General features: G+C 41.3%; 3 protein-coding genes across 4 annotated transcripts; 2 read left to right on the top strand and 1 right to left on the bottom strand.

Annotated features, from left to right (window-relative positions):
• Positions 1-20,004: 20,004 nt before the first annotated feature.
• Positions 20,005-48,439, top strand: PFKM (phosphofructokinase, muscle). Of its 2 annotated transcripts, none has more exons than XM_036760432.1 (23): positions 20,005-20,385; positions 24,103-24,195; positions 33,391-33,464; positions 34,818-34,895; positions 37,278-37,467; positions 37,943-38,108; positions 38,806-38,850; positions 39,328-39,436; positions 39,547-39,642; positions 40,112-40,204; positions 41,120-41,245; positions 41,762-41,826; positions 42,406-42,472; positions 43,114-43,260; positions 43,570-43,640; positions 43,956-44,043; positions 44,161-44,313; positions 44,805-44,969; positions 45,838-45,899; positions 46,140-46,251; positions 47,407-47,506; positions 47,589-47,694; positions 47,903-48,439. In XM_036760432.1, exons 2-23 carry the CDS (start codon positions 24,111-24,113, stop codon positions 48,045-48,047), a joined length of 2,343 nt encoding a protein of 780 aa, XP_036616327.1. In that variant the 5' UTR covers positions 20,005-20,385; positions 24,103-24,110; the 3' UTR covers positions 48,048-48,439. The 2 variants fall into 2 exon arrangements, with proteins under 2 accessions (XP_036616327.1, XP_036616326.1); XM_036760431.1 differs by lacking the exon at positions 20,005-20,385 and adding an exon at positions 23,844-24,005.
• A 2,011-nt stretch (positions 48,440-50,450) lies between these two features.
• ASB8 (ankyrin repeat and SOCS box containing 8) lies at positions 50,451-59,755 on the bottom strand. The gene is made up of 4 exons (XM_036760433.1): positions 59,601-59,755; positions 56,461-56,614; positions 54,143-54,247; positions 50,451-52,589 (listed from the first exon to the last, which is right to left on the bottom strand). Exons 2-4 carry the CDS (start codon positions 56,587-56,589, stop codon positions 51,957-51,959), a joined length of 867 nt encoding a protein of 288 aa, XP_036616328.1. The 5' UTR covers positions 56,590-56,614; positions 59,601-59,755; the 3' UTR covers positions 50,451-51,956.
• A 40,180-nt stretch (positions 59,756-99,935) lies between these two features.
• Positions 99,936-102,155, top strand: CCDC184 (coiled-coil domain containing 184). Its single transcript, XM_036761144.1, has one exon. The coding sequence runs from the start codon at positions 100,349-100,351 to the stop codon at positions 100,907-100,909; it is 561 nt and encodes a 186-aa protein (XP_036617039.1). The 5' UTR covers positions 99,936-100,348; the 3' UTR covers positions 100,910-102,155.
• The last annotated feature ends 19,741 nt before the right edge of the window (positions 102,156-121,896 follow it).

Here is a 121,896-nt window from a genome sequence, read left to right as displayed (position 1 = left end):
TGCTACTTCTTATGTTTATCCCCAGTTACGTACCCTCTGGTCTTGTACATGTACTTCTAAAATATGAATTTCATTGTAACCACATGGGTCTCTTTAGATCCTATCCCTTTTCCTTCTTCACTTAAATAAATTCAGAATATGTCACTAGAATTTTTTTTTTCATCAGCTTCTCATCCCTCTAGAGCAGATTTCCTTTTAGGGTCTCAGGCCATGGGATCCTACCTATATTATTACTGAAGTCTTTGAAATTATAGTCTAGGGTACAAATCAAGCCATGTAGGACATTCCCCTCCCTTGGAGGGGGAGGTAATCTGCAATAAGCCTTCAAAGCTAGAAATACCAAACTAAAAATTCTACCCCAGAGGCAAAAGGGAGCTTCTATAGAGCCTGAGCAGGAGAATGGCATAGTCAGACCAATGCTTTCGGAACATACCATTTTCATATTCCAACCTTGAAATACATACTATTAAGTTCCAGTGATACCTATGAGGTCATATTTACTTCAAGTTAAGAATTCTATTTCATTTATTCCTGCACATTGGTAATACGCATAGAGAAATGAATGTTGTTTCTGGTGGGTCCCAATGCTCTTTTCTGACTTTTTCCTCTAAACCTGTTCTTTGGGTAAACTCATTAGCTGCCATGGGTTTGTAGTAGGGATGGACTAGAGCACTTCCAACAGAAAGGGGCCAGTTCCATGGGAAATGCTCCAATCTACCCCCTGCCTCTATGAAGTTTCGATGATTACTCTGCAAATGACTCCCAGGTCTATATATCCAGCCCTGGTCCTTGTCCTGAGCTCCAGTAATGCCTATTGGACCTGTCTAACTGGATGTCCTATAAACATCTCAAACTCAACATGTTCAAAACAGAACTCATTTTAACCCTCCCCCCGTAAACAAAACCAGTAGTCTTCATAATTTTTCGTGGGCCTAGAATCTGTTCCTCTTTTCTTCCCTTCCTGCCTCTTAGAATCCTTCAATTCCTTCAAAGCTTACCTCAAGTGCTATCTCCTGTGCTGAAATTACTTTGTATCTACTCCATATATATTCTATGTGTACTTATATATTGTATGGGCTGCTAGGTGGTAAAGCAGATAGAGTGCCAGGCTTTAAATCAGAAAGACTCTGAGTTCAAATCTGTCCTTAGAAACTTAGTACCTGTGTGACCCTGGACAAATTACTTAGCCCTGTTCACCTCAGTTTCCTTATCTGTAAAATGAGCTGGAGAAAGAAATGGCAAACCACTCCAGTATCTTTGCCAAAAAAACCCCAAATGGGGTCATGAAGAGTTAGACACAACTGAACAACTATGTACTACATATATTTATATACTGAGAGAAGAGCTGAATTATGTCATTTCAGTCTTGACATTCTCAGTATAAACAAGTCCAGAGGAAAGAAGGGAATTGTAACTAAATGGTTCCCCTTGGTTCTCTGTAATGCCAAAATGCAACAACTACTTTATGGAGATATGTGGTCATTTTGTATGGAATGATCATAATAATAAGTCTTTCTAAAAGAATACCACTTAAAAATAAATGCCACTTTTGCATCAACATTGTTTACAGAGGATGGTGGTGGGGGCAGGGGGGACTCTTGAGGGGGAAAGAAACTCTACCAAGAACTCAATAAGAGCCTCCAAGTTAAATCAGTATGTATTTGGATAGTTGGTGACTTCAAGGCAAAGGTGGGAATGGTTGAGGATGGTGAAAAATACCTTGAAACACAGGTCAGGAAGAAGGAATGAGAGAAACTAATAATTTGTAGACTTACATGTGTTAAACCTGAAAATTTGGTTGAAGGAAACAAACAAGCTAGGTGATAGAAAAATACATGTTATTTATTATTTTCCCTTACTTGTACGTACAAGGAGTCAGAGCATAGGCTCTGGCTGTCTGAACAAAGGAATGAGAAAACTTATATATGTTATTTTAGCAGACTTAGCAAGCCTGTATTACCTCACGTTTATGGCCCCCACGTATGTTTAACCATGATACAAGAAGAGGATTTTCCTTAATGGAAGGAATGTTGACAAAGGTCAGTTAATATTAAGCGAGGTAGTCTCTCTTGGGTTTAGGGTCTCATCCCTTAATGGCTAACAGGTATCTGGCCTTGTTGACAGTGGTAAGGGTATTTCCTGAGCAAACTTTTAGAGAACCAGGTCCTGGATCTTCATCCAGTTACTCATTAATTCAGGTTCTGGGTCTAGTTGAAATTAAAAATGATATAAAATAGTATAACATTTTCCACATTTCCTCCTTTTGGTCAAAGGCAAACTGAAAGTTTCACCTGAAGACCAATTAAGGTATGGAAAAACCTCTATAAACAAGCGGAGGGAGCAAGTTGCAAGGGGCAATAAGCCAAAGACACCAAAAGTACAGGTAAACAGTCTTGAGAATGCAAGGGACTCAGAAAGGGAGCTGTCCTTCGTACAGGTTCTGGTCCAGAGTCTCTGGAGGGGCTGCCTGCGTCTGATGCTGTCCCCTTCAGGCTCCTTTGAAACCGGAGGGCAAGGTCCCCCATGGGCTCAGATGTCCACTCAGGAGCACGGGCAATCATCAGATGTGACAGAAGGATCAAGGAGTCCATATCCACAAGTTGGCAGCTGTAGAAGTAGTCAGATCCGACAGGAGCTCCCAGAACACATATGATTTGATAACTGAGAGAAAAACAGCACAACATAGGTCCCAGCCACACAGGGCTAAGTTCAAACAGTGCAATAAATGGTTCAGTATCCCAACCACACAGGGCTGAGTTTAAATAATTACAATAAAGTTTTTTTCCTAGCAATTCACAAAACTGCACAATTACATTAAGTACAGACCAAACCACTTAGACGGTTCACAATAGAGGGGGAAATTTGCATGTCACATGTTTTACATTGAGTTTGGCCTTTACTTCCTTGATTAAATTAGGAGTCCTTGAAGACCTCCTTGCCTCAAGGGAAAGCCTAGTTTACATGGGTTTGAGTGACATGTTTGTGACATCAGAGGCTTTTAGACCACGTGGGTTTAAGTTGCATTTTTATGACGATTTAGGTCATGTGGGTGAGTGACATGTGTGACTCACCTTTGACCCTGAAGAAGATATATAAACGCAGAGGCTGGCTTTCTCTTTCGGAGCTCTGAGCCACAGCGGGAGTGGCACGTGACTCTGAGCCAGGCTTGTCGAGCTCCCAGCTGAGATCGGATGTTGATGGTGACTTGGCAACTATCAATTGTATTTGGTCTGTTCATAAATGTAAATGTATGTTTGTAATTTGTTCGTATTTGCTCTGAATTTCAGGGTGCTGGCTTTTCCCCCTGAACTAAGTGAATGATATTTGTATATTTGATTAAATTGAGATTGTTAACGCATTAATGTTGCTTTCCTTAGTAAAGCAGATCAAAAGAACCTGTGTTGGCAGCTTTCTGTGTGCTGGTTGTTGGTAGGTCTTACACCCCTTCAGCAGCCGCTAGCAGATTGTTGTAAAAACTGGTCACATAAGAGAGAGTGAGGGCTGACAGTCAGACAGTACAAGTGCTCTACTAGTATCCTCACAGTGATACAAGGCAGCAAGAACCTCTCTAGAGCAAATTTATGGGAGGACATGGACATGGAAGAGTAGTACAGGATATGCAGACTTGGATAGGTTGTGATCTGTGTTAGTACTGGCAACAACATCCAAATCAATGAGCTCACAGATTCATTTGCATATTTGAGGGAGTACATATGTTGTTTCCTCCAACATAAGGTATACTCTTTAAGGGTAAGAACTGTTTCATTTATTGTCTTTGTGTTCCTAACACCTTGGAATGTTTCTTGGTTAATTTCTGCCCCTCTTCTTGTCTCCTATGAATTACAGAGCATCTCTACTGCTATTCTTTTAAACTTAAAGATCTATGTTAATATAGCTACATTAACTAATAGATCTATTAATTCGGGTACTATTCACTAAACCCCTCTATCACCTGGATTCTTTATTCAAATCCCACTCTCTAGTCATTGGGAAAATGCATTTGAATAGGTATTCCCAATACAGTCAGTGAAAACATTTATTAAACATCTACTGTGTGCCAAGCACTATGCTAAGTGCTGGAGATACAAGCAAAAGACAGTCTCTGCTCTCAAGGAGCTCACAGTCTAATGGAGAAGAAGACATGTAAATTACTATGTATAAAAAGATATATCCAAGATAAATTGAAAATAATACAGGGAAGACACTAGAATTAAGAGAAGGCACCATAGGCTTAATCGATCAATCAGTAAACATTTATTGAATGCCTACCTTGTGCCAGGCACTATGGCTAAGCACTGGGGATACACAAAGAGGCAAAAGATAGTTCATACCCTCAAGGAGCTTACAATTTAATGGGATACAACAGGCAAATAAAGATATGTTATAAACAGAATAAATAGGAAATGATTAAAAGAGAGAAAGCACTAGAATTAAGAGAGGTTCAGGAAGATTTCCTGTTGAAGGTGAGATTTTAGTCAAGACTTAAAGGTAGCTAGGGAGGGTCAGTAGTCAAATCTCATAAGGGAGAGCTTTCTAGACAGGGGGTCAAAGAAAATGCCTGGAGCTAAGAGTTGGAGTATCTTGTTTGTGAAACAGCCAGGCAGGCTTAAGCAACCAAAGCTACCATACCAGCCAACCAAGGAGGTCTCTAAAGGTCCAAAGCCATTCAGTGACTCTCAGGATTCTGGGAAACATGGATCCTGAAACAAGGGGGCACAAAAGGCCAACAGACTTTGACAAATTGCATGCTGTACAAGTGGATATTATATCAGTTCACGTGTTCCATTTATTATGCTAAGCAAGCCTTAAGACCCTAGCAATAGTGAACATACTTTGTCCATATCAGCTTTGTCTACCTTTAATCATTAACTATTTGAGAGGAGTTCTTATTGAATTAAACTCTGTATTTGCTTTATTTCCTCTATCCCTGGGATAGGAAATATTCATTAAAATCAGTTTTTTTCATGTATGTTGATTAGCTTTGCTTATTAGCCTAGAATGTCCAGAGCATAGATACCAAGCATCCTTTTCCCCCCACAGTACTTAGATCAGGGTTTTATACATAGAAGGGTACTTAGTCCAGGATTTTTGACAGATTGCTAAGAATATACGCATTAGGGATCCAATAGCTCTGCAATAATTTATCTTTCCATGTCAATCCATATCAAACAAACTAGTCTTTCTAATTTACCCATATAAAGTTTAGTATGATGATGTCATATTGAGTACATGAGAGATGGGCCTTAGGGAGACAGGAAGGAATTAGGAATAAAGGGTGGGACAGAAGGAGAATAGGTGCAGCTAGGTGGCACAGTGGATAGAGAACTGGGCTTGGAATCAGGAAGACTGTCTTCATGACTTCAAATCTGGCCTCAGACACTAGCTATGGGACCCTGGGCAAGTCACTTAATCCTGTTTGCCTCAGTTTCCTTATCTGTACAATGAAGGAAATGGCAAACCACTCCAGTATCTTTGCCAAGGAAACCCCAAATGGGGTCATGAAGAGTCAGATATGACTGAAAACAACAATAACTGAATTTAGAATCCAGAACCTAGTAAGTTCTCCACCCACTTCACCATTTGTAAATCATGCCAGCCACAAGGACTCCTTCTGTAGGGTTCTTTGTTTCTATGGCACCCAGCACTCCAGAACACTAAGAAACCAGGGTTCACAGAAAAGAAGATTCTATTCCTTGTCTCACTGAATTTTCAGTGTTTCCTTTTTCCTCCTTGCCCTGCCTGAGGCACAGGGCCCAAATGAGCTAAAAGAGGAGCCTGGATTCCCAATTCCTCCATGAAAATAAGGCATCAGACAGTTGGGAACAATGCCTGCAGGAAGAGGGGAAAGGGGAAAAGAGAAGGCTGAAATTTGCTTCTTCATCTGATCCTGAGTCACACTAGCAATTATCATACCCCATCTTCAACTTGCATCATGGAAAATTTGGAGACAGAGCATATTTATAAAAAACCTGGAGACATTGTAGATGGCATAATTGTTTTGGAAATAGGTGAGGAACTTATGGTGTGGAAGCGGGGAGGTAAAAGAAAGAGGAGGTTTTGGGGAAAAGCAAATTAGAGAAGGGCAGATTGGTGTGCAGTATTAAAAACTAGGCTAAAAGCACACACAGGCAGAGTAGGAATTGAGAGTTGTGGGTTGGAAAATGATAATGCTGTGAGAAGAAAGGGGTGTGGGCAGAGGAATAGTGAGAAAGTCTGGGTTTTGACATTAAATAAATTATAGGTCAGTTGAATGGAATCAACTTAGTAGGTTGAACTTATTGTGAACTTATTTTGAGTAGGGATTATTTCATTTTCCTGTATCCCCAAAGCCTAACATAGTGTCTGGCACATAGCAGGTACCCAATAAATATTTGTTTGATTGAAGGAAAATTGACATTAAAAAGGAAAACTTATAAAAACATGTTATTAACATTATAATAGACTTATATAGGAAAAACAATAATACAATTCAACCAAGGAGTTAATGTTACTATGATTAAAATGACTATGGGCAAAATCAAGCCTAGATAACCACTTAAAAGGTGAACTTAGTTGCAATGGTTACCTGTGTTAAACTCCTTTAGTACTAGATTGTCCCACTGGGTACCCTCATGAAACACACCTTGTTGTAGTACTTTTTGGTTTTCTTGGCATTCTCAAACCCTCAAACTCAAAGTTGGGCCACAGGGATCTGGAGAAGGGCAATAGAGGGAAAGAACCAGATGTTTCAAGATGTGATTCAGAATAACTGGGTGATAGCTTGTTGTTCCTCTGCTCCATTCAAGGCAGACTTGTTGGAAGAGGATGTGTGGAAGTCTTCCTCCTGAGGGCACAGAAAGGAGGTGGTACGGTTGTTTGGGGAGCTATCTACAGAATCTCTCTGAACTTACAGACAAGTCACTGAGTGAGGAGTCTCTGCCTCTTTCTTCTCTCTAAAAACACAGCTTTGCCTGCCAGTTATTCTTCTTTTGATGATTGAAGCCAATAAGAACAGGGGAAAGCCTGTGGAAAGAGCAGGGATAGAGATCAAAAGGGATGGCCAAGGAGAAGAGGGGAAAAGATAAGGATGAGAAGAGAAACACAGAGGACCAGTACCTCTTAATCAGGGAATAAGTGAATACCTATGTCCCAAGTCCTGTCAGCTATGTAAAGACTTACTCTAAAGACATACTCTCTTACAAGACAACAAAAGATGAATGGCAATGTTGGTGGAAGGAAACAAAATGTATGGCACCTTTTGGTGGGATTCATATTGGGGAAATTTTTCAACTTGGTTCCCCAAGGGCTTAAGTCAAAAGCACCCCATTTCAACTGCATAATAAGCAGAATAGAGAGAAAGAATGGTTAGGTGACTAAGTCATGTTGACTTTGGCCCTTCTGCAACTATATCATGCTCTAGGGGTAAGGAAGATGATCCTCCAATGATGTCTTCCTTCCAATCTGGAGACATGAGAGTTGTGGAGCCTGTATATAAATTGAGTGGGAGAAGAGTGGAAACAGGAACTCATTTGGGAATGTGATCTTTTGACCCCCAGGGATGTGGTTAGAGCTTTTAATATGACTGTGTTAATTTTTCTGATATTGAACAATTTTTAATCATTGAACATTGATTGTTTTCCTGGTGCTGAAGCATCTTTGCATACCTGGTATAAATCCAACTTGGTCATAATGAATAATTTCTTGGGTAAGTTGCTGTAAATTGCTTAGACAAGATTTTGTCTAAAATTTTTTAATTAGTCATTAATGATATTGGCCTATAGTTTTCTTTTCATATTTTATTCTTCTTAGTTTAGGTATTAGGATTATATCTGTTTCATAAAACAATTCTGGTAGGGTGATTTCTTTCTCAGATTTTGAGAATAATGTTTATGGTATGGGTACTAATTGGTCTTTAAAAGTTTTCTAGAATTCTCTTATTAATCCATCATGACCAGGAATTTTTTCCTCTAGTAGTTCCTTTACAATTAGTTTTATTTCCTTTTCTTAGATTGGGTTTAAATAACCCAGTCTTAGATCTTAAATAACCCAATCTTAAATAGAGTTCTATCTGATCTTCTGTCAGTCTGGGTATTTTGTATTTTTGAAGATATTCCTCTGTTTCTTTTGTGTTCATGATTTTGTTAACATATGACATAATAGGTTCTTATCATTCCTTTTATTCTGATTTTGTTGTGATTTCATATTACTCATTTACTATTTTGGTTATTTGATTTTCTTCTCTCTTTTTAATTAGATTAACTAAAGCTATCAGATTGGCAATTTTGTTAATCTTTTAAAAGAGCTAACTTTAAGTTTTATTTATCATTTATATAAATTCATAAGTTTCCAGTTTATCTATTTTCCTCTAATTTTTATATCTTTTATTTTTTGCTTATTTGGATTTGCTTACTTGTTACCTTTCTAATTTTTATGTGTCTATTCAATTCATTGATCCTATATTTTTATGTTTTGTTAATATGTGTTTAATGTGTGTGTTAATGTGTGTTCCCCTGATGACTGCTTTAGCTGCATACTAGAAATGTTGGTATGTCGTTTCATCATTATCGTTTTCTTTCACACAGCTATTTATCGTTTCTATGATTTGTCATTTGATACATGTACTCTTTAGGATTTTGTTGTTAAATCTCTATTTGGGTCTGTGTGTTTTGTTTGTAGTCCCTGACCCAATAATTCATCTTATTGCATGGTGATCCATACAGGATGCATTTACTATCTCTGCCGTTTTACATTTGTTTGTAATACCCATGTCCTAATACATGGTCACTTTTTGTAAAAGTTCCATGTATGGCTGAGAAATACATATATTCTTTTGCAGTCTCATTTAGGAAATACCAGATTGCTGAATTTCTCAGTAATTGTTTAGTTCTATATTTCCCTCTTCATTTGTCTGTTAGACTTATCCAAAACAGAGAGGGATAGTGTAATCTCTTATGACTATTGTTTTGTTATTTATGTATTCTTGCAGCTCAGCTAATTTTTCCTTTATGAATTAGGACTCTAAGGCATTTGGAGCATATAACTTTAATACTGATATTAGTTTATTATCTATGGTTCCTTTCAGCATAATACAGTTTTCTTGTTTATCCCTTTTTATTTTTTTGAATATTTATTTTTGCTTTGTCAGATAGCATGATTGTAACTCCTGATTTGTTGGATTCACTTGATTCATATTAAATTTTTTCCTACTTCTTGGTTTTATTCTGTGTAAGCCTTTGTTTTTTTTTTAATATGTTTCTTGGAAGCAACTGATTGTGGAGTTTTATTTTCTTATCTAGTCAATTTTTTTTTTCATTTTGTTGGATTGTTCAATCTATCTACTTTAAAGTTTAAAGAATTAGGTTTATATTCTCCTCCATTTGTCTCTAATATTGGGGATTTTTTCAAGTTATGACTTGTTCCCCTCTTCCACAGTACTATGTCTCTTTGATTACTTTTGCTTGATCTTTTATAATGTGGTTCTATTCCCACTGGTTCTCTTTCCTTCACCCCTGAGTGCTCCTTCCCATTTGTTACCTCTTTCACTTTGGAGATGTTCCTTTCTTCCCCCTGCTTTTATTTGATTATTTATTTCTTCCCTTCTCCTTTTCTTCTCAATCAAGCAAAATCTCCCTTCCTCTTTTCATATTCAACTTGTCCTGTTCATTCTTTTTAAAATTTTTATTTTCTGCAGCCCTTTCCAGAGAAGATTTCTCTCCCTCACTCTCTTCATAATCCACCTTCCCTTTCTGTGTACTCTAGACCCTCATTCTCTGATTCATGGTCCCTGTACTTATCTAGTCCCTCTCTAGTCTCTGTATTCTGCATGGAATTAAAATTTCTGAGGTACCCATTCTGGGCTCTTCATTCTAAGCATCTCTGCCACTGTCTTGGAGAACCCACTTCCCTTTCCCTCTTTTCCATTTGTACTTCATTCCCAGAAAAATACTAACTCCTTCAGGTGATAGAGAGGACACTGCTCCATGACAAGAGGCCTCCCTACACCCTCAATTATGCAGCCCACCACTAACCTTTGCCCTCCCTCTGATCCTTACTCATTTGCTTCAAAATCTCTGGGTCCATGCCTTTCCACTCCCCCAGGCATCAGTTGCCTCCAGGACCAAAGTGGAGGAGTGCTGGTACATGATTTTCTGTTTGCAGATGATTGTGCACTCAATGCAACCTCTGAAGCTGAGATACAACAGAGTATGGATCAGTTCTCTGGTGCTTATGCTAATTTTGGCCTAGCAATTAACACCAAGAAATACAGGCGCTCCATTAGCCACCACCATACCATACATACGTGGAACCATTAGTTACAGCAAATGGAGAAGTTTTGAATGTTGTGGATAAGTTCACTTACCTTGGTAGTGTACTTTCCAGTGATGTACACATTGATAATGAGGTTGATGCATGCATTGCCAGAGCTAGCTCAGTGTTTAGGAGGCTCCAAAGGAAAGTATAGGAGAGAAGAGGTATTAGACTGACTACCAAACTGAAGGTCTACATAGCCATTTGTGCTGACCTCACTGTTGTATGCCTGTGAAATCTGAACAGTATACCAACACCATGTGGGGAAACTGAATCACTTCCATTTGAATTGTCTTAGGAAGATTCTGAAGATCACCTGGCAGGATAAGATCCCAGACACTGAGGTACTTTCTCGAATTAAACTGCCAAGCATTCAAACTCTGCTTCAGAGATCACAACTCTGATGGGCTGGTGATGTTGTTCAAATGAAAAACACACACTTGCCAGAAAGACTATTTTATGGAGAACTCACACAAGGCAAGTGTTCACATGGTGGTCAGAAGAAGTGATCCAAGAACATTCTCAAAGTCACTCTTAAGAACTTTGGAACTGATTGTGGGACATAGGAGATAGTGGCAAAGGACTGCTCATCATGGCATGCTCATATCAGAGAAGGTGCTGTGCTCTTTGAGCAAAGCAGAATTGAAACAGCTCAAAGGAAACACAGGATACAAAAATTTAGAGAATCTACCCCAAATGTTCAAATGTACCCCAAATGTTCTGCCCGACCTGTGGTAGAGCATTCTTTTTTTTTTCAGCCAAGGGGAAAGACAAAATCTATTAAGGGTTTGCCATAATGGGTTGTCTTAAAAAATCCCACCCTTTGTGATGCCTGTTTTCTTTTTTTTCTTTTTTCTTTTTACTTTATTTAATTTAATATATTTAGTTTTCAGCATTGATTTTCACAAGAGTTTGAATTACAAATTTTCTCCCCATTTCTACCCTCCCCCCCACTCCAAGATGCTGTATATTCTGATTGCCCTGTTCCCCAGTCAGCCCTCCCTTCTGTCACCTCACTCCCCTCCATCCCCTTTTCCCTTCCTTTCTTGTAGGGCAAGATAAATTTCTATGCCCCATTGCCTGTGTATCTTATTTTCTAGTTGCATGCAAAAACTTTTTTTTTTGTTTTTGAACATCTGTTTTTAAAACTTTGAGTTCCAAATTCTCTCCCCTCTTCCCTTCCCACCCACCCTCCCTAAGAAGTCAAGCAATTCAACATAGGCCACATGTGTATCATTATGTAAAACCCTTCCACAATACTCATGTTGTGAAAGACTAACTATATTTTGCTCCTTCCTAATCTATCCCCCTTTATCCAATTTTCTCCCTTGACCCTCTCCCTTTTCAAAAGTATTTGTATTTGATTACCTCCTCCCCCATCTGCCCTCCCTTCTATCATCCCCCCTTTTTTATCTTCTTCTTCCTTCTTTCCTGTGGGGTAAGATACCCAATTGAGTGTGTGTATGGTATTCCCTCCTCAGGTCAAATCTGATGAGAGCAAGATTCATTCATTCCCCCTCACCTGCCTTCTCTTCCCTTCCTACCGAACTGCTTTTTCTTGCCACTCTTATGCGAGATAATTTACCCCATTCTATCTCTCCCTTTCTCCCTCTCTCAATATATTCCTCTCCAATCCTTTAATTTGATTTTATTTCTTTTAGATATCATCCCTTCATCTTCTACTCACCCTGTGCCTACTCTCTCTCTCTCTCTCTCTCTCTCTCTCTCTCTCTCTCTCTCTCTCTCTTTATATATATATATATATATATATGTATATATCTATATGTAATATATATATGTAATATATACACATACGTACATATATACATACATACACACACACACAGACATATATATATATATATATATATACATATATATATGCATATTCCCTTCAGCTACCCTAATACTGAGGTCTCATGAATCATACACATCATCTTTCCATGTAGGAATATAAACAAAACAGTTCAACTTTAGTAAGTCCCTTGCGATTTCTTTTTCTTGTTCTTTTTCTTGATTACCTTTTCATGCTTCTCTTGATTCTTGTGTTTGAAAGTCAAATTTTCTATTCAGCTCTGGTCTTTTCACTGAGAAAGTATGAAAGTCCTCTATTTTATTGAAAATCCATATTTTGCCTTGGAGAATGATACTCAGTTTTGCTGGGCAGGTGATTCTTGGTTTTAATCCTAGCTCCACTGACCTCCGGAATATCGCATTCCAAGCCCTTCGATCTCTTAATGTAGAAGCTCCTAGAACTTGTGTTATTCTGATTGTGTTTCCACAATACTGAAGTTGTTTCTTTCTGGCTGCTTGCAGTATTTTCTCCTTGATCTGGGAGCTCTGGAATGTGGTAACAATATTCCTAGGAGATTTCTTTTTGGGATCTATTTGAGGAGGTGATCGGTGGATTCTTTCAATTTCTATTTTGCCCTGTGACTCTAGAATATCAGGGCAGTTCTTCTTGATAATTTCTTGAAAGATGATATCTAGGCTCTTTTTTTGATCATGGCTTTCAGGTAGTCCAATAATTTTTAAATTATCTCTCCTGGATCTATTTTCCAGGTCAGTGGTTTTTCTAATGAGATATTTGACATTGTCTTCCACTTTTTCATTCCTTTGGTTCTGTTCTATAATATCTTGATTTCTCATAAAGTCACTAGCTTCCACTTGCTCCAATCTAATTTTTAAGGTAGTATTTTCTTCAGTGGTCTTTTGGACCTCCTTTTCCATTTGGGTAATTCTGCCTTTCAAGGCTTTCTTCTCCTCATTGGCTTTTTGGAGCTCTTTTGCCATTTGAGTTTGTCCACTTTTTAAGGTGTTGTTTTCTTCAGTATATTTTTCAGCATTTTTTGGGTCTCCTTTAGCAAGTCATTGACTTGTTTTTCATGGTTTTCTCGCATCCTTCTCATTTCTCTTCCCAATTTTTCCTCTACTTCTCTAACTTGCTTTTCCAAATCCTTTTTGAGCTCTTCCATGGCCTGAGACCAGTTCATGTTTTTCTTGGAGGCTTTTGTTGTAGGCTCTTTGACTTTGTTGACTTCTTCTGTCTGTATGCTTTGGTCTTCTTTGTCACCAAAGAAAGATTCCAAAGTCTGAGACTGAATCGCTGCCTGGTCATGTTTCCAGTCAACTTACTTGACCCTTGAGTTTTTCAGCGGGGTATGACTGCTTGTAGAGTAAAGAATACTTTGTTCCAAGCTTGAGGGGATGAGCTGTTGTTTTCAGAGCTATTACAGCCAGCTCTGCCACACCAGCACTCCTCCTTTCCCAAGAACCCCCAACCCGGACTGGACTCAGATCTTCAGCAGGCTCTGCACTCCTGCTCTGATGTGCCACTTAATTCCTCCCACCAGGGAGGCCTGGGGCCAGAAGCAACTACAGCTATAGTTCTGTAGCTGCCCCACCTGTGCTGCCCCTGAGGCGGTGGCTGAACTGCAAACTCTATCACCCTGTCCCCAGCAGCTTTTCCCACTAACCTTCTCTGTTGTCTTTGGTATTTGTGGGTTGAGAAGTCTAGTAACTGCCACAACTCACTGATTCAGGGAGCTAGGGCCCGGGCTGGCTCCTGGTCTGGTTGGTCCGTGCGGCCTAGACTAGGTTCTGCTCCGCTCCTCTCCCAGCTCCGTGCGCAATAGACCTCACCCAGCAACCATCCAGGCCGTCCTGGACTGGAACCCTGCTTCCCTCTGCCATTTTGTGGGTTCTACAATTCTAGAATTGGTTCAGAGCTATTTTTTATAGGTTTGTGGAGGGACTTGGCAGGGAGCTCATGCTAGTCCCTGCTTTCCAGCAGCCATCTTGGCTCTACCCCACTGTGGTAGAGTATTCTGAGCTTGTATTGGTTGGATCAGCCATAGTCAGACACACTGAAACTTGACTCTAGCATAGTGATGTCATTTTGGTCCTCTTAGAGAACTAAGGACAACAACCAACCAACCAACCAGTCTCCAGGAGCTCTAATATGCGCTGACCCCAATCCTACCCTCCCACCTCCCACCAAGGCAGGATGAGTGGTCTCTCCAAGAACCTGCAGACAACACCCAGCACAAGGTTCTCTTCTCCATTCACAAAGGAATCTCTCTTCACCCAAAAAAGTCTACCATCATCAAAACAAGGCTTCCCCTTCTCCCTCTTCCCTACTCTTTAATACCTCTTCACCCACTCCTATATAAGCTGTCCTCTTCCTGACAGACCAGACAAGTCATATTCCCTTCATTGCTAGCCCCTGACTTGACCAAAGCACATCACACACTGCTCTCTAACCTGCTCCTTCCCTCCTCCCTTCTACACCCCTTCTCATTTTGTTATTTAGTCCCATTGATTCCTGTCTAGACGTGCTACAAAGTTCAGTCCGTGTCTAAGGCCTGTCTTTCCACCATCACTTCCACTTGACTTCTGCCTTCACCTCTGTTTCCTTGAGTATAATTTGGAACAAATTTAGAACAAAGTCTCTTTATAGTCTTTCTGTTGTTTGTTGCTTTTGCTTTTGCTGTCTTTGGCTGCTGCACTTGTTCATCTCTCCTGCATTTCTGTTATCTGGGGTGTTTAAGAAGCAAATAATCTCTTCAGGTCTAGTTTTCTTTCTAAGAATGTTTCAAATGACTTTTTAATTATGGAACATCCATTTTTTTTTGGTTTAAGCTCAGATTTGCAGGGTAGGTCACCTCCATTGCTTTTCAGAATACATTATTTCATCCCCTCCTGCATTTTCTATTGGTACAGGATAATCTTGTGTTACTTGTTTTTCTTTTCCTTTGTATTTGAAGGTCTTTTACCTGGTTATTTGCAAAATTTATTGTTTCTCCATGGAATTGTTCAATTTAATCACTACGTATTTCAGAGTACGCAGCCTTGGGTGGTTTTCTGGAAATATTCTATGGATTCAGAAATCCTCAAAGTTTTCTGTTATTATTTGCTGCATTTTGATATTCAAGTTTTTTGACTCCTCGTATTTTTCTGGAAAGCATATAACCCTTAAGTTGATAAAAACAATGTGTTTTGTTTGTTGGAGAATATGTTTTCTTTTAATGTTTTTGCTTTTCTTCTTCCAGATTATCTTTCACTTTGTGTATCTGCACTCACAATCAGTTGTCTTTCTTTTGTTTCTTTGATGAGACTTGCTACAGTGGATTCAAAATTTTCTATTCTAATTATTTCTACTGTTCAGGCCATAAATTCTACTCTCACAGTTCCCATTTTACCTTTACACCACTCAGGAAAAGCATGCTGTGGTTCTATGATCTCCTCAGTATGCACAGGGTCTCTTTGCATTTGTTTTGCTATATGCTTTGCTATGACTGAACTCATTTACTAGATATTTGTAGGCCATATTTCCTTCTACTGTTAATGTTTTCCCTATTGGTTTATTTACTTACGCTCAAGGACTTGGAGTTTCCTTCTTCCTTAGACCTTTGGTAATTTCAGTCATCATTGTCATCGTTGTTATTTTCTCCTTTTGGTCACTTTCTGACTCCTTCCCCTGTGATAGTGGTTTCCTTGGGGATTGGACCTCATAGCGTGTTAGCCTTCTTCCATACCGGGAAATTCAGTTCACCAGCCTAAGTTTCAAACCTGAATGACTTTTTGGGGGGACAAACTGGCCCTGACTGGATGCTGAACTACTTCTCTTAGGCTCAGTGGAGTGCAAGACAACTCCACGCACACAATGTCTTGTCTTGTTCCCTCTGTTCCTCAGTTCTCTGGCCCAGTGGTATAGAGTACTGCCATGTTACTACTATCTCTGCCTGGAAAAACTTCTGCCATTTAGAGCTTGGATTTCTGCAGCACTGAGAAGAGGTAAGGGTCAGGGTATAGAGTTGAGCTCATTACAAGTACAGACAAGTCTACTGGGATCTAAAAGAAGAAAGATGTGTCCCCAAAAATGTGGGGCCCCAGAGGATAGATCATGGTGGAGGGAGGGAAAAGGTGATTTGCTAACTAAGTAAACATCTAGACCAAGGGTGTCTAACCATTTTTTATGTCACTGACCCTTTTGGCAGTCTAGTGAGTCAACACTTTCTCAGAATGATGTTTTTAAATGCATAAAATAAAAGCCATAAGATTACAATGAAAACCAATTATATTGAAATGAAGATGCATTTTTTCCCATCCACACTCATGGATTCCCTAAAATCTGTCCATATGCCCCAGGTTAAAACCCCTAATTTATGAATAATAGGTATGGAATTAAGAAGAAAGAAGTTAAGTGGGATCAAGAAGAAAGTAGGGATGGGATGTGAGGGCTAACATCCTGGGTATTCCTTTTTGTTCATGGAAAATTGGAGGGAGGAGGAACTTGCTATCCAGGGAGTAAAGGAAGAACTAGAAGGCAAAGGAGTCTTCCTGAAAAACTTAGAGCAGAAGGACCCTGGCCAGGCACTGAGCTCTGACCTCCCAGCATCTTGGAGCAAGGAATGGAAGTGACAGTTTTCCCTCCCATGCCATGGCTCTGCCTAAGTTATGCCTAAGGGAGGTTTCAGGGCCCTTGTAGCTTAGGCCTTTGTGTATTCAATCAACAAACATTTAGTAAGCACCTATCTTGTGCTAGGTGTAGGGAATAGGAAGACAAACATGAAACAATCCCTGCCCCCACGGGGCTTCTATCAGGGGAAACACACATGAGATGAACATGTATAAAACATATGGAATGAGAAAGATAAGCCGAAACCAGTTTGTGAAGGGTCTTAAATGCCAAACAGATTGCTTTGAATTTGGTCCTACAGGTAATGGTGAGATTCTAGAGCTTTTGGGGAAGGGGAATGATGTGGCTAGACTTATGCTTTAGGAGCATTTGTGGGAAGAACAAAAGGGGAGAGACTGAATTTAGGATTTCACCTATTAGGAGGCTATCACAGTATTATAGTTGAGAGGTGATTGTACCTGAACTAGAGAAGTGGAGAGAAAAAGATGAATCATGGGAGACATAGAGAAAAAATTGACAGGACTTGGCATCTCACTGGATTTTGGGGGAGAGAGTGTGGTGAAGAATGGAGAAGAGGCAAAGTGACCCTGAAGTTATGAACCTTAGTGACATGAAGGATGGTGGTACATTCAACAAAAAATAGGAAGTGGAAGGAAGATGGGTGAGTTTAGGCAGTAAGACAAGTCACGTTGAATCTAAGATGTCCCCAAGACAACCAGTTGGAAATGTCTAATAGGTAGTTGGTAATGCAAGACTGGAACTCTGGAAAGAGATGAGGGCAGTAAACACATGTACATAGATACATACACATATGTGTGTATATATATGCATATGTATAGTTAATATACACGGAAGGTATTTGTATAGAATGATCATTGAACCCATGAGAACTAATAAGGTCACCGAGAGAGGGTATTGAGTGAGAAAAGGGACCAGGACAAAGCTTTGGTGTACATCATTAGGAGGTGGGATATGGATGATAATCTAGCAAAGGAGTCTAAGGAGAGATGAGACAACAAAGAAAGAAATATTCAACAAAGAGAGGAGAAAGTATGCAATGAGTAAGGGTGACCAACATTGGCAAATGCTGTGGAGAATTAAAAAAGGTTGAGGACTGAGAAAAAGCCATCGAATCTAGAGAGTGTAGTTTGTATGTGGATGTATACTTGTACACAGGCACCTGGGAATGTGGCAATGTGTGGCTCCTGGTGAGTATCCAGAAGAGAAACATTTCTTTAGAGGATTAGGCATGAGAGGATATATTAACATTTTGATAAGGAATGAGCTTAGACCTGAGGAAGAATTTTCCAATGGTTAAGGGTAAAGATATAGAATGAATTTATGGCATCTTTCCTGAAGATCTTAAAGAAAAGGAAACATTCCCTTGTGTATGGAAGAACATGCTAGAGACAAGGTGATGGCCTAGAGATGACCTCTTGAAGATGCTTCTAGTCTAGAACTCCTATGGATGGGTATGATAAAACTGCGGTATAGTGGATAGGGCACTAGTTTTGGAGTCAGGAAGATCTATATTCACATCTCACCTTGGAAACTTTTAGCTATGTGATCCTGGGCCTCTCTATGCCTCAGTTTCTTCATCCATAAAATGAGGGGGTCGGGCTTAATGACCTCTAAGGAATCCTATACTACTTTTGGTATAGAAGTGAGTGTATCTGTTTGTATGGAAATTAAAACCTTTTTCTGCTCCTTGATGGTAGCTACTTAGGCTTTGATGTCCCTTCGTAGTCCAACAATTATATTACTGCTGGGCCTTATGGGGCTGGGGTGCATCCCATTCAACCTCTCCACTAAGGGGTTCCTTTAAGTTCAGTGATTGGATTCAGTGCTAGAGGAGCCTGGCCTCTAATGAAAGGAGTTAGATTCCTTTTCTTCTTTTTGGATTCTTACATCCATACTCTAATGCCCCAGGGAAAAACTGCTTAAAGTTTAGGTTTGGCTCACTAAAACCTCCCCAAAAGACAGCAATAGAAAGATAGTCAACATACAGAATGAATCAGGTATGAGATAGATGTTTAGTTCCTGTCCCCCCACACATTTGTGCTTAACATACACAAGACCCACAAGCACAAATCATCAGAAACTTAAACAAGCAGCAGCAATAATTACTGTTATACCTTCCAGGGAGGTTGAGCCTCAAACCTCAGAATATGAAGGAATTCGCCAGACTGATGAATAGGTGTTGCGTTCCATCTTGGCTTTGCACTGTCCAAACAACTCTCTCCAGCTCCTCCTAGTGGTGGTTAGCTTCTCCAAGACTCCCCCAAGTACAGACAGCACTGACCGTATACCGAGTTAACTTCAAGAACTCTCCAACTCATAAGATTGTTTCCAACACACCCATCTTGGGACTGCTTTTTGATCAGCTGTAATCAGGAAAGGAAACACAAAGCAAAAAAGGCAGTGAAGGGCACAGACTTATGTTCACCTAGTTGAGCTCCCCTTCTCTAACTGGGGTTGGAGAAGGGTGGTCCTTCTCTCCCCAGCCCTCAGGAGATAGAATAGTCCTAACATTATGGAAGAGAGTGACTGAAGACCAGTCACTGTCACTGTCATTCTCTTTTAAAGATTCAGTGAGTCAGCAGCTTTTCCTATTCAGCAGCCAATAAGGGGAGTCCTTTAGCACCTTGGCACACATGCAGCCATGGGCTTCATCATCCCCAAACAGCCTAAATGCTCAACTACTACACCTGGTGGGCCAGAAGCAGCTAGGGCAGCTCTCTACTTGCCCTTTTGTTCTACACTAGACATCTTCCCCCACTTCTTGCTCTTTCCTCCAGCCCCATATCGGTACTGACCAAGTTCAATAAATGACACATACACAGGAAAGTATTCGTTACTTTGATGATGTAATAATGATTTGAGAGCCGAAAGCGAAACAGGTGAAGCATAGAAGCCTCTTGAGCCTGTATTTCTAGCTCCTCTAAGGATACCACCTGAGGGGAGTAGATAGTAATTTTTAAATGACATTTATATAGTATTTTAATATTTGCAAGATGATTTACATGTTCTCTTATTCGATCTTTACAATAGCCCTGTGAGGTAAGTGCTAGAGATAGTTAACTGTTTTGAATATAGAAACTGAGGGCTGGAGGAAGTTGAATGACTTTCCCGAGGTGACATGCACAGTGTCTGGGAAAGTATTTAAATCCACGTTTTCCAGACTCCAAATCCAGCACTTTGTTTGCTATGTCATTGCAGCAGGAGGGACTAAAATTATGCCTTAGAAAGAACTTTCCGTCATAGGCAGATGTTGGATCAGACCAGGGAAGAGGGCTGTTCTATCTCGGTGTTGATCGTCTTGAATAGGAGAAACCCCTGTCAATCTGAGCTGAGAGAGGGCTGTCCTGCTTATAAACAGGTCAATATCCTAAATGTATATGCCATTTTCTTCCTGCTAAGTGCAGGTGCTAGTAACTCCCCAAATATTGACAGAGGACCAGAGCCATCTGGAGAGTGAATGAAGATACCTGGCTGGTTCCTTAGCGGGAAAAAAAAGGAGAGGGCGGAGCAGCCTGGGCAATATCTCCTTGTGAGAAGGAGATAGTCTCTTTTCCTTCCCCCTCCCCTTTTGCTTCCACCTGGCTCCGCCCCAACTTCACCACGCTCCCCTCCCCGCAAAGGACAGTCAGCAGGGAAGCAGCCGTACAAGACTACAGGCAAGCTGGGGGTTACCGGGGACGAGCCAAAGGGGAATCAGAGCAAGTTAAATGGGGGTGAACCGTACTAGGACGATAAGGTGGGGCGAACTGGAGGAAAATGGGAAAGGGAAACAGCGTATATGGAATGAGAAGCTGGAGTGGAAAAGGGGGATGGGGAAGGACGGACTTGGAGAATCCTAGTCACTCAGCCAGGCATCCCACTCCCACCTGACTGCTTCACCTGCCAAGAACGGCTCTGCTGTCTTAAGGTGCAGGAAGGGGGTGGAGGCTACTTAGGGGGCTTAGCCCTTGCCCATCTACTCCCCTGCTCTAGCAGTCATCTAAGGACGAGGAAGTGCCCCCTGTGACATGACGCAGTCTCTCTGTGTTTTGTTTTTATGTCCACGTGTGCGTGGGGAGTGGGGGTGGGGAAGATATATGTATAGATAGATGTATGTCATTGGAGGTATTTGTATATACCAGAGTATGACTGTTTCTCTTAATATGTGCATGCATCTATCTGTGCAGATTCAGCTCTCCATGGATTTTTGTCTTTGTGTGTGTGTCTGTGAGAGTAGATTCATGTACATGTGTGTGTGTGATGCACAGATTTCCGACCTATCAATGACCCGACTTTCCCCTTGTTGCTATGATTCTCTTCCCAGTGAATCCTCAAGCGTATGAGACCCTTATGTAGTCACTTCTTTTCTGAAGGGAGTACTGATAGTGATCAGCTATGGTCAGGCAGGAAGGAATCAGTGAACTTAAATGATGAATAGTTCTTCCCTTCCTTCATTTATACTTCTTTCTGCTTTATTCTTTTTCTTTCCGTTTTTTCCAGCTTCCTTGGGTGATTGAGGTGTCTCTGTCCATGTATCTATGTGTGTAACTATTTGTTATTGTATGAATCCATGTCTTATATGTATAGAAAAAATAAGATGTTTCTGGATCTGTGTGTTCATATCTATATATTTGGCTCTGCTCATGTACTAAATACATTTAAGTGGTTATTATGAGCATGAAATATGCTGGGCACTAGGAAATACAAAAAAATTAAATGACATTCCTTATTCTTGAGAAACTTATAGTCTGGTTGGAAGAAACAAGAAATACATGCATAAAATAATTAAATATCAATACAAGGTGGTATATGATGTGGGGAGTAGTATAGATTATAAATAGGAACTAAGAGAAGTGAGATCTCAGTGGACTGTGAATACTCAGAGAAAACTTTTCATCAAAGTGGTTAGAATTGGGTTATATCTTAAAGGATTGAAAAGAGGGAACATTATAAGCAGAGAGTTCATACTTCATAAGCACAGGCAAGAATGAGAAATGGTGGATGGTGAACCAACCTGACTAGTGCTAAGGGTTTGTACTGGATAACAGTGGAAAATAAGGTTGAAAATCTAGGTGATGGAAGAACTTGATTGCCCAACAAAGCAATTTGGCTTTGATCATGTAGGCAAATGGAAAAAAAAAAGCCACATTGAAGATATTCGAGCAGTGTAGGGAAGTGATTAAAGTGATGTTTTAAAAATGTTAATCCAGTACCAGTATGTATGATAAATTGAACATTGAAGAGATTAGAAACAGGGACATCACGTAGGAATTCAGGTAGGAAATGGTAAAGGCTGGTAGTAGTGAAAATAGAAAAGTAAGGGATGAGCAAGAGGGACATTATGAAAGAAGCCTTGACATGATTTGGCAATTGATTAAGATGAAGTCAAAAGTGACTAAGATTTTAAGTTACGTGACTAAGTTAATGAAGACATATATTTATTTTCTGTGCTATGAGTATGAGTTCAATTCAAAGAACATTTATTAAATGCCTAGTAGGTGCCAGGTACTATCCTATGTGCTGAAGATACAAAGAAAAAAATGAGACAGTCTCTGCCCTTAATGAAACTATATTCTATGGAGGGAAAGCAAAATGTATGCAGACTCTAAGTTTAGAGAGGAGTAGAAGCACCAAGAGAAATCAGAAAGGGTCTTTTTGGGAGATGGAATTTGAGCTAAGCCTTGAAAAAAGGGAGGAATTTTCAGAGGCAGAAGGGAAGAGGGAGAGTGTTCCAGCAATAGAGAGAGCCTGTGCAAAGGCTTAGGAATAGGAGATAGGATTCTGGATTTGGAGTAAAAGTAGGTTAATTTGGCTGAAATACAGAGTACGGGTCAGTGAAAGCAGTCTGAAATAATAATGGGTTGAAACCAGATTTTGAAGAGCTTTAAATTTCAAATATAGGAGTTTGTATTTTATCCTAGAGGTATTAGGGAGAAACTAAAGGTTTTGGGGAAGGAATATGACATAGTCACTGTGATTAAGGAGTGTTGTTCTGGCAGCGACGTGGAGGCTGGGTTGAAGAGGAGAGACTGTTGTAAGGAGAATGTTATGAGGCTATTGCAATAGTCCAGGTGACAAGTGATCAGAGCTTTAATTAAGCCCTGTAAATAGAAAGAAAGGGATGCACGCAAGAGAAGTTGTGGAAGTAGAATTGACAAGACAGCAACTAATTGGATTGGATTGGAAGTGAGGAAGAATAAAAAATGAAGGATAATTCTGAGGTTATGAACTTTGGTGACCGGAAGAATGGTAGTATACTCAACCAAAAATCGGGAAGTTTGGAGGAGGTATAGGTCTGGGAAAAAAAGATAGTGAGTTCTATATTAAATATGGTTAGTTTGAAATGCCTATAGGGTATTTAAATGAATGTGCAGTAGGCATATGGTGATTTAGGACTGGAGCTTAAAAGAGAGATGAAGGTGGGATATGTAGATTTAGGAAATAGCTGCATACAGATGATAGTTGATCACCAAAAAGGGGATAGTATAGAGAAATAAGAAGGCCCAGGGAAAGGGTAAAGGACTTGGATGATTGCAAAGGAGACTGAGGAATAATGGACAAACATTACAAGGGGTTCAGAAGTGAGTAGCTGGAAATAGGGAAATGGAGCCAAGTATTCTCATGTATAAGAGATAGGAATAAGAGGGAAGAAAATGCCCTATATCCATATTGGTATATACATTTGTAGGACAAGTATGTACGGTCACATGGACAATAAGAAAAGCTAACCCTGGATACAGAGAAAACTGAGAGATAGTCAAGAGCCTGAGAGTGAGAATGGGATATGAAGAACCATAGAAAGTCTCTTAACTGTCACCAGTAACTCTCACTGCAACTTTAGTGCCCAATCCTAATCCTAAATCTCAAATCCTGATTCTAGCCCTTCTCTATATTTCTGAAATACAGATTATATTTCCAACCCTAACACCAGACCTAACCTTGCTACTTTATTAGCTCTCCATTAGTCCTCTACTCTCCTCGCTAAGTTTCTTCTTCCTTCACCCAGCCACCTCTACCTCCATCTTCCCATCATGACACCTTTAAAAAAGGGAAGAGTCCCTAGAGTTTGTCCCATTTCTTCTCTTCCAGTCAAACACCTCCCCTTTAATTTAGCCCTGTTCTCCAAATAGACCCCAGTTAGAGTGGGAGGGAAGTAGGAGGGATTAGCCCAGGGCTTACACAGCCTTGGGCTCGATTACACTGACATTTCAGCTTGTCACTCTGACAGGGAACAGCTCTGGGGCTCTTGTCTCGGGAAAGTTCAAAAAGTTGCCAAGTAACAGAGTCCAGACTCAGTGTAAGAAGCGGAGAACAGAAAAAAGGGAACCACCACCATTTCAAGCCAGCAACGTAGTGATCAATATCTCTCTTAACTGATCATTTTTGCCTTCCAGAGTGGACCATGAAGAATGACTCACATCTTGAGGCAAAAACACTGGGTATTGGCAAGGCCATTGCTGTGCTCACCTCTGGGGGAGATGCCCAAGGTAAGTGAAAGGGCCCTGCCCACTGAAGGGTCTGACAGCTGTGATCAATGAACAAGACCTCTTTAGAAACTTCAGACTCCAGAACTGGGCCTTGCCGAAAAGCCACTGTCACATTTAATACCCTTAGTGGATTTGAAGCCTGTAAAGTCTCCACGCTACTTATTTCCCTAAAAGATTCTTAAACTTCCTTTTAAGTTTTTCCAAAGGAAGGGTAGAGTGTCTCCTGGACTGTTTGGTACCGTAAAGGATTGGGCACCAGGTTTATTTGTCATTAGTTTATTCAGTAGAAAAAGAAGCAATAAATAAGGCAGGAAGAAGGAGTGACAGTAATTTGGTAAACAGGAGATGGAAGACAGAGACTCAGGTTCCTACAAGAGGTATCCAGGATCAGTGCTAAGACCTGAGTAGATTCTGGCATGTCCCCATATTTTTTTTTAACACTGATAGTTTAAACATCCTGGGATTACACAGCAGGTCAGCTAGCTTAGCCCTAACAAGTTATTTGCCTTCTGCTCCTTTCTCTTCCTTGCTTCCTCCCATCCTCTCCTTCAACATTTGCCCTTCCTTTTCCTGAAGGGTGAAAACAGGACAGAAATAGAAATCGTTGAATAGACTAGGACCACTGTGGGGAGGTAGTACAGAAAAGAGCAACAAAGAAAGAATCTGCTAGGACAGGGAAGGCTTGAGGAGCAGGAAGGTTAGGTGTGAAGGACAAAGGAAGTAGGGAATAGGAGTGGAAGAATTTCCCCTCTTTTCTCCTTCGTTTTTTTTTGCCTTGGTTAATTCCTAAACTGGTGAATAGAAGACAATCAAAGACATTGGGACAACCATACTTCAGGCCCTGACAGAAACCCATTAGAAGAGAGGAGAGAGGCACCTGGTCATTTAGCTAACCCTTATACTGAATAGCTAAATAAAGCATTTATTATATATTAATTTTTTTTGCTTCTCTTCTTCCAGAATGTTTTTCACTTCTGTGTATTTGCATTGCCAACCTGTTACTTGCTATTACAGATTCACATTTTTCTATTCTGGTAATTATTTTTGCTGTTCAGGCCATAAAATCTGCTCTCATAATTTTCCTGATTCTCTTTTAAACCACTCAGAAACTGTATGTTGTGGTTCTATGTCCTCCTCAAATTCCACAGGGTCTTCTGCCTCATGAAATGTTGTGTCATTTATTTTCCTTTGTTTAGCAGTACTTGTAGATGCCCTCCAAAAGCCGTATTTCCTTCTGCTATTAATATTTCCCATATTGATTTTATCTGCTTATTTTCAAGGTCCTTGAGTTTTCTTCTTCCTGAGATCTTTGGTAATTTGAGTCTTTCTTTTTAATCATGATTTTCCCTTCTTGCTCACTTTCTGACTCCCTCCCCTCTGATAGTTGTATCCCTGGGGGGATGGTTGTGTCTTAGCCTCCTCTCACAATGGGCAATTCATGTTCCACCTGGTTCTGGTTCCTTGCCTCAAGAGACTTTTGGGAGGACAGAATTGGCCCTACCTGGATGCTGGTTCTTTCCCTAAGGCTTAGTGGAGTGCTGCATAGCACCTTCTCTTCCCCCACCCCTATATCCTGTCCTAGTATCTTGCCCCACTTTCTCTTTCCCTCAGTTCTCTGGCCCAGCACCATTTGTTCCGAGAGCTGCCATGATGGTGCTATGAGGGTTGATTTCTGTAGTTTGGTTCTCCAGCTCTGGGGGTGGGTGGAGTGGGGTGTGAGGTTGAGTTCTATTTCGGGCCCAAACCCGTGTCTTACCTCTTTCTCTCTATTCCTCCGCTCTCCTGCAGAGATCTTTTACAGCACAGAACAGTGCTGCTATGGCACTGTAGTGGCCCCAGTAAATTTCCACAGCCTAAGGCGCTGGCTACAAACTTCCATAGCCTTGAGCCTGGATCTCCATAGCACTGGGAAGAGGGAGGAGGGTCTGCGCTGTGAGGTTGGGTTTTGTTTCAAATCTGTATGTCAGGCCCTTGAGTCAGCTAGCACAGCCTCAATGCCAGTAGCATGGTAAGGGGTAGAAGAGGTGATGCTGAGTACTGATATCAGGGTAGGTGTCAGTACATAGGTTTTCTTAACCTTCTTTTAGGTTCTAGGTGTCCTAAACCACAGAGACAGCTGAAGTTGTTTTACTTTGACACATAATTTCTGCTTTGGAAAGGTTTGAGAGGTCGTGGGAATTAGAGAAAATGTCTAGTCCTCCATCTTATTGATCTTGTGACCCAGAAGTCCAACTTCACCTAGAATTTTGTTTTATAGTCTGTGTAACAATAGAAAGAGAGAATGAGGATTTTCCTTGGAGAGCTTACAGTTTAATGGGCAGGTATCATACATACCTAAAACACAGGCGTAAGACATACGGTCCAGCACATACATAAGTCACACACCCCACCTAGCCAGTCCATTGCCAAGTCTGGTCATTTCTATCTCCGTACCTCTCCTATACCTCTCCTTTTTTCCACTCACACACTCTCATCACCTCTCACTAGGTCTATCACAATAGCCTTCTAATTGTTCTCCCTGCCTCAGATCTCTCCCCACTCTTACTTCATCCTCCATTCAGTTGCCAAAAGCATTTTCCTAAAGTATAGGGCTGACCACATCACCCCTTTATTCAGTCAATGCCAGTGGCTCCCTATTACCTAGGGATCAAATAGAAAGTCCTCTGTCATTTAGCACAGTTCAGAGCCTGTTCCTTTCCTGTCTTTCCAGTCTTCTTGCTCTTTCCTTCCCTCCATGCTGCTTCCAGTCCAGCTATGCACAAGACATTTCGTCTCCCCTCCATATGTCTTTGCACCGGCTATCCCCCGATGCCTGGAATCTCTCCCTCCTCACCTCTACCCCCTAAGTTTCCTGGCTGACTCATCTTGAGCTCTACCTTCTGTAGGAGGCCTTTCCTGGTCTCCCAGATTCTAGTGACATCCCTTCTGAAGTAAGCTTCAATTTATTCTGTATATATGTCGCATATACCTAATTATTTACATGTTGTTTCCCTCATTCAAATGACTATTGACAGCAGAAATGGTCGTTGTTTTTTTTTTAACCTTTTCTTGGTATTCTCAATGCTGAGTGCAATGCCTAGCACATAACTGCTTCATAAGTGTTTGCTAACTGACTAACAACAGTGTAGTGGAAGTCTTATGACTTCTAATCTAGGCCTCTTTCCACTATGCCATGCTGGGGCTATTTAGAGAAAGGGAGAGAAAAACATGTATAGCAAATTCCTTTCATTCAAGAATAGTATTCTTTCCAACTATAGATTTTGAATGCCAAACTCAGGCGGCTAGGACAGCTACTTCCTTGAAGACCACTTAGCCCAGGAGTGGGCAACATCTTCCTGAGTCAGGAACTTTCTTAAGGGCAGAAATGGTTTTGTATTTGTCTATATTGCCACAACCTAGCACGGCGTCCTTGAATATAACAGATGCACAATATTTACGGAAGGGCCTTTCTCTCTGTAAACAGAGGGGGATGGGTGAGATGCTGTAGAATCACAAAATCTTAAGGGTTGAAAGGTAGCTCAGATGTGAAGTATTTACCACTTGGAGGTGTTATGAAATCAAGTGCTTTGGGAACCATGAAGAACCGTCTACATTTGCGTTATCATTATCGTCTAATCTAGGTACTGGCCTTCTTCAAGACAAAATTTTCCAGGATTCTGTGACAGGTGCAAAGTTATACCCACAGCATTTATGAACATGTCACTGGGGACTAAAGAAAGTGAGAGTAAGACCTGAGAAGGCAAAGGGACAGAACAGAGCAGAGGGTCAGAAATATAGCCTGAAGAGTTCCCCAACTGAAATATCAGTCAACAAGTATTTATTTAGGGCCTACTATATACCAGGCATTGTGGTAAAGTGCTAGGGATACAAAGAAAGGCAAAAACAACTTCAGCCCTCCAGGAACCCACAATCTAATGAAGGAGACAAACAGGCAGAAGCACTTGTGTACGTACAGAAGATAAACAAGATAAATTGGAGGGAGTACAACTGAGGGTAAATTGAAAGGCAATTCAAACAGAGGTGAGGCCTAAGAAACACACTGCAGTGGAGCCCTAGGTCACTTGTATCATGGGTCTAGATTGGAAGCAGTATAGTAACAAGGGAGAGGAGCAGTATGAGGGAGAGTAGGGTAGAAACAATAGTCTCATTTGCTCCCCAGAGGTAGATAGATATTCAGAGTCTCTGGTCAAGATCAGCTAGTCCTTCGTGGCGGTGGGGGTTGGCGGGAGGTATCATGGCAATTATCAGAAAGAGACTTTTTGGCTCTTTCAGAGCCATAGGATCTATGTCAATACAAACTCATGGACTTCATCACATCCACCAAAGATGAGAGCAGGGCCAAGATTTTGCACACTCACCTCTAAATGTAAAGATCCTGGGATTCTAAATGTATTCAATGTCAACTTGTCACAGTCTCCCGATTTCACAAATTGAATACCATCGAGCCTTATGGAACAAATCATAGGTCCAGAAAGGAAATCAAGAGATCATCTAGTGGTCCAGCCCTCTGCAGGTATATAATTGTCTATTTAATTTTAAAAGAGATTTCAATATTTCTATCAATGTATGTTTGCCATGTCATTCGGGAAGTTCTCTTGTTGTCTAGCTTTAATCATTTCTGTTTCAATTTGGGATCTTGCCCTGTAGTTTTAGACTTAATCTGGAGAGAAACTAGCCCTCCATTTTCTTTCAGATTCACGGAATTCAGCCTTCTCTGTCTAATCTTGCCCAGTCTGTAATTTCAGCTGCCCATCTTACTGGGCATCTCTAGCTGAAGCTTCAGCTCCTTTGCTCTCTGTCTGACTCATTCTCTGCTATGATTGTCATCTCAAGTTGTTGCCATACCTCTTCCTGGGTAAGCAGTAATTGTAGAATCTGAATTACGTGCCTGTGATGTTCCCTAGAACCCCTTAGGGCTTCTGGCACAGCTGAAAATTCCCTCTAGCCAAGGCCTGTAACCCTATTCCTCTTCTTGCCTCTAATGGACCTGGCAGCTGTTCATAGAGGGTTAGTTAAGAGTGACATGGAACAGCTAAGGAAAGATAGACCAGGATTGCCTGGAGACCAGATAAAGCTGAGGGGCCAAAGCAGGGCAGGGGAGGGTATTCCTGGACCTTCACCCTCCAGGTTTTCTTGATGTTCATCCCACAGTATAAGAGACAGGTTCAGGAAACTGAAGCTGTGAAACTTCTTTGCCACAAGAGCAAAAAAGTCCTTAGCTGCAGAAGTGATCATCTTGCCTTGAGGCACAGAGCTGGTCTTCCAGAGGACAACAGACCTGAGGAGTGCTCCAGGATTGACTCTAGACCTCAAGTCTCTTGTCTATTCCTTCTGCACCTGGCTCCCAGGCGGGTAGCAGGGGGTTGTATAATATTCAAAGTGCTGGGATGAGAGTTAGGAAATCTGGACTCTGGCTCCACCTCTGGCACAGCATACAGCTCTGGTCAAATCTTTGAATCCTCTCTGTATCTCATTCTTCCTGTTTATATAACTGGTAGAATCACACTTTCCACTTTACCCCAACCCCTGCAGCTCCCCCCACCCCCACCACTTCCCCACCACCCACCAAAAATATCCTCTTATTTCATGGAACAGGGAAGGGGCAAGCACATATGATGAGGGAAGGTGCTGAGATCCTGTAGGATCAAAGAGAATAGGGAAGAGAATCCTAAATAAACTAGGAGATTTACTTGGGGTAATGAAGAAAGTTACAGCAGAGCAAGGATTAGATCCCAGGGATCCGGCATGATCCAGTGAAAGGAAAGCTGGACTGGGAATCTGGAAACAAGTTCTATCACTTACTAGTTGTGTGACCTTGAACAATTCCTTTAACCTTAACGGGGTTATCTATCAAATGGGGACCATACCGTCTTACCTACTTCACAGGACTGTTATGAAGATAAAATGAGGTAACATATGTGAAAGTGTTTTTAAAAAACTATAGAGTGCTTATGTAAGTGCAAAATCTAAATATGATCACCATTATCTCAAGTTTCTTTCCCCACCCTCCATAGCATTTTCCCCTATTCTCCAATGCCCTGGTTCACAGCTCTGGCCTTGGTTCTGATGTTAGAAGATTTAGGATTATTCCTGCAAGGAGCCTTAAGCTCAGATACTTAAGATTGGGCTTTACGTAGAGCTACTCCCTTAAATGCCCCCAAAATAACTCTAAGGCAAACTGAGCTAAGGGTCCTGGAAGTACTTGTACCCAGGACCAGCCACATTGGCAATTTACCAACCCAAGGCTCGGCAGTCTCGATGGATTGTAACTCCTCTCAGGGGCTCAGTGCCATTGCTATAATTTGGGGGAGGGGAGGGAGGAAACTAGGTTGGAGAAGGAAGTTGAGAGTGCTTATACTCCTCTAATGAAGAGGTCTGGGGTAAAACTTGAGATTTTTGGATGCAGCTATGGGTGTGACAGGCCCAGCTCATTGGTTGTCTGGTGAGAAAAGGGCAGATATCACATTGGCAGAGCTTGAACCTATGACTAGGAAGATAGTCCTAGACCTCACTGGCATCCTTAGTGCTAAGAGGAGTTGCTCTTTAAGGGTTGCATTGTAGCATACCTCACCACCTAGGGAGGGAGGGGAGTACAGTTTCTGGGCCTGGCAGCAATCCATGATCAGCCCACAAAGAGGGAGGGCTTTGAGCAGGGCAAAGCCAGGGAAGGAAGAGGCAGCACCACCACCTTCTCTGACAGAACCATGCCTTCCTGAAGGTGCCTCTGCCTCTCTGATCTCAAGGACTTTTTCTAGCATTTACACACTTTAAAGTTTACACAGTGCCTTGCATATGTTATCTCATTATTAACCTAAAACAACTTATTTTATAGATGAGAGAACTGAGCCTGAGAGAAGTTAAAACTTGCCCCAAGTCACACAGCCAGTAAATATCAGTCAGGATTTGAACTAAAATCTTCCTGATTCCAAGCCCAGAAATCATTTACTCTACCACCTAACTAGTGGTTAGGGTTCTTTGAAATCTTGAACTTTCCTAAGTCATGGAACCTCAGAGGGTGGGGCCTGAAGGATATAAGGGTGGTTTGGGGTGAGAGTTGGGCTGAGATTTACCTGAGAAAGTTGAGGGGCCCCTCTTCACTTAATCTTCAACCATTAGACTGGGGGCCACTGTTCAGGAAGATCTGCTGTCTCCCCAAAAAGTCACATTTCAACATCTTGGCTAAATAAGCATTGGACTAGGAATTAGGAGACCTGAGTCTTTCCTCCCTCATAAAATGAAGAAGTTATTCAAGGAGATCTTAAAGATCTCTTGTAGCTCTAACAGTCTATGAGTCTCTAACATTTGACTTCCATTTGACTCCAGCTCAGCTCAGCCTGTTTCAGTAAAAGTTTGATTGAGCTTTGCTGTTTGAGCAAAGTCTTTGGGCAAATCCCTTCCCCTCTTTTGGTCCTCACTTTCTTCCACCATAAAATGAAGGCATTGGAATAGATGATGTCTAAAGACCCTTCCAGTTCAAATTTTATATTTCTTGGGGAGAGGAGTGGCTTTGAGCTCTTCTTGCTAAATGGATTTACCCCCAATAATCAGGCTTCTTGGATGCCAGATGTGAGGAAACACCTGACCTTTGCTCCTGGTTACCAAGAACAATTAGTTTAAATAGGAAGTTACCAGATGGCCTGATTCCTAGTGGGGCAGTACTGGCCTCATGGTGTCCAAGGATTTATATCCCTCCTCACAGGGCAATATCCAACCCCTTCTCCCCAACTTTAGGATGTGTTTCATGTTGCTTACCATGGATTTGTGTCCAAGTAGCTCTTCTGCATCAGGGTCAATGAATCACCCAAGAGTTTGTTAAATTCACAATCCTTTTACTAAAAGCATATTCCATATTGCTTCTCAACCAATAGCAGTTTCCACGTAATTTAAAAGCAATTTAGGAATGACAAAAACAGATAAAAATATTTAGCAAGGTGATAAAAAGCAGTCAGCAAGGAGCTTCCTTGGGGTTTTAGGAGTTCCCCAACAAAAGTCTAAAAACTGTTTTTCTACTTTTCTTTCCTGAAAGGCTTATGCCACCTCAATCCACCTGGGGGCAAAGTCTGCACAATAACTTCCCTTATTCAAAACTGCCCCCAATCCGTGTTGTAGTAGCATGGGGAATTAACTCATACTTCCCCAGTTCTACCAATAGAGTGGTTTATGGTGCTTGCTCAAGATGCAGAATTTCTAGTTAGGGATTTGCTCATCCCTCTGTCTAGCCAAGGTCCTGTCTTCAAAACTTTGTTAGACCTGGAGTTCACATTGGTTTTTACTTTGCTTGACCATGCTATACCCTTCCTAATCCACTGATTGCTTTTCTATGACCTGACCTTATTTTTTTTTTAAAAAAGCATCTGGAATTAATATCTTCTGAAAAGTTTCCAGAACATGTTCCCTCCCTTCATAAGTTTTGATTGCGTTTTTGGTGCTACCACTTGGGCTTATGATATCATGGGGTTTGGGTCTCATTCTTTTCCAGATGGGCTATGATGACATGAGTTGTTATCAAGGTTCTTCTAGGTGGTACTCAATAAATTATTTTTTTGGAGGGAGGAAGGCAGGGCAATTGGGGTTAAGTGACTTGCCCAAGGTCACACAGTTAGTACATGTGTTAAGTGTCTGAGGCTGGATTTGAACTCAGTTCCTCCTGACTCCAGGGCCGATGCTTTACTCACTGCACCACCTAGGTGCCCCTCAATAAATATTTGTTGATTGAATGACTGACTACTGGAACCCAGGAAGAGAGAATGAAATAGCCTCAACCAGTATAAGGAAGGGTGGACTGTGGAATCCCAAGTTTGTGACCCCTCCTTCTACCTCCTTTTGGCCACATGCAACTGTATGTGGGTAGAGGTCCTGGGAGAATCAGGTTGGACCAACAACAGGGACCTGACCTTTCAAACAACCCACTGAGGACTCGTGTCATGGAAGTAAATCAAAGTTAAATGTTTAGGACTGGTGTAGAAGGTAGACCGAATTGTCTATGCTTCACAAAGGGATTTTAGGAAGGGTCTGAGTCTCTAATAACTGAAATGAAAGAGGGAGAAATGGATCATTCTCATGGATTTAGATGAGGATGGCATTCCAGACTCAGGGAATACAGCCTGCAGGAAAATATCACCTTCATTTTTTTGGAGCCTACCATCCCCTTATTTACTGTTTTCTCCTGATTTCTCTCCTTCCTTTTCTACACAGGTATGAATGCTGCTGTCCGAGCTGTGGTACGTGTTGGGCTCTTCACCGGAGCAAGGGTTTTCTTTGTCCATGAGGTTGGTAACCTGCTCCTTATCATTCCCTCTTTATTCTGTTCTCTTCTCAGTCTTATGCTCTCTACTTCATATCACTAAGGATAGAGCAAATGTTATGGAATTTCTCTCTTCTAGCTTCCCTCTTCCCCAAAAGTGACAGGGCCCTCCCAAGTTCATCTTATTTTTTCTTCCTGATTTTAGGTCTCATAGGGAAGAGAAATGTGTTTTTGGACAAACTTACCATTTATTCCTATTTATTCCTCTTCTCTTGTCATTAATAAGACTATCCCTGACTTAGCACCCCTACTCCTGACCTTCCCTTTATGACACTTTCCTTCTCAAGCCTGATGGACAAGATGATGGGGCCATGTTTCCCAAGGGTTCCAGGGTATATGGAACTTAACTACAAAGGAAGAGACATGTTTGCCCGCATCTCCATATGCACCTGTTCTTGCTTCTTCATCAGATGGGGAAAGTGAGATAAAAGAGTTGAGGTGAGATGGTCAGTAACACAGTAATCTGAGTGTATCTAGGAATAGACCTGAGGCAACCTGAGAGTTAAATAAAATTTTTCTCAGGATGGGAGAAATTTTCCTGGCTAGTTCTCCAACTTCCACTTTGAACAGCTCCTAATCCTGAGGTATTTCCCTGTCCTTTTCAGCTGCCTCCTCAGTTTAGTTCCTTCTATGTTACTGCCTTCATCCCCCTCATTCCCCTTTGCATGGTTCTATTTGCCCTTTTATACCCTAGTCTTCCATTCCTTCATCAGGGCATACCTCCTCTATATTCCTCCAATTATCCAGGAAGGTCCTGGTTACCCATCTTCTTTGAACACTGTAAAATAAAGGATGAATGTTTGAAAAATAGGATTTGCTTGCTGTTAAGTATGGGAGGATATTGGGCAGTGAGTGAATAAGTTTGGGGTATCCCTTTCTTGAGGAACAAGGGGAAGAACAGAGAAGCTCCTCAGTCTACATGGACTGGGGGCAAGAGCTGTTTTGCCCACCCCCCCCATCAGAAACCAACTAGAGTAACTTAGGAGGACACAGGCTTAAGATACCACAGATGGGTAATTCCCCATGGGTTTGATTTTCAGGGGTTTTGGTAATTTAGAACTTGAAACTAGAACTAGCTCTTTCCTAAGGATTCATTCAGCCTTGGAGGAGGAAGGAAAAATGGAGCAAGAGTTGAATGGATGTATAATATGAAGCAATGGAAAGAATGCTGGATTTGGAGTCAGGGAACATGAGTCTTTGCTCTTTATTATCCTTGTGATTTTGGGCAAATTGCTTAAGCTCTCTCAGTTTCCTAATGTGTAAAATGAATGGGTTGTACTAGATGACTTCTAAATCTGTAATCCTCTGTGTTCTACAGGGTTATCAAGGTCTGGTAGATGGTGGAGATAACATCAAAGAGGCCAACTGGGAAAGTGTTTCCATGATCGTCCAGCTGGTATGTTCCAGGAGAGCTGCAGCCAATGTTTCCTTTGTCCCTGGCTCTTTGTCCCTGCACTTTGGTTTGAGTCTAGATTCTCTTTCAAGTTCCACTACCCAGTGGTTAGGTGTGGAAAGTTTCAAGGACAGAAGGGGGCAGCATTTTGTATTTATTTTTTATGCTTTGAAAGTTCATTTTGTTTTTCTGGTGTGAGGATGGTCATGAGACATTCCCTAAGATAGTCTGATCTTTTTGAGAAAGGTCATAGGCAGGAATCTGGGAGCTGCCCTATAAACAGATTCTGTTTTGGGATTGTGGAGAAGGTCTGGGCCTGAAAATAACCTGATGGGAGACTGGGAGTCAGATCCTGTAGCAGAGCCAAAGCCTGTGGACTAAACCATGTGATAGAGATTAGGTTTCAGGGAAGAAAGTTTGGGGCGGCAGGGTAAAGGGAGATTAGGAGGCGTTACAAGGTAATAGCTCAGACAGCCCTTCAGAGAACTTCCAAAAATTCACTAGGTCTCAAAAAAAATCCCTTTTCTACCACACTCAGAATGGCTTGCGCTCAGATTGCTGCCTCTCCTAGTCATATTAGGCGTCTCCCTCTCTCACCTCTTCCCCCAATGTCATGTATTTATTGAGAGCCAGCAGAGCAATAATATTCATTCCCTTATTGTGAATTATAGAAATGATAATGATAACTTACATTGATTGACACTTTAGTATTTACAAAATGGTATCTGTATTACAATCCTGTGAGTTAGGCTTCACGAGTCCAATTATTCTCAATTTACAGATGAGGAAACTGAGGCCCAGAGACATTAACAGACTTGCTCTCCAGTCCTCCAGCCAGTAAATGTCACAGTCAGAACCGAAGAAAGCAGCCGATAGCTGTGCCCACCTACCCCCATCCCTGTGTCCTTCCCCACTTCCCTCCTCTTTCAAAGGAGGAAGCATCTTTGTTACAGTTCATTAAGCCCTTCCCCAGCACTCGGTGCCTGCCTATGGCCATTTTTAGGGTTCTCCCAGATAGCTTTCTTCTATACAACACTCTGAGGATGGAGCAGAGGTACTAAAAACTCTCTGAGATCAGATATGCCTCAGAATTGATGAAGCTCTTGCGATCCCCACATGCCTGCACTAGAAGTATCCGTGGCACACTGGTGGTCCAAGAGGGTTTCCAGAGTCAGGGGTATCTTCATCCCTGCCTGAACCGGGACACTGTAGCTGCTATTCCTGGTACCTAGTATTTTCCTTTGGATTGAAGGGATGAGGAACAGAATCTGGTATGAATGGGGAGGTAGTGGAATGGGGGAGGTCATATAAAAGTAGAAAAAAACTCCTGAAATTCTAATTCAGATATACCACAAGTCAAGACAACATTTATATAATGCTTTAAGGTTTGCAAAGTGCTTTACATAGATTATCGCATTTAATCTTCTAATGAGCACAGGAAAGAAGAAGCAGGACAACCAGAGAGTATGTAGGAAAACACAAAATCCTTTTATATGGGGTATAATCTTCCCCTGACTTTTCATCCTAAAATGGGTGGTGCTAATGAATGGTCCACTAGGTGCAGGCACTTGCACTAGGGACTACAGAAAAATGAAAGAGAATCATAGATTTACAGTCATATTTTACAGATGATGAAAGTAGAAAAGGTATTTAAAGCTCACACAATGACAGAGCTAAGATTTGAATGCAGGTTCTCTGAATCCAACGTTCTGTTGGAAGGATACAACACATGTGCAACAAAGTACAAACTAAACATATGCAGAGTAACTTAATCATGGCTCAGCAGCACCAACAACTAGGAGAATCAGGAAAGGCTCCTTGTAGGAGGCAACCCTTAAGCAGAGTATTCAAGGGAGCTGGGTGGGAGGTGGGGGAGTTCCAAGAGGCTGAGCTGAGCAGGGAGAGCAGCCCATGCTTGGAGGCAGCAGATGGAATATGGTGTCTGGGGATCAGCAGGTACATCTAGAGAGACAGGCTGGAGCAAATGCCAAACAAAGGAAGCTGCATTTTATCCTAGGGCAGGGGTTCTTGATCTTTTGTCCTAGCATGGCTATCCTGTGGCAATCTGGAGACGCCCATGAACTCCTCAGAATCATGTTTTTAAATCCATAAAATAAAATACATTGGATGATAAAGGAAATCAATTCTATTGAAACACAGTTTTCAAAATATTTCTTTAAAAAAAAAGTTCACAGAACCCTTGTTCTAGCAGGGCAGTGACATGGCAAAAAGATGGTGGAAGACTCTGAAATGGTAGTGGGGCCATCAGTCACTGGAGGCTCACTGGAGGGCCTACTGGAGGAGTTGGGCTTAGGACTGGCCCGTTAGAGTGAATGTAAACTTAGCAATATCATCTAGGAGGCTAACTAATGATCTTTCCCACAGGGAGGCACAGTGATAGGTAGTGCCCGGTGCAAAGATTTCTTTGAACGTTCAGGTCGACTTAAGGCCGCCTGCAATCTTGTGAAACTTGGGATTACCAATTTATGTGTCATTGGGGGTGATGGCAGCCTCACTGGAGCAGACACTTTCCGTGCTGAATGGAGTAGCTTGTTGGCCGACTTACAGAAAGAAGGTGAGAAGCCCCTGCTGTGGTCTAGTTTCTAGGCTCTGGTGCCACTCTCCCCTCCTTATGTCAACCCCATCCCCCACCAGCCTCTATGTGACCTCATGGACATGGTCCATGGGGTTTTCTTGGCAAAGATACTAGAGTAGTTTGCTACTTCTTTCTCCAGTGTGTTCCCTTTTCACAGATAAGAAACTGAGACAAATAGGAGTTAAGTGACTTGCCCAGGGTCATGCAACTAGTAAGTGAGGCTGCATTTGAGCTCAGGTCTTCCTGACCTCAGGCCCAGTACTCTATATACTGTACAGTATTGACTAGCATTAAGGAACAGTTAATGTTACCTTTTATATCCTGACCTTTTCTATTGCCTTCTTTTTCACTGCCCACTCTTGGGGTTGTGGTTCCTTCCCTTTTCATTATGGATTCCACAAGTCTCAGTATCTAGTGCATAACTATGGCTTTTGGTCTGCTTCCTCTCTGGAAGGCAAGATCACAGAAGAAGAAGTGAAGAAGTCCAGCTACCTGAATATCGTGGGCTTGGTTGGCTCCATCGACAACGACTTCTGTGGCACAGACATGACCATCGGTACTGATTCTGCCCTACACCGCATCATAGAGATTGTGGATGCTATTACCACCACAGCCCAAAGGTGGGAGAAGAGCTAAGAGCTGGGAGATGTGGCAGGGTGGAGGGTTGAAACAGGCTGGTTAATTGGGATATAGGGACTTGCAATAACTTTAACAACCACTTGCTAAGACTGGAATAGTTTTTGGACTAAACTTCACTGAAATTACCCAGCTTGTCCTTCTGTTTCGCTAAATTCAAGCTTAACATCCGGCAATGAATTCAGGACTTCCAGGCAATACCTTGAATGGGAAACCTTGGAGCTTTCAAAGCCAGTGTGAACCCTTCTAGGGTTGGAGATAGGGCTGAGTCAGTTCTGAAGAGCCCCCAACCTCTCTCTCTTACTTCATCCCACAAAAGTAGATTTTGATGTGCTCCCTAGAGTTTCTGGAAGATTTCATATCAGTCCAAACCTTCTTTCTCATCCCTTCCCCCCTCTAACTGACTTATAGTATACTGGATCATGCATTTTGTCTTAGAACTGACTCATCTCCCCAACCAGTTTCCCTCAGGCCTAGGAAGGACACCTTAGTTCTGAAGTATACCATCAATGAAGTGAAGGGGCTTCCTGAAATTTTGCCTTATTCCCAATCTGGATCGCTTGAGTTCACTGCAATATAGTTTCTCCAGGGTTCCAGAGGGCAGGCTGGAGGGCCTACCAGTAATATCCAGGTCTCAGTGATCAGAATTCCTGATCTCCTTCCTTTATTCATCTTTTTCAGTCACCAGAGGACTTTTGTGTTGGAGGTGATGGGCCGGCACTGTGGGTAAGGGCTCCATCCTAATCCATTCACCCCCATGAACTCAGGACTCTGCACTATCTTCAGAGCTACCATGGCAACCCCCTCCTCCTAGAGTGGCTGTAGGGGTCAGGGATTGGACAGAGACTCTTCTAATCTAAAGGGTTTTACAGAAGCACTGCAACTCAGGACCTCATGCTGCTCGTCCCACACTCCTGCTTATACCCACATTCGCTGAGATTACAGGGCCGTGGTGATTGGATTGCATTTCCCTGTATGTTCCTTTGGAGATGGAATTAGAGTGGAAGATGCCCTCAACCTTACTACCTCAAACCCCAGACACCTCACTAGTCTAGGACAGATGATTGATTACAGCGTGGGGGATGTCTTTAGAGGACAGAATATTTGTACCTGCGATGGGAACAGGGTAGCATCTGGTTGGGTGCAGGATACTGGCTGGGTGGGGACATATATGGAGTGAGGCTTCCTTGGTTCTCACCCCAGATATCTCGCCCTGATCACCTCTATTGCCTGTGGAGCTGATTGGGTTTTTGTTCCTGAGTGTCCACCACAAGATGATTGGGAGGATCATCTTTGCCGCCGGCTCACTGAGGTAAAGGTTCCCTATATATCTCTCTCTGTTTTCATCTCACTGTCATTCCTAACAACTATTGTTCTGCTGACCTGTCCTTATCCCATTGACCATCTCCTATTCTTGACCAGACAAGGTGCCGTGGTTCCCGTCTCAACATCATCATCGTGGCTGAAGGAGCAATTGACAGGCATGGGAAACCCATCTCATCTGAGAACATCAAGGATGTTAGTGACTGGAGGCAGAGAGTCCCCAGTTAATACACCTAACCCATCCCCACACCTCCTTCCTTATGACCTCTGAATTCCCCTGGATTCTGTGTGTCTCTGACCCCAAATTCTTCATTCTTATCCCTTTTCCTCTGTCACTTTCTCTTACACCTGTGCTTCTATCCCATCAATTCTCTTTGCCTTCTAATCCCTGATCCCTTTTATCCCTAGGTCCCTTATCCCCTAAGGACACCTATAATTTCCTTAGCATTATGTAACCCCATACTATGCTCTTCTACCCTCTTGTCCCCAGAAGAGCTCAATGCCTTCCTAATCTTTCCTTCTTTCTATCCTTTATTATTGTAAAATGTTTGACTATTGTAAGAGGTATACTCATCCCACACCAAATCTTTCTGTGACTATTTTTCTTCTTGACTTGCTTGATGTCTCTTATCTCTATCTCTTCTTCGATATTCCCTTTCTACAGCTGGTGGTGAAGCGTTTGGGATATGACACACGTGTCACCGTCCTGGGACACGTGCAACGGGGTGGTACCCCTTCAGCTTTTGACCGAATTTTGGTAGGAGCCATGGAATTTTCTTGTTCTGTCCCTCTAGAAGCCTCAATTTGTTGGCTGCCTTCTTTAACACTTTTTCTCTCAACCCTGTCCCCCCCCCCATCTTCCAGCGGGCCAAGTATGAGATAAAGAACCAGAGACATGATACTTTGCAACTAACAAATTTCTCTGTGCTATGGAGAGGAAGCCTGAAAATCTCAGATCTGTGTTCCTCTCAATCCAACCCATCCTTCCCAAATATAGTCTTTCCAACTCCTGCCCCTGGCAGTGGTTACTAAAGAGAAGCTGTAGACATCTGAACCAGTCCACTGGCAAGGCCTTTTCTGTGCAGATGTATATGGGGATCCCACAACCACAAATGGTAGCCTTCTGCTGTTGTATTTTTCCCCCTGCTTCTGGGCAGGAAGAGCCTTCTCGTGTTCCTAAACATACAAGGATTTTCTTCTACAGTTCTATGGATAGAGACTTGACAGACTTCTTAAGTAACAAATCCTAGTCTCATATGACTCTGAAACTCTCTAATGACCTTTCTAATATCCTCAATCTTTCTTTTTTCTGTAGTTTAAGCCCCCTTGTCTGCAGTTAGCTACAGAGAAGAGGTGCCCCGCACCTGCTATTTCTAGCTTTCACAGCTGTGAAACATCATTGCTATATTTTCACTTCTTTTTATCTTTCTGCCATATTGAACCCTGCCTAGGATCAGACACAGTTCTAAGATAGAATATCTATCTCCTAGTCAGGGTGATATTGCTAATCTTTAGCTGTAGATGTAAGACAAAGTAAATGAATTCAAGACCCCAGTTCTCCAGTTTAGAACATAGATATGGTTTGGAATGAGTTTTTGGTCCCTTGACTCTTAAGCTGAGGCAAGAGGAAGGGCCCTACCCTTGACTATGGTTGCTCTCCTGATTTCCACAGGGTAGCAGAATGGGGATGGAGGCTGTGATGGCATTGTTGGAGGGAACACCAGATACCCCTGCTTGTGTAGTAAGCCTCTGTGGTAACCAGGCTGTGCGTCTACCACTCATGGAATGTGTCCAGGTGGTAAGTATCTCCCCCAAATCTCACTCCCAGCAAACCTATCTCTGAGCCTGGAGCTCATGGAGTCTTAGATAGAAATCCAAGGGACATTTTGAGCGTTAGGGTTGAGGCAAGAATACTTGGGTTTGATTCTCAGTGCCAATATAGGTGATCCTCTCAAGGCCTCCATTCCTCTCAGCCCCAGGAATTCCAAAAACTAGCAATAGAGGCAAATGATGCTAGGAGTTGTTTTGTTTTGTTTTTCATATTCTGTCTGGTTGTTTACCACATTAGTGAAGCTGGGATGTTAAAAGTTTAGGAGGACATCAATGATAAAGAATCCTCCTTTTGGTTTTCTATCACTTAAAAAAATCAAGACTCTTCCCCTGAGTGGGGAAACTCGGGGTGGGGGGAATTGGAATTGGAAAACAGGCCCTATAATAGACCTCCTCAAAGAGGAAGGGACTTCCCTGGGTATGTAAATCCAGATATAAAGACTCCTGTTCTGGAGCAGTGACTGTGACTCTGTTCCTCCTTCAGACCAAAGATGTGACTAAGGCCATGCAAAATAAGAAGTTTGATGATGCCATGAAGCTTAGAGGCCGGTAAGGGTATGGTCAAGGGCCGGTAAGAGTATGGTCAGGGGACAAGGGAACTACCTGAGCTGAGCACTGTGGAAGGACAGGGATTAGATGCCAGAAAAGTCTGCATGTGGCAACTCCTTACAAAACACACAGGCTTTCCGTTCTTCCTCATCTCATTTGCTTCAACTTCTCCCTTCAAGAAGATGACTGAAGAGAGATCAGGAGGCCTTGTCCAACATAGGGATTGTGGGACCATGTATTTATAGCTGGAAAGTCATCCAGACCAGCCTTATCTTTTTATATTGAGACTCGGAGGTACTGAACAGCTTTCCCAAGGTTACAGAGGTCAGGTCTTCTGACTCCAGGTACATTGCTCATTTCTGTTATACCACTATGCTTCCTAATAGACTCTCTGGGGTCACCAGCTTCTGCTAGATAGTTAGGGAGTAGGAGAATTAAGCTTAGAGGCTCTTCTCAGACCCTTAGCCTGCTTTAATGCCCAACTGGGGCAAGTAGTCAAAGTGATGGGTCCTCAAGACTGTTGGGCAAGGGATTTAATATGATTATATTTTCCTCTTCTTCTTCCTGTCCTCCTTTCAGGAGCTTCCAGAACAACTGGGATGTATACACTCGGCTAGCTCATGTCAAAGCCCCTACAGTTAGCCAGGTATTAACAGACCCACCAACCCAATTTTTCAATTCAGCTTCTCCTAATGCCTTTCTTGAGGGCTATTACAATTTCCCAAACCTCTCTCCCTCTCATCCCTAGTCTCCCAGGTGCTTTTACCAAAACGTTCAGTAACAGTACTCTTGCCCCACCCATGTATGCTCTAGGGTGTTTTCCTTCCCCAGGTTCCCCATGATCCAACCACATATGTTGCCTTGACCCTTGACCCTTCTATGTCTTTATTTCTCTGGGTCCATCCCCACCATTGTCTTTCTCATAAAGCATCTTGTAATGACTTTTAGCCCAGGGCTGAGGAAGCAGGGGACCATGGCAACGGAAGGACAGGGTGGGAGGGAGCAGTTGGGGAAAAGATTTCTGTGTGTATCTCTTCACTCTGTACTGGAAAAGAGAGTGAAAATTTTAACAGGTCCTTTTAAAAAGGCTTCTCATTAATTAGATGATGATAGTAACTGGCATAGTGATCATTGGGGTCCTGGGACTGCAGTGGGAAGGGAACATCAGAACATGTCCTGATGGGACAGAATATACAAATCCCTTCAAAGATCTCCATCTCCCTTAATGATTCATACTCTGCCCCACTCTCTTCCTCCCTCCTCCTCTTCCCCCATCCCTTCCACAAGGTTAAGAATGTAGTGGCTGTGATGAATGTAGGAGCCCCAGCTGCAGGCATGAATGCAGCTGTTCGTTCTTCTGTGAGAATCGGGCTCATCCAGGGCAACCACGTGCTGGTTGTACATGACGGCTTCGAGGGGCTGGCCAAGGGTCAGGTATGAGGAGTAAGATTTAGAGAGAAGGGCACAAATTCAGGGAGCCAAAAAAGAGGAATGGGGGGAAAGGAGTAGGTATGAGGGAGTAAATTTTCCTTTCCCCAGGTTCCAACAGCTTTGATAAGGAGGGGAGAGTCACCTATGGAAGCAAGGAGGGGCTGGTGGGAGGGAGATCCTCAAAAAGGCGGGGTCAAGGTCCCTTCAAAAATGAAGGAAGCCAGAAGATACCAATCTCAGTTCAGGACACCCATTTTTTTTTGCTCATTTCTTTTTTTAACCAGCTCAGTGCTGACTGTCCTTCCCTTGTAGATTGAGGAAGTTGGCTGGACCTATGTTGGAGGCTGGACCGGGCAAGGTGGCTCTAAACTTGGAACCAAGAGGTAAGTGGGTATTATAAGAATCTTTCAGGATTATGCCATTGGAGCTTTGCTGCTTCAGACTTGGGCTTAATCACCAACAGGTGGCTCTTGGGAAGCGGGCACCATCTTACTGGGTCATTAGTGTTTGCACTTTTCTCAACTCTGGACCTTTTTGCCTTTGGGTCTTCCATCATGCTGCAAGGAGGGCAGAGACACTAACCAGAAAGTCTGTAATTTGTGCCACTATGAGGCCTTTTCAGCAGGAGGGTTCTCTCTCTAAAAGATACTCCTCTAGATTTTCTTTTATCCTTACCTGAAGCTCATTGCATCTACCAGGACTCTGCCCAAGAAGCTCTTTAAGGAGATCAGTGCTAACATCACCAAGTTTAAAATCCAGGGCCTGATCATTATTGGGGGCTTTGAGGTGAGAAAAACCCCTACCCTGAATTCTTAACTCTATTCTTCCACCCTCCTTCTAATTCCACTTTCCTGTACTATGACCTTTTTGACGATGAATTTGGCTGCTTCCTTTCTCTCCCAGGCATACACAGGAGCTTTGGAATTGATGGAGGGCCGTGCAAAGTTTGAGGAGCTCTGTATCCCATATGTAGTCATTCCTGCTACTGTTTCCAACAATGTACCTGGCTCTGACTTCAGTGTTGGAGCTGACACGGCACTCAATGCCATCTGCATGGTGAGGGCTCCACAACCACTTCCCATACCCTTTTTACTATTCCTAGAGGTCCCATCACTAAGAGTGGGGCATATTTTGGGGTGAAAGGATGACAGTAAATAAGAGAAAAATTTTCTTCCAGTGCTTTGGAAGTACTTCTATCTCTTCAGACAATGACAGGGTTTGTTCTAACTGCATTCATAATATCCATTCTCTTCCCCCACTAACATTTATACATGCCTTAGTAGTCTGAAGATGTTTTAGTCTTACTCCCACACTGAATGTCTCTTCATGGCTGAGCTCAGAGAGTAGAACTTCCCTTCTCTGAGCAGAAGGGAAGAGAGGCTACAGAATTTCCATCACAGGAGACTGGGATGGCTGGATTTGATGATTTCCTGGCGGTACCTTTAGCCTAGGGAGGATGGAGCCTGTAAAATGTCCTGTTATGAATTAGTAGTAAGGAGTTGGAGGAGCCACAAGAATTTCTAACCATTTCCTACCCTTCACCCTAGACTTGTGACCGACTCAAGCAGTCAGCAGAAGGTACCAAGCGACGTGTGTTCATCATTGAGACCATGGGTGGTTACTGTGGCTACCTGGCTACCATGGCAGGCCTAGCAGCTGGGGCTGATGCTGCTTACATCTTTGAGGAGCCCTTTAATATTCATGACTTGCAGGTGGGAGCCCAAGCTAGGACCTGGACACCTGCCCAATGTCTGACTCCACTGCTAACCACCCACTCCAGCTCTCAGGGAACCCTAGAAACATCCAGAGTTCAAGAATGAGGACTGATTGAATGACCTCTGTGTGGAATACAGCAGAAAGCCTAGAAGGGGGAGTGCTAACATCCAGTTAGGAATGTTTTCAACTACTCACCTGAGTGACCCCCTGCTACACAGCCTGGCCATCCCCTTATTGAGGCGGACCTTTGACTCTTACTTCACACATGGGAAGTATGAGGCTAAGAAAGTGGAAGGGACTTGCTGTTTATTATCCTCAAATTGAGGAAAAAGTAAAGGGGCCATGAAGCAGTTAGATGGAAGCTTGTTAGAGAAAGAAATTTCCAGAACCCCTGGGGAGGAAGGTGGTAACTGGGGTAGGCACCAAACCTAAAGCAAGGGTGGCCTGCATTTTCCCATTTGATGGATAACAGCCTCTCACATGGTTCTAGCACACAAACACCTATACAGTAGCACTTTAATGAGGTCCACCAAAACATTTAAACATTCAGCCCAAGTTGGAAATGGGAACTTAGAGCCGCTAAAGAGGGAAAATGAGCATGGAGCAAAGCTGTGCCTTCTCTCCCAGTTTCCCTTTCCCAGTTTTCTTTGCTGAATATAAGATCCTGGCATGACCCTGGAATGACACCGAGTGCAGCATGGATCTATGGATTCCATTTACAATCAGCTTTCCACCATGTTGGCCCCCTGGAATAGAGGACGCTATTATGGGAGGAAGGGAGAATTTAAGTACTTGTTCACCATTCCATGCCCCACCCTCACCCCCTCTCCCAGCTGAGCTCACAATTTACTATTGCTTATTCAGGCAAATGTTGAACATCTGGTGCAAAAGATGAAGTCGACAGTGAAGAGGGGATTGATTGTAAGGTATTTTTTTGCCCCCATTTTCCATACTTCTTCCAAAGAACAGAAAAAAAGTCAGAATTCTAGGTCAAACTGGGTGAGGGCCCATAATTGGAAAAATGTTTAATAATAGTATGGAAAAGACAGGAAAGGGAAGTCCTATCATCTATGTCACATCTACGCACAAAGCCCATAATGGATAAATGGTGGATGAAATGGGTAAGTTGGAGCTGCAGCTGCTGGATCTTAGTCTCTGCTCAACAGGAATGAGAAGTGCAATGAAAATTATACCACTGATTTTATCTTCAACCTGTACTCAGAAGAAGGGAAAGGCATCTTCGATAGCAGGAAGAATGTGCTGGGCCACATGCAACAGGTGGGGGAACTCATACATGTCCCCAGACCCTCCCTTCTCCATCGTCAAAATCCCAGCCCCTGCTGTTGATGTTCTATCTGCCCCCCTTGTCCCCCTTTCTAACTCTTTGGCCTTGCTCCATAGTACAGGAAAAGCCAGCCATCCCTCTGAAGTCTCACCTGCTAGGACAGCACCCACCCCCCTTTGTGGCCCACTCCTAAAGTCCACTAGCTTCTTTCCCTCACTCCTCTCAGTGTAAAGCCAAGACATTGGATAACTAGATGACCTTATGGGTGAGGCTTCAAAGAAAAGTTCTTATTCCCCTCTCCCTTGGACCAAAAGCACAAGGAAGAAACAATATACTGAAAACCCAACACTTTACCATGAATAATACTTAGCACTTTCTCCACAACCCCATGAGACAGAATGGTGCAAGTATCTGTTTTATAGCTGAAGAAACTGAGGCTTATGGAGGCTAAGTGAGTAGCCCATGGTCACGCAACAAGGACAAGAACTGAGGTTTTCCAACTCTCTAGTGCACCACTCATGCTAGTATGTCACACTAACAACTGGTTTCAAATCCTTTCCTCTAGGCCACAAACACAGGGCAGGCTGAGAACCTTGATGGGGAGACAGTTAAGAGGGAAAAGGAACACAGAAAATGTTTGTGTTATAGGAGGGGAAAGTGCCATAAGTGAATCAGTTTTGCCTACTTTACACTCTTGCTTACACCCTATCCCCCCTCTCACCCACATTTCATTTTTCTTGATTTATCATCTACATCCTCTTGTCCCAGGAAAAGCTTTTAATATCTTCTTTCCTGAGACAAAAGCAAGTGTAGTTAGACTAACAAGGGCAGGGACACTGCCCTGAGTGGCATTCCCATAGTAAGTGGATAGGCTTGGAGTACCAGCACAGAACCAGGTGGCCATAGGATAGCAGAGAAGGCTCCCTCACCCAACAGACCAAACATCCACACCAAAGGCAAGGGCTTGCTGAGCTACTTACTGAACTGGGCCTCTGCATTTATTTCCTAGTTCAAAAGGATTTCAAATAATGCCCCTGCTTGGGTCTCCAACATCTTCTCGTCCCATGTTATAGGCATCTCAAAATTTCTTCCTTTTAAATCTTAACCCATGACTCTTTTTTCTCAACTTTCCCCTGTACTCTTTTTAGGGTGGAAGTCCAAGTCCATTTGATAGAAACTTTGCTACTAAGATGGGAGCCAAGGCTATGACCTGGATGTCAACAAAAATCCAAGAAAGTATCCGCAATGGTAGGTGAGGCTAAATAGTGGGCCTTGGAATCGGTCCAGCGCTTTGCAGAGTGAGAACCTTACTGACACATTCTTATTGCAGGGCGTGTTTTTGCCAATTCACCCGATTCAGCATGTGTACTGGGGATGCGTAGGAGGGCCTTGATCTTCCAACCATTGCCTGACCTCAAAGAAGAAACAGACTTTGAGTGAGTACCTTTATCACAGTTCTGGGGCATGCTTCCTTCCACCTCCCCAACCTCAAGTGTCTCTTCCTTAAGAATCCTTAGTCTCTTTTACTAAATCTCTTTCCAAACTATTTTCTTCTTCTTGACAACTCATGGACCCCCAGATGTTATTTGCAGATGACTGTGGTGCTTGGAGGCTGCCAGTTGATCCTATCTTATTCCACTACAGACACAGGATCCCTAAGGAGCAGTGGTGGATGAGGATTCGGCCTCTTCTCAAAATCCTGGCCAAATATGATACTGACCTGGACACTACAGAACATGCTCACCTGGAACATGTCAAGCGTGTATCTGGAGACTCTACAAGCCCCTGAATAGATGGAGAAAGCTGGAAGGGCTCAGCTCACTCTTTGGCTAGTCCATGTCTAGACTCCTTTATTCTCGAATTATCAGTGTTTTAGCTCCTTTATCATTAAATTTTACCTCATCCTAAAACCACAGCCACAAGCAAGTGGCTCAGTCTTAAGAGTTGGAGGCACATGGCAAGTTGGGTAGCTTCTACTCCACATTTATCTATTACTCCAGGCAGGTTGCCTTGCCAGATTTCAGTCACTCGGTTATCAGTTTCCTAAAAACAAGTTTTATTTATTTCCCCATTCGTAATTTGGACAAAATGATTGTGGATTCCATATTGCTTCTGTTGCAGTGGCAAATGCTGTAGGTATAGTAATAAATGCCAATGTCATTATGGTTTTGGCTCACCTTAGACTATCTTCTTTAAATGAGTTATGACAGTACTAGCTACTTGTCCCAGCTTGTTCTCACAGAGCATTTACAGGCTGGAGGAATCAGACTGCTCATCACCTTCAGGCCCTCCCTTCTCCACAGTGTTTTAATCTTTCTTACCTCCCTTCTCCATGTTGTAATAATCTCTCTAAGACCTACAATTTTGTTTAAAGGTCACAGAAATCAATACTGTTGGAGGAGCAAGCCACTTCCTTTGGGTCACCTAGAACAAAAGTCAGAACATTAGACAATCTTGAGACAACCATAGCTGAGATTTTACATTTCTCATGGGGGAACCCATGGTAACGTCTCATGCCACTGAACATTAGGTATATATTCTCCATAACTTCCATAGAAGTTTGTTACTGTCCATTCACATCCCTCATTTTCCTGAGGAATCTCTAGCCTTAGGTTTTTTTGTTTTGCAAGGATACCTACTCTTTTTCCCCTTGTTGTCCTGTTTTTCCCTCCCATTCACCAGTCACATTACTGAAGAGGTAAAAAGGAAGAAACTCTTGCCCTCAGTGCACCATCTTTGTTAGAAGCCAACACTATAATCAGGGCAGCTAGGTGGTGCATTAGATAGAGCACTGGTCCTGGAATCAGAAGGACCTGAGTTCAAGTCCAACTTCAGACACTAATTGTATGACACTGGGAAAGTTAACTGTTTGCCCCAATTGCTCATCTGTAAAATGAGCTGGAGCAGGAAATGGAAAAGCCCAAATGGAGTCCAAGAAAGTCAGATACAACTGAAATGACTCAACGATACTACGACCAATTTTCCTCAAGTTTAGATCTATAAGATGTCAATGGCGAGAAAAATAAGTCACAAAAATAATTTTATAACTACGTTCAGAGTGCTTGTCTAAACTTAGAAACATAAGGGCTATTAAAAAGAGGTTGAGTTCATAGGATCAGAGACAGGAGAAACCTTAAAGGTCATTTAGTCCAACCCCTTAATTTTGCAGATCATAACTGCAATCGAGTTGTGATACGATTTGTCAAAAATTACACAGGTAGTCTGTCACAGAGCCAAGGCTTGAATTCAGGCTCTCTCACTCTAAATCCAATGGGATGCACCAGCTTCTGGAAGAAAAGCAGATTTAAAGAGCAAATATGTACTTACTACTGCAAGTTTTTTTTAACCTTCTGGAGCTAACAATAAATGAAAACGTGTGAAGTCAAGTCTTTAAGCAAAGAAATCAAATGATAAATCATTTACACATTACTTCCCTAACAAGAACACAATACTGGAACAATCTGAGCTTATGACCTCCTTGAAGGCAGGTAATTTTTCATTCATGTCTTTGTATCCCCATCACCAGGTACAGTGCCTAGCACTTTATGTCTATTGAATAGAAATGCAACAAAGTAGAATAGGAAGCTGGAAGGAATACCGTTCACTGACAGACTAAGAACTTGTCAATAAACCAGTTTAATATCATGCTTTGATGAAAATCTGAAAATCCAGTCAGGCATGATTTTTTTTAATGGATGAAAAACTATTTTCTCAGGGCCAAGATGCATGGAACTAGTTATAAATTAAAGTTAAGTGGGAGTTTCTAAGCCAGCTAAAAACATTTGTTAAAGGGAGGGTGAAAAGACAACATGACATAGGGGAAAAGGCACTAGACTTGGAGTCAGGAGCCCCAGGTTCTAGTCCTCACTCAGCCACTTAAATGGCTTTTATCTCACCTAGTGTCATAAATGAGAGTTGGATTAGATGTTCTCTATGGGCCTCTCTATTATACCCTCCAATGAAATGAAGGCTATTCCTTTTCCCATGTAGGTATGATTCCCATCTATCTCCCCAGCCCATCTGAAAATGATTTTATTAATGTAGTGCCAAGCTTAGTGACATATGAAATAGGGGAAGAGTGATTTACATTAGGTACCACCATAATGTATGAGAGAGGAGATTGGGATATATCTTGTAGTTAGTTATACCTGTAAGGGAAAAAAAAAGAACACAAAAGAATACTCAGAAAATACCTCGAACAAAGTAGGTATTTAGAAGCTCCCCTTTGGAACTACTACTCTCCATATCTATTACCTCAATAAATGTAAGACACAAATAGCAAAAAAAAGAAAATCAGATTCACTTTTTTTTGGACCAGACTTGTGATTTCAGAGATCTCTTGATGAGGAAACTATTGGTCAATACCAATTGACTACTGTTTGGTACTTTAGTCTTAAGTTAAATGGGGTACTAAGTGATTTGCCCAGGGTTACAAAGCCAGTATATACGGAAGAATTTGAACTCAGGTCTTCCTGAATTCAAAGTCTGCTCTTTATTCAATATATCACACTGCCTTTCTCCTCACTTATTTTCAAGTTACTTCAACAGATTCCATTCTTATTTTGCATATGGCTTCCTCTCACCTTTTTCCTTCTTTCCCCCCACAAGACAGTTTTTTGTTTTAGTCAAGTATTCCTCAGATTACTTGACTTGAAGTTTACGAATATGGAAATGAAAAGTCCTGTTGACCCAAGCCACACTTTTCTGGGCAGTTAGTTCTCCTCTATACAATATCTCCCCACTACCAACACATACATACACACAGCCTGAAATGACTAAAATTTCAATTAATACAAAGCACAACTTAACAATAGAAAACCAATTGCAAACATTTAGTAGAGTCTTCTATACAGAGACTATGAATTTGACCTTGGAAGAAAGCAGCCTAGCTTATACCCTTCCCTTCCAGAATCAAATACTAAAAGATATAAAGGATAGGGATAATGGCTTCTTAGTGGTGTGAGAACACCTAGCTGGGGAAAGTCTGAGAAGAAATACATTTGAAAAACCAGCATTCTCAAGACTGCAGGGATAACTATTTTCTTTACACTGGAGAGCGGCTAAGTTAATTTTGCTGTACCACTCAAAAACACAGAGGTAAAAAAGGACAGCTGTTGTTTCTTATGATGGTAAACAAAGGAAAGTTTCCCCCTCAATCACATGGCAATGCTAGTATGTCATTTAATTACGTTATTATTAAATTGCACTATTTGAGCTGTTATATTTTCTTCTTTAGACTGTGAACAGTGTTACCTGGTCTGTTTTTCCCCTGAATATCTCCAATGACCAATTAAAAAGCTCCTAAAGGATTAGCAACCAAATGCCTCTGCAGGGAAATCACACATACTATTTAAATACATTTAATTTTCCTAAAGAAATTCAGCTGTGCAGCTTACTCCAGCTATTACTCCAGCTCTCCTAAATGAGAGAGAACACAGATACCTTTTCTTTTAGATGGTGCAAATGTCAAAAGCAATACACACACTTTCTGCAAACAAAAAAGCATGGGATTTTTTTTGTTTGTTTAGCTTAGAGGGGAGGTGGCAAGGGTGTTATTGCTGTGATATGTTGCTTCAAAATCTATGCACCAGACATGAGCCTCTGCATCCCATTTCCCCATGACAGAACCTAGGAGAGCTGAGTGTGCAGGGCAAACCTCATGTAGAATTGCTATGTGATGGAGCAAGCTCTTTCTCACTTATTCTGCAAGTAACAGGTATTCCTTCAAAGATGCTGGCAATGGCAGGCCCTTTACTGCATCTGGCAAGTACTGGAGTCCCAAGCTATGTCGAACAGCATATCGAGACAATGTTTTCAGGGTTCCTGGGGCAGAGCACAACATAGTCAGTTTTTCACAAAGTTGCTGGTCTTTGGCTACCTCACCAGGCATGGTGCCATTTTTCCGTAATTCAAAGTGTCCAACGGCTCTGTGAAGGAGCTCAAAGCAAGAATCCTCTTTTTCTGTTCCAAGTCCCCTAACCAACAGAGCCACCAACCGGGAAATAGGTGTCTGACCCTTTAAGTTAGTGACCCTGACCTCTGCACCATAGTCAAGGAGTATGCTAACACTCTCAAGGTTTCCCTTCACGGCTGCCCAGCTAAGTGGTGTGTCATTGTTGTAATCCAAGGCATTGACAGAGGCACCACTTTCTAGGAGGGCCCTTACACACTCAGCATTATTCTTAAAGGCTGCCCAGTGAAGTGGGGTATCTCTGTTGCCATCTAGTGCATTGGGGTTTGCACCATATTCCAACAGGACTTCCACACAAGCTTCATCTTTCTCAGCTGCATAATGAAGAGCTGTCCGATTGTAGCCATCTAGAGCATTTACCTACAAAAAGAAATAGCAAATACATTATAGTGGACATAAGCAGATACAGATTGTCAGGCAGATCCAAATTATTCATCCACACACCATCACTAATAATCCATTATGCTGCACAAGGAAGTCTATAAGCCAAAAGGAGATGATAGGTACAAGGGGGAAAAACAGCTTTGAATATTCATATAAGACCACAGGAAGGCAAAGGAAGTTCAGAGAAAAAGGTATTGATTACTTGGCAATACCTATTTTAAATGAGTACATATTCCATATCTGTAAGGTAAGTTTGAAGTTCCCTGGAAATAAGTCTGGAAGGTTGAGTATGAAGGGAGGTGTTTCTATAGTAGCCCCATAAAACTTTTAGGAGAGAAGCTAGTTGATATTTCTTTAGTAAGAAGAAATATGCTGTTAGGATTCCAAGGGGGAAAGTTCAAAAAGAGACTGTAGAAAAAAGATTCTTTAGTCCTAAGTACTTAATAAACAGGAAGATCCAGTAGTTACCACAAAGACGATTAAAGCTGTCAAAGGGAAAAAATAGAACCACCGTGTTAACAGGAAGACAGAAAAGCTTTAAAGAACTGAAGCATAGAGACAGTTGTTAGTTACAGAAAAATTAGCTCTGAACTCATGGACTCATCTATTCTGAACCATCCAGGGCTCTGTTATTGTCTTTCCTCTTCTTTCTTACTTTTGACCATGCTGCTGCTACTTAATATTTCCCTAACAGGGTAAGGTGAAAAAGAGGAGGATGCAGCTTAAACTCCTCTTGCCTCTAAGCAGTGATGGGAGAGGTTTGATGAAGAAAAGTTTTAAGAGATTAGAAATTCTGGATCATCTCTTTTATCCTAGGTTTTTTTTATCCTCTACAGTGAAGGACAATCTAGAAAAAGCTCTAATATATACCATATTATTAATTTGGACAAAACTATAAGGATGTTAGTTGCTATATTCTATATTCACAAATTGTACTCCTAATCCACAAACTCATTCATCTGCCTTAAAATAGCCTGTGATGGCCACAACAGAAGGAAAACAAGACTGAGACCAATACTCAAAATAGCATAGAGGTGGGGATGACAGCAGAGAAGGCAAAATTCCAAGGAAGGGGTTGCCTGAGAGATGTTTGGGAAGTTGTGTCTGACATCAGGTCCAACCCTAGGCAGGACAATGTAAGAATGAGAGTTTGGGGCTGTCTTCCTTCGTACAGTTCCAGTTCATTCTACAGGCCAAAAAAAAGGTTTCAAGTGTACTGAAGAGTAGCACCCTAAAAAGCAGGCTGGGAACAAAAAGGGAAAGAGAAATTACTCCTCACTAATACAATCAACAGCTCAAATCAAGGAGGGGGAATGTGATTGAGGTACACGATGTGGCTGATAAAGAAAAGATACTCATGGCTCTAGATACCTGCCATGATGCCTTGCAATAAAAATAGTTTTAACCAATGGCACCACTAACTAGAGGGTAAGATACAAGGTGGAGAGGTATGGAGGAGATAACTGATTTCTTAGAAAATATGATGCTCTTCAATGAAGTGTTAGAGTGGGTTATTAAAAACAAATTACCTCAGCTCCTTTTTCCAAGAGTAACTCCACACAGTCAGCATCTGACACCATGCACGCACAGTGCAGTGGCTTCAGTGTGCCATGGGTACAATTCACATCAGCTCCCTATAGGCAGAAAAAGAGAGCACTTTCATCAGTTTTGCATAAGTAGTGAGACCTTAGTCAGACTTGGAAGAATTTGCTATTTTGAGGAAAGCTGGAATGGTGATCCATTTCCCTATCCTATCACGTTCTGAAAAAGCTAGTCAGGCAGGGAAAAGACTCAAGACTGAGTACCAGGGAAAATGAGTCCTGCCTCCACCAGACATGACATGCAATATAAACACAGCACACAGTTTCTTCATTTGCAAACTAAAGAAATATAGCTCTACTGTTGGAGACAATCAAATAAAGCACTGCTAAGTTTTTTTGAGTCACGCTAATAATCACCTTTATTAAGAAGCCTAACTCTCAGATCATCTTCAAGAGCTCAATCCTATTATCTGTACCAAGTGAGGAGGCCTTGCTAAACTAAGCAGAATTTGCTACACTGAAGAAAGCTGAAATATTGAGACATTTTCCTATCCTACTATGCTCCTTTGAATATAGCACAGGAATTTCAAAGGTTGTTTAGCCCACTGGTAGTGTTGCTCCTAATATAAATCTGAAAAAAAGAAAATTAAGACACAGCCAAAGTCAGGCTGATTCAACAGAAGAGCAGATTTAGAACTTGAGTTTCTAGTATGGAGTCTTTTACCAAGACTTAATTAAATGCACATTTTACTTTACACAGCCATGAAGCATGAGACTGTTCACAAGGGTTCTTAAGTCCCATGTACTACTACCATGACAATGGTCTGGGTGCATTCTGTAGCAGCCAAGAAACCACCTGTAACAATTGCCTGACAGAAATTTATGGTCAGGTGCCACAGATTTTCTAAAATCTTAGATTTATAACCAGCATTTCTGAAGTATAATGTCACACTGTGCTTTTTAAGAGTTAGAATACTACCCAAAGTAAGAAATGTTAGCATTTCAGCAATACAGCAGCATACAGTAAAACAGTATTCTTAGGAATATCCCCTAAAAGTGACATAAACAAAAACAAAAAAAGGAACTGTATGAAGCTTTTCATAGCTACATTATATACAAGTACAAAAAAAACTGAATTAACCTAAATGCCCAACAATAGAGGAATAATTAAATAAATTGTGGCACATTAATGCAAATAACATACTATAATGCACAAGTATGAGGAATACAAAGAAACGTGGAAAGGCCTAAATGAATACAAAACAATTAAAAAACAACAACTGGAAATATATCACACACAATTTTAAAGCCATGTAAGAGGAAAAGGACTTGGAGTGACTTAAAAGTTATAATTTTTGGGGGGGAGAGGGGCAGGGCAGTTGGGGTTAAGTGACTTGCCCCAGGTCATACAGCTAGTAATTGTGTCAAGTGTTTGAGGGGGGATTTGAACTCAGGTCCTCCTGACTCCAGGGCCCGTCCTCTACTCACTGCACCACCTAGCTGCCCCTTATAATTTTTTATACACTGAAATTAAACTATAAACAGTTTCCAAAATACAGGATTTTGTTACATCTGTTTAGGTTTTTTGTTGTTGTTGTTCCCCATGGGTTTTTCTCTTGGCAAAGCTGCTGGAGTATTTTGCTATTTCCTTCTCCAGTGTGTCCCCATTTTACAGACGAGGAACTGGGGCAAGCATGGGTTATGTGACTTGCCCAAGGTCACACAAGTAGGTGTCTGAGGCTGTATTAGAACTCAGATCTTCCTGACTCCAGGCTCAATGCTCTATCTACTGCACCACCAAGTTGCCCACCTCCCCACCCTCCCCCCAAGTTGGTTTTACTGATGTTCAATATTAAATCTTTAATAAAATACCTAATTTTTAAAAATGGTACAGCAGGTAACAAATTATTAAGGGAAATAAGAGTTCTAATTGCTCTATCCCAGACATGGAAAGATCAGTGTGCCAAACTGAAAACTACTTGTACAGAATAACTTGTATAGTTATATAAGTTGTATAATCTTTCTTGTATAGTCTTTCTAGCTCCCCCTCTGCATGATATCTTGACAGGGCCTTTAACCACTAGCCACGTAGAACTCAAAACATTTCAAGACAAAAATGCTACTACAGAGTGACAAAGGGGAGAAGGGAAGGAAAACTGAACCAAAGCAAAAATAAGAATGAATAGGTTATCATCTCCTGGGAAGTAATGGAAATTCTACTCTGCTTCAGGCTTATAACACACCATGGTCCCCCAGGTTCCATTTTACCCCTCAGTGGTTTCTCACAGAAGTAGCAGTATACTCACCCCTCTGATCAGGTCCTCTACGTTATCATGGGGAAAGGAACGTATGGCAGCAATTGTTCGAATTAAGCGCTCTGACAGAGAGTATTTGCTCTGAATGCTTTGCATAATATACCACATACTGGAACTCATCAAGGATATGTTTACATGCTCCAAACTGCATAAAACAAAGAAACTTTTAAAAATACAAATCACCTTTGAGCATATCTGTCTTTGTATCTAAGATCTCCTTGAGACATTCACATAATTTTAAATGCCATATATCTCAGCAATCCTCATAAACCTGGATGGCCAATAGTTAAACTTTTTTTTTCAATCATAGCGAAATAGCCAGATTATAAGGCATTAAGTGAGCAAGGGAAACCTGGACCTCAGTGTCCTATGTTGTAGTCCATTCTCCCATTCAGTGCCCAGGACTTTTCAAATGAAGGTATTGAAACCCATGGACAATCCACTGGTTTACAAATGGGTAGCTATGAGGCCCTCAGTTTATTTTATCCTAGCTACAGGAGGGAGCTTTTGAAGGTTTTTGAGGGGTATATGACATGACCAGTCTGTCTTTAGAAAAATCCAGTGTTTTTTATACCACGTTGTAACGGTGAGAGTACATATGGGATGGTGAGGTTTTTTTGTGGGGGGGGGGGGTGGGGGGGAGTCTTGGGGCGGGCAGGTATTTAAACATGTAGAGAACTCCTGGTATGAAATTCCTTCTATCAGTGAAGATTAGCAATTGATCTGCTAACCAAAAGTCTCAGAGTTGGCTGAGACTCTGAAGTTAAGGAACTTGCCCGTGGTCAAGAAGCTAGTATGTATCAAAGGAAGGAAATGAACCCAGGTCTTCCTTACTCCAAGGCCTATCTACCATGCTGTCTCTCTTATTTGCTTTTGCTAAACTGTGTTCCATGCAACCCTGGATTTCAAAGGATGTGAATAAGGTTTCCATGGGAAAATTACAATGCTAGCAATAACATAGTGAATATCAAATTATTACAAATACTTATTATGTAAAATGTTTGGTGGGACTAAAAATAAGCTTAATGTTCTCTATTTTGTTCCTCAATTTCTTCAACTTCCTTTTAACCTGGGAATATTCTCCCCTAGACTAACCAATCCTTTTCTTCCCCTTCTTTTCTCTTACCTCTAACAATTTGGGGGTGTCAAGTTTCAGCGTATTCTATCGTTTAGGCGGTTTGGGAAATTTTTAATCATACCATAAGGAAGGAAAACAAAGACTCAGTGGCTTGGCTCATGTCTTTAAAGGAGGAGCGGAGAATGAGAACAGAGGACTAAGTAAATATACCCAGAGACTTTGAGATACCTTCATTTGAGGGAGAAATTTCATTTTAGGAAAAGACATGATGTAATACTTCCTGGGTCATGAAAACTAAGAAAAATTGCAAAATATGTTCAAATCCTACTACACCAGGAGTCTGACTACAAAAGGATCCATCTGTATAAAGGAACCATTCAAAGAGAATTTAAAAATACAGCAGGTATTTTTTTCAAGGAAGAGTTTACATCTTCATAGAAAAAATTGTTAAAAATTTTGAAAAGAGTTCTAACGCTGGGACCTCAGAAGGATCGAGTCTAACTTCCAGATGCTGGAGAATACACAATAGAAAACAAAACGTTACTGATTTAGACTAATAATAAGAGCTGGCATTTATACAGCCCTTTGAGTTCACAAAAACTGTCATCTGATCCCTACAACAATGCTGGGAGACAGGTGCTATTAGGATTTTGATTTTACAATTGAAGAAACTGAGGCAGACAGAAGTTAAATGACTTGCTTAGGATCACATAGCTAGTAAGTTTCTGGGGTTCAATTTGGTTCTTTCTGACTCTATGTCCAGCACTCCATCCACTGTGCCATCTAGCTGCCTCTATTTGGTTTGTAATTATCCCTGCAGGTAATTATTACCAAGGTTAAAAGTCTGAAATAAGTAGCATATTTGAGATTTTTATGTTTATTGTATGATGCCCTGGAGGAACATATTATTGTATGATGTCATAAACAATACGCTCACCTATTTATTCATTAGTTTTTTAGTTTGTATGTACGGTAGTTGAAATCAATTACTTTTAACATATTCTTCTGGGAAAATAAACATATTCTGTATTATTTAGCTTTTGCTTACTATAAGTGTTGTTTCAGAATTGTTTTCTAGTTTTAGATTTTTCTCAACTAGTTTTTAAATGCTTCAAAGGGTGTGGCATTGTTTTTTTAATTCTCCTCATAGATTAAATGATCAACACGTGACTTTTTAAAGCGGCCCTGGCATCGCAGAAGGAGTAGCAAGCAGAGCACCGGCCATGGGAGGCTGAGACCTCCCAGCTTTGTCTGTGCGGGCTGAAGGCTACACTGGCGAGAAGGACCCAAGGACAAGCGGACTCTGGAGTCCGTGCGGTTCTGCAGTTTTTATTCCACTCTGGGGCCCCCAAGCAAACCCCCCTCCCTTTCTGGGGCCGATCGCTCCCGGTCTTCCTTGGGCGGGAGGTCGCGACCATCACCCTCCAGGTTCTTTTCTAAACTGGACGCTTGTTTACGAGACGAACGTCGGTGACTCTTTGGTCCGAAGGGAGGTTTGGCATTAGCCACTAGGTTTGGGGTCATGGTCACTCCAACCGTCGGGGCTGGTGAAGGGCAGTGCCGCCCGAAGCCGGACGAAGGGACAGCGGGATGGACAGCACAGGAAGCCCTGGAGGAAGCGTGGCCGGCTCCTAACCCCCCGGGCTGCCCTCCTCCCAAACACCGCGGGCCCCCGGGCTGCGCAGGGCACGACGCCGGCGGCCCCGGGGAACGACCGGCGGCCAGGACCCGCCGCGGGGTCCAGCTGGGAAAGGCCTGTTGCTAGGAGTGGGGCAGAACGGGGGGCTGCCCGCGGGGCGCCAGCTCCAGCTGCTCCAGGCCGGGCCGCACCGCTGCCTCTCCCGGGGGGCGGGGAGGAGAGATGCCAGCTAGAGGGGGATGGGGACGGGGCTGCCCCTCTCCTCCCAAACCGAGGCTTCGACCCCTCCCTCCTCACAGCATCTCGCCCGAGAGAAGAGGTTAACGGGAGGGACGGCGGCCCCGTGGGGGATGGGGGGACTGGGAGACGTCTCTAGAGAGACCGGCTCTGACACACCTGGGAGCTAGGCCTTACCTAACCACCAAGTAGAAATGGGTACCGAAAGCCGCTACCAAGGGGTGACCCGGAAGCAGAAGCTGTCAGGCGTAGGTCGTTCCTCTTCGGACTACCAGAGGACAGAGGGGAGGCCGCGGGCCTGCGCATATGCCTGTCACCGGGCGGCGGAGGGCGCCTGCGCACACTCCGGGAGCCCGGCTCTTCCTCTGGCGGGTTCTCTTCCCAGCCTCCCTCCTCTCGCAATTAAGGGCTGTATTGCTCTTCTTTGAGGTGTAGTTCTAGAACCCCCGGGGAGGAGGGGCAGGGAGTGAAATCAGAAGACCCTTGCTTCCTTTACAGCTCCCCCCCCCCCGCTTTTTTTTTACTTGCCTAGTAACTGCGAGCACGTCAAGCCCCAATTCCTTCATCAGTAAAATAGGCGGCAATTTAATGCTTGTCTTGCCTGTCTCACCCATTGTGAAGAAAGCTTTTTTTGTTAACTGCAACAAGCTTCTAATTTCTATTCCAGTTCCTTGGATTTGGGCACTCAGTAAACTCGTGACACTGACAGCGTAGGGTTTTGTTTTGTTTTGTTTTGTTTTTACTCATTTGGTTCCCAACCCAAACTACACCCCAACTCTGGTAATTCCATTGTCATGGGTATATATTGGCCCATCCCTGGGCAGATTGTGATCTTTCCTTTCTTGTAAGCCCATAGCACTTTCTGTCTGCATAATTTATTTCAAATATATAACATGCTACTTTATGTTTGTCATATTTCTCCAATATTGCAAACTTTAAAAGAGTGAGGATCATACCTTCTGCTTCTGGAAGTCAGTGTGGTATAGAAGCAAGAATGCTGGACTTGGATTCAGAGAACCTGCATCCAAATCTTAGCTCTGTCATTGTGTGAGCTTTAAATACCTTTTCTAGTTTCATCATCTGTAAAATATGACTGTAAATCTATGATTCTCTTTCATTTTTCTGTAGTCGCTAGTGCAAGTGCCTGCACCTAGTGGACCATTCATTAGCACCACCCATTTCAGGATGAAAAGTCAGGGGAAGATTATACCCCATATGAAAGGATTTTGTGTTTTCCTACATACTCTCTAGTTGTCCTGCTTCTTCTTTCCTGTGCTCATTAGAAGATTAAATGCGATAATCTATGGAAAGCACTTTGCAAACCCTAAAGCATTATATTAATGTTGTCGTAGTAATGTTAGTCAAAGGAACATTCACTCCTTTAATATCTATGATATATAAGTCTGTATTTCAAGCTTCCAACCAGTTAATATTTGACCAGCTTGGTGGTTCTTCTACATTAGAAACAATTTGTTCCTTACCGATGTGCTGTGCTATAGTTGGGATTTTTTGGTATTTGAGTAATTCTATCTGTATCTCTTTTACCCTCCTCATTGTGGAAGCTTGCTTAGTTCATGTGTCCTTGGACTTGAAAGAAGGTGGTACTGCTAGAGAGCCGTCTTCCCTTCTCCACAGTGCTGGACAACTCTCTTCAACATATTCAGAATGTGCTAGCTGTCTTTAGTCTGTAGTATAAGATGCAAAATAGAAGAGTTGAAAGACTCCTTCCACTTCAGGGAATCCACTTTTGTAATAACATTTTTTCCTGCCTTTATGCAGCATTTTACAAATTGTAGTACAAAGTTCATATCCATCATCTCATTATATCTTCCCAAGGGAAGTGAACTTACCCACAGCATTCAGAACTTCTCCATTTGCTGTAGCTGGTGTTTCCACATATGGGTGGTGTGGTGGTGGCTGATAGAGCACCTATGTTTTCTTGGTGTTAATTGTTAAGCCAAAATTAGTACAAGCAGCATATTTTGCTGCATCTCAGCTTCAGAGGTTGCACTGAGTGCACAATCATTTGAAAACAGAAAATCATGCACCAACACTCCCTCCACTTTGGTCTTGGCTTGTAGCCTTTTCAAATTAAAGAATTTGCCATCAGTATGATGGCTGACCTCCATGCCATGTTTGTCCTCATTGAAGGCGTTTGACAGCATGGCCAAAAACATTATGCTAAAAAGCATGGGAGCAAGCACACAGCTTTGTTTTACTCCACTGGTGACTAGGAAAGCATGAGAGCATTGTCCAATATCCAAATCCTGGGCAAGCATGCTGTCATGAAATGGCCTTACAATGCTGATGAACTTCTCCAGGCAACCAAATTTTGGCATAGTTTTCCATAACTCCTCACAACTGACAGTATCAAGGGCCTTGGTCAGATCTACAAATGTTGTGTGCAGACCTCTGTTCTCTGCCCCTGGAATTTCTCCTTGGTAGTGTACTTTCCAAGGATGTACACATTGATAATGTAGTTGACGCATGCATTGCCAGAGTTAGCTCAGTGTTTGGGAGGTTCCAAAGGAAAGTGTGGAAGAGGAGAGGTATTAGACTGACTACCAAACTGAAGGTATACAGAGCTGTCATGCTGACCTCATTGTTGTATGCCTGTGAAACCTGGTGAGTCTACTAGCACCATGCCAGGAAACTGAATTGCTTCCATTTGAATTGTCTTAGGAAGATTCTGAAGATTACCTGGCAGGATAAGTTACCAGACACTGAGGTCCTTTCTTGAACTAAACTGCCAAGCATTCAAACTCTACTTCAGAGAGTGCAGCTCTGATGGGCTGGCCATGTTGTTTGAATGCAAAATGTATGCTTGCCAAAAAGACAAGTTTTCCAGAAAGTTTTTATGGAAAACTCACACAGGGCAAGTATCCACATAGTGGTCAGAAGAAGCTATACAAGGATATTCTCAAGGTCTCTTTTAAGAACTTTGGAATTGATTATGCGACATGGGAGACACTGGCACAGGACTGCTCAGCATGGCGTGCCCACATCAGAGAAGGTGCTTTGCTCTGTGAGCAAAGTAGAATTGATATAGCTCAAAAGAAACACAGGATGCAAAAATTTAGAGAACCCACCCCAAATGTTCACGTGGACTATTTGTGCCCAACCTCATATAGACCTGAGCTCATATTTGTCTGATCAGCCACAGTCAGACACATTGAAACTTGACTCCAGCATAGTGATGTCATTTTGGTCCTCTTTGAGAACGAAGGAAAACAACCAACCAACCAGATCTTCCCAATACTCCCTTGACATAGGTAGTAAAGAGGAGAATCTAAGCCATAGAATGCTACCATATTAATGATTAGATCCATTAAGAACCCTGGACAACCAGAGAGGGTATTTAAACACTTCTACTTTTTTTAGTGCTATTGGCAACATAGGTTGTTTTTAGCATAGGTTAGAAACACAACTTCCATGCCCGCCCACTGATACAGCTGCTTAGTAAATTTGACTTACCTAGGAGATGACTTTGGACAGTATGAGGAATTTCCTACATTTAGTCATAAATTCTCCTTTTGTGTTTCTCTGAAATTTTCTTCCCTATTCCCTAGTCCTTCAAACCTGAATTTCTAGAGACCAATGTACATTCTCAAATTGTTTCTCACTAGTGTTGATCTGCCTGGATGTTCCCAGGGAGGCAGTGTGGTGAAGTGGAACATAAGCTAGATTTGGAGTCAAAGGATGTGGGCTTAGCTACTTCCTATTTGTGTGGCTGGGGCAACTCACTTAGTCTCTCTGGTGCCTGGTATTCTCATGTATAAAATGAAGAGCTTGGTTAGATGAGCTCTATGGTTCTTTCCAGCTCTAAATTGTTGATTCTCTGAAACCCTGACATCCATCAAGTCTATCTCTAGATATTTAGGAAAGTTTTCAAAAGTATAAATTACAACGTAAATCACTCTCCCCAGTGAGAAAGTCCCCACTTTAGACTTTCTCTAAGGGATGGTCGTAACATGCAAAATATATAGACTTTAATTAGAAGTATGTGTAACTTAAATGAAACCAGCATCACATGGTAGAAAATCTAGAATGAAAAGCAAAATCAAGAAGGCAAGTGGTATTTTGCTCCAATTCAGTCTCTTTCCTCTGTAATGCAATATCCTACCAACTTGCAACAATAGTTGCCAAAACTTCCCCCTAAGTTCTAGAGCATAATTAATATAATTCTGGAGACAAGAGACTTGAGACTTGGGGTGAAGTCTGAAGTTTTGTGAGTACAGCGCCCTCTCTTGTATTGGATCCCAGCACTGGATGGCGCCAGAAACTGGCACAAGACTACTATTTTCCTTGGAACTCTGCCCATCGCTTCCAAACCAGGAGTCTCCCCAGAAAGAAGCAGAAAGGTACTCAATGTGCAGTGTAGATCAGGTATAGGAGAAGGATTTATTTCCTCTACATAAAAGAAATGCTCAAAACATAAGACTCACAAGCACACACTGACAAACAGTAACTCATAACGCCTCGTACTCTTCCAGGAAATTTATGTGTGAAATGTTAAAACACAAAGCATTTTGCAAGACTGCTGAACGGCCATCTCACTCTCACTTGGGCTGTGCATTGTCTGTATCTTTTGTCAAGTCACTTCACATCTTGGGCTCATTCTTCTGGGAGTGGTCTTCTCCTCTGAGAAGATATGGAAAACTTCTGCTGCCAGTAAGCCTTTACTGAGGAATGTAGAATTTCCCAGTATAATCCCTCCTGAAAAGCCTATCTCTTAAGCTCTATATTCAGTCATGTGTGTCTAGGTGGGGTGGGGGTGGGGGGGACACAAATAGAAGTGACAGCCGGGAGCCAACAGGTGCTTGTTGCCATTTATGAGCAGCTGCCATAGCTGGGGGAGGGGAGGGCGTGGAGGGGGGGGGCAGAAAGGAGGCCCATCCTTCCTTTTAGAAAGTCCAATAGAGTCTCACAGAGTCCCCATTATGTTAAGCAAATGGGAACAGAGGAAGCACCAAAGGGCAGAGAATCACTCCTTACAATTTCTACTCAGTCATCCACTCCTCTTGGCTCACTGGCTGGTTCTTTGTAACATAACGGCTGTCATGGAGACAAGACCAAAGATTGCTTGATCATCCTAATGTCCTTCAGCACTGAGCACCTACGTCCCTAAAAGTAGCCAGGAAGGCTCTGAGCATGCTTTATGGCATATGCTCTAATCCAACCCCTGCCACATTCCTCTTAGGTCTCTGGCTTTATTTTCCTCTGTTGTGTTTTTGAAACATTCACAGTAGAAAAAGAAGAGGCTTCTGTCTGTATACAGAAAAGCTGAGTTAGTAACAGTTCACCAAGCAAAAGTACTAAAAAGATAATATATCCTTTTTTTCAGAGAGTTCATATCTTTGAGACTGTTGTTGAACGTCATGTAGATGGTGTCAATGAGGGAGCATTAGACTAGGAGTCAAGAGCTTCAGTTCTATAACTGACACATTGTTTGATCTTTTATAAATTAACCTTTCTTGGTCTCCATTTCCTTTTCTATAAAATAATGGGATACAGAATGATCTCCAAGGTCTCTCCTAGTTTTAAAAAAGTCTATGACATTTTTCTTTCTCACAGGGGAAAAGAATCTTTGATTCCCAATGGCTTATGCTCAGTTCAAGTGAGATCTTTGTGGGTATGGTCACAGTGATGGGGGCTACGAAGAAAGTTTAGTTCTGAGAAAGTGCAATGTAAGCTCTAGAGAGGATAATGGTTTCTGTTGTCCTTGGGAATCCTAATCTCCCCTCTTCTCCATCAGATTTTCCAGGGAGATATACCATTTTCTAAACCAGGTTAGAGGTAGTGATGATCCTCACTTTAGGTTTCTAGAACACATAATTTGTAAGACTGCACTACCTTAAGATTTTTGCAAGGAGGATTTGTCCCATCAACTACAGCTATCTGAATTTCTGAAACTATTCTGAAAACCTGATACACTCCTATGTAGCTTATCTATTACTTTTCCATTCATTTCCTGAGAGAGTTGTCCTCCATATTAGAGGATCTCTCCAAAACTGTACCTCATTAGGAATATGAAAGCAGGGAACACCAGTAATGGAGAGTGAGAGAATGAACATTTGTCTCCCCTTTAATCTAGCAAAACAAATTTTCTCTATTTCATTGCCTCTCTCCTGATTTGTGGTGCTCGCTGCTCCTAACACCTAAATCCCCCCCCCCGGGCAGAAAAACCAAGCTTCTTCTATTCACCCTCTTCCTTACCATTAAAGGGCCCCTCTCAGCTCTGGAACCATACACACAGAAAGATTCAGTCTTGGAGGAGCCTGGCCCCTGAAGAAAGTGGGGAAACTTTCTCAAACTATGTAGCTCTCTTTACCCCCAGTTAAAGGCAAGAAAAATCTCATTAAGCTTGGATCTGGCTCATATATAGGGTCTTCTCAACTCACCCCTATTGTGTCTTCTTGATACTAGAAACTCACAAATACAAAGTAACAAAGACTAACAGCAGTGACTTATAAATACTGTTATAGTCTCCAAGGAAGTAGGGATTTAACATGAAATCATTGAAACAACTTGTGGGACTGCCAAATTAGCATTTCACATTTTACCTTAGCTTTGCACTATCTAAACAGTTTTTGTCAGATCCATGTCCTGTCTAGTCAGGCTTGGCTTGGGCTCATACCTCCACTGGAGATGATCATCTTTGATGAGAAGTATAGGGTTGCAATGCACTTTTCCTGTTATAAGCTCTGAGGGGCCCATGAGCTCTACAGAAGGAGAAAAGAAATAAGGAGAAGAACCAGGACCTCTGAAACGCGTGATATTGCCCCCAAGGCTGGATATGTCCATCTCAGAATTGCTGTTTGGTCATCTATTTTCAGGGAAGGAACACAAGAGGCAGCCAAGGCCCCAAGGCCCAGGTTCGGCCTCACCCAAGTCAACACATGTGTTTTAGATGCCATGAGCTCACAATTCCCATACTGTCAGAGTGAGGAAGGAAAAGCTGTTCCTTTAATCTCATGGGCTGACCATGGAAGAAGAGCTACTTGCTCTTAATTTTGGAAAATTGATAGAAGAAACAGAGCGGGATATGTCTCATTTTTTAAACTGATGCAATATCCTGTCCCTATAACAGGATGGAGGAGAAAGAAAAAACCAAGAGACCACTCAGGGATGTTGACTGCAGCATCCCAAAGCACCAAACTATTCAGTGGTAAGCTCTGGAAGTTGTCAGGGGAGCCCAGTATACTCTCTAATGGATGGCCCCTGCAGGTCCATCCCCATGTCTAATATATTGGATATACTCCAGTCTGACCCTCATTTCTCACATGAATGGAAATATTTACACAAGGGTTAAGTAATTGGAAGGATTGAGGTAGTTCTTGGCATGACTGCCAAGTTGAGGAATATGTCTTGGAAGACTTCTTTGAGGAGGGAAATAGTGAACAGATTTTTGAAGAGGACTAAGGAGATTTGGGGAAAGGGAAAGCTGTGAATGGGAAACGGGACATGGACACAGGGAAAAGTTTGGGTTGCTTCAGAGGCATGAGTTAAAGTAAGCAGGCTGCAGATACTGTGAACCAAGTTTCTTCTATGCTCATATCCTCCAAAATTGCCTGGAAAAAACCTTTGTCTTGCTTATAAAATATTTCATTGGATCTATTATGGAATTCACAGATGTAAAATAACTAGTCTGGATAGTATATTTGGTCACTTCTGGAAGATTGAAAGTTCTTACTATTACATATGAAAAATTAGCATCCATGTACATATCACTAATATAGATGTAGTTGCTTGTGTGTTTTTTTCCTGTTCTTTGTGTGTATATTACATGTGATCCTAAGTATTTGCACATTTCCTATATCTCAGCAGACTGGGAAGTCTCCCAGGGCAAGAGCGCTCTCTCTCTCTCTCTCTCTCTCTCTCTCTCTCTCTCTGTCTCCTGCCCTGCCCCATCCTGCACCCAGGATCTAAATACAAGTTTTCATTTCAGGGTGTTGATTGACAGTGTGACTGGTGTTTCTGTTTTCATGCCTGACCCTGAGCATGACCTAGAAATCTGATAATGATGTTTTGCTTCTCACCATTGCTTTTATAACTGTTTGACAAGAATTAGTACCCATCTTCCTCTGTTAGCTGTCTCTGGCTGATGTCCCAGGTTCTGAGTTACAAGCTGAGTTTCTTGCCAGGTGAGCCCTGTGTACCTAACGGCCCTAAGATTTCTTAGGTTTTTTTTCTTGGGTAGACAGCTCCTCTCTTCACCCGGCTACCTCAAAACTTCTTTCTGTGCTCTGAGTGTGGTCTTGTGGACTGAGAGAGTAAAGAGTAGAGAAAAAGTATGCTTTCTTTGAATCTACAGTGACTACTTGGGATGTCACCAGCATCCAGAAATCAACAAAGTACACTGTCTACTACTATTTCCTCCCTCAGTGGCATTACCTTGTTCTTCCATAGGAAGCCTGACTTCTGACCATGACTGATTTTCCATGTTACTTCTTCTAGGAGAAGAAAGTTTTAATTAAAAAAAAAGCAGAGGGGCTCCTTCCAAATGAGCCTTTTTCAATTCCTGACTAAGGCAAAAGCAGAGAAAAAGAAAGCAAGAGCATAGTGGCAGTTTGAAGCTCTCTAGGAGATAAACATAAGGGGAAAGGTTGTAACAGGGGTAATTAGCAGATGTACTCCTCAAACCCAAAGGACCAGGCAACTTCCCATGTAGTTGAATGTGTTCAGGGCCTAGGCTATGTGAAACACGACTTCTAATTGGTTGTTTGGTTCCCCTGACTGGTATGAAATTGAAGATGATTGGCTACTGAGCTAAGAAGAGCTACCCCCTTAGTGGGTTATAAGATGGTAAGGAGGCTACTACTCTTTTGAGCTCTGCCAGGCCTCACTTAGACTTTCAGCAAGAGGAAAATAGAATTACTCTCCCTTTTCCTCTACCCCAGTGGCAATGGAAGCTAATCTCACATGGCAGCAAGAACATATTCTTACCTTAGTGAGCCTGAAAAAGGTCTTCAAATCCCTGGTCATATCCTGTGTTTTGAATTCCCTGACCACAGGGAATCCTGTGGAATGGACACTTCCAGTTCTGGTGTAACCTCAAGAGTTCAAAAGGAAATGGTCACTGACAGGCTCATCCTGAACCTAAAAGGACTAAAAAGCCATGCCTAGTTGCTCAAAAGATCTGGATCTGAAAGAAGTCGCTTAGACAGTACAGGCCTGAGGTGAAAATGGAATGTCTGTTCAGTAGTCCTACAAAGTACCTTTATTTTTAAGGAAATTATAATGCTAGTGATGTCATTGTTTTATAATAAGAAGCTGGTAGTACATGCTTATGAGTCTTTTGTGTCTTAGATTCTGTTATTGTTGTTGAGGAGGAAATAAATACTTGTTCTATACCCAATATCTACTTTGTACATTGAGTTCATTTTCTAGAAGAGACCCTTGTAAGCTCTTTTGGAGAAAACCTGTATATGAACAATACTTACTTGTTTTTGAGATTTTCCTTAGAGTTTTAACTTGGAGAGGAGGGAGTAACCAGCCAAAGGGTGCTAGAAAAGCTTTTTTCTTCTCTTTAGGGTCAGGTGACCCCAGGCTCTGGGTGAATCCAGAGCAGAGCCCCTTGTTGGAGTGCCCTTTACCCTGGCCATGGGTGACAAAATGAGCATTCACAAACCTTTGGAAAGAATAATGGGTACTTAAGTGACAAGCAGATGGAAAATTAAAAAGCCTTACCTAAATAACTGCCCCAGTGATCTTTCCCTCTTTTTGTTGGGGGGGGGGGAATCTCTTAGTGTTCATCTATACAGTCTGTACTACATTAACTCACATGTTGCCTTAGAACTGTTCTCTAGGTATTTGATAAATACACAAATGTCTATATTCTACTGCTTTTGTGTCCCTCACAGTGCCTAGCATACTACAGGGTACACAAGAAGCCCTTGATAAATGTCAGCTGAATGGAATTGAACCGAAATGAACTGAATTAAATGAACCTGCCAAAGCCAAATTATTTGAATTATTGTTTTTTCTGTACTCCAACTCTGAAAAAGGTGGGGAGGAAGTTTAGAAAGAACAACCTTAAAGGATGGTTTGGAAATGAAGCAAATGGGGAAAAAGAGTAAAATCCAAAGGAGACAAACTTAGGACTCATTAAGCCCTTTACACTGCGAAGCCTTGTTCTGTGGCAAAGGAATAAGCAGTTCTGAGGAGGAAGGAATAGTGTTTATTAGCAGCAGGGATATTTTTCCAAGACATGTCATCAGGGTGAAACAGCAGTTTCTTTCAGTGTCTGTCCCAGACTAGACATGCCCTCAATTTTCAAACACTGCTCTTTTTTTTACTGCTTTTTCCAGGGCTTAAGAAAATTTATGATTAAGAAAAAAAACTGTCAAAGGCCAACTTTTCATCAATACTGTACAAAGATATGCATATATATATACACATTAACTCAAATATATACATACATTTGATTTTGATATTACAAAGTATATATGTATGTGTGTGGATACAAATGTAGTGATGAAGTGCTTTTCAAGTACACTAGGAAACAGCTACACCAACCCCATTCTGCTGCTGGCTCATCCTATTTATCGCCTCTCTTTCCAGGTTCAAAGGCAGTCTAATGCATGTGCTCTGAATTGCTAGTATAAGAGATTAACAAATTTGCAGAAATTGTCTGTAAATTATTTGTTCCTTACCCCAATAAACACTGGGGAAATCTCTTCATCCATGGGATAGTTTCCTCTCTCACAAATTCAAATCACAGAACTTATAGATTTAGGCAAAATCACTATTGATGGCCATGTAATTTATTAGCAGTATCAAGTTACTTAAAAACTCATATAGACATTGAAATACCCTCCCAATAGCTCTAACAGGGTTTCTGAAGAAAGGGCTTCAGATTTAAAATTGGAGAGAGTTGGAAGAAGAAAGGAGTTGATGACTAGACTTGGTTCTCAATAATTGGGACAACTAGATATTCTCTCACTACTATGGTTAAGCAATCTATGTTAGATAGATTATGTGTTTCATCTCATTCCAGTTTTAGACCCTAACCTACCAGAGGACAGACCTGAGTCAAACCTAGTCCATAAAAGCTGGTAGTAGAAATGTGATGGCATGCTGGCTTACGTTCAGTCAAAATGAGGGAAAGAGCTACGAATACAAGGAAAACAACGATTGGATGGCTGAATATGGCAATATGGCATCTTGTGGCAAGGGCCCTTTTTGTGGTGAATAGAGTCTTCTCATTGAAACTCCACTGACAGGGAGTGATTAATGTAGTGGGTGCTGGAGGAAGGCAAAGAAAACACCAGATTTTGCATTCCCTGGTTATTATTAACCATCATAGAGAATCTGAATCAACAGCATAAGCAAGCTGCCTGTCCTAGTGCATTCAGCAGCTAAAAGAGCTCTTAGTTTTTAAGGACTGTGCGATGAAAGCAGAACAGCACTAGTAAAAAGAGCATTGCTTATAGGTGAAGATTGGTAGGCTTCAGGTAGGAAGTGATAGGTATTTTGCTAGAACATGTGCTACAAACCACTGAGATTAGGACCGTAAGACTCATGACTGATAGCAAAAGTGAGAGTGAGACTTGGTAACCAATGATAAGAAAGCACAGAACTTATACTATTAATGTCCCCCAGAATGGGATTATCTTCTTATAAGAAAAAGAACTTTTACCACCAAGGAACTGAAAAAGATTGCAAGAGAAGTTTAAATAGCAACTTTATTGTTCACTCAAGCAGTGATTGTGGAGGGCTTGGTCCAAACGAGCCAATTCAGAGACCTCAGCAAAGTATCATAGGTTTAGGGAACTCTCAGAAGACTTACTTTTCAAGTCAATTAAATCAGTTAGATAACCTAGATGGAAACCATTCTTTGGCCCTTTTTGGTGGCTAAGATGGACATATCTATCCCCCATAAAGATGGATTCTATTGCAGACAGCTCCCCAAAGGGATTCTGTAAAGGAGGGACTAAAGTTTCTAAAGAAAAAGGGTTTGAGAAATTGGATTTATTGCAACAGCACAGCCTGTCTGGCCCTATGACCAGCCTGAGCTACACTCTGTTAGATCTCTACTTTTGGAGCTGATGACTAGATTTCATTCTCAATTAATTGTGAAAACTAGATATCCTTTTGGGTCGAGCCCTGCCCAACGTGCATCAGGCTATTAAGGGTAGCACAGTTCCTACTTCACACTTGCTTCAATCAGTCAATAAGCATTTCTTGTTGTTGTTCAGTCATTTCAGTTGTATCCAACTGTTTGTGATCCTTTTTGGGGTTTTCTTGGCAAAGATACTGGAGTGGGTTGCCATTTCCTTCTCCAGCTCATTTTACAGATGAGTAAACCGAGGCAAACAGTGACTTACCCAGGGTCACACAGCTAGTAAGTGTATGAGGCTGGATTTGAACTTGAGTCTACCTGACTCCAGGCCTGGCACTCTATCCACCATACCACTTAGCTGCCCACTTTCACATTTATGCTTTTTCTAATTTTTGTTTGACTATGGATTTGGACAAATGGGGTTTCTTTACTCATTGCTATGTGTGTTCATTATGGAATTGATATCTGGTGGGAGGAGAATCAAGCCTTAGATATAAAGCTTAGGGTTCTCCTCCTTCCAGTTAAAGAAACAGCAATCAGAAGTTAGATTGAACCTGAAATAACAATGTTTAACAATATTTAAGCTAATAGATATAGTTCTAGCATAGTACCCCTTCTTTCTGAAGAGGGGACAGTGGCCAAATGACTGGCTCCAACCTCCTGCTTCTCCTCCTGGCAAGAATTAAAGTGTCCCTTGGAGAAGGGTGGGGGAATGGTGGAGAAGAATCCAGAGATGTTTATTCTACCTCCTTGTGAGCCACACAATGACACCCCCATACTACTAAGCAAACTTTTTGTTAATTTTAGAATGACATATGTTCATTTCATTCTATTAGCAGACCTAAACTACCAGGGTACTGGCCTGAGTCAGGCCCATGACAGTTCTCTAAAATCTTTGGGAGGCTTCCAAAATCTCTGTAGTCCTCTGTGATTAAACTGTGGAGAAGACAGAGAGAAAGAAGATAAAGAGAGACTTCTTTCTTGTTAGACCTGTCTAATTTGTTTTATGAAGAAACATTATAAAGAGAATTCCATGAGGAATCATCTGTAAAGGCCCTGTTGTCCTCTTGTGGCAGAGAGCAGCTGAGAGAGGGCAATAGCCCTCTATTTTCCTTAAGTTGAGTCATCTTTGAATGTATGGTATAAGTCCAACTTGATCATAATGAATGACTAGGGGTGGGGGTGGGAATAAACGGCTTTAGTCTTTTTTTTTTGGCCAGGATTTTATTTATAATTTTTGAATCAATATTCATTAGTAATATTGGTCTATTATCTACTTTATTATTCCATAGTTTAGTTATTAGGACTATATCTTATAAAAGGAGTTTAATAGAGTGCTTTCTTAATTTTTGAGAAAAAATTTATAGGTTAGTTTTTTATTATTCTTTAATAATTTGATAGAAATCCGTCTGGACCAGGTCTCACCTTCTATTTTTGTCTTCTTTCCTTTGGAACAGGACCTTGTGAGGTCTGAAAAGGCAGCTGGCATCTTCCACTTCCTGGGTACCCAAGCAGCAGGGTATCAACTACTGGAGTAGTCATGGTGGAAAAAGCAGCAAAACACTAGCTGGCCAAGAGAAGAAGAGTTGCCCACAGAGATAGAAGATACCAGAAAGAAAAGGACACACCTGGCATTGATATGGCTATACTCAGTGGATGTGAAATAGCAAATGAGCAGCCCTATTGCAAATGCCCCAATGAGGCCTCTTAAATGATTGTAATCATTCTGGGATTCTTTATTGCTTATCATCACCCTTCCTGTGTGATAATAAAACTGTCCGTTCCATATCTGATTCATGTTTGTACTCTGGGTACTTTTTTTTACTTCCTCCCTTCAAAGAAGGGCATACCTTCTCAAATCTGGGTCCATTCCCTCCCAGAATGCCAAATGCTCTGGGTTTCAGATGCCCATAGGAGCTTCCATTTCCCTTCCTCCAAGGTAAGGTGTTGTTAGGCATAAGACGATCTCGGAGAAGGTGGTCTCGCAGGGGGCTAGATCTTGAGTGCTGGAAAAGGCAAACATCACTACTACCTTTTGCCTCAGTAGCAGTGGTACCTGTGAACATAACCACACCAACAATTTTCCAGAAAAGAACTCAATAGCTCCCTCGGAAAGGAGGATCATATGACAGCTGTATGCAGTACTTGAGATCTAAAGGAGATGAAATCTAGTAGCCCCAGGAAGTTTGGAGATTGGAAGAGTAGAAAAGACTGTAGCCAGGAGGCAGCTGGGTTACAGTGTAGAGACTATTTAATGCAGTGGAAAACAAGAATCGTTTTTCACAGCAGGCATATGGGTCTATAGCATTTTAATAGGATAGCTAATAGATGCTACTCCCCCTATTAAGTATAGTGGCTGAAGGGCATCTTTCTTCTACCTCCTTCCCTTCTTTTTTTTTTTTTGTAGGCAGACCTGAAAATCACATTTTAAAGGTATTTTGTAAGCCTGATTCTCTTTTTAAAAAATAATTTGTTCCCATTGTTTATGGGTATGTCATCGCTTGGAATCAAAGTATTAATGGAAGGAGTCTTAAAGGATTTTGTATTTCATAAATTATATCTAAGACCTTGCAATTCAGGCTGGACGTTAAGGCCTCCCTGGAAGCTGAGTCACATTTTAGCATTATGAACAATTCTACCACTTTCTCAAACAGAATCTTAAAACTGAATTTGGAGGTCTCTTACATTTCCCCTGGAAGATTAAGCCCTTGTAATATGTAACCTGAGGGTTACGAGTACAGGTCCTGGAGACTAAACTTTGATGAAAGGGAAAGGAAGTGAGTAGTTAAGGCCACAGCAACACCTAGTGTTACAAAGAGGGAAGTTCATCCTTGGATCATTTTTCTACAATTTTTTTTCTTTGCATTGGGAGTAATTAGCATTCCAATGCTTGGCTTTTTTGTTGTTGTTGTTGTTGGCTTTCTTTTTTTTTATTTTAAAGCTGGACTGCTTGCTTTATTGTACAAGAATTCCCCCCCTCCCCAGTACTACAATGGTTTTAATTTTAGTCTTCTAGTTTTTCTTTCTCTCTGCATTTTTACTTTAACATAATTGATTTATTTTCTTTTGTTGCTTAAGCTGAATTTAGTCCAATCCTGGCAATTTTTGAGGAAGATTACTCTGTATTGATAATTGTTTTAATTCTAGTTTCGTACTTTTTTGCATTTTCTGTTTTTTTGATAAGCTAATTTTATTTCCAATAAGATGATATATCTCCCTCACCAAAATTATCATTTGGATTTCCTTTTGCTATTCATTTGGTGATTTTATCCTTGTTTTGAGATTTCTTCTACTTTTTTTTAGTGAATTATTTTCAAATTAAATTTGTGGATGACCTGCTGTTGCAGGAGGGTCTTAATGCCAGGGATCTAAAACCCCCTTCAGGTTTGGTGATGGGATGAAATGAACAAAGCATTCCAGTTAACACAAGGAGGTTTACTTTGTTCTAACACATCAAGGACTTGAAACAAAGATACAATAGCAGTTAGCTTTCTGAATTCAGCCTCTCTCACTTTTGTATAGAAATCTATCTGGTCACAGGGCAAGGGTATGAAGACTCACATGATCTTCAGACATTTACTCAGTTGGAAGAATCCGTAAGGGTGAGATTTTTTATGCTGTCAGATGACAAGGAAGCATTAAATCTGGGAGGGCAGCTTTGTTGCTTTTTAAAAAAAGATTAACCCCTATTGCGTGGAAACAGGGAAAACATGGTCTTATCACATACCATCTCATGGTGGCAAGGTGGCAAGGATCTTCAAGAGGATGTTTCACTATGTAAAAATACTTTCAGGGCTTTTACTGGACAGTTTTCCTGGCATAGGAAGTACTAAGGGAAAAAAGAAGGAAAAAAAACCCCTACAACTCTCCTGCCCATTCTATAGAAAACTTTCCTTCTCTCCCCCCATTCAAAGTCACCAAAATGAAAAAGAAGAGAAAGAAAAAAATATGGAGGACAAAAGCCAGAAATCCTAGATTTTTTCTTTCCTTTCCCTCCATTTTGCCAGTTTGGGACAGGTTGGATGTCACTTGGGTTAGGTGGGTGCTCTGACTGGCACAAAGAACACAATTATCTTTAGGGAATAATATGCTACTTTGTCCAGCATAATATGACATCACCGCCCAAATGTTTATATTGACATGGGACCTACTCCCCCAACTTCTGCTGTTTTCTGAATGGTGATGACATGTCCCACAAACATGAAGTAAAGTGGGAGGGATTGGCAAAACTCTTCCATTGGTCCTGACCCCAAAAGGGAGAGCCTTTGATTGTAGATTGTGAGCTCCTAGAGGTCTTTTGACTTTCTTTGTATCACCAGAGTTTATGCCTGGCACATAGTAGGCACTTAATAAATGCTTATTGATTGTCTGATTAACTCTCCCACCCCAGACCACTTGACTAGACCCATAGTCACTGCTCAGGAACCAGAGTGTAGATGAAGATATTCTCTGCCCCATCCCTCAAGGCTTTCCATACAGCCTGGAGCTGAGCCCACTGAAAGGACTTGCCAGGACCCTCAGTCCTCCTCTAGGTTATCCCATTTTACTGAATTAGCAGCTGCTAAAGTCCAATTGTGTATCTCTCTTGTAGTGGATGGAGCCATTGGTAAACCAGGCAAAATGGCATTCCTCAGGAGCCTAGTCTTAATAGGTAGGGACCTACTGACCCAGCAGAAGAGGCAGGGTTCCAGGATTTGGACTGGAAGCTCCAATCTCTGGCATAGTTACTGCCTGTTTTTTGAATGGTACTAACTCCAAAGGGACTCAGGCAAACATGATTTTTTAAAATTTTTATTTAATTTATTTATTATATTTAGTTTTCAGCATTGATTTTCACAAGAGTTTGAACTACAAATTTTCTCCCCATTTCTACCCTCCCCCCCACTCCAAGATGGCATATATTCTGGTTGCCCTGTTCCCCAGTCAGCCCTCCCTTCTGTCACCCCTCTCCCCTCTCATCCCCTTTTCCCTTCCTTTCTTGTAGGGCAAGATAAATTTCTATGCCCCATTGCCTGTGTATCTTATTTTCTAGTTGCATGCAAAAACTTTTTTTTTTTGTTTTTGAACATGTTTTTAAAACTTTGAGTTCCAAATTCTCTCCCCTCTTCCCTTCCCACCCTAAGAAGTCAAGCAATTCAACATAGGCCACATGCGTATCATTATGCAAAACCCTTCCACAATACTCATGTTGTGAAAGACTCACTATATTTTGCTCCTTCCTAACCTATCCCTCTTTATCCAATTTTCTCCCTTGACCCTGTCCCCTTTCCAAAGCGTTTGTTTTTGATTACCTCCACCCCCATCTTCCCTCCCTTCTATCATCTCCCCTTTTCTTATCTTCTTCTTCCTCCTTTTTTCCTGTGGGGTAAGTTACCCAATTGAGTATGTATGGTATTCCCTCCTCAGGTCAAATCTGATGAGAGCAAGATTCACTCATTCCCCCTCACCTGCCTTCTCTTCCCTTTCTACAGAACTGCTTTTTCTTGCTACTTTTATGCGAAATAATTTACCCCATTCTATCTCTCCCTATCTCCCTCTCTCAATATATTCCTCTCTCATCCCTTAATTTGATTTTATTTCTTTTAGATATCTTCTCTTCATCTTCACCTCACCCTGTGCCCCCCCTCTCTCTCCATATATACATATATATATACATACATACACACTCACATATACATATATATACATAAACATATATATGTATATATATATGCATATTCCCTTCAGCTACCCTAATACTGAGGTCTCACAAATCATACACATCATCTTTCCATGTAGGAATGTAAACAAAACAGTTCAACTCTAGTAAGTCCCTTGTGATTTTTTTTTCTTGATTACCTTTTCATGCTTCTCTTGATTCTTGTGTTTGAAAGTCAAATGTTCTATTCCGCTCTGGTCTTTTCACTGAGAAAGCTTGAAAGTCCTCTATTTTATTGGAAGTCCATATTTTGCCTTGGAGCATGATACTCAGTTTTGCTGGGTAGGTGATTCTTGGTTTTAATCCTAGCTCCATTGACCTCCAGAATATTGTATTCCAAGCCCTTCGATCTCTTAATGTAGAAGCTGCTAGATCTTGGATTATTCTGACTATGTTTCCACAATACTCAAATTGTTTCTTTCTGGCTGCTTGTAGTATTTTCTCCTTGATCTGGGAGCTCTGGAATTTAGCAACAATATTCCTAGGAGATTTCTTTTTGGGATCTATTTGAGGAGGCGATCGATGGATTCTTTCAATTTCTATTTTGCCCTGTGGCTCTAGAATATCAGGGCAGTTCTCCTTGATAATTTCTTGAAAGATGATATCTAGGCTCTTTTTTTGATCATGGCTTTCAGGTAGTCCAATAATTTTTAAATTATCTCTCCTGGATCTATTTTCCAGGTCAGTGGTTTTTCTAATGAGATATTTGACATTGTCTTCCACTTTTTCATTCCTTTGGTTCTGTTTTATAATACCTCGATTTCTCATAAAGTCACTAGCTTCCACTTGCTCCAATCTAATTTTTAAGGTAGTATTTTCCTCAGTGGTCTTTTGGACCTCCTTTTCCATTTGGCTAATTCTGCCTTTCAAGGCTTTCTTCTCCTCATTGGCTTTTTGGAGCTCTTTTGCCATTTGAGTTAGTCTATTTTTTAAGGTGTTGTTTTCTTCAGTGTATTTTTCAGCATTTTTTTGGGTCTCCTTTAGCAAGTCATTGACTTATTTTTCATGGTTTTCTCGAATGCTTCTCATTTCTCTTCCCAATTTTTCCTCTACTTTTCTAACTTGTTTTTCCAAATCCTTTTTGAGCTCTTCTATGGCCTGAGACCAGTTCATGTTTTTCTTGGAGGCTTTTGTTGTAGGCTCTATGACTGTGTTGACTTCTGGCTGTATGTTTTGGTCTTCTTTGTCACCAGAGAAGGATTCCAGAGTCTGAGACCAAATCTGGGCGCATTTTTGCTGCCTGGACATGTTCCCAACCAACTAACTTGACCCTTGAGTTTTTCAGCAGGCTATGACTGCTTGTAGACTAAAGAGTTCTATGTTCCACATTGGGGGGGGGGGGGATGAGCCAGCTCTGCCACACCAGCACTCCTCCTTCCTCAAGAACCCCCAACCCGGACTGGACTTAGATCTTCAGCAGGCTCTGCACTCCTGCTCTGATGTGCCACTTAATTCCTCCCACCAGGTGGGCCTGGGGCTGGAATCAACTGCAGCTGTAGTTCTGTAGCTGCCCCTCCTCTGCTGCCCCCAGGGCAGTAGCCAAACTGTGAACTCCTTCCACTCCCGCAGCTTTTCCCACTAACCTCCTCTGTTGTCTTTGGTGTTTGTGGGTTGAGAAGTCTGGTAACTGTTGCAGCTCACTGATTCAGGGCACCAGGGCCTGCTCCACCCGGCTCCTGGTCTGGTTGGTCTGCACCACCCATGTTGGTCTCTGCTCCGCTCTGTTCCGCTCCAAGCTCCATGTGGGATAGACCTCACCCAGAGACCATCCAGGCTGTCCTGGGCTGGAGCCCTGTTTCCCTCTGCTGTTTTCTGCAGTTCTGCAGTTCTAGAATTGGTTCAGAGCCATTTTTATAGGTTTTTGGAGGGACTCGGTGGGGAGCTCACGCTAGTCCCTGCTTTTCAGCTGCCATCTTGGCTCCACCCCCCCTCATCAGTGTCTTTATTTGCTATAGATTCATGTAAAGTGGAAACTCCACTTTTTCCTATTTTTGATCTATTCTGAATATACCATTTCCATTTAATTATGCTAGCCTCTTGTGTATGTCCAATTCTGTGAGATGCTGGGGTACTCATTACCCAGGTCATAACCAGGTTTCCAGTCCTCAATATCACTTCATGGCCCAGAGGCAGTTGTTCAGTCCCTACCAAAGCCCAATATGCAGCTAACGACTGCTTTTGAAAAGGTGTATATTGTATTCCAGATAAAGGTGGTTTCCTTGACCAAAATCCTAAGGGTACATTTTGGCATTGTTGTTTTTGCCATAAACTCCAATTTGCATAGTCATCCTGTACAGTCACTTGTAATTCCACCAGTCCACTTTGCATAGGCCATAAATCTGGAGCCAATTGTATAGCAGCTTTGGCTTCTTCAAAAGCTTTACTCTGTTCAAGTCCCCAGTCAAATTCATATTTTTTCTTGGTAACTTTATATAAGGGTTTCAAAATTTGTCCTAAATGTGGAAGTCCTAGGAACTTTGGGGCCTGAAATAGTAAGGCAATAATAACAATGTAGATGATAATTGTCAAAATGCCTATGTAGTTCTGTATCACAAAGTATATGAGACTCTCCACATAGAAGGTAGAAGAAGTAAACCATTTATTCAGACACCAAAGAACCATATCCCACAAGCCATTTATCCAGTCTGCTACAGCAGTAAAACATTCCACACACAATGTAACAACCTGGAGACTCGCCATCCCAAAACCTCTCCAACCCTTTGCTGGGGTCTTCCCCAAAACAAACTCACAGTCAGTCTGTTCAGTTCTAACCATCACGAGGGCAGCCATTAGCAGCCATAACTGTTATCTCTCTCTCAGAACTTCCTGTGACATAACTTCCTTTTCCTGTCAGGAAGCTCCTCCTACCACATATATCTTAGGCTTCCTGTGATGTAAGCAGGTCACATGGCCTATTAATGGGTGGGAAAGACCTTCAAGTCTAGTTGCTACTACAAGGCCTCTTTCTGATTGATGGGGATAGGAAAATCTTGAATCTTTTGTTGAGCTTGTGGGAGAATTTCTTGTAGTCCTTTATTCCCTTGTATACCCCAAAACTTTACAGTTTGAGCCAGCTCTTGAATCTTTGCAGGGTTAATTTCCCATCCTTTGCTTTTCATATGTTCAATTAACAGTATAATATCATCCATGTAGTGGGTAAGCTGCACACCAGGTGACTTTAATTTATCCAAATATTCAGCCACAATCCTATGACAAATAGTTGGATTATACAGATATCCTTGTGGCAAGCACGTAAAAGTATATTGTCAGCCCTGCCACATGAAAGCAAACTGGTCCCATTGTTTGGAGTCTATTAAGATTGTAAAGAAAGCTTTGGCCAAATCAATAACTGTGTACCAAGTCCCATCATATTTTTGGATCCTTTCTATTAAGGTGACAGTATCTGGAACAGCAGCATACAAGGGAGGAGTCACTTTATTCAATTGTCTATAATCCACTGTCATTCTCCACATTCCATCTCACTTTCATACTGGCCATACAGGATTATTCCATCGAGTGGTTGTAGGGATTAACACTACTGTTTCAACATATTCCTTTATATTATTGGAAATTTCATCTTGCCTGCCTGGCACACGATACTGCTTCAAAGTAATTACTTTAGAAGGTTCAGGTAAAATGATTGGGTCCATTTTTATTTTTCCTACTAAAACTGTATTAATTCCTGTCTTCCTTACTGCAAATTTATATCTCCCCTCAGGTAAATTCAGAGTCATACCTTTCGATATAACTATTCCAATGATGCATTTAAGAATGGGTATAATGACCACAGTATATTCTTTCTTAGTCAATTGTCCAATTTTCATCATAAGTTTGACTTGTCTGGCTGATATTTCAGTCCCTCCTAGACCTGTGATGGTACTAGAAGTTCCATGCTTAAATTTGTCAGGGTTTCCATAAATCAAGGTGGCCTCTGCCCCAATGTCTATCAATGCTCTAGTTATAGTATTTGATCCATTTTTCCAACATATAGTCAGATTAATATGGGGTCTGTAATCCCTTCTGTGTGTTTCTTTAATCTGAGCTGGGGCTTAGCCTATTTCCTAGTCTCCCTGAAGGTATGACTCACTTGGAAACAAGGGTTCAAGATCTGTAGTATTTGTAGGGACAGTTCTTACTTCTCTATTCCATTTGTTATTAAGCCCCTTATTGTGCTACATTTTGTACAGTTCATTAGTTGGAATACCATCTATTCTTCTAAAATCTACCCCTCTTCTCAACAGAGTAGTAATATTTCTTTTCTTGTCATTCTATTCTGACATTGAATCCACTGGCTTTTTACCCTTCTCTCTTGAGGAAATTTATTTTTTCCCCAGTCTTCTAAGTCACTTAACTGCAAAATCTTATCTAGCATCTCTGAAAGAGGGTTCCCTACTTCTGCAATTAGCAGAGTCAGAATTAGGTGTTTATAATTGGGGGGGGTGCCATTTTAATGATCAAATTTTTATGAGCAATTCCCTCCTCCTTTAACTTTCTCATACAGTCCCTAAGTGAATAGCAGGGTCTATCGGCAGTAAGCCACATAGAATCAGCAGGATATTCTCTATTACAACCTATTGCAGCTAAAGCTAACAGATTAGTTGTTTGATTACCTCCTTGCAAATGATAATCCCTAAAAACTTGCTGTACAAAAGGATTATAATACTTATGAATCTCATACAATCCACAGTATCTACAGATGCTCCTATGGCCCCTTCATCACCGATTCTCACCATCCAAGATATTAATGATTCTCTCATTCTCTGGGTGAACCTACTCAAGATATCTGTGATTTTCTGCTGTGTAAAATCCTCCAACATCTCTCTGAACACTATATTATTATCTTGTGTTTCTTGCCTCTTTCGCTGTATGGGGTGCACTGCTATTTGAGGAGCCTGGTCTGATACTGTATCATTCCCTGGCTCCATAGCATCATACCACAAAGTAGCACCTGGTGCCTCAGCTTCTGATACTGTGTCATCCTCTCCAGATTCTCTCCTCCTGTCACCATGGTAACCAGACTGGCTGCTAGACTCAACCTGGGCTGAACTGAAATGCGCTCTTGACCATCTTGGCTCCCTCTGCCTCCTAGCTGAATTAACAGCAAAATCAGTAGATTCCTGAACAATAATCTGTTGTTCTACCACCTGAGATTGTTCGTCTTGCTGTGGTATAGAAGAAATATTCTCATTTGAGTTAGATGTTTTGGTAATTGTCTGAGTTCTTTCTCATAATAGTCTGTCCCTGCTTTCATATATAATACAATAAACTGTGAGTGAAATCCAGTCTTGTCTAGAGAATGCTGTTGGCAATGCTCTTCCTGGCTTAACTGTAACTTCTTTAAAACATCTTTCCAAATCTCTAGGTTCTCCCCTCTGTAGCTTCTGTTTCCAGTCCTCACACAAACCAATGCCTTTAGATCATTCCCTTGCTAGGGAGGAATAAGTTATAACATCCCATCCTGGGATAACCATTTTTTCTTCTAAAGCCCTTCTACCTCCAAATAGAGATCTTATACCTTGCAATCCTGCTCATGAGGCCAAATATATCAGCAAGGCAAGAATAACAATATAGATGATAATTGTCAAAATGCCTATGTGGTTCTGTATTGCAAAATATACAAGACTCTCCACATAGAAGGTAGAAGAAGTAAACCATTTATTCAGACACCAGAGAATCAGACCCCATAAGTCATTCGCCCAATCCATCACAGTAGCAAAGAATTTGATGCATAATATCACAGCATAGAGCCTCACCATCCCAGAACCTCTCCGCCTCCTGCTGGGGCCTTCCTACAAAAACTTCAAAATTTACAGTACGGCTCTCACAGGTCAACTCTCTTTCCCTCAGCTTTAATGGTCATAACTGTCATAACTGCTCTCTCAGCATTTCCTGTGACACAGTTTCCTTTTCCTCTCAGCAAGCTCCTCCCACCACATGTGACTTAGGCTTCCTGTGATGTAAGCAGGTCACACAGCTTATTAATGAGTGGGAAAGATCTTCAAATCTAAATTGCTAATTACACTCAGTTCTCTGTGTGTTTGAGAAATGAGGCCTTTATCAGAGAAACTTGCTTCAAAATACTTTTCACAGTTACTATTGCTAACTGTATTTCCCTCCTTCCTATTTTTCCCCTGTTCTATTCTCCTTCTCCTTTTACCCTGTCCCTCCTCAAAAGTGTTTCACTTCTGACTATCCCCTCCCCTAATCTGCCCTCCTTTCTACCACCTCTTCCCCCTCTCTTTTCCTCTTCCCCTCCTATTTTCCTGTTGCATAAGATAGATATATAGCCAACTAAGTGCATATGTTACTCCCTCTTTGAGCCAATTCTGATAAGAGTAAGGTTTTCTCATTCCCTCTCACCTCCCCCTTTTTCCCTTCCACAGTAAAAGCTTTTTTTGGCCTCTTTTATGTGAGATAATTTACCCCATTCTACCTCTCTCCTTCCCTTTCTCCCAGTACATTCCTCTCTCACCCCTTAATTTTATATTTTTAAGCTATTATCCCTTCATATTACTCACAACTGTGCCCTCTGTCTATGCTAATAATGAGAAAGTTCTTATGAGTCAGAAGTATCATCTTCCCATGTAGAAATGTAAACCTTATTGAATCCCTTATGCTTTCTCTTTCCTGTTTACCTTTTAATACTTCTTTTGCATCTTATATTTGAAAGTCATATTTATATTCAGCTCTCGTCTCTTCATCAAGAATGATTGAAAGTCCTCTATTTCACTGAATGTCCATTTTCCCCCCTGAACGATTACACTCAGTTTTGCTGGGTTTGTGAATCTTGGTTGTAATCCTAGCTCCAGGGTGGAGAACCTTTTCATGTTAGAAGGCTGCATTAATATTTAGCTGTAATCAAATAATGCTGCATTCAAGAAACTTCAATTAGATATACTTAAAGATGTACATTATTTTATTAAAATCTAACTACTATGTACTTAATAATTTCAAAAAGTGAAAAACATTTGTTAATTTTAAAGTTAACTAGCCTTTTAATGACTTCATTGTGTCTGCTTTTTGTTGGAAAGCATTTGGATATTTGGTTGCAGCATGGAGGTCTGCAGTTTCAGTTGATCCTCTAGATGGATGTTAGTCATTTATGACCTTAAGGGCATCTTGGTTTGGGTCAAGTAGAAGAATGTAGATTCACAGCAATAAGTGGTTGAAAAGTGAGAAAGCAATTTTCAGGCATGTTGCCAAAGGCATAGGTATTCTATTGCATTTTTCCATATTTCAGTTGGATCTTTCTTAGCATCAGACAATGTCATCTTTAAAATGTCATCTACAGAGAGCTCAATCAATTCCATCTGTTATCATTTGCGTGCCTTGATGATAGTAGGTGAGACTGAAATGCTAATTTGAGCGTGATGTTCATGATTCTCAAAGTCAGTGAACCTTTCATTGTATTCTACAATTAATAGGTCTTTAACAGCTGTATATTCTTCAAAAGATTCACATATATTATCCTACTCATGAATGACCTTTGCTAACTAGGGAAAATGTCCATCTGAAATTTCCTTTTGAAGAAGTGTTTTGAAAAAAGATAGCTTTTTTTCAAAATGCTTGGATTTTTTTTTGCCACATATCATATATAGACTTAGTTTTACCTTGCAAAGAAATATTCAAGTCATTTTGATTTGACATGATATCTCGCAGAAATGCTGCATTTCTATAGAAATTTTCTTTCAATAATTCACATTGCTGATTCTGTTCTTCATAAAACTTAACTATCTGTTCTCACAGAGATAAAATTTTGACTAACACCTGTCCCTACTATTGCCAACACACTTTAGAATGGTATGGCAAATCCACACTGAATATCTCATTGTTAAACTTTAGCATGTTATGAAACTGATGATGCCATGTTACACTTACATGAATATAGTTAACAATACTTATAACTTGTTGCAAAGTGCCACTTAAAATAGTAGCTTTGGTGCAGAAATTTTGCTGATGCAAGATACAATGAAAAGAAATGGGAGTATCTGAATCTGTTATACTTTTTAAATCTCTTCAATAAACCCTTCATGTTTTCCTGTCATGGAAGGTGCACTATCTGTACATACATTCACTAAATTTACCAAATTCAGTCCAACTTCATGACGTTTATTTTGAAAGTTGTTGAAGATACCTATTCCCTGTGTTCTGTTTGCAAGAGTGCCCAGAGTAACTCTTCACAGCAAAGAAAATTTTCTGATATGACCTGAATGAAGTATGAAACCTGGGCTGAGTCAGTAGTATCAGTTGATTCATCCAAAGTGATTGAATAATATATTTTTTCCTTTTATAGCATTGCATGAAGTTGTTCTGTTAAGTTAAAGGCTAATTCATGCTGCTCATCAGTTATGGTTCTCCTTGAAAGAGGCGGTTGCTTGTATTTTGAAACATTATCAGAGTCCAAGTATCCTACAACTTTGACAATGCATTCTTTCACAATTTCTATATCACTGAATGGTTTCACTCCACCCCCTCCCCAGTATATAAGAGTATATAAACTATGTTATAAATTGCTTCAGGGCCATTATTTCCAGGTCTCATTAGTTCTTGAAAGAATTTTGCTTTTGTTTTTCATCTTTTAATTTCTACAAAACAACCTATCAGGCCTCTCACTTTAATTTACAATATTTGTGGTCCTTATGAGTATTATAATGCTAAGGAGCACTCAATTTCTTTAATGTTGATATTGCAGTGTCACAAAGCAAGCAAATCATCTTATCTTTAATAGAAACAAGATAATATTGCAATTCCCAATCCTCATCAAAAAATCTGTTTTCTTCCTTCAGCAGTCCTCTTGGTTTTCTTTGACATGCTGGACTGTTAAGCAGGCAGTATTAAAAAATACTGTCCAGCTGTGCAACTATTAGCAAATTCCACTTCAAACAGAAACACAGTGTACATTGTCAAAAGCTAATAACAGAATAATATACTTAACCCCCGTAAACATTCATCAACCAGTCTCATGTGGTAGTGTCACCAGTCAGGTGGGGTGGGGCGGGGGGGGGGAAAGTTAGAACTAAATAATGAGTGTAGCAGCTGTCAATTTAGCTCTCATGGCTTACTAATATTCTAATTGTCCCAGTCAATCTGGGAGGATTATTTTGTTGAAAGTTACTTTATTCTTTGGTATTTTAAATACATTCATTTTAAAAATGTGAATATAAAAGATGAACAAAAATATATTAATAAAAATATGATTTGTTCTGTAAAATTTAGATTCAGTCAAAAGGCCACACTGAAGGACCTAGAAGGCCACATGTGGCCTTAAGGGCACAGGTTCCCCATCCCTGTCCTAGCTCCTTTGTCCTCCAGAATTTTATATTCTAAGCCCTCCAGTCCTTTAATGTAGAAGCTGCTAAATTTTGTGTTATCCTAACTATGGCTCCACAGTGCTTGAATTGTTTCTTTCTGGCTGCTTGCACTATTTTCTCCTTGACTTGGGAGCTCTGGAATTTGGCTATAATATTCCTGAAAGTTTTCATTTGGGGATCTCTTTCAGGAGGTAATTGATGGATTCTTTCCATTTTTATCTTACCTTCTGATTCTAGAATATCTGGGCAGTTTTCCTGATAATTTATTGAAAGATGATGTCTAGGCTCTTTTTTTTATCTTGGCTTTTAGGTTGTCCAATAATTTTTTAATTATCTCTCCTGGATCTATTTTCTAGGTCAGTTGTTTTTCCAATGAGATATTTCACATTGTCTTCTATTTTTTCATTCTTTTGTTTGTTTTATTGTTTCTTGATTTCTCATGAAGTCATTAGTTTCTATTTGCTCAATTCTAATTTTTAAGAAATTATTTTCTTCAGTGAGCTTTTGTACCTCCTTTTCCATTTGGCCAATTCAAACTATTTAAGGAGTTTTTTCTTCAGTGAATTTTTGTGCCTCTTTTTCCATTTGGTCAATTATACTTTTAAGGCATTCTTCTCCTCATTGGCTTTTTGTACCTTTTACCATTTGGCCTGGTCTGTTTTTTAAATTATTATTTTCTTGAGTATTTTTTAATCTCCTTTACCAAGTTGTTGACTCATTTTTCACAATTTTCTTACACCACTCTTATTTTTTCTTCCCAATTTTTCTTCTACCTCTATTACTTGATTTTCAAAATCCTTTTTGAGCTCTTCCATGGCCTGAGACCAATTAATATTTTTCTTGGAGGCTTGGGATGTAGGAGCTTTGACTTTGTTATCTTCTTAGTGTGCATTTCGAGCTTCTTTGTCACCATAGTAACTTTCCATGGTCAGAATTTTTTCTATTGTTTGCTCATTTTCCCAGCCTATTTCTTGACTCTTTGTTAAGTTAAGGCTCTGCTTCCAGGGTGGAGGGCATACTATCCAAACTTCAGGGGTTTTGTGCAGCTGTTTTCAGAGATACTTCTAGGGACCTCTAAGTTTTCAATTCTTCCAAGGTGGTATCATTTAAGGAGAGGTGTGTTTACTACTTTCCTGGCCTGTGCTCTGATCTGTGAGCAACCACAAGTGCTCTTTTCTGCCCTGGAACTGTAAGGAGAGTCCCCCCTCCACTGAGGCCACAAGCTCTGGTGTACTAGTGCTCCTCCTTGTCCTGGGGCTTCCACCCATGACTACAACTCAGATCTGAGTATGGGAAAAGCAATAGAGTCCTGCCTCAGTGCCTGCAAAGAGATCCTTGTAATCTCCTTCTAACCAGTTGTTTGATCTCCTTACCATCTGAGAGCTCTGGAAGCAGCTGCTGCCACTGCTGATTCAGTGGCTCCCAAGGCTTGCTCCTGATTTGCTGGAGTGGGGCTATGCTGGTGCAGCCTGCACTGGACTGTGCTTCACTCTCACCCAGGTGCAACAGGCCTTTCCTGCTGACCTTCTAAGTTATCTTTGGCTAGCAAATTTTTTCACCCTGTCCTTTTGTGGGTTCTGTTGCTCCAGGAATTGTTTTATGGCATTATTTAAAGGTGTCTGAAAAGATTTTGGGGAGAACTTAGGTGAGTGGCTGCCTTTTCTCCACCATCTTGGCTCTGCCCAGAATCAGCTAAATTTAGTAAAGGGTCTGGATGTTCTTTGTTCCTTCTTAGGTGGCTGAGATAGGAAGTTCTTTCTACCTGGCCCCATAAAGTCCCTAAAAGGCAAAGCTCTGTCTCCAATTGTTAGACATTCAATGTTTTCTACTGCTGGAAATTTAGCCTTTTTAGGATTGTCAGTAATAACCAGAGAATACTTATCTTTGCACTATCTTCTGAATGATAAATCATTATAGAAGATCCTCCATATTACAGTATAGGCACGGCTCTCCCTTCCCCTCCCTTGCAAAACTTTCTGGCTTGGAATATCAGACATTCCTTTCCCCCTTTCTTTCTTGCAAAGACGTTTTAGACTTTCTGGCTTGGAGTAAAGAATTAGCCATTCCTCTCTGGCTGATAGGCCCAAACAAAGGATAGAATACACTTCCGCTAGGAGACAGATAAGTCCTGAACAAAGAACAGGAAATATTTCTGAAGCTGCTTCTTGAGGACCCAGCCAGTTCTCAAAAACAAAATGATCAACAAGATCTTCCCCTCCCAAGGGGAGTGGCTACCCTCTCTGGTGGGGGCCTTCCTTGTTCAGGACACTATAAAAGTCACCATGTGGAACAGGCACATGGGATCTCACCCATGGAGAGGATGCTTTGCCTGGGACCACTTTCCCTCTCAGGGCTTGATTGAGCTGTGTAAACTGGGATCCCCTCGGCTTTGAGAGGATCAAGGGCTGGAGTTCCTCTGAGAGGTGATGAATCTGTGTCATCCGTGTCTTTGTCTTTGTTGTGTTAACTGCGTTTGTTAGAGTATTTCCCCTGTCTTTCAATAAAAACTTTATTCTGTTGGGAGTGTGTCTTATTGCCAGTGCAAATCCTAATCCGAATCTAACCTAGCTTAATCAAACATCTTCATCCTTCAAAACAACTTTCTTAAGTACCCATGGACTTAAGACCACTGTGACCCTCTTTAATAAGACACAAAGAGCTTTCCAATGGCAGCTCCAGGGTGCCATGTTCCCATATAGAACCATCTGATTGTCTAGTCATCTGTTTACCCCATTTTGCTACTTCTTACACTTCAATCATGAGAACCATGAATTCATTTCCATCCAATCCTGCCAACCGATTCCAAATATTGTGGGCTAAGCATGATTCACTCCAGTTTGGTAGTCCAGCAGTGAATGGATCCCTCCAAGAATTTCATTATTATGTTTTTAAAGAATGTTTCATTATTGTATTTTATGTTCCTTGAGTTAAGGAACCTAGAACAGGGTAGAATTTTTTTTTGTTGTTTTCATTCTGCCATTTTTTCATTTTATAGGATTCTTTATTCCAACCAGATTTCAAGGTTTTATTGTTAGGCCTGTGTTTTCTTTCATTTATTCCATATAAAATTTTTCTTTTTTGTTATTGTAAACTTCAAAAACATCAATAAATATATTTCCTTTAAAAATAGAACATAAAAGAGGATTATGTATGAAACTATGAATTTCTATTAAATGAATAAAATAAGCACTTTTAAGTGCTTTCTATGTGCAACCATGTTCCAAGTCTCTTTTCACAGTAAAGCGTTGCTAAAAACAAAATAGATGCAAAACCTATCCTTCTCTTTCTCCCTTTCTAACCAGAGAGGGCAGTAGAGGATAATAAAGACACCCTTCAAAGGCCTTGTAGATGGCACCAGAGAGCAGTAAACTCAGCTAAATGTTGGAAGGCTGTTTCTCACAGGCACACTAATATACTCCTGGTAATACTATGAATTGGTCCAGCTATTCTGATGTCATCTTTTATACCTAAATCATGTGCCAATATGAAGCTTATCTTGTTACGCAGAGATTTTTAGCACTCCCTGTGCTATTCTTTTTTTTCCCCTTAAATTTAAAATGCTTTCACTTTTGTTTTTTTGCAAGTGTCTCTTAGCCCTCCACTAGAGATTTCAGGGAATTTCCTCATGGGGTAAAGTCTGAGATGCACTCTCTTCAGGTCCCTGTATATCTTCCCTCTCAAAGCTGGAAGACCAATGACCAAGATCTCTCCTCAACCTCTCACTAACTCCAGTTAAACACAAGGGCAGAGAATTGAGGAATGAATCTCCACCAATGAGAGGAGTCTTATGCAAATGGACTTTGAGACACAGGTTACACAAGCATTTATTTTCTTTTCCTCCTACTATCTCCCCCACTGAGCAAAAACATTTTAAAGAGAAAAATAAGACTCTTATAACAAATATGCATCATGAAACAAAACAAATTCCCATGTTGGCTATGTCCAAAAATGCATTTCATTTTGCCTTTTAAGTCCATCACTGCTCTCTCAGGAGATAGCTAGCATGGTTCATCAAAGAACATAGTCTCTGGAATCATTGTTAGTCATTGCATTGATTAGAGTTCTAAAGTCTTTCAAAGTTTTTTTTCTTTATAATGTTGTTGTCATTGTATAAATTATTCAGTTTTGCTCATTTCACACTACGTAAGTTCACAGAGATCTTCCGAGGTTCCTCGGAAATCATCTATTTCATCCTTTATGACACAATAACATTTCATTATGGTCATATGCCATAATTAAATTAGCTAGCCATTCTCTAATAGGTGAGCAACCACTTTGTTTCTAGGTTTTGGCTACTACTAAAAGAACTACTATAAATATGTTTGTATACATATCCCTTGGGATGTAGTTTAGGCCAAGAAATAGTATTGTTTGCTCAAAATGGATGCACAGTTTAGTAACTTTTTGAGCAGTGTTCCAAAGTTGCTTTTCAGAATAGCTGGAGCAACCAAAGGATTATCTTATAGAACTAGGAAAAAATATAATAAAATTCATCTGGAAGAACAAAAAAGGTAAAAAATATCAAGGAAATTAATGAGAAAAAAATGTGGGAAGGAAGGGGCTAGCAATACCAGATCTCAAACCATACTAGAAAAGCATAACCATCAAAACAATTTGGTACTAGTTAAGAAATAAGGATGTTGGTTAGTGGAACAGATTAGGTAAATAATATTCAGAAGCAAATAAGTGCAGGAGTCTACTGTTTGGTAAACTTAAAGATCCCAGCTACTGGGGCAATAACTCATTCTTTGACAAAAACTTTGAAAAAATGGAAAACAGGCAGAAACTAGGTATAGACCAACATCTTACACTGTGTAACAAGATAACCTTCATATTGGCACATGTTTTAGATATAAAAGATAACATCAGAATAGCTGGACCAATTCATAGTATCACCAGGAGTGTATTAGTGTGCTTGTGGGAAACAGCCTTCCAACATTTAACATTTTCCTCTTTTGTCATCTCAGCCAATCTAATGAGTATGAAGAGAAACTTTAGCACTGCTTTAATACACATTTATTCATTAGTATTTTGGGATATTTTTTCAAATGGTTGCTGATAACTTGGATTATTTTCCTTTGAAAACTGCCTATTTACAAGTCATTTCCCAAATGAAAAAATGGTCAAAGGATATGAACAGGCAGTTTTTAGATGAAGAAACCAAAGCTATCTATAGTCATGTGAAAAAAATGCTTTAAATCACTATTGATTAGAGGAATGCAAATTAAAGCAACTCTGAGGTACCACTTCACAACTATCAGATTGACTAACATGACACAAAAGGAAAATAACAAATATTAGATGGGATGTGGGAAAATTGGGAAAGTAATTGGGACACTGTTGGTGGAGTTGTGAACTAATCCAACCATTCTGGAGAGCAATTTAGAACATGCCCAAAGGGCTATAAAACCATGTATATCTTTGACCTAGCAATACCATTATTTGGTCTATATTTCAAAGAGATTTTTAAAAAGGAAAAAGACCTATATGTATAAAAATATTTATAGCAGCTATTTTCTGGGGGCAAAGAATTAGAAATTGATGAGATGCCCACTAATTGGTGAATGGCTGAACAAGTTGTGGTATGTGAATATGATGGAATACTATTGTACTGTAAGAAATGATGAGCAGGATACTCTCAGAAAAACCTAGAAAGACTTGTGTGGGCTGATGCAAAGTGAAATGTACTCTGTACAAAGTAACAGCAATATTAGAAGATGATCAGCTGTGAATGACTTAGCTATTTTCAGCAATATAGTGATCCAAGACAACTCTGAAGGACTTATGATGAAAAATGCTATCCATCTCCAGAGAAAGAACTGATGGTGTCTGAATACAGATTGAATCATACTTTTTTTTAGTTTTATTTTTCTTGAGTTTTTTTGTCTATGCTTTCTTTCACAACATGACTATTATGGATATGTTTTGCATGACTACACATGTATAATCTATATTGAATTGCTTGCCTTCTCAATGAGGGGGTTGGAGAGGGAGGAAGGGAAAGAATTTGGAACTCAAAGTTTTGAAAATGAATGTTAAAAGTTGTTTTTACATGTAACTGGGGAAAAATAAATACTAAATTTTAAAAAGGGAAAAGGACTTATATGTACAAAAATATTTATAGCAGCTCTTTTTGTGGCGTCAAAGAACTGGAAACTGAGGGGATGCCCATCAACTGGGGAATGGCTGAACAAATTGTGGCATATGATTATGATGGAATACTATTGTACTATAAGAAACAATGAACAGAATGCTTTCAGAAAAACCTAGAAAGACTTACATGGATTGATGCAAAGTGAAGTGAGCGGAACATTGTGTAAAGCAAAAGCAATACCGTAAGGATGGTAAACTGTGAAAGACTTGATATTCTCAGCAGTACAATGACCTCAGACAATTCCTAAGGACTTATGATAAAAAATGCTATCTATCTCCAGAGAAAGAACTGATGGAGTCTGAATGTATATCAAAGCATATTTTTTTTTACTTTATGTTTCTTAGGGTTTTTTTTGTTCTGTGTTTTCTTTCACAATACAACATATGGAAATATGTTTTGCATGACTGCACATGTATAACCTATGTAAAATTGCTTGCTTTCTCAATGAGGGGGTGAAAAGAGGAAAGGGAGAAAATTTTTAAACTTGAATGTTAAAAGTTGCTTTTACATGTAATTTTAAAAATAAATTATTATTTAAAAAATAATAAAATGGAGTTCTGAGAGGAAATAGCCCATCATTAGAAAAGGCCACAAAGTGGAAGCTAAAAGGAAAGAAAGAAAGAAAGAAAGAAAGAAAGAAAGAAAGAAAGAAAGAAAGAAAGAGAAAAGAAAAGAAAAGAAAAGAAAAGAAAAGAAAAGAAAAGAAAAGAAAAGAAAAGAAAAGAAAGAAAAAGGAAAGAAAAAAGAAAGAAAGAAAGAAAGAAAGAAAGAGAGGGAGAGAGGGAGGGAAGGAAGGAAGAAAAATGATCTGTTCATATACTTTGACCATTTGTCTGTTGGAATGCCTCCTAATCATAAATTTGAATTCATTCCTTATATATCTTGGATATTCATCAGAGAAACTTGCTGTATATGTCCCCCCCTCCCCCAGTTACCTGTATCCTTTCAAATTGAATTAGTTTTGTTTGTGGAAAAACTTATAAATTTTTTATAATCAAAATTGTAAATTTTATCTTTTGTGTTCTTCTCTTTCTACTGTTTAATAATGGACTCTTCCCCTCTCCATAAATCTGAAAGAGAATTTCTTCCTTGCTCTTCTAATATGCTTATGGTGTTACTTTTTATATCTAAGTCGTGTATCCATTTGGAGTTAACCTTGATGTTCAGCATGATATGTTGGCCTGATTTCTCTCAAACTGCTTTCCATTTTTCCTAGCAATTTTTTTTCAAACAGTGATTCCTTTCCTCAGTAACTGAGGTCTTTGACATCCAACATAGTCAATCCATCATAGTGACATATCATTATGTTCAAGTTCACTTTAGCTCTAGCTCCCACTGATGCATTTCTATTTATGTAAACCAGTCACTCAAAATGACGACACTTTTAGATAACAAATATAATCATTTACTTGGCAATCAGGCAAGTAAAAGAAATAACAAATACTCATTTTAGTCAAGCATATGAATTATAAAATACATCACAATTCATACATAAGCCTGGGTAACATTCTGTCGCCAATGTATTCAATATCTACGGAGGGAAGGTGAACACACATAAAAACCTGGAGGGGAGGCACAGGAGGGAGGAAAACTCATGAATTTGGAGTAACACAACTCTGGACTTCAGGCTTTAATGTTATTGGTCCATTCAGAACCTGCTTTGCTTCTCTGGAAATTGCTTGTCTGCTATCTTCAGAGCTCTCTAGCTGGGCAAATTCTCTACTCTTTTGTACTCGAAGTGACGTAGCATTTACAAACTTTTAACTTAAAATCACCCTTAAAAGGGCATTTAGAAAATGTTACCTCTTAATCTGGGTATCAGGTCCCTTTAAGCCAGAGAACTGCAAAGCCTATCAGGCTGGCTTTCTCTGGGTTATAAAAATCAGACCAGCCAGTTATTCACTCGTCATGATGTGACATTCATCATCCAATCAGAATAGAGCCCATAGCAAAGAGCTCAGAGGAAGCCGGCCCACACACTTTTTAAAAAACAAAGCAGCTGTCAGAACTGTCTTTTCCCTTAAAAAAAAAAAAAAAGGAGCAGGATGGGGGCATCGGGAGGAATGCAAGTTATTTTTTAGAGGCTTTCCCTCTGTTAAACTCTTGGTGGCATTGAAGGGCAATAGCTGGAATTGTAGTTTTTACTCAGACGATCAGGAACCAGCCATCAAAACCTTCTTGTCAACTGACTGCTCCTATTCCTGGTCTCTTCAAACAGCTGCAACAAAGTGACTTTTCTGACCTTCTGGGGTTTCTACAATTTTCACTTATCTTCCCAACAGCCTCATATCTCCTACACCTCCTGGACCTTTCAGTGACTTAAATCAAAGTGTGTAGCACTCAATGACTTACTTTTCACTTGAAATGTATACTCATCCAATATTTCCTGGGGAATATATAGACCTTTTGAAATCATACATGTTTCCAAATATTTGTGATTTTTTCATTAAAAAAAAAGTTTTCTTGAGGCAGCTACGTGGCATAGTGGATAGAGCACTTGCTTTGAAGTCAGGAATACCTGAATTCAAATCAGACTTCAGACACTTACTACATGTGTGACCCTAGGCAAGTCACTTAACCTTGATTGCCCCACCCCTGAAAAAAGAAGTTTTCCCCTATTAATGGTCTCTGTCTCTGTCTCTGTTTCTGTCTCTGTCTCTCTCTCTGCCCTTAGTTGGGTGATGTACAAGGTGCTAGGGATACAAGTACAAAGATTGAAACAATCCTTACTTGTAATGAGGTTACATTCTACTGAGAGACATAACAATTATATATAAAAATATGTATACAACCAAATAGCAACTTTACAAATATGTACAAGGTAGTTAAATACAAGGCATTTGGGGAGGAAGGGTACTAGTAGTTGAGGGTGGGGGAGAAATCGGGAAAGGCTTCATACTGAAGATGGTGCCTGAGCTGTATCTTCAACCAGAGAGGAAATGTATGAGGCAGAGATAGAGGAATCATTCTATGTATGAGAAATGGCCAGTTCAAGGTCACAGAGATGGAATTAAGTGACTTATATTTACAACACAATTTATCTTTTTTCTGAAACCACTGAAATCCCAACTGACAATTGTGATTCTTCGAGCACTTTTTATTAAAACAAAGTTTATTTTTCCCTGTCCTTTCAGGCATCAACATGTCTATTTATGACACCAACAATTCATTATATCCTTTAGTTGGTCAGTTAGTCAACAGACTATTATGCATCTACTATGTACCAGGCACTATGCTAAGCCCTGGGGATCCAAAGGAAGATTAAAAACAGCCCCTGCTCTCAGCTCACAATGGAATGGCAGAGGTATGGGGAGGTCAAGGTAAAATATTTGAACAACTATGTACAAATAATCTATCTATAGGATCAATTAGAAATAATTAGCAGAGGAAAGACACTATAATTAAGAGTGGTCATGAGATGCTTCTTGTAAAAGATACGATTTTAGCTGGGGCTTAAAAGAAGCCAGAAAAGCCAGGAGGCAGAGCTGAGGAGGGAAAGCATTCCAGGTATGGGGTACAGCAAACAAAAAAAAATGTCTGGCATAGGGAAATGAAGTGTTTTGTTCAAAGAACAGCAAGAAGGATAGTGTCACTGGATCTTAGAATATATCAGGGGGATGTGTCGGGGAAGGTATAAATATAAGAAGAGGGGGCAGGTTATGAAGGGCTTTGAATGCCTTTCAGTAGAGGGTTTTATTTGATCCCTCAGGTGACAAGAAGTCACTGGAGTTTAATGAGTACTAGGGTAAGCATCATTAGACTTGCATTTTAGGAAGATCACTTTGACAGATGATCAGAGGATGGACTGGAGTGGGGAGAGCCTTGAGGCAGGCAGACCAACTAGCAGGCTATTGAAATAGTTTGGACATGAGGTAATAAGGGCCTGTATCAGGATGATAGTGATGGGGTGCTTGGGTGCTTGTGCTTGGACCCCATTTCCAAGATAATTTTTCTCCCTACCCTCAAAACACTATCTCTGACAATTTTCTCCCCAGCCCAAGGATATTATGCTTAGCAATAACTCATGAGTGGGCCCCAGTAAAACAAACTATCTCTTCACATCACAAGAGCAAGCTGACATCTGAAGAAATTCTCTTGTAAAAACAGAACTATGTTGTAACCACAGAATTATCATGTATTGATTCCCAAAGTTAACATATTCAATCCAGAGGTCAAGCTATAGACATCAACTCTCAAAGCTATATTGCTACAGACATAACAGACCAAAAATACACCCCTGAGAAACCAGTAGTGAATGATGCCTATGACCAAGGTTGTGATTATCACCTAATTAGCATATCTGCCAGGTAATACATTACTTTTCCTATATAAGCTTTAGCATTATTCCTAAGTGGCAAGCTCCTTAGGGAGCTCTGCCCACCATTAAAATAACCTTTGCCGCCCTGACTTAAAGAATGCTTGAGTCTGTGAATTCATTCCAGACGATCCAGTCCAGTACTTCAGTCCTTGAGGGGTCCCTGAACCCCTTAAACCGCATTATTTCCAGTGTCCAGGCATAGAAGAGATGTTACAAAGGTCCAAGGACCTTATGAGTCCTTCAGTAGGGCATTGCTGGCAGCAGGAAAGTTTATGCATTGGAGAAGATTACCGTTGACAGAAGTGCAAGACCTAGCCCAGCTGGCCAAAAGACATGGACTTAGAAAGAGACCGTGAATACCCAAGTCAAAGATGAAGGGATAATTCAGAATTCTTATGAAATGCTTCATCTTTTGATGTTTTAGGTAATAACTTTCTGGGTCAGTATAATTGTAGTTACTGTTGTTTGTCCCGCATTTCCAAAGAGGACCAATGATATCTTAGGACCATGTCTTGACTCCTGCATGTATTGGATTTAAGTGAAGCAGAGTTGCACAAAGATTTCAGTCTCACTCTCTCTTCTAGAGTGAGGGACCCCCAGTGGCAAAACAAAAGTAAGGAAAATTGGCAATGGTCCAGGATGCAGCAGATGACTTTGGCATCTCTGATATCTGACCAAACTCTTAAGTGCTCCACAACTCCTACTTCAGTCACTTTCACGGCCATTGAAACAAATTGTTCTCATCTGCCCATTTATCCAGGGGAATTCTTCATGTACTTAGGGTAGACACTCTTCTAACTCATTGTTGGGTTTGAGCCCCTCACTTACCCTCAATTTGGTTTAGCCCATCTGCCAAGATGGGGTGTGGCCTATGTTTGTACTATGGATTCTTGGAACCACAGGTGATAGTTGAGTGTCAGGTGGACACCAAAAGTGGATGAGCAGCCCAGAAAAAGGCTTGGCAAGACCTCACACCAGAGTTGCTAGTCCTCCTTGAATACCTGGTAGTAATAAGTTACTGCTCATTGTTAAGACTATCATTGCTATGTTAAGGTTGAGTAAAACACCTTTTTGTTAACTGTTCAGTGACTTAGGAGTGCCTTATTTCTTCCCACTATCAAACCTGAACAAGGTGCTGATGTCACGTCCATCTATAATATCAATATTTTTCATTGTCTTCTTTTGTCAAATTCACCAATCTGATGAGTGTGAGGAAGAACTTCTCTATAGCTTTTCAATGGTCCTCTTAAACTGAGGTACCCAGAACTGAACACAGTACTCTAGTTGAGGTCTGACAGGAAAAGGCTATAGCACTCCCTGAAAGCTGTGTCCCTCTTAGTGCAGCCCAAGGCCACATTAGCTTTTTTGGCTGCCACATCACTTTGCCGACTTTGATTGAGCATGCAGTCCAATAAAACTCCCTTCTGCTTTACAAACTGCTATCCAATCATGCCTCCACCATGTTGTGCTTGTGAAGTTGATTTTTTTGTGCACAAATGTAGAAATTTACATGTATCCCCACTGAATTTCATCTTATTAGATTTAGCTCAATGTTCTAGCCTGTTTTAGATTCTGATGACATTCAGTGTGTTAGTAATCACTCCCAGCTTTATGTCATAGGCAAATAGCACAGAGCCACAACAGATTTCTGTACTTTTCCAGTGTGGACCTCTAGCCACACTGACTTTGAACTATAATGACAAATTAATTGAATTGAATTCTTGAGTTAACAGTCTTAGTGACCTTGAGTAAGACCTTAGTGGTATAAGAGGGAATCAGTCCAACAGGGAAAAATAAAATACTATACATGGAATACTGTTTTAGTCCTGGGATACACATTTTTAAAAGGAGATTGGCTAATTGCCATCAAGAAAGGTAAGCACAGCTTTGGAAATCTTAAAGAGCAATGAAAATATGAAATATTATCATCATTACTATTATTCAGTGGTGAACAAAAGAGCAGGGATTTAAGGAATGGGTGGTTCTCAGTAAGGGAATGAGACAGGAATTTTTCTTGGTATGATGGTCTTTCCTTTGGGATATTAAACAACCTAGGTGTGCTTAGTCACATAACCCATTGCTCCCAGTGACCATCAGGTCTAGGGGTGTGTGTCATTCTTATTGAAGAGGTAAGTAATGGTATAGATCACTAGGTTGATTTAACAAAAGAAGGGCTGTTCCTCTCCGTGGGGTTACTAAGGAGTACAGGTTGTTTTATTTCTAGCTACATTTCTGTTTCCTTTCCCAGGAATTGGAAGAGACAAAGAAAGAACATTTATGAAAGGTCTAATATGGGCAAAATACTTTGGTAGGTTTTGTGGAAAGGTTGTATTGTAGCTTTGCAACTACAGTAACCTAGGAGGCACCTAACCATTCTCAGTTTCTGTCTTTACTGCCAGTGGTCCCCACAGAAGCACCAGATGGACAGCAATCTCTCCGTTGCTTCTGGAAGGGGTGCCCCCACCCACATGGTACATTGGGAGCTCCAGAAGTCCCTAAGGACTGGAAGAGGGGGGTGGGGAGTGGAGCATGACTCCAGCTCCAGTTACTCAGCCTGAGAAAGAAAATAGCCCAGGGTGATTCTCAAGGGGAGCCATTATGTGTGTTTCCAGAAATTGCAGGAACCCTGGGAATCCTCTCTCTCTCTCTCTCTCTCTCTCGGAAGCACTGCTCTGTTGCTGTGGGGTTTCAAACTGCAAACTGCAGTCTCACTCTTCCCCAATGAACATTAATCCTACCTATTCGCTTTCTTTCCAGCTCCTAGGCCAGAGGAACAACTACAGTTCCCCCACAGTCTGAGACTTTGGCTTCGGGGGCAGATTGCGGTCCTCCACCATTATCTTGGGTATACTCCCCGTCCCCCCCGCCCCCCTCCATCTTTTTTTTCCTCCTCTCTGGTCCTCCTTTCCTAGTTGCCATGGAGACCCACGTCATATACGTGCCCTGCGTCGCCTTGGAAACAGAGGAGCATCCGAGGCGCGGCTGGGAGACCCGCCCCTCTCCGCCTCTCTCCAGCGGCCGCTGCCAGTTAATGGCGGCGTAGAGGTAGCCCTCGGACCCAGAGCCGGACTCGGCCTCGGCTTCCGCCTCAGAGCTGCTGGGCGCGTTCCTGCGAGGCCAGGAGTGGGCTTTGCGTTAGCAGCTCCCGGCACTTGGCCGGAGAATCTGACAGGGTTGCTGGGGGCCAAGTCCGGGGGCCCCCCCTCCCAGGTACTCTCTCGCTCCGCGCTCGCCCCCCGCCCACCGGGATCCCGACTCCTCTCCTGGGACCCTCCGCCGGTGGGGCCCCCTGCTCCACTCGCCGCCCCCAGCCCGGGGGGCCGGGTCGGACCTGCCGCCGCCGCCGCAGCCGCCTCTGCAGCCGCCGCTTCCGCGAGTCAATGGAGGACGGACCGCTGGAGATCCTGACCAAGGACGGTGACCTCCCGGGCCCCCTGGAGGTGTCCTCGGTGCCCGCTGTGGGGGACGTGATCTCGAGCGAGTACAACGGCGGCATGAAGGACCTGATGGAGCACCTGAAGGCCCAGCTGCAGGCCCTGTTTGAGGACGTGCGGGCCATGCGGGGGGCCCTGGACGAGCAGGCCTCGCACATCCAGGTGCTTTCCGACGACGTGTGCGCCAACCAGCGGGCCATCGTCTCCATGTGCCAGATTATGACCACGGCGCCCCGCCAGGGCCTGGGCGCCGCCAGTGGCCCGGAGGGAAGCGACCGGGGCTCGCCGGGAGCTCCCGACGCCCCCCCTCCCAAGGAGTGGGGCTGTGGCTCGCAGGATCCCGAGGAGGAAGGGAAGGAGGTTCCCAGTCCGACCACACCCACTAATCACTGTGAGAGCCTGGAGAACCCCTGTGCTTGCCTGCTGGAGGGGGACGGGCCACTCGTGGATGCTCACGACCTGCCTGACGTAGCCCTGCTACATCTGGAGGGGGAGAACTCAATGTAAGGAGGCTCCAGCGGGGGGCAGTACCTCCGAGGCACGGTTTTGGGTTTTTGGTGCATGATGATGAGGGAACTGGACAACTCGGTGCAGCATGCTTCACTTGGGTGTTCTGCTATGGGATGCTAGGCAGAGACTCCTCTAAAGAGGAACCTGTAATGAATGGGATCATCATGGATTCTTTCTGCCTAACAGACAGAATGACTGACAAAGAGGCTAAGAGGGAAAGGTGAAGTGCAAGGGAGAGGAAACCATTGGGCATCTCACTTCTGGACTCCCACCCATCCTGACCCTCCCCTTGCCCCCCCCCAACACAAGAGCCCCTGAATTGTGTAAATAATATTCTGCTTTTTATATTCTGAAGATGTACTTCCTTAGGACTGAGGCAAATTAAATCCCTAGAGACGTATATAGAAATTAAGGAACTGAGGCTTTTGTTTTGGCAGCAAAGAAACACCCCTCTGCTGAAACCCACTGACACAGTGCTACTGCCAAAGCCCCTTCCCCCAGTACAGAGATCTCTACACCTTCTTGTTGGTTAAGGAAGCTTGAGGAATGAACTGCATGCAGCCCAGGGAGTGTGAATGAAGGGGTTCCAAAGGCATCTGGGATAAAAGGCAATGGCTCTCAATGTGCATGAAGATTTGTTAGCTCAACTTTTAGGATATTGCATGCCGAGAAGATCCTGTTTTGTTTTGACTTCACCTGGGATTGCATATCATTGGGGTTTTAGGAACAATGACCCCCCAGATCCCAGGCAGAGACTTGGGAAACTGGAGACACAGGGATGCTCAGCAACAACAGTCTTGGGTGCTCCTGAGGGATTCTTGGGTACCACAGCCAAGATCTGCCTCTTCTGGCCAGACTTGCTTACCTCCAGTTCCTTTCCTTGCCAGAATTTCCCCTCTTGTAGCCAGCCTCTCTGTGTTTGCCTCCATGATGTCCTGTGTTGTGTTATATGTGTCCACTGTGTTGTAGTGTGTGAGCCCCAAGGGACAGGGTTTGTGGCTCACATCTCTGGTTCAGAGGGTTTCAGACCCCTTTGTGAGCCCCAAACTATCATGACGCTTCCCCCCAACCTCTTCAGGGCATGGAGCATGTGGTTGTCCTGGGGTTCTGTAAATGATATGTTGCTTTCCCTCCCCTTAACAAGTACTGACTCTGTGTGCCCTATCCCCTGCTCCTGTATACCCCTTTTTCTTAGTGCTTTCCTCGATGTTGACCTTAATAATAAAGAGGCGTCATCTCCCTTGCTGACTGGTCCTGGGGTCAGAGTCCGACTCTCAATTGTACTCTGTATGATGCAGAGCCCAGAGCAGAGAGCCATAGAGACTCAGGGGAAGTGTATGTGGTGGCAAAAGCCCCAGAAGACCTGAATTTGAATTCTGGCTTTGCTATTTACAATTCAGCTTTAAGCAAGTCACTTAACTTCTCTGGGAGTTAGCTTTCTAACAGTAAAAATAGCTAACATCTTGGGGTTGGACTAGATAATAGGGCTAGCATTTTGACAGTGCTTCAACGTTTGCGAAGCACCTTCCATATCTTGTCATTTGGTTTCTAGATAATCCTCCCTTCCATCTCTAAAGCCTGTAATGCTGATTCACCACCCTTTATCCTCCCTGACCAAGGCCATGACCCCCATGCTTGAGGAGATGTTGGGCCTGAGTTAGTGGCTAGTTCTGCCTATCATCTCTGTCCTTGGCCTGGAACTAAAGTTGAAGCAAGAATTTCAGCTGAGATATGGAAGAAAGGTTCTTGTTCAGTGAGGCACTTCGTGTCCATATACTTCAATTTCCCCACGTACCATACGTCGGAAGAGGGATAGGAAGGTCGTCAGAGAGGGGAGAGCCACAAGAGAGTGATGACTTCTCCCCAAAAGACCAAAGTTCTCTTTCCAACTTATAATGGAGAATGACAATTTGGTTTCCTTCCTTAACGTCATTGTGTGGAAGTTTCCTAAGGCTGCCTTGGGGGCTGTAGAGGGTCTGCAGTGACCTAGAGTGCTCCTGAGTAGGTGTAGTGGCTCCTCTAGTAATCCAAGTTTACTGGGAAGGGTTCTGGGTGACCTTGTTTCATTCTGTCCTTGTCTTTATCCCAAATATATTCGAATCAGGAGAGATGGGGAATTCCAAACTGATCAGGTGTTGAGGGCTTCTTTAAACCTCAATGTATTTGTGCTCCAGTGCAATTGTGTGGTAAATGGAACTTCAAATCCCATCCGGTACCCACAGGATGGTCAGGAAAGTCCTAGAAACATCACGGTGTTCAAGAACGTGTGCCAAGGAGCTTCACAGCTAACAGCTAAGCTAGCATATAGAGGCGCTTATTGATATGTATACAAGGAAGAGTCCCTGGGGAAATTATGATTGTTATAGTTCCAGCATCTGGTAGTATTCATTAGGATCTAAAAGGATGGAGATTCCTTTATCTCTCCATGGTCTAAGAGCTGAAATGACAAGAATCCTTAATTTTTCTTGCTGCAGTTTGTAGTCTTTTATTCTACCTTCAGGTTAGAGGGAAAACAGTTCCCTTTGTTCTACTCCTTAGAGTCTACAGTATGATGGTTTCACTTCTTCAGCAAGGACATCACTAAGATGGAAGCCTAGGACTGTTCCTTGAGAAGGAGGATGCTTCTTAGTCCCAGCTGTACTCTTGTACCTCATCCATTTCCTTCAAACCAGGACTAGTAACAAGTTCCAATAATATCCGAAATCTCTTTAGTCAGTAGGAAGGACGCTGGCTAAGTCCAGCTCCTATGGACACCTGTTTGGCATCCTGACTCCATTTTATAGGGTTCTAATGGGGAAAGTCTTGTAAACATTAAAAGTGCTATAGATCAGTCACCCATTCCATCATTTCATATAGAATCCAGTGTTTAGTACAGTGCCTGGAATATAGTAGATGTGTATTAACTATTCTTCAAACTGAATTAACTATGGAGCATAAATTCCATGCCCTAACCCCATTTTCCTTTCTAGTACCTGCCCCCATAGGACCAACTGGTAGGGGGAAAAGAGTACATAGCAATCACATTTCATCATAGCTAAAAATTGCCCAAGAAGAAATGACCCAGGCTGACCCCATTTTGTATTTCCCTTTTGGGTCTGAGTATCCTCTATTTTTGCCCATGGATTTAACCATTTTTACTGTCAAGAAGTTATTTCTTCATTAGTCTAATTTTCAAGGGGATATAAAGAACAATGTCTCCCATTCTTCGCAAAGTTAAATACTATTATTACTTATCTGTGTTTGATCTTGTAGGCTTTGCTCATGGGTCTCATTCTCTAGTCCTGTTACCCTATTTGTGTCTGCCCTCAGATCCTGCTAGATGTTTTCCTGTGAGCCTCTTTAGCTGAGGTTCATAATAGGGCCTGGAGTTCTAGCAAGTTTATGTCAAGTCCTGAGAACTGAGAATCTAAGGAAGCTTCCTTAGGTCACACGAGCAATGATCCTCTTTGTGGAAAGGTTGCTCCAGTACCAGGGGCCTTAGCCTTGTATATGAGGCCATTGTCGAGAAACATCAGAATTTTCAAGCAGTCTTACCAAAGTTACTGTTCGCAGAGCAAACTAAGCACTATGGAGAAATAGACAACATGGTGTTAGTTTCTGTCCTTAAGCGAATGAAATACAATGTATAAATCTGAAATGATTTTGTTGGACTTTGGAATATCTATGGAATATTGAAACAGATTTAAGAATACATAAATTCAACAAACATTAAACACTTACTATGTGCAAAGCACTAGAAATGCAATGATAAAGTGTAGATTTTGTTCTTAAGTAGATAATAAATCTAACAGAGGGAAGGATACAAATAACTTGAAGGAAGAAAAAGTGTAAAAAAGAGGTCCAGATAAATCTGAAGAGGGAAAATTCAAGATCATTATCAGCTGGGGCATAAGGCAAAGCTTTAAAGTAGAGGTGATATCTTAAATAGACCTTGAAGTCAACAGGTATTACTAAGGACTATGTGCCAGGCACTATAAAGTGCTGGGGATACAAGAATAGAGAGTGAAACAATCTCTATTTGAAAATAGCTTATTTTATGGGGGAAAACTTCAAAAGCCAGAGAATAGCAAAATCCCATTACAGGTATTCTATGGAAGAATGAGAATGGGGGATAAGTGGTCCACTTCGGCTAGAACCTAGATTACATGAAGGGGTATGAGGTAAGATGGGAAATGTGGATTAGAGCTGAACCGTGAAAGACCATGCCCCCCTCCCCACCACACACACACTCGCACACAGATATCATTCTCCCCAGTAATGTGAGAATGAACAAATCTTTCTGCAACACACTTTTAGAACCACTGCTTCCATACTCCCTTAAAAGTCCACTTCCACAGAGATCTCTGAGCTTCCTCCTTGAACCCTGTTGTTACTTCCTAATACTCTTAAACAGGCACCTGCATCCCTTTGAAGCTGTTGGTGCATAGCTGCTGCTTCCCCTACGCTCCTCCTCCACACTCCACACCCCCACCTTAAGCACTGCAGCATCTCCAGATCCAGAGTATTTGAATTCAATCTGCCATATAGGAATCAGAAGAAGAAACGTCTAACTCCCCTTGGACTATATATGAAAAAGCCTTCTCAAGTGCTTCCTAGTCAGCACTTTGCCAATCTTCTTTCTTCCTGTTGCCCTTTCAACAGGACTGAGGCTGAGGGCTACGGAAGGAACAACCAAAATCTCTAAGTCAAGGCTTTTCTTTTTGTTGAGGTCTGTTCCTCCGAGATGGTGCTAGAATATGAAAGTCTCACTGGGATCACCTTCTTATCCCCAGACTCCAGGCTTATCTGACCCCTGCCTCCTTGGGGCCTCCTTCCTAGCTTTTTATCTTATTCTGGGTTCTTGGTTGCTTCTGTTCAGTAAGCCTAGACTCAGGTTTCTGCTATTGCAGTGGAATTGTGAGTATGTGTTTTTGTGATATCAGACTGATCCAGAAGACAGCCATTGCCTAGATCTTCTTTCATGGTGTGGGTACCCTCCCTGTACCAATAGGACAAGTGCATTTAGCCTCCACAACAAATATATATGTATTCCCAAAACAGTTCTAGGAAAATTTCATAAACCCACAATTCAGATATAACACACAAGACAGAATCTTTTTTTCAATTCGTCACAACTCTTTCTCTTGGTTTCTCACTGCATAGGCGTGCACTAGGACTCGGGTCACTACCCTTCCTCTATATTGCATACATTCTCTCAGATTAGGTCTCAGTGAACAGTCAGGGGTTTCCAGATTTGTGCCCCAGAACAAAGAGACTGTCTGTCTCTAGCTCAGATTCTCATTCTGCCTCCCTCCCTCTTTCCCAGCTAGAGCTCATTTATATTCCTTTCAGTCTCCCAAGGAGAAGCAGTCAAAAAGTTTACCTAATTTAACAGTCAACACTCAAGATACTTGCTAGGGAAGCATATAACCAGGCAGGGGATGCTCACAGCTGCACTGACAGTGGGTAAGTAGAGGATTGGGTTCTAGGCCTTTCTATCAAGGTTGGTGCTGCTTCCACAGGTGTTGAGAAATCAGGATTGCCACTTCCAAGATCCTGGCTTGGCTGTACCTGGCTCCAACTCAGTGGGGCAGGAGTGAAACGGCTTCTCACTTGCTCCCTGGTCTCTCATGGGTTACAGAAGGGAGTAGAAAATCCTCAGTGTCTTATTCCCAGGCAAAGGGAAGGTGCAGGGGGCTTGTGAAGATCCTAAATAACATTTCTCTTCTCTTCCATCTGTTTGCTTTTTGAAGTTTCCCTCTTCCCCTAACCAGGCAGCTCGGAACAAGGGCTGGCCCAGAGTCACAAGCCACCACTGCTGTAGGGAGGAGCTCCAAGGAACAGACAGCCAACCCCTGGTTTTTATATCTTTTCAGCGCCAGGGGTGAGTCACACAGGCCACTCACCCAGGTGACCTAGAATGTCACAAAGAGGTGACTTAAACCCACGTAGTCTAAGAGCCTCTGCTCTCCCAGACATGTAAAGTAGGCCCTCCCTGGAGTTAGCCCCACCTTGGGCCCCACCTTAGTTGCCAATCCACACCCACTAAGGTTTTACACCTAATAGGGATTTGGGCCTGGGGCTTAGCACCTAGTAAGGCTCAATGAAATACACTAAATTACTCAAATGGAACAAAAGCCCAACTATTCAAGGGCACTCGTTGAACTAAGTGCTAAGGAGCCCATTTTGCCTACCAACACAGAATCCCACTGTGATCCATAGCACAGGGACACCCATCTCACAAGGGGAGGGGGTCTCATCTGGACTCATTAAGATTCAGGTTCATCTTGGGCAGGGTCCTTACTCCAAAGAAAAGGACAGGCTTACTCTTCTTTGGCTCATTGGAGTAACTTTGGGGAAATCTTTAAAATAAGGTTTAGGTGTCTAGAGGTTCTCCAAAATGTGGGTAAGAAAATCACTTCTAAGAAAAGGTACATAATGAATATCAGGTTTAGGATAAGTCTTTATTTCTTTGACCACAGAAATGTCATAAGATTGAACAGACTCACAAGTATGAGTTAACATGTATGGAAATATAAAACACCTCAATTAGTCCATTATATTCATTATCCACATATACCCAAAAGCTATTGTGGGAATCATGCACAGATATTTCGCTTTTGCCTCAAACTTGTATTTTCTGAGCAACCAGAGAAGTTTAAATTATTCTTTGTGGCCAGCCAGGGCATGGTTTGAGTTTGCTTTTGTCAATCAGTAACATAAAAGCATCCATTTCTCAGGACTGCTGGTCACTGGAAGTACAGGGGAAAGTGCTGGAAAAGGCCCAAAGGTAAAAAGTCCTCCAAATAAAGATGGAATCTTTATCATCATTCTTATACACCAGAATGGGTGGCTCCTGCTGACTTTGTCACCAATCATTTTCACCAGTTCATCCTTCATCCTTGAAGAGGACCAATGACCTCGGAAGAGTGATATCTTGACTTGCAAGTGAATTGGATTTAAGTGAGGTAGGGCTGTGCAGTCATCAGCCTCACTCCTCCAGAGCAGTTCGGGAGTCTAGCAGCAAGACATAGGTCAGAACAACTGGCAATTGGCCCCAGATGCAGTGGGAGACATTGGCCTTTTTAAGTTAAGATCTTTTCCAGGTCTCAATTTGTCTGAGGCAACACCCATTCAATGATTAAAGGCTAGGTGAGAACTGAAGCAAAAAGTGGCCTTATTTGCCTTCTCAAAAGAATCAATCCAGGAGGGGTAGACCCTCTGGGATTATGAATCCCTCCAGTCATGGGAACCACCAATAAGGAGTTCCTTTGTCCTTTATCAAATGATAAAGTCCTTTAGCAAGAAGACAGAACACATGTTCCATATAAAAGGACCAGAATCATATACTATGAAAGGTGCCCTAGTGCAAGTGAATCAGGGCTTTTCCCTGACTACCCTCACAACATCGGGAGATAAAAGACCACATAGAACTGTGTCAAGATCTCAGAGTACTAGCAGAAGATATTGATTGGAGGAGGAATAAGTCAAAGCTCACATCCATCCTCTATAAATAGTTGGTCCCCGACAATCATCCCACTAGGACACCAAGGCCTAGCTGAACGCCACCTTCCTTGCCTCCATTAACTATTGCTCAGGGAATAATAAATCAATAAATCCATTGCTATTGGAAAAGGCATGGCAGTCTACTTACCCAGAATCCTTGTGATTCTGAAATTCCTAGAGCAAAACTTCCTTCCTTGGTTACTACTCCTAGTTCCCTTATATCCATCCCCATCATCTCCATCCCTCCCATCTTCCTATATAACTGCCCTCCTCTTCCATTGAGCACCATGGACAGAATCCTCGTTCTTAACATATTCCTTCATGTTAGACCACTTTCTTCCATTTTCTTTGTCTCCCTGCAGCCAAAGAAAACTGGCTTGGTCCTGAAGGTACTAAAGGTTCAGTTCCTTCTCTCATCCTTTCACAAACTAGGCCAGGAAGGAACAATAGACCTTCTTCCACCACTTCCAGACTCTCATTCTTCTACCTCTCTTTTGAGGTTCACTCTATCCAGAACCTGGTCACTGGTCTGTACTGGCCTCCAGGTCATTCTTCCTCCTTTAATAGCTGGGTCAGTCTTCCCCTCTACCCAACCCCTGCTCTTATACTTGGCAACTTCAACTTAGATGTTGACATTGCTTCAGATATCCTTGTTCTTTTGTTGATCAATATCCTCAACTCCTGTGATCTACATTTTCACTCCACTCGAGACATGCATGGGCATGGTCGTGTTCTTGATCTCATCGATGTTTTACCTCCACAATCCTTAACTCTGAAAGGCCTCTCTCTGATCATAGCTTCTCCCTCCAGCTTCCCCTGTGTCTCACCTTTCTTAAACCTTCTTCCCTTCCCTCACCTCCCCCTCCAAGCAGTTTACTTTTCCCTGTTTCCCCAAACTATAACCCCTGAACTGACTTCACTGTCCTCCCTCCAAAATATAAATACTTAAGTGAACCAGTTCAAATTTATACTGTCCTCAACCTTTGAATCCCTTGCCCCTGTCCTTTTGCTGCTCACTTTGGTATTCTAAACCTTGAATTATTCATACCATCCACCTTCTCAATTCCTGGTGTACTGCTGAACAGTCCTGAAAGAAATCAACAACCTTGCTGACCTGGCCTACTACAAATTAATGTTTATTCAAAACTCAACTGGGCCTTCACTATTTTAAGCCAATCCTTTTTTTCCCCTTGATTAACTATTGAATTCCTATTCCAAATTTTCTCTCCTCTCCTTTCCTCTTTCTCTTCAGTACCTATACCACCAGTCGTCCTCTCACTTTCAGCAGATTTTTGTTGTTGTTCAGTTGTTTTCATTCATTCATTCTCTCTTCATAATCCCATTTGGAGTTTTCTTGGCAAAGATACTGGAGTGGTTTGCTGTTTCCTTCTCCAGCTCATTTTATGGATGAGAAAGCCAAGGCAAAGAGGATTAAGTGACTTGCCCAGGGTCACACAACTAGTAAGTGTCTGAGGCCAGATTTGAACTCAAGATGAGTCTTCCTGACTTCAGGCCCAGCACTGACCACGACACCACCCAGCTGCCCCTTTCAGGAGATTAACTTGAAAGGCCATCCAGCTATAATCACAAGTTTTCTTCCCTTCCTAATTCCACACTTAAAACCACTTAAGAATCAGTCTCCATTTTTGCTTCCTTTGCTCCAATCTCTGATGAAGTCACCTTTCTCAACCATGCCAACTCCTCTACTTGTACCCTTGATCCCATTCCTTCCTCTCTCCTCCAGCAGTTAACCTCTTCTATCATTCTCTATTTCTTCCTAATATTCTTTTTAAAATTATTAGTATCTTTTGCTTTTACATCACCTTCGTGTCTATATATATCCTACCCACCCCATATACATCCAGCTAGAATTCAATCCCTTGTAACAAAGGATAAAAAAAGAAAAAGTTCATAAAATCAATCAAATGCCCAAGCAGTTATGAATGGATGAGTAAATGAAAGCATTTATTAAACTCTTATTACATATCAAGCCCTGTGATAAGTGCTGGAGATACAAAAACAAAAGTATGAGTCCCTTCAAGGAGAGTAGTGACCAAAGAAGGGTGTTTTAATTTGAGAAATTATGAGGTGGTTGTTGTCGTTGTGTTTGTCCTTCATTTTTGAAGAGGACCATGACATCAGGGAAATGATCACATGACTTGCAGTTGACTTTGATTTGACTGAGGGAGGGCTGTGCAAGGTCACCAGCCTCACTTGCTCCTCCAGAGCCAACTGGGTCCACTGACCAGATATTCATCAAGATGACTGGAGAAGGCCCAGGATGCAATGGGAGACCCTGGCCTTTTTAGGCTAAGGCCTTTTCATGTGCTCACTTAGAGTGAGGTAATGCCCATTCAGTGAATAGGCCTCTTTAAGAAGTGAATCAAGGGATGGCTCCTTAAATTAAAAAAAAAGAAGAAAAAAATCAAGCTGGGAGAGGAAGACCCTCTGGGGGGTTACAGTTACTACTGACATTCACTCTAAGGCAGGAGGGCCCAAAATATAGCCATTAAGTGGAGCTTGGGCAGGGACCTATTGTGGTCCAATCTATGAGCTTCAGAGTGAACTGGGTTTAAGGTTTTTTGAAAAAAAGAAAGAAAGAGAAAGAAAGAAAGGAAGAAAGAAAGAAAAAGAAAGGAAGGAAGAAAAAAAAATCTAGCCAGTAAACCCCGAGTTAAGAGGAGAGGAGGGAGACGATTGACATGCCTTTCAGAGAAACATCGGCAGAGAAGCACTGATATGTTTGCCATTTACAAAGCAAAAGGTAGAAAGGAGGATCAGGGGGCTGTGCATATGGCAAATGGGATGTCTGGGGTCTGGGATTGGCTAGATATAATTGGCAATGTGAGTTTGTGCTGGCTGACTCACCAATCAAAACAGTGTAGCCCCAAGATGGTGATTCTAAAGCTGAATGGGAATAGTTGCAGGAGGCCCAGGGATCTATAGTGGTAGTGTGGACAGCAAGGAGATGACTGGAACACAATGTTCCATAGCCATCTCCCATTGCATATTAGGGTCTCTGCTTAATTTTCAACATCTCACACACTGACTCCTTCCTTGCTGCCTTAAAAAAATGCACAGATCTCCCTCCATCCATATAAACTTTTCCTTGATCCTACTATCTATTCAAGTTGTCATCCTATATGCATCTTCTCTTCTGCAACCAAACCCTTAAAAAGCTACCTACCCTTGTTGCTTCCACTTCCTCATCTCTCAGCCCCTTATAATTTGGCTTCCTTCCTCACCACTCAAATAAAATTTTATTTTATATCTTTGATTTTTTATCATCTAGATTTTCCAATGCATCCCTTCTTCTAACTGTGCCCAGAGAGCTGCCCCTTATGATAATGAAGAAAAAAGAAAAAAAAATTAGTTCAGCAAAACTAACCAACACATTTAAAAAACCTGACATTATATTATATCCAGCATAATCCCCCCCACCCCCGCAATTCTAATTCTTTTCTTTAGAGCCAACCTTGACCGTAACAATTTCATAACATCGAGTTTGGATTGCTTGTTGCTCTCCTCCATTTACAGTATTACAGTGATTGTGTATTTTGATTCTTAGTTCTATTTATTTCACTTGCCAGCACTTCATACATTCCTTTGTGATTCTCTGAATTTATCATAGTCATCATTTTCTTAAAACTTATTTTTTTATTATTATGAACTTGACAAAAAAGAGAAAGGAAAAGAGGAATTGTATAGGACGCCATAGATCTCTATTATTACAGCTTGAGTTTGTTGTTGTTTGTTTTTTCACATTTCTTATGTATTTTTTATGATACCTACGTATTGCTCTTACAAAAAGATTTAGAGCAGTCAAGATGAAGCTTGTTTGTCAGGACAGAAATCATCAGTTTATTTTTGATCTATTGACTAATGAGGACCTAAAGAATCAGTATAACTTCCCCCTTGGAACAGAGGTCTCACTAAGGCGAGATGTAGCTGGCAAACAAACCCTCTGACTGGGAATTTTAAGAGAAACTGGAGGGAATGTGGAAGTGGGCAAAATAGCTGGCATTTGTACAGTTACTAGAGTTTGGCTTTGTTATTGCTGCTGCTTCTGCCCACAGTGCCCAGGAGAGCAGACCGAGGCTCAGGAAGGAAGTACATCTGGGCCAACTAGTCCTGGCTGAACTTTGCATTTGGGAAAGACCTTTATTTGCCTGTTCCTGAACTCAAGTTAACTCTAACAATTAATTGCTATTTAAAGTCTGTTTAGGGGCAGCTAGGTGGTACAGTGAAGAAAAGTGAGTCAGGAGGATCTGAGTTCAAACCCAGCCTCAAGACACTTGACACTTACTAGCTGTGCAACCTTGGGCAAGTCACTTAACCACAATTGCCTTGCCTTCCCCCTCCAAAAAAAAAAACTTTGTTTAGGGATAGCTAGGTGGCACAGTGGATAGAATGCCATCCCTAGAGTCAGGAGTTCAAATCTGGCCTCAGACACTAGCTATGTGACCCTGGGTAAATCACTTAACTCTGTTTGCCTCAGTTTCCTCATCTGTAAAATTATCTGGAGAAGGAAATGGCAAACCACTCTAGTATCTTTGCCAAAAAAAATTGTAAATGTGGTCACAAAGTGTTGGATATGACTGAAAATGACTGAACAATAACAAAGTTTGTTTATATTCTGTTGTTTGTACTGAAAGCTGAAGTAAGATTAAGAAGTGTATTCAACCATAGCAATTTCTGATTTGTAGGTGTTTCACTATTATTGGGAATGGCATTTGAGGGAGAGGGATGGAACTGGTTTGTTGCAGAAAATGAGACAGAAAAATAGAATCTCTGGAGGAGATTATTGGTATTAGCGGAAGGCTCTGGAAAAAAAGCTTATTAATGGATATTTCACAAATTCACAAAGTAGGGCAAATGTGTGAATATAGTTTCCCCTAGACAAAAACTGAACTCAGCACTAGTTTCTGTCTGTTGTAGGGAGGCGAGGGGGGGTGGGAAGGAGAAGGCCGTTGGTTCAGCTGTTGAGGTGGATCATATGGCCATCCCTTCTCTTCTAAAATCCTTGCGAAGTCATCTATACTACATGCCTTCAACCTCTTTTCTTCTCACTGGCTTTAAAATCCTCTGTCATCTGGCTTCTGACCTCATCATTCAACAGAAACCACTTTCTCCAATGTTACCAATGATCTCTTAAACGCCTTTTCTTAATACTCATCCTTCTTGACCTCTTGCAGCCTCTGACGCTGTCAATCACCCTCTCTTCCTGGATACTTCCTCCTCTCTAGGTTTTCCTAACACTGCTTTTTCCTAGTTCTCCTACCAGCCTAACTTTCTCTTTCTCATTTTCCTTTGCTAGATTTTTATGCAGGTCATGTCTACTAACCTGGGAATCCTGGGCCCTTCCCTCTATACAATCTCACTTGGTGATCTTGCCAATCCAACTGTAATGTTATACAGATGATTTACAAATCTCTACATCCAGCTCTAATCTGTCTCCTGAGCTCTAGCCCCTCATCACCAACTGCCTCTTAGAATATCTCAATGTTCCACAGGCATCTCAAACTCAACATGTCCAAAACAGAAATCATTCTCTTTCCTTCCAAACCCTCACCTCTTCCAAACTTTCCCATTACTGTTTAGTTCCACCATCCTCTAAGACACCCAGGTTTACAACCTCTGGGTCTTCCTTGACTTCTCATTTGAACTCACCCTGTATATTCAATCTGTTTCCATTTCTACCGTCACACCTTCTCTTGTATCCTTTTCTCTCCACTCATGCAGCTGCCACACTGTCGTAGGCCCTCCCCACTTCTTGCCTGGTCTATTGCAATAGGCTTCCAGGTGTGTCTGCCTCAAATCTCTCTCTGCTCCAATCTATCCTCCATTCAATTGACAAAGTGAACTTCATAAAGTCTAGGTCTGACCTTATCACCTCCCCACTTAAATCCCAGGGGCTCCCTATTACCTCAAGGATCAAATATATGTAGGGTGTATGTTGCCCTTGTAGGTTATATGTAAAATCATATAGGATGTCTAAATGTATGGACAGGAGACTTTAGAGGAGTCATGGATAGATATCTCTGGAACTTTTCCCATTCTTCTCCAAAGGAGGTTGATTCCTGCCTGTGAAGAACAGGAGAAGGGGCCTCAAGCCTTGCCACTTTATTTTACTTTGAGAGAGAGGGTTATCAGACATATATACATATGCATGTAAAGTGATACTTCTGTAAAACTATAAACATACAATGAATATAAATAAAATTAAATTTGTATGTATATATCTATTTGCCCCCACCCAACCACAATGCTGGCCTATGGACACAATTTTTAGAGTCAAGTCATTTCCTTGGCTCTACTCTGTCTCAAGGAGAAAGGAGGCTTGACTGATTTTCATCAAATGCTAGGTTGCACAAAAGACTATCACAAATACTGAACAACCAGAAACCCATTTATCCAAGGAGATAAACAAAAATTGGAGTTCTATAGTTTAGAATATAACAGATAATACTTTAGAGTGAATTAACTCTTTAGATGAGAGTAAGCTGTGATCTTGCTTAACCAAGAGATTGGTTAGATCTCATGCAAGAGAGAATTCCCCAGAATCTCTAAGGAGGCAAGTAGAAAGGAGAACATGTTGATGAACTGGCTCTGCCTACACATCTGCTGTCCAAAGTCTGTCTCTCTCTCTAAATGCCTGAGGTTATTCCCCAAGAAAGTCTAGAGCTGCTCATGTCTTCTCTCAAGGCAATAATGAAGAATGCCTCTCTTCTCCCAAAGCCTTTATGCCAATTCCATCCTTCATGAATGCAACATGGAGTCTTCATTCTCTCCACAGGAGGAGAATCTTATGAAAAATGCTTTATGCTTGACTGAAAATTGAAGGTACATATAAAAATCCTCTGGCATTAAAAAGCCCTTCACAACCTGGCCTCTTCCAACATTTCCATTTTTCTTATACTTTATTCAGTAGCTACAGCAGTTTATTTGCTGTTTTTCCTCACATGTAACATGTCTCAACTCCAAGAATTTTCACTGCTTAGCCCCCATGCTTGGAATGCTCTCCTTCCTCACCTCTAACTTCTAGTTTTGCTGGCTAGCTTCAAGATTCACCTTCTTCAGTCTACCTTTTCCCTTACCTAACCCTTTTACCTCCCGGGCTGCAACCCCTCCAACAGTGCCTTCCCTCCGTTATTACCTTCCCTTTATGCTATATATATCGTACATGTACATAGTTACCTGCATGTTATCTCCTCTATTATAATGTGAGCTACTTGAGAACAGGAATTGTCTTTTCCCTTTCTTTGTATCCCCAGCCCTTAGCACAATGCCTGACATGAGGTAGGTACTTAATAAATATTTGTTGACTGATCATAGTCCCATAAAGTTTGATAACTTTGGTAAATTAACTGTTAAGAGGGGAGGAAGAGAGGAAGAAACAGTCCAAAATGTTCACAAAGCTTCACAAAGCAATAACAGTGTGTTAATCCTTTGTCAATGTATTAACATCTCACCTTTTGTGATTCCATCCTGTGGAAATAACAACTGAGATGGCAGGGGGGCACCAAACCTTCTAGATATTTTATATATTCTATATTCATTTTAAAGGAATTTTTTTATTTATTCCTGTAGGTTTTACTGGTAATATACAGAAAGGCTAATTATTTTTCTGGGTCCATTTTATATCCTGCTATTTTGCTGAAGTTATTGTTTCAATTAATTTTAGTTAAACTTTTAGGGTTCTCTAAACCAGCTTATTATCTTCAAAAAGTGATAATTTTGTTTTTTACATATGTTTATTCCCTTGGTTTATTTCTCTTGTCTATTTATTATAGCTACCGTTTCTGTCAAATGATATCAGTGACAATGAATGTCCTTGCTTTGCCTCTGATAGTATTGACAAGGCCTCTAGGGTTTCATCATTACAGATAATTCTAGGTCTTTGTTTTAGATATATTTTACTGTATTAGGAAGTTGTCTAATATTTCTGTATTTTGAAATATTTTTTAACATAAAGGAGTATTATATTTTGCCAAAAGCATTTTCTGAATCTATTGATAAAATATTATGACTTCCATTGTTTTTGTATAAATATTGTCTATGATGTTTCTGGTTTTTTTCTAGCATTGATCTAATACCGAATGCCAAAACCTGGCAATTATATAGAAACATTTTAAAATGCTATTTGAGCCTTTTGGCCAACATTTTATTCAATAGTTTGTGTTAATACTCATTAGAGATATTGGTCTACAGTTTCTCTACTTTATTTCTATCTGTAAAATGGAGATAACAGTACTTGCTTTCAGACTTGTTGTGAGGTTAAAATGAGACAATATTTGTAAAGTGCTTTGTAAACCTTAAAAGCACTTGTAAGCACTATACAAATGCTGGCTATTGTTATTGGGTATTTTCTGTTTTTAAAAAATTTCACACATTTCATTGGTCATTTTTTTGATCTATAATTGAACAATATGTTGTTTATTCATTTCAATTCATTCAATTCATATCCAATTCCTTGTGACTCCATTTTGTGGCCCCATTTGGGGTTTTCTTGGCAAAGCTGTTTCCTTCTCCAGTTCATTTTACAGATGAGGAACTGAGGTAAAAGGGGTAAGTGACTTGCCCAGGGTCACAGAGCCAGTAAATATCTGAGGCTGGATTTGAACTTAGGAAGACTGACTTCAAGCCCAACACTCTATCTACACTGTGTCACTTCACTGGCCCAACTGAATAATATAGTCTTTAATAATTTCCCTCATTTTTGAATCATTTGTTATGGGGTTTCTCCTTTCATTTTTAGTATTGGACATTTGGTTTGCTTTCTTTTTTCATATTACTTAATGCTTTACCTATTTTATTAGCATTTCCCCCAAATAATGCAACCCCTACTTTTATTTATCAATTCAAATTTTTGGTTTTCAATTTTATTTATCTCTTCTTTAATTTTCATATTTTCTATTTGTGTGTTTAGTTAGTTTTTTGGTTTTTTTCTAGTTTTTAAAAGTTGTAAACCCCATTTAAAAAAATCTCTTTTGTTAATGAAAGTCTTTAGAGATATGAATTTTCTGATAAAGACTGAATTCCAAAAGTTTTGTTATGTTGTCTCTTTGTTGTTATTTTATTTGCTGGGATTATCTCATTTTCCATGGTTTATTATTTGATCCAATTATTACTTAAGATTAAATGATTTATTCTCCATTGAAATTTGAATTCTTCAAATGCCCTTTATTGATTATAATGTTATTGCTTTGTGACTAATAAAGGATGTGCTTAGTATTTGTGCTTTTCTTCATTGGTTTATAGTGTTTTAATTAGATTGTAAGTTCCTTGAGGGCAGGAACTGTCTTTTGCCTCTTTCTTTCCCCAACATTTAGCAGTGACTGGCATATAATGGATGCATAATAAATGTTTATTGATTGATGCCCTAGCATATGGTCAGTTTTTGTAAAGGTGCTATTTATCTTTTTTTTCCTTTTTTAAAAAAAGATTTGTCTAGGTCTGAGAGGAGGTATGTTATGGTCTCCAACACACTAGATATTACATAGTATCACCTAGATATCATTAAGTGTCTACCAAAGGTTTCAATCAGCCTCATCTTTATAGACAAAGACTTCCAAAAACATGTGCCCCACAGGGTCCTAAGGACCTGAGGGAGGCACTCCTAGATTGTCCCCTTTAAGTCTTCCAGAGATTATAGTCTTTTCTGGGACCCAAATGAAAGAGGCAGACAGACTTGCAAGTAACTTAGTAAATGTGGGCCATTAGGATACCCATGTGGGAAACACAGATTCTCCAAAGCAAGATGAGTTCCATAAGCCTTTAGGCTTTCTTTTTAGATTAATGGGAGCAAGTGCTGATAGCTGATATTATGAGCTCTCCTCACATCCACTATATTCCCCAAAACTTGACTGAGTGGGCTGCTTCCTAGATTTCCTTAGTGTTGATCTCTCTCTCCTTGTCCCTCATATGGGCCACAGATCTTATGGCTTTGTCTGACCCGATTTATGTTATGGCAACCATGTGGCATTGGGCATCAATGCTCTAAGGAAGGAAAGATTTTTTCTTATCTCTGCCCATCAGAATGTGGCAGCCTGAAGAAAAGTTCATGCAGCCCTGGAAAATGTACCCTGAATTTCCCAAGTGAAAGCAAATGGTTTCTTACTATTTTTAGCCCAGGGAATAGAGAAAAAAAATATTGGCAAGGTCAGTAACCTCATACTGCTCAGCCCAGGCCTAGAGTTTCTGGTTTACCACATTGAAAAAATCAGGAATATGATAAGCATGATGACTTTGTTTAGCCTCCTATAGTCTACTGAAAGCTGCTAGGTACCATCTTTTTTCTTCCCTAGCCACACAGTGTGATGTTGTAAGGGGAATTGCTATCACTACTCCAGCTTGCTTCATCTTGATCACTAGAGAGGAAATGTCTTTCACACACATACACATACACATACACACACTCCCCACCCTGGGGACCTTATGTTGTTTGGTACTAATTATATGAAATGTCTCAAGTGACTTCAATGTTTTCGTTTAGCCCTACTCACAATAACTCACACTAAGAAATTAACGAAATGGCCAGATATCTGCTCCCATGAGCTCATGATAACCCTTCCCTTGGTGGTATTCCCTTTATAACCCTCCATTATCAGGTGATAACCACTTATTATGAGATGAGATAACATGTAAAGCATTTTGCAAACCTTAAACTGCTTTACACATGTAAGCCATTATTATAATTGTTATTGGAGGTCTCTTGGTATCATAATAGCCAGTGACCAGCAGCCCCTTATATCCATATGTGGAAAAGGCCTTTAGAGAATATCTTTAGCTTGGATGGAGCTGAAAAATGACTACTATGCTACATTTTATGGTACAAATTTATTAGTACCCCAATAAGTTGGCAATTGTTTTCTTACCAACTTTGTATTTCAGGAGTCTCTCTCAAAACTCCCTTGAGAAGAAGGTGTCATCCACCTTGTAGGGTGGCAGGCTTCATGCACTTCCCCCTCCCCATTCCCATAGTGTCAATTTGTGCTGAGAGTAGCATTTGCTCAGAACAGTATTGTTCAAATCTCTTGCTCAAATTTCCCCAAATGGAGGCACCCCTAGCTAAATAACTTCGTATCACTTGGCTAGGCTTCTGTCCAGAAGATGGGATCTAATAGCCCCTGACACAGGCTGATTGTAGGGTATTGAGCCAAATTTGTGTGGGGACATATAGATCCAGTTCATGGAATCCATTTCCTTTAGAAACTTCCCCCCTCTCCTGCAGATCTCTCCTGGGGAAATGAACTGCAAAAGATATTTTATCTTTATGTGATCTTTATGTGACCAGCTACGGACATCTCTCCACCTTAGCCACCTCAAAAGGCATAACTTAAGTCAGGTCCAAAAGCATTTATTAAGAACTTCCTATGTCTCAGTCACTGTACTAAGCTCTGTGGGTACAAAGACAGGCAAAAGCTAGTCCTTGCTGTCAAGGAACTCACAGTCTAATGGAGGAGACAACAAGCAGAAGTCTATGTACAAACAAGCTAAACACAGGATAAAGTGGAGAGGATAAGGACAACAGAGTACATGGATACATGTTGGCACCAACAGCCAGCTGATTGCAAGGGAGGAGTATAACTACCCCAAACTAAACATGAGTAGCTGAAGTCTCCTTTGGCTCCCTGACCTACTTAAGGAAAGACCTACCTTACTGTTTAAATCCAGCCTCAGACTAGCTGTGTGATCCTGGGCAAGTCACTTAACCTCTATTTGCCTCAGTTTCCTCATCTGCAAAATGAGAATTATTCACTTCTGGTACAACAATAATAGCACCTACCTCCCAGGTTTGTTGTGAGTATCAAATAAGATAATAATTGTGAACCACTTAGCTAGGCTTCTGCCCAGAAGATGGGATCTAATAGCCCCTGACACAGGCTGATTGTAGGGTATTGAGCCAAGTTGTTGTTGTTATTAGGATCAGGTAAATGCATTCCCTCTTCCAGCTTCCTCCCCCTCCTCTGTCTCGCCACTGCCTGGTGAACTAGTAGTTTACCCTTGAATCTTGTTTTTGTTTTGAAATAAAGGATCACTATGAGGAAGGATTTAGGGAAACTTTCCAACAAATAGTCCTACACTTAACTGTGAGCCCCCCCGCCACCCTTTCTTTCTCATTCTGGCGCTGTCTCTGTCTCTGTGTCTTTGTCTCTGTGTTTCTATCTCTCTGTCTCTGCCTCTGTCTCTCTTTCTGTAGATATAAAGAAGGCCTTAATTTTTGTGGGGAGCTTGGAGTCAGTAAATGAGTTTTGCAATTTCTCCAAGGTAACCCAGACCACTCTTCTCTTTTTCAGCTGGGGTTCCACCTCATTGTCCATTTGTATTTCCTGTTCCAGATATACATACTGGGAGTTCTATAGTTTGTCCATCAAAATGCATGCTGTGATCTGGGGAATAGACATTCTTAATCCACTTGGTCTTTCTTGTGTGGATGACTAAACCAAATTCCTTTGAGTGATTAATCTCTTCATCCTTACTTTGACATCCACAATCCTGTTATCTTTCAATTCATTCCAAGGTCATTACCCTTTCACTGGCTACACATTCCCTATCTTGACCCCTTGGTGAACCAGTTCAACTCTACACTAACTTCTACACTTAGGTCTCTTGTCCCATTATCCTACTGCTGATCAGGCTTTTCTAAGCCCCAACTTTTAATTAATTCCACCATCTGTTGTCTTTACTCCTATTCATGTGCTAGTAGAGCCTGAGAAAATTGAAAACTCATGCTGACTGGGTACACTATAAATTTATGTCATATGATCTCAAGTGAGTCTTCACTGAAACAAGACAATCCTTTTACTTCCCTGATCAATTCACTATCCCATTTACTACTTTGGTTTTTTTCCCAAAAAACTTTACATCCCTCCTCAAAATTCCTTCCCATGGAACACATTCCCTCCACTCTGTCAGCTGAGAACCTTGCCTGATATTTCACTGAAAAAGTTGAGGCTATTTGCTAGGGCTCCTTCTTTTCCTTTCCCCTTCATCTCATATCACTCAAATATCTTCCCTCGTTATCTTCCCATTCACTCCTGTCTCACAGAAAGGCCCCTTCATCTTGTCAAGAATAATTCCTCTAATAATTGTGGGAATATGGCAGAATAACGCAGGAAATTACCTGGCTCTCCTCGCCCACCCCTAAGTAATTTAAAATAACACCTCAATGTGAATTTTAGAATGGCAGAAATAATTAAAGGTCAGGATAAAGCAGTTGTCCTGCCTGAGACAATTTGGGAGGATTTTAGGAAACATCTGACTTCTGGAGTGGTGGTCTGGCCTGAGCACAGTACAGATTTTGCATTCTGCTGAGTCAACAAACAGAAAGCCCTGGGGGAAGCAGTGGCAGCAGTTATCCTCAGCTCCAAGAACTTTTGTCCCATGGACTAAGTGGGGATCACGCCATTGATCAGCGAAAGATTGCAGGGTAGAAGGGCCCTCCACTGGTGCTGGATGAGGGTTCCAGGAACACTGACCAGACACTGTCCCAGGCT

Source organism: Trichosurus vulpecula, chromosome 5 (assembly GCF_011100635.1).
Source record: "Trichosurus vulpecula isolate mTriVul1 chromosome 5, mTriVul1.pri, whole genome shotgun sequence".
NCBI lineage: Eukaryota > Metazoa > Chordata > Mammalia > Diprotodontia > Phalangeridae > Trichosurus > Trichosurus vulpecula.
This window is presented reverse-complemented; position numbering and strand designations above follow the sequence as displayed.

Coding starts and splice junctions, on each gene's coding strand:
- PFKM (XM_036760432.1), top strand. CDS start 24,111: ATGAAGAATGACTCACATCTTGAGGCAAAAACACTGGGTATTGGCAAG. Junction 43,641..43,955: donor TCTAAACTTGGAACCAAGAG/GTAAGTGGGTAT, acceptor TGCATCTACCAG/GACTCTGCCCAAGAAGCTCT. Junction 44,970..45,837: donor TTAATATTCATGACTTGCAG/GTGGGAGCCCAA, acceptor TTGCTTATTCAG/GCAAATGTTGAACATCTGGT.
- ASB8 (XM_036760433.1), bottom strand. CDS start 56,589: ATGAGTTCCAGTATGTGGTATATTATGCAAAGCATTCAGAGCAAATAC. Junction 54,248..56,460: donor TAGAGGACCTGATCAGAGGG/GTGAGTATACTG, acceptor TTCTGCCTATAG/GGAGCTGATGTGAATTGTAC. Junction 52,590..54,142: donor TCTTGGAAAAAGGAGCTGAG/GTAATTTGTTTT, acceptor TTCTTTTTGTAG/GTAAATGCTCTAGATGGCTA.
- CCDC184 (XM_036761144.1), top strand. CDS start 100,349: ATGGAGGACGGACCGCTGGAGATCCTGACCAAGGACGGTGACCTCCCG.